General features: G+C 46.3%; 8 protein-coding genes across 16 annotated transcripts in view; 4 read left to right on the forward strand and 4 right to left on the reverse strand.

Moving 5' to 3' along the window:
- Positions 1-4,734: 4,734 nt before the first annotated feature.
- Positions 4,735-5,104, forward strand: pde6hb (phosphodiesterase 6H, cGMP-specific, cone, gamma, paralog b; the record flags this gene model as incomplete). Its single annotated transcript, XM_079281508.1, is given in 3 exon segments — positions 4,735-4,746; positions 4,748-4,878; positions 4,987-5,104. Coding segments are annotated over 3 exon segments (261 nt in total).
- Positions 5,105-7,300: 2,196 nt separating this feature from the next.
- Positions 7,301-11,236, forward strand: LOC306786577 (G-protein coupled receptor family C group 5 member D). Of its 2 annotated transcripts, XR_013772494.1 has the most exons (5): positions 7,301-7,600; positions 8,423-9,577; positions 9,995-10,146; positions 10,760-10,815; positions 10,971-11,052. XR_013772494.1 is itself a non-coding variant. In XM_079281391.1 (4 exons), the coding sequence occupies exons 2-4, from the start codon at positions 8,479-8,481 to the stop codon at positions 11,046-11,048; spliced, it is 1,233 nt and encodes a 410-aa protein (XP_079137517.1). In that variant the 5' UTR covers positions 7,301-7,600; positions 8,423-8,478; the 3' UTR covers positions 11,049-11,236. The 2 variants fall into 2 exon arrangements, 1 of the variants encoding a protein (XP_079137517.1); XM_079281391.1 differs by lacking the exon at positions 9,995-10,146 and having other exon boundaries at positions 10,971-11,236.
- A 1,544-nt stretch (positions 11,237-12,780) lies between these two features.
- Positions 12,781-57,031, reverse strand: LOC306786827 (RNA binding protein fox-1 homolog 2-like). Of its 5 annotated transcripts, none has more exons than XM_079281711.1 (13): positions 56,057-57,031; positions 47,857-47,907; positions 36,936-37,118; positions 36,147-36,308; positions 35,639-35,692; positions 35,262-35,354; positions 20,914-21,001; positions 20,222-20,281; positions 19,771-19,924; positions 18,760-18,802; positions 16,699-16,796; positions 16,275-16,350; positions 12,781-16,046 (listed from the first exon to the last, which is right to left on the reverse strand). In XM_079281711.1, exons 1-13 carry the CDS (start codon positions 56,303-56,305, stop codon positions 16,002-16,004), a joined length of 1,356 nt encoding a protein of 451 aa, XP_079137837.1. In that variant the 5' UTR covers positions 56,306-57,031; the 3' UTR covers positions 12,781-16,001. The 5 variants fall into 5 exon arrangements, 4 of the variants coding, with proteins under 4 accessions (XP_079137837.1, XP_079137836.1, XP_079137838.1 ...); XM_079281710.1 differs by having other exon boundaries at positions 19,771-19,957; XM_079281712.1 differs by lacking the exon at positions 47,857-47,907 and having other exon boundaries at positions 19,771-19,957.
- Positions 57,032-60,123: 3,092 nt separating this feature from the next.
- Positions 60,124-67,303, forward strand: cd9r (CD9 molecule related). 3 transcript variants are annotated; one of them, XR_013772512.1, is made up of 10 exons: positions 60,124-60,235; positions 60,490-60,598; positions 61,198-61,303; positions 61,428-61,525; positions 62,660-62,734; positions 62,846-62,950; positions 63,820-63,915; positions 64,118-64,201; positions 64,931-66,902; positions 66,935-67,303. XR_013772512.1 is itself a non-coding variant. In XM_079281827.1 (9 exons), the coding sequence occupies exons 2-9, from the start codon at positions 60,533-60,535 to the stop codon at positions 65,183-65,185; spliced, it is 885 nt and encodes a 294-aa protein (XP_079137953.1). In that variant the 5' UTR covers positions 60,124-60,235; positions 60,490-60,532; the 3' UTR covers positions 65,186-67,303. The 3 variants fall into 3 exon arrangements, 2 of the variants coding, with proteins under 2 accessions (XP_079137953.1, XP_079137954.1); XM_079281827.1 differs by having other exon boundaries at positions 64,931-67,303; XM_079281828.1 differs by having other exon boundaries at positions 65,765-67,303.
- A 15,403-nt stretch (positions 67,304-82,706) lies between these two features.
- Positions 82,707-87,411, forward strand: LOC306787542 (epithelial membrane protein 1). The gene is made up of 5 exons (XM_079282711.1): positions 82,707-82,838; positions 84,438-84,525; positions 85,142-85,247; positions 85,872-86,012; positions 86,143-87,411. The coding sequence occupies exons 2-5, from the start codon at positions 84,448-84,450 to the stop codon at positions 86,304-86,306; spliced, it is 489 nt and encodes a 162-aa protein (XP_079138837.1). The 5' UTR covers positions 82,707-82,838; positions 84,438-84,447; the 3' UTR covers positions 86,307-87,411.
- Positions 87,412-87,533: 122 nt separating this feature from the next.
- Positions 87,534-92,283, reverse strand: gsg1 (germ cell associated 1; the record flags this gene model as incomplete). The annotated part of the gene is made up of 6 exons (XM_079282478.1): positions 92,169-92,283; positions 91,361-91,676; positions 89,229-89,276; positions 88,935-89,099; positions 88,725-88,836; positions 87,534-87,897 (listed from the first exon to the last, which is right to left on the reverse strand). Exons 2-6 carry the CDS (start codon positions 91,653-91,655, stop codon positions 87,534-87,536), a joined length of 984 nt encoding a protein of 327 aa, XP_079138604.1. The 5' UTR covers positions 91,656-91,676; positions 92,169-92,283.
- Positions 92,284-94,376: 2,093 nt separating this feature from the next.
- tcf20 (transcription factor 20) lies at positions 94,377-105,477 on the reverse strand. 2 transcript variants are annotated; one of them, XM_079281779.1, is made up of 5 exons: positions 98,153-105,477; positions 97,962-98,055; positions 97,749-97,798; positions 97,488-97,588; positions 94,377-95,464 (listed from the first exon to the last, which is right to left on the reverse strand). In XM_079281779.1, the coding sequence occupies exons 1-4, from the start codon at positions 105,296-105,298 to the stop codon at positions 97,529-97,531; spliced, it is 7,350 nt and encodes a 2,449-aa protein (XP_079137905.1). In that variant the 5' UTR covers positions 105,299-105,477; the 3' UTR covers positions 94,377-95,464; positions 97,488-97,528. The 2 variants fall into 2 exon arrangements, with proteins under 2 accessions (XP_079137905.1, XP_079137904.1); XM_079281778.1 differs by having other exon boundaries at positions 97,735-97,798.
- An 18,868-nt stretch (positions 105,478-124,345) lies between these two features.
- Positions 124,346-142,379, reverse strand: part of grin2ba (glutamate receptor, ionotropic, N-methyl D-aspartate 2B-a) — a gene marked incomplete at both ends in the record, with an annotated part of 104,490 nt that continues 86,456 nt past the window's right edge. Inside the window, 7 exons of the mRNA XM_079281909.1 lie at positions 124,346-126,646; positions 132,077-132,315; positions 135,719-135,906; positions 136,170-136,330; positions 136,738-136,967; positions 138,938-139,063; positions 139,837-139,990. Coding sequence (XP_079138035.1) covers positions 124,346-126,646; positions 132,077-132,315; positions 135,719-135,906; positions 136,170-136,330; positions 136,738-136,967; positions 138,938-139,063; positions 139,837-139,990 — 3,399 coding nt within the window. The remainder of the gene's footprint in view (positions 126,647-132,076; positions 132,316-135,718; positions 135,907-136,169; positions 136,331-136,737; positions 136,968-138,937; positions 139,064-139,836; positions 139,991-142,379) is intronic.

Genomic DNA, 142,379 nt, shown 5'->3' on the forward strand with positions numbered 1-142,379 from the left:
AAACAGCAGTGATTTCTTCATGAATAATGTATGCAGCTCCATCTGAAAGCAGTTACAAAGTAGCATCATCAAGAGGTGTATCAGATGTGGCAGATGACATTGATCAGGAAAACGACTCGGGACACAACACCGAAATATAAAATGGAAGAAATAGAAGATTGTTCCATCAAGGCCGTAAGAAATGAAAATGAACTTCACTGATGTGGCGGATCAAACAGAGTGAGGAACCTTTCAAGAGTAGGTTTTAAGAAGAGATTGCAAACAGGATGACACTACGGACTCGTTGAGGCTAATCAAGCTGTTTTTTGGTCGGAGTTCTGCAACTCTGACACAGTGTTGGTCCAGTCTGGAGGATCAGGAGGTCCTGAGTCAAACCATCACACAGTTAACAGGAGCCGGCCAGCCAGAGGAGATAGACTCTCGTCTCCTGTGGATGAAAGTCTTGCCGCAGTATTTTGAACTGACTGGAGTCACAGCGGTGTCTCGTGTGAAAACAGGTGCTGGATCAGAACTACACTGAATCACATACACATGTGTTTACGTGGGTGAAAATGGAAAAATAACTCTGTTACAGACAGACACGCAGGAGCAAAGAGTAGCCCACCAATCTGTGATGCATGTAACTTCAGGTAAATGTGTGTGTGTCACTTACACAATAACTCCCAACCAGCTGGTAGCCTGCTCATGCTGTTGCTAGGGGATAGGCCTACATGGAAAAACAATAATGTATGTAATTATGTATATATACACAGAGCGAGAGAGAGAGCGAGAGCGAGAGCGAGAGCGAGAGCGAGAGCGAGAGAGAGAGAGAGAGAGTAAGCTAGCTAAGAAATTGAAACAGTTGGCAAAGGTAACGGATAAATGGTTGAAATATGAGCGAAAAGTAAAACAAACAGTTGACATCGTTAGCTGAAACGCTGATGAATGAACAGTTGCAGTATAAGCTAAAGGAAACAGTTGAAACAGTTCAACGTTTTAAACAGGTTAACGGTTGAAACCTAACGGGGCTGTGAGCACATGTTAAAAAAAACCGGAAGCACTGACTTAGTGTCCGTGTTGAGGTCAGAGGTCAATATCCCATAAATGCCCCGTCAGCAAGTGCTGGGATGAGGAAGTGTCCCATGTTTAAGCTGTACATCTGCTGCATACATCGCTCTCTGAACGAGCCGTACGACTGTCAACACCAACACTGGTGACCTCATATTCACCCAGACAGTCTGAGACATGTGAGGATACGTGTGGTTCACGCACGAGACTATTATTAAAGGTGCGTCATCAAACATACATTTAAAATGATATTTTAACACTCACCCCATGAAGGCTTGAAGCGTGGCTGTAGTTTCAGGAAACCTTCTTGAATCCCCCTTACAGCATAAATCCACTTCTCTGCTGTATTTTCTCCAATAGATGTTATTATTATGTAGCCATACAGCGGATATATTTCACCCATTAGCGGGTGCAGAGCGGATCAAAGCACAATGAAGGGTTGACTGGAAGCTGAGTGAATGTCAATGTGTCTGGTGTGTCTTTCCCTGACACCCTAAATTCTATCTTTAAAAAAAGGGACGATTTTAAAACGGTTTGCGTTAATGGTCACGTTTTCCTATTTTTGAGAAGATGGCTTTGAATTTACACACATAAATGTGTCTCGGACACAAAGCACGAGTTCAGCATTTGAGTCCAAAGCGACACTCGAGACTGTGGTTCGGTCCTGTCTCGACACTTTTTGGTAAAAAAAAACCCAAAATAAAATGTAAATAAAACGTGCATTCATGAGCTGAGAATACTCGTGGTCTCTTTGAGCTTTTTGCGGAGTGGCAAGCAAACCTCCATACATCCAACACATGTAGGTTACTGTATGCCTGCACTGTATACGGTGGTACTCAGGCCAAAAGGGCTCGGACGTAAGGAGAGTATGGCTTCCTCTGAGTATGGCTTCCTCTGCCTGCACATGAGCTTCATGAAAGAACAGATTTCTTTGTTGAAGTCGTACTTAGCTGACGTTTGACATGCTGTAAAATGCCGCCCGTGAAGCTGAACACGCCAGCACAGGACTCCCTGCGTCACATTGCTGCCCCAGTGGTACTTTTCAATACTAAGTCCCTTCGTTCATCTAATTAGTGGCCTGTCAGCCTGATCCAGCAGACAGAAGATGAGTTTTGAGATGAGATTACTGTGTAAAGATGTTAACATCTCACCGCGTAGCTTTAGTTCGGTCCAGTTCATTGTTTTTACTGAGGAGCCTCGCTAACAATCTGCCGGCATACAGCCATTAAAGATGGAGGCACAATTATGAGCATTGTGCTCATACATTCATGAATTCAACATTCATGTTCCCCAGAGGAAGAATCCTCATGACTCTGGTGATCCTCCAGCTAAATGTTAGCCAACATGCTAAAGAAACATGGTCAACGTGGTTAGCATCATACCTGCTAAACATCAGCATATTAGCATTGCCATTGTGAGCATGTTAGCGTGCTGACTTTAGCATCTAGTTTAAAGCACCGCTGTGACTACAACAGCCTCATCTAGTCCCAATTTATTCATCTTTTAGCAAAATATACATCAAGATAGAGCATGAAGAACAAAAGAATGGCACAAGGAACAGAGGCGACCGAGGCCTTCTTCTTTCCCCGGGTCTGTGTGAGTTGGTGGTAAAGTCTGTCAGTCTGTAAACGTCTCTTTGGTTTTAAAGACTTCCTGGTTGGATAATTTGAAGAACAACAACGTCTGCTTACGTACCTTCCCGTCAGCGCTGTGTGGTTGTGTCATGGCTTTTCTTTCTCAGGAGCCTTCTTGTCCCGCTTCCAAACAAGCTAATCCGGGTATCCTCCCTGTAAATCAACACTTTCCACACGCAGAGGCCAAATCATGAGGATCATTATATCACACCAGTTTAGATGTACTGTACTCATCAGCCATGGTATCTTCTAATGTAGTCCTAAATATTTTACCTTTCCTAAAATACTGTAGTTAAATGAAGTTAAAAATACTGGTCTGTGAGGATTTTCTGCCTTCTCGTGTGGAGGCATGAAGTCGAAGGCAACTGGACCAGCTGTTCGTTCAGTTTGATGACGATTCTTCCGGACCAAACAGCTGCGTTTGATTTAGCACAAATGTGATGTTTGACATCATGATGGGGGAGAGAGGGAGGTCACCGACACTTGTTGCTGATTAACAACACTTTAACATGAAGAGAGGTCAGGCAGCATGGCTGTTCAGCTCACAGCTAAAACCTGATTATTGCAGTGATTCATCAAAACACTTTTTAAGTACCGTCAGTGCTCAAAATGCATTACAGAAAGAACAGAACTGCTGGTTTTAAGATTCCCTTTTCAATCAAATTCAAAGTGTCAAGAGACCATATTTGAGACTGTAGTTTGACGTCTGTTTACGTGAAAGCAGCATCTCACATTGACCTCACAACAAAGCTCATCGCATGCGTGCTGGGGTTTAGAGGGATGAGCCCGATCGGATCCTTCCAGATAGACCTTTGATGCCGTCCCCACATTAGGTTGCGCCGCCTCCCAGGTAGGGAGGGCAGCGGAGGGTGGCATGATGGGAACAAGGACAATCAGAGTCAGGGAGGGGAGGTGAGGGGGGTCCCATGTGACTGGAAAGAGGAGGATGTGGGGATTAGAGATGGATATATAAAAGCACAACACGGAAAACTATCTCTCTGATCAGAGATCGGCGGTGGCCTCTCGGGATATCTGTGACAACAGGTGAGAACAACCGTATCGACTTATGAAGGACTTTCTTTTCTTTTACTTCAATCATAACTTTGATAATGTTTTCATGGTAATAGAAACTACTTGTGCACTGCTTCAAGGCACTGAGCTCATCGACAATGGAAGATTTCAGATGAGGACCACTTAAGAGTTTGACGATAGGGATTTAATGCCGATATGACTGAAAACTCTGACGTGTTTGTACGTGATGTGTGTAAAAGAAGGACTCTTGATAGGCAGTCAGCAGAATCTTAAAAGGAGAGGACAGGTGTGTGTGTTTTCTGATGCCCGGTGTAAAGAGGATTGGCTTCAGCGGCACAGCAGCAGATGACTGATAACATGTTGGGCAGCGGCCCAACAGACTTTGTGACCCTCGCTTACGGGGCCCCTAGATCTGCCGCGGCAGGGGGCACATGTAGTCGAAGTTACATAACGTGCCGCGGCAGGGTGCTTTCCGCCTCTGTCAAATTGCCCGACCAGGATTACCAGAGTCAGATGTCACAGGAGGAACAAGAGCTCAGACAGGATACCGCTTGAGATCGGGATGCAGATGAGGACGGGACAGGACAGACGGGGGACGTACGCAGGTCCAGTCGCGGACAACAACACCGTGACATGTGTCGTGATGCAGCCTCACTAGGTCAGCAAGAGAAAACAATTCACAGATGATGTCGCTGGAATAGTTTGTAATTCAGTAATCAGTCTCCTGATATATCTTAAGTATCAAACATCAGCGGTTGAATTCGAGCTGAAGAGCTCATGGAAGAGTCAGAGGTCCCACTGATGACGTCCCTGTTGCTCAAGAAGGCAAGTGGACCGCTGCGGAGCGGAGTGGGATTAGAGCTAATCTGCATGATCTCTTCTGATTGGCATTGAGGGCTGGAAGGAAACGGGATTAACAGAGGGCAGAGAGAGAGAGCGAGAGAGAGAGAGAGAGAGAGCCACAGGAGTCAACTGTGATCTCCGTCTGATGTCACCTTTCTTTTGGAGACCCTCAGCAGACATGAACACCGCCCCCCCCTGCAGGAAGCGCCCTGGCCCCCGGCGTAACGGCCGGCCCCACCACACCCAAGAAGGGACCACCCAAGTTCAAGCAGAGGCAGACCCGTACATTCAAGAGCAAAGCCCCGAAGCCAGGCCAGAAGGGGTAAACGAAAAAAAACCATGAATCATATTTATACATCGATTTATTTGTAGTCAATGCAAAACAATCACATTCAGGCAGCTCACCTCTTTTTGCTTTCTCTCCTTGCAGCTTTGGCGACGATATCCCCGGCATGGAGGGCCTCGGCACAGACATCACAGTGGTGTGCCCGTGGGAAGCCTTCGGCGACATGGAGCTCAGCGACTTGGCCAAATACGGCATCATCTAAACCGGCTGCCTCCCGCCTTCCTCGCCTGCGTGCACCTCTCCTCCGTCCGGCCCTCGGTTTTTATGGAACACCTACATGAAAGATGAAATATCATGGAATTCATCTCAAGCAATAAATATGTCAAACAAAGGGAAACAAAGAAGAATCATGATTTACTGTCACTAATGAGGATCTAGGATGCGATGCAAAATGAAGGTATACTCTCCAAACGTTTCCCAGCAGTCCTCTCATTCAAATTGATGACATTTCCTTCTGCCTCTTAAGTCCAATGCTGTCCGAGCACATCTAATAATAATTACCGCTCATTTTAAGGCTTCCTGACATCGACACACTCCCACGTGGCTCTTTGTAGGACAAGCAAAACAAATCATGGCATTAACAAGATACAGTGTTCTCTCTCATCTGACAGGGAAGATAAATCATCTGGTGTCGTAAGTATAAGACCCAGCTCGCACATCACACCCCTAACAATATTCAAACAGTAAATCCTTACGATGTTATGTCTCTCTGTTAAAAATACATGCTATAGAATAATATAATTATTGCCTACTTTTGAATACTGTATATTAGGAGTCTACAGCCATGCTAGCTGATCTGTGAGGCTGTAGCAGAGCTTTGAGCTAAATGCTAACATGAGGACGTTTCAGTCAGCATGTTCACCATCTTGATTTAGCGTGTTAGCATGCTAACATGTGCTGACTAGCATTAAAAACAGCACACAGCTGAGGCTGATGGGAATGTCGTTTAGTTTTGCAAATATCGAGTGCTGCAGGAATGATTTCTAAAACCCTGAAATGAGTCACTCGGCTCGAAGTCAGTGAGTGATTTGAATGGGTTCTTTGGTTTGACAGCTGAAATAAGCTCTGAGGTTTTAATGTGAAACACGTCAGTCATCACCCCTCAAGAGAATTCACTTTAAAAAGGCGGTTGCTAACAAGTGGCTGAATGAGACTACAAAACGTCATCCCGCCTGTAGTCCACCTTCACGGCCTTGTTGTGTCGACTCGCACTCATGTGACCGTGGTGTTTGTTTGTTTATAGCCTAACTTTAGCTTTCTTACTTCTGCTGAACGCAATCACGCTTCATCTCATTAGTGTTTTTCATTTGTGAAGATGATCTTGCGGAACAAGACGTGCGATAATCCAGAATCCAATGAAAAACTCCCAGTGGCTTCTTGCCGAGGGAACCGGTGCGATGATGACTTCCTGGTTGGCCGTCATGAACCAAAGGAATCGGGCCAATTGAAATTTTGACCTGTTTGTGCGAGATGAAAAAGTTAAAAGGGTCACCCAAGTTATCCCAGTTCATCCTGAGGTGGAAATGATTGTCACGGCAATCCATCCCACTGTTGAGAGAATGACACGAGGCTGGACAAAACAACAAACACCCCTCAGGGAAAGTCGGTCAGATTCATTGAACGTTTGTACAAAATCCGTCAGCAACTCATACAATAGTTGTTAAGAGGGTTTGTCTTTCAAAACAGCGACCTGCTGTCAGCGCTGAGTGACAGATGATCCCTACGCAAACACTCCACTTGTGTGAATTGTGTGGGACACTTCAAACACATGACGTCATGTTTGAATTCCCCGGGTGTTAGGTGACACATCGGGGGAGACTTTGGGGGTTTGAAGCATTCTGTATCGATAGACTTTAATTAATCGTGTCCCCCGTGCGACACACACACTTTTACAGATATACTGTGTGTGCACACACACTCTGCTCCTGCAGCAAACAGGCTTGCAGATTAGAAAGACACGCATGTGTTTTGCAGAGCGACTATACAGTTGAAGAAGGACCACACCCTGTAAACTCTTTACTTGTACGGGCACGAGTTGAGGCGTTACGTATGGACTTGTAAAAGACAACAGTTGAAAGCACTCTTCCCCCCCGAGGGTAACTCGCCACTTCCAAATGTTGTTGCCTGTGATTTGCCAGTAACTAAGGTGACGGTCCGGTTCTGCTCTGTATCCCGATGAGTCAGGTGGACTCCCTCAGACGAGACTCTCACCCCATTTTCGTTTCACATGAATAAAAACACGTTACCGAGATCCGGGATGCAAATTCTTATGGATTCACAACGTAGGGAGGAGTGAACTCTCTCCCTCCCTGTGTGTGTGGGTGTGTGTGTGTGTCATCCCCCTCCAGGTGTGTGAGCCCCACCTATAGTGTGAGGGAGGGACACAGGGACACAGGGCTCTGATAGGAAGGTAAGAGTATCGGGGTGCAGGTTTCTCTGCTCTTACCCAACCTGTTGATGCAAGGAGAGAAGCAACCTTCTCTCCCCGGGTGGCTCCAGCGACCTCAGCGACTCCATCGCGCCCCACTCGTCCTCTCTTGCTGTTTCCTGGGGGCTGGCAGAGACAGAGACATGGCATCAGCAGAGGAGGCGCATTGAAGCCGCCCCGTTTGGCACAACGCTTCCAACCAAACTCACAAATCGAGGCTTTCACGGTGCGATTTGGAAGCATTTACTCTCACGTCCCAAAGCGTAAAGGGTAAGTTCACCCTCTTCTTTTCTTTATAAAGATGGCCTCTTTGTGGTTTGCTTTTTTAATAGTTTAAGTCATAGTCACCAAACATGTATTCTATTAAACATCTATTTGTCCTTAAATAAAATACAAATTTCTGGAATTCTTGTGCACTCCGTGTTATCAGTTGTGTTTAATAACAGCTGTTATCTTTGACTAAAGAATTATCATGAAAATGGCATTAATAAGCCGAGCCTTTATATTTAGATGGGAGTAATCTCCTTCCAGCCATTGTTTTACAAATCTTGACCTGCAAAGATGAAGGCCAGTGTGGGGGCAAAGTTGAGGTCCGGGGTCATAGTCACGGAGTGATAGTCCTGCTAAAGGTCGTCTTTGATTCTCAAACAAAGGCTCAGTCACAGGCTGGAGGAAGCAGCAATCATCTATCAGGAGCGAAGATCTCTCACCTCCAATCTGAACTGCATGTAAACTGTCTGTGTGTGTGTGTGTCCATGTCTGTCTGTGGCAGTTTTATGAGCTGATGCAGCGGAATAGTTACCTTTCATGTCTCGCCTCCATGTTGCAGTCGTTTCCCCCTCCCCCTCCTCTCTCAGCGTTGAACACTCCTCTGCCTTGTTCTGGCATGTTTATGCGCTGCCTCCTCCTGCGCTCATGCTGTCAAACCGCTTTCCCCCTTTTCCTGTTTTCCACGCTGTGACCTCTTGTGTTATCCTGTCATCCATTTCACCCATGCTTGCTTTCAGAGCCCTCAGTCAATGTCAACGTGCTTAAAGGAAAACGTGTACTTCAGTTTGGTGTTGTTGAAATTCTTTGTGCTTCTTGTCTCAGGACAAAAGATCTTCTTTATCGAAGGACTGGATCCCCAAGTGGATTACTAACTAAACATGAAAATGGCCTTTTTATCCGAGATGCACAAACCCCTGTTCCCCCTGGTTCTCCTCTTCTACGTCCCTCTCACTTGTCTATGCCAGACAACCAACGACAATTCAACCAACACCACAAGCACCTCGCCCCAGAAGGGCGTGCCAGGCTGCGGCAGAGAACTGAACCACATCTACAGGTACCTGTGTGACCGCCGGGCAGCGTGGGGTATCGTGCTGGAGACCCTGGCCTCTTCAGGCTTCCTGTTCAGCATGTTCCTCCTCTTTGGCCTGCTGCTCTGGTCCCTGTGGATCTGCGTTTCATCAAAGAACCAGCGCAGCAGCATCGGCGGCACGGTGGCCTGCATGTCCATGTACTTGTTGGCCACAGCGGGGATCTTTGCCATCACCTTCTCCTTCATCATCCGCCTCACCCCTCAGACCTGCCCCACCAGGCTCTTCCTCTTCAGCGTGCTCTTCGCCCTGGCCTTCTCCTGCCTGCTGGCTCGCTGCCTTTCTCTGCTGGGCTTCGCGGCGGCCCGCGGCTGGGGGGAGCCCGCCCTGGCCCTGGGGCTCTTCACCGTGCAGGTCATCATCTCTACCCAGTGGATGATCGTAGTGCTGGTCCGGGACAAGAAGCCCTGCGAGTACAGCCACGAGGAATTCGTCATGCTGCAGATCTACGTGCTGTGCCTGCTGGCGATCGGCCTGATCCTCTCCCTGCACTACCTGTACCGCTCCTGCTTCACGTACAGCTACACGGGGACCGCCCCCCAGCAGGGCCGAGCACGGGCCGCGCTGCTCTTCCTCACGCTGCTGGTCTCCGCCTGCATCTGGGTGGTGTGGATCACGATGCTCGTCAGGGGAAACCCTGAGGTGGACCGCCGGCCGCGGTGGGATGACCCGGTGCTCTCCATCGCCCTGGTGACGAACGGCTGGGTGTTACTGATGGGCCACGGGCTGTCCCAGATCGCCATCTTCTGCAGGGGGGAGGCCAAGTCCAAGGATATCCCGCTGAGCTTTGCAGGCTGGACCAGCCCCAGTGCCGACATCACGGGACGGGGCAGCCCGAAGGAAGGGCAAGAAAACGGAAGCTTTGACAGTGAAAGTGAGAAGAGTAGAGGTGAGAAGCTTTCCTCATTGGCCTAACTGAGCGGCGCTCAACTGAAAGGTTGCGAATCGTGCAAAGGGGCGAAGCTAGACGAGGGGTGTAAAAATTATTAATGCTGCAACTGTCAATTATATTCTCAATCGATTCAGCAATTAATTTCGATTCGGTTCATAAAATGTCATAAAATAGTATAAAATCCCCATCACAAGGGGACATCTTCACATTGCCTGTTGGGTCCGAACCAACAGTAAAAAACTAAAGATATTTAAAGGTGCAATAAACAGGATTAAGAGCATTAATGTAGCAGCTAACAATTATTATCTATGTACAGATATAGTGGAGCAATGTCTACCTGAGCAGAGAATAAAGTCGCCCTCCTTCTGTGTGTGTGTGTTGTAATCTGAGCTTCTCCTTGCTTTGTTGACATAGCCGGGACAACCGCGAGTGCTTTTAGTGCATGTGAGCGTGCATGTGAGCGTGCCCCGCTGGTTAGCTCAATGCCACCGCTCTGCACGGCTCTCGTATGATGGTTACAGCCGATAACGCCGTCATGGCACCCCACGCTCCGGTTCCCCCCTCAGGTAAACACTGTTAGCTCTGTCAGCGCTGCTAGCTGCTAGCCGCCGGCTCAGGTGTCTCCATGTTGGGAGACGTTTGAGAGGCAATTGAAATGCTCCCAATCCCGTATTTAGCACCTTTTAATTTCATAACAAATGATAAAACGACTGCACTACAAGAGAAGAGTTATGAAGTTGGAAAACTGACTTTAACATCAGTTGCACAACAATAACCATCTGAAGTTTGCTAACGTTAGCAAACATTAGCCGCTATAAACTAGTGGTCATACCAGTCCAAGTAAGGCTGTAGCAGCAAAAAAAACCTGAGATTGTTAAATTAAGCATTGGTTTGTTTTTCTGCTTATGAATTCAACTTTTTTTGTAAAGGAAAAAAATTATTTTACTTCAGTCTTGTTTTTAAGGCCTTTTTTGTCCACTTCCTGTACAAATAACACAGCTAAATTGTAAAAATAAGACTCTACAAGCGAACAAAAGAGAAAAAAACACTAACATGGAGCCGATGTCCAACATTACAAAGTGATTCCCACTATCGACTGTGGGAAGTGTGTCTTCCGTTGTGACGAAGAGCGCGTAATGGACCGATAATGAGCTAACTGGATGGCGTGTCTCCCTTCAGGCAGGAGGACTGAGCAATCTCTGCGATCGCCCTACGAGTCTGAATTCTCCGTGACAGTGAGTATTAAAGCATTAGGATCAACAATCTGACTTTGCAGACGCCTACAATTAAGAGCTGTGACCTTCTCCCCTGCTGGGGGCAATTCTAGCCGAGTCACATTGTAATGTTAATGAACGTTCATCACGGCTTTCTATGTTTCTGTGTGTTTCAGGAAATCGACCCCGACAGAGATTACACCATTCCTCGCCCGCAGACCACCAACTACCTGGAACCTTATGATGAATATTGAATAAAATCATTTTTTCTGCTTCTTCCACCACACTGATAGATAACACTAAACTGTAGGTAACTCATGCACTGATCTGTACTTGTTTTTTCTACCTTTTTTATGTGCAAATGTAAATACTTTGTTTGGTGTCATAAGAGTTATTTCAAATGTGCCAGGATGTAAAATATTGTGTCCCAAATAAAAAAAATAAAAAAAATAAAAAAAAGAGACTCAGCAGAATGACTCATCTGCTTGATTTTCCCCGTGGAGGCTGGATGGGTGCAGATAGTCCAGCTTTATTATGGTGGGAAATCCACATAAAATGCTTCGTAGAAGGGAGTCATCATGACTGTGTGTGTGTGTGTGCAGCTCTGAGATGGTATATAACAGCCCCAAGGTGATAGAGGAAGTGTGAAACTGTCACTCTGAAGGTGCCAAACTGCTGAGAGGGGCAGAGGCCTCTGTGAACAGCAGAAAGGAGGGATGAGAGAGGAAGGGAGACAACCCAGGAGACCCGTCAGCAGCGTGGTAGACGCGTGCCATCACTGATTAACGGCTTCATATTCAGAGTTAAATCACAGTCGCTGGGTTTTGTCAAGTGAAAGCAATGGATGTGTTCCGCCTGCATAAAAAGATGGCAGGCGTACAAGGTGTGGCTCTCTACTCTGACACATGCAGGTGGTCTGAATAAAAGATGAATCTATAAATGATGTGCTTGCTATGAAGCTTCGTGTCTCCCCACTCACAGACTGCACAGATGGCGCACCAAAAGCTCTAAATGAGAGTCAGTGCCATGGCAGCAGGACCGGAGGCTCCACCAACACTCAGGGAGCAGGGATGCAGTACCACACTTCAACCACCAGGGGGCAGTGTTTAGACGCACCGAGACAAAACCTGCCTGAACTGACTGCTAGACTTTCACTGTCTGAAAGAACAGGCCTGGCAATAGAACACCGTATAATAACGCATGCCTGTGAAATGATTGAAGTAGTAGAGTATACAGCACGATTTAAATCCAACGACAGGAATAGCTTCGACTAGATTCAGCCTGTTATGTGGCCTGTAGTGAGTCCGACACCCACAAAAAAGGTCAAATCCTCACTTCAATAGATCCAATCTTCAAACACGACCCCCCTCCCCCTCTCTTATCAGACGGCCTTCAATCTATTCTTCCAATGAGCCCAACTCCAAATACTCAGAGTGCATGCCATCAAACTGCCAATTGGCCTCTTGTGCATGAGAGCAATTAGCAGGGAGATGAGGTTTCCCGCCACATCCAGCCCATTAACGGCCATCTACTCCAGATGCAATTAAAGATTGTTCCAGATCCTCCATCCCGACCTCTCCCGTGGCAGCGATGAAAAAGTTGGGAGGTGGAGCTTATCTCGCAGTAGTTTTTTTTTGGTTAGTGCAACCCAGCCGAGCGGGCGTCAATGGCCGTTACCTCCATCCATCACCGGACTCGCGCTGGTTTGTGCCCAGTGTGAGAAGTGAATCTTGGTTTGGCCTCTAATCAAAAGGTTGCAACATGCCGCTCAGCTCCTCCGCCTTTGGAGAAGTCTCTCTCCTGATTGGGTAGACTCATTCCAGACGAACACTGGAGAGAAAACGATGATCGTTACGCATGCGCGGGAAGGAAATGTCAGGATGGTTAGAACCAAACCGCGTGTACCTGGGAGCATCACCTCCTTCATATATAAACCAATGATATAAGAGCTATGGTGCTGAGGTAATAAGCAGTCACAGACCAGTATAAAAACCAAACAGTTTATTTATTATATACATTCAATAATAATGGAGAATAAACACAAGGATGGCAAAAAATAAAACATTATGTGAAAATACATGTCACTTATTGGAAAAAACAGAATCACTTGGATAAATGAGCTTTTAAGAGCATGTGACTAACAAAACAAAAAAACACATGCAATTCAAACTCATTCATGAGATCCCTGTACACAAACTCCCACTGGGTTGACTCGAGCACAGTGCGGGGGAGGGGGGGGGGGGGGGTCAGCGGCTGAGGAGAACCTCTGCTCTCATAGTGTGTGTGCGCGTGTAGGTATATGTGTGTGTGTGTGTGCGCTCCAGCAGCCCTAGATTCGCTCCAATTAGACCCAGCACACAGTCACCGCGGCCTGCTGCTCGATAACGATTACGCCGCCTCGACCGGGCAGCGCGAGGTGGAGACTCCGCTAAACGAGCATCTGCACGTGGCCGGTTCACCGTCCTGCTCTGGAGCAGCTGCTGGCCGTTCACCAGCCTCACGCAGCGCTGCGCGCGTGACTTGTTTCTCTCTCTCCCTATTTTACAGCAGAATAATCATTAGGCGGGGTGGGGCCGTGTCGTTAAGGTGAATGTTCTTGAGTTGTATTGTCATTATAAAAGTAAACCACGGGGGGGGGGGGCCTAGACGTGCCAAATTAAACGCCACACATCCCCGACACGGCTGGTGATCACAGCAGCGGTTACAGAGGCGCAGAGCGGCGATAACCCGGATTATTGAAGCGGCTCCCGCAAAGCGACTTGGCCGCTTGCCTCAACAGACTCTCTACCTCTCTCTTCACCTCGCATCACATCAGAGTCCTTTCCACCTCCTGCTATGTAAACACCCTCCTTTCCTCCCCCTCCTCCTCATCTTCCTCATCCAGCACGATGATTTGAAATTCATGCACTACGATGAAAAAGGGTTCTCTGGCTGACGGCCTTCCTCTCTCACAAAAGCATGCATAGCAACTCTTCTGATAATACTTGTAAGGAATAATAAGACGAAAAAAAAGAAGAGGTACTGCGCGTCAGAAATACTCATTGGACCTACTGCACAGTTTTCACAATCATACAAAAACATTACCCCCCCGCACTGTCCGTGCCCCCTGAAAAGAGAAAAGACAGCAGGGGACGTTGTTATCCTGTCAGCTAATGATCAATGGCTCAGCTTCTCACCTTCACCGGCACAATGTCCCTCCACTAACCTCCCAAGCATTGTTTCATTGTTCCAAAAGGTGGCCGCCGTTGGGCCACAGGGCGCGCTCCACATTGTTGTGGCCGTCTCCCCTCCGTGTACTTTGCCAGTTATTCGGCCCTAATGGAAAACGTAACACAAAATATCCGCTCCAGACCCTTTCTGCTTATCCCTCATGACTCAATCTGCTCTGATTTCCCTTGTCTGCAGCAAAACACCTCCGCACTCCACAGCATGTGTCGTGCGTTCTCTAAAAAGGGAAAAAAGGCCAATAAATGAGTGTGAACTGAACTCAATTTAACCGGGTTGTTGTTTCTCCGTTTGTGGGTCAGAATTCCCCAAATTGCTGCTCTGTCTCTTGTTTTTATTGTAGACGCTGCTTCAATGGCATTTCCCGGGGTGCTGTTTCAACACTGTGCTGAAAGATGCAGCTTCAACCCACAGATTAAAAATATATATATAAAAAATAAAAAGGCACAGAAAGAAATGTATCAACCACAAAACTAAGAAATACATCAGGACCCCAAAAGAAAATGTGCTTTCTTCAGAAAATCTTTGGAACCAAAAAAGGCAAATAATATCAATAACATGGTGAGAGTATACGGAGATGTGATAAATACAGGACAGAGACGTTAAAACCATAAGGCCCGAACAATCCCAGAGAGCATCACGACGGCTTTAAAAATCCAAAAACCATGTGGACATGTGGCGTTAAAAAAACAACAACGAGGAATATAAATAGTAAAATGATAAATTCTCATTACTCCATCACAGGACTGCAACCTCTTTGTTTCCAATGTGTTCTAATCTGGGCCGTTCTGTTGGGATCTGCTTGTTCTGCCGAGTTTCAAACACACGGAGCAGCTCTGCCTCACAGCAGAAATATCTCAATTGGCCAGGAGGGATTCCCATTTGGCTGACTGGCACATGATTCGTTTCCCAGCGTGGGTGTTCCTGCTTCACATCTGCTAAATCTAGTTTTTCCGATTGGGTTCTTCGTCCGTCTGACCCGCTCCGTTTCGCCGTCACGGCCGGAATGTCTGACGGTTTAGGAGACACCAGAGAAAATGGGGCCGGGTGAAAGAAGCAGTGTGAGGGGGGGGGGGGGGGGGGTTCTCATAATGGACAAACGTAGCGTAGATGACTGCGCGTCCCGTCTTAGTGTTGCAGCTACAGTAATAGATGTGAAGACAGTGGACAGTTCGTCCACGTTACATGACATTTCTATGCAAATTCTTATCGGTGGCGGCAAAACTAAACAGACGAAAGACAAGCTGAGGTAATGCAGAAAAAAAAGTCACTCCATTTTTTCCCCTTGTCATTTCCCCCGTTTTTTAGATTTTTTTTTTTTTTTCAACATTAGCTGTTTTTCTTGTGTTTCCTTTTAAATTCGGCAAAAGTGAAATGTTGGAAAAATGACACAAAAGAGGCGTGTCTTTTTCTCCCATGCAGTGTTCGTCGTCGCGGTGGTTTTTCTGTAGACCAGATGTCTCCCGGTTCCCTCAGGCTGAACGTTGTGTATCTTCTGAATCGAACCGCCCGGAGCTTCATTATTGTGTAGTGTTTAAAAAGATCAGTTCGGGTTCAAAGACTTGTCGGAAAAAGGTGTGCAGGACCACACAGGATGAGCAGTCTCTCTCCTTCCAGGTCCCGTAGTGTTTTAAAAAGCATCCTAAATTGTGCCCCCGTAGTTCAAAGGGCTGCAGCTCTCTGATGTGGGACTCGCTCCCTGGCAGGTTTGTCGTTGATTTCCGCGTCAGCGACGCACAGAAGAGTACAGAAACAGAGTTTGAGTTGTAGGATGTGGCGAATGACCTCCATCGCCACGAAGAGAAAGACAAAAAAAAAAAAAACACACACGAGTCGTCACTATAGTCCGCCTGCAGAGACATGATGGAGGGAGGGGGGGGGGGGGGGGGGGGGGGATGCTGCCGAACAAAGAGCTTGAAAAAAAAAAAAAAAATAGGGTTTTTGGAGCGATGTGTGAAATTCCCCGGTGGTGATTTTCAGTTTTAGTAAGGAGCAAACCTACTGTATCCTGCCCGGTATAAACTGGCCTGAAAGACACAGAAGGGGACAACAGTTACAACTATGTGTGATCGTTGGGAAGAGAATCTAGTTCATCTAGAAAACGTAGTCCACACTTGAACTACAAATCCACATCCATTGAGACCACAAAAAGTCCAATAGTGGATCCAAAGAACAGCCAGAAGTGGACAGAGCCTCTCAATAACAGAAAGTGCTGAGTGTCTTAAAAACACAAGTCATGCGTGTGGTTCACTCACCATGGCTCCCACTCCGTAGGCAGCAGCGGCCGGAGTTAAACCGTGGTAGGGATCTGTAGTGTACACCCGGCCGTAACTAGCAACACACAAGAAATTACACTTTTATTTAATTATTTAAAAAAAAACCAAAAAGGTTCCCTGTAGTGCACGTGATGATACTGATGTAGCCACTCAGCGTTGTTCTCCCCCAAAAGGTGGATTTATATCTGTTGATTCGTGCGGCGTCACTGAGCATGAATGTTCTTACACATCCGGTACGTCTATAACCGGTATCGTCTCTCTGCTATCAAAGAGCCGAGGCATCACGTATTAATCCGGAGGCCTTGGATTCTCTCTTTAGATCGTCCTTCAGCTCTGCTGGTTTCAGACCGTTCTTGTGTTGTACAGTCTGGCGTGTTTGTGTGTCCGGGGGGTTCGACCTCACCTGTCGCTGTAGGTTGCAGCACCGGCGGCCGCTCCGGTTACGGCCGTCGGCTGGGCGTAGCGATACGCGGCGGCGGCTGCGGCAGCAGCATAGCCTCCCTAAATACACACACACACACACACACACACACACATGGCTGAGAGGAGGAAGACACCTGGGCTAATGAGTGTCTTTTGGGTTGGGGGGGGGGGCATATAGAGATAGAATATGCTGATATTTAATTATTTTATGAAGAAATGTTATGAATGTGCAAATTCTACCTCTTTTTTAAAAATGTATTTCATAGATTTTACACCATGATTACTGTATGTTGTTACAGTTTGTAATATTTTTATGCACAATTCAAAGATAAAATTAGAAAAACATTTAAAATAATACTTTCTTTTTTTAAACTTTTTATTTCCTTGTATTCAGTAAACAAAAAACTAATAACCCAAAACGTTTCATCATTTATATATATATATATATATATATATAAAAATAAATAAATATATATACACACACACATTCAGAACTGAATTACAGTGTGTGTCAGTATATTGTATTTCTGTACGGGGAGAGGCGGGGGTGGTGTTGGATGTGGGACAGCAGAGCTTTATCAGTGAGAGGAAATTGGACTGTCGAGGTTGAGTTAGATTGTATTATTACCACTGAGGGACACGGGGTGGGGGGGGGGGGGGTAAGACAAACTGTTCACAGCTGAGGCCGTATAGAGAAAAGCTCATCGTCTCACACTAAAGGAGTCACGACTTCTAGTGGATACATTTATGACAAAAACAACTGCATTTGTTAATATTTGTGTGTTTTTTCACGAGGATTCTGGAGACAGAAAAAAAAGAGAGAAGAAGATGGGAAAAGAAAAAGAGTCACACACACAAACACACCCGCACAAGCCTATGCTGACTAGAAACATCATCCCGCACTGAGACGACATGCATGAGCCAAATTAAACCTAACAAACAAAAACACAACACCACTGCATTTGGACCTGTTTAGAACAGAGCACAACAGAAACGCCCCGGCATTCTGAGAGACACCGGCGGAGGGGGGGGGGGATAAAGCAACCGGGGGTTATTAGGGAGAGATGGAACGAGGCTTGCTGGGTGAGTGGAGGGAAAGGGGGACAGCAGTAGTACTGTACAGTATGTCTGCATGCAGCAGCTGATCACATGCTTCAGTAATCATCGGAGTGGTTAATTCAGGAAGAGGCCGTGTTCTCCTCTTCAACTTGAAAGACATCTCACATCCCAACATTGAATGGACCCGTTCTGTGATATGGTGGCCTCCAATTTATAAGGATATGAAAACCTTTAGTTTAGTATGAACAGTCATGGGTTGCATCCAATTTCTATTTTCCTTTTATGTTAGAGTTTCTCCAAAACTAGGCGACCAGACAAAAGAGACCAGGTTCTCAAAACTACACACTCTATACAATTTAGTAGTTTAGTAAACAAACAAACAAACAAAGCCCTTCCCCACAGTCAAAAAGAGAGCACATTTCAGTGAGTTAGTAGAGAAGTAAAGAAAAAAAGAAAAAAATTCAAAGCAGTGGTCTTTTTGTTTTTAAACTAAAAGACAACATGTTCCAGATCAGATCGGAAGATGATTCATAAGATCAGAGGAGTAAAACAATGCAAACTGTGGGTTTGGTGCTGAGTTGAGCCTACCTGAGGCAATCTGGGACTAAGGACTGAGTCCTGAAACACTAGTCTACAGAGAGAACAGAAACAACCGTTGTCAACCTGGATACACACACTGTTTCATCCGCCCACAGAGCAGCCTCCATAGTGGCGTTTGACAGCCTCCATCCTGTCATTACGATTTCACGGCTATTTTAATGCAAACCCACTTCGACCCCAAGCTGCGTTTGTGTCACAACAACAAAAACAAAAAACAAACAGCTTCCATCATTCACCTTTATGCAGGCAGCTCTGTGCAGTGCATGACTGGGCGCTCATGCAGAATCAGCCCGGACGGGAAAAAAAGAGAGAGAGCGCAGGAGAAACTCCTTTGAGGGGGGGGGAGGTAGAGGGTGTGTTGGTGGGAGGCGAGTTTACTTACATATAAGTCTGCAGCTCCGTAAAACCCATCCTGATACACCACACTGAGAGAAGGAGGAAATGGGAGAGGTGGTGGAGGAGGAGGGGGTGCAAACGGAGCGGTGCACAGTCCCAAAAACCAGAGTGGATGGAGGTCGAAAACAAAAGATGGCACAGGGAGAGAGAGAGGGAGAGAAAAGGAGTTATTTCACACCCATGCAGCATGCAGAGGAAATACAACTTCCATTTGAGCTCCATCACTGAAACCAGAAGCATGAGACGACGGGCTCGTGGGGCTCATACGCTGAGCTCATTGGACTGAAATGAGACCATTATGCGCTGTTGTTCCCCGGCTACCAGAAAACCAAGGCAGTAAAGGGGCCGATGGATCGTTTTATGGCGGTTTTCAGTGGAGCAGATATGGAGAGGGTATTTCCTGCAGCACCGCCCCCCCCCTCCTCCCAATTTTATGTTGTTTAGCTTCATTTGATTATCATCACAGTGAGCAGCCACGAGGCCATCAACCAATCAACTCCGCTTTGATCTGAATATCGTAGCAGTCGCAACCCCATTAGCCAATCATCACAGCACAGCATCAACATGCACAGTGTGCACACTGAGGGGACCAAAAAAAAAAAAGTAGCAAATCTGACTGCGTCTGTGTAATGACTGAGCGTGGTTTGGTGCCTATGCTAATCTGCTGATGGGAGTTTATTCAAATGAACCTTCAACGGTGCAATCCCATCGCTGCTGAATGGCCTGAGAAGTGACTGACAATGTGCCAGTTGGACCGCTGAAGAGAGTGAAGAGTGAATAATGTGCGAGCACGAGAAGCGTGTCAAGCTGCTCAAATAGGATCCGGAAAAAATGATTCGGAAAATTGGTATTCATGAGGTGCTTCCTGAACAAAACACTCGATCCCGACTCGTTTTTCTAAAATTGCGTCGCGTAAAATGCACACCGCAGATCTGGGACGGCTTCGAAGCGCGCGAAGCCAGCGGCTGCGGCTCATAAGCGGCGCCTCTGCTCTTACCCAGGGTAGGTGGTGATGGCGGGCTGAGGCACGGCAGCGCGCACCGCGCTGTAGACGGGCCGGCCGCGGCCCCGGAGGTGGGCGCCGCGGAACGCCGCCGCTGTGGTGGCTGCCGCCGCCGCTGCTGCTGCTGAGGGGTATGGGAACCCTGGGACTGAAGGACGAGAAAGGAGAGTCAGCAGGCGATCTAGGGAGGAAAGGTAACGACGCAGGGCGGGAAAAAAAAAAAAGGACAATGTGAATGGAGGAAATCAGGATGAATTAAGGAGGAAAGAAGGAGTTGAAGGGGAACAGTCCCACTGCAGCCTTGAGGGCTTGCTATCGATTAAAGTGAGGAGAAAAGCTAGGTGGTGCGTTAATATAAATGAAAGGTTGGAGAGTGATTAAAGTGCAAAGTAGGCCGTGGAGAGGATATAACATGTGGGTGAGGGAGACAGTAGAGTGGCCTTACCTGCGTAGATCTCAGGTCCGTACATGGCCCCCATCATGGGACTCAATTTCCACCCCGCTCCTGGTCACACAACAGAGGAAGGGGCACTTGATTAATATGGGGCAGATCACGAAGCGCATTCAATCCTACAGTGTAAGCCCGCTGCACTTACATGGTGAGTGTATATACAAATAAGAAACGATAAAAGAAAGGCACATGGCTTCATGCTGCCTGGCAAACAGAGGGTGCTAAAGAGAGGGGCCACGGCGGGCTGATGGACGACCTGGGCAGAGAGAGCGGGTCGCCGATGGCAAGACTTTATTTTAACCCCGCCCACTTTTATTTTGCATCTATAACACACTATGATGTAGCATTATGGTAACATTATACACATGTCTTCATAGGAGACGTTATTATTGCAACAAATACTACATGTGCTTATAGCTGCATGCAACTACATCTGTAGTGTGTTATAAAACACCTCTTTCTCTCAGCTCACATCACGGCTGGTGGGTGGCGACTAAAACACACGGCATGGTTGTTGGTTGCAGCCGGCCTTACATAACGAGGTCTGACTCTGCTAGTGGAGCCTGTGGGGAGGGAACGCTGCATTTTACATCTGCCCCCCCTCCCCCGCGAGTACATACGCTGTCTCGGATGATGAGGCGGTGTGTGTGTGTGTGTGGGTGTGTGTGTGTGTGTGCAGTCGTTACCGTAAGGCAGCGTGCTGAGAGCCTCTCCGTTAGGGTAGGGGCTGACCATTTTCTTGTTGGTCATCACCCTGGCGGTGGCGTTATTCACCTGGAGGGGGGGACGGGGGGGCAGGCGGTCAGAGACACGGACACTCAGGACACAAGTCAACACAGGACAGCAAAGAAGTGCAACACAGACTCAAACGCAGTGAACGCCATCACAGGGCTGATGTGTGTGTGTGTGTGTTGTTCAACGTGTCGGCCTGCCTTTCTGTGTACTTCTTGGTGCATCTCTCAGAGTGACAGCGCTATCATCCGTGTACAGTTACTGGGTCATTAAACATTAATACTTTTAAATGTCGGCGTCACGTGTAAAATACCGCGCACGCAAACACGTGACTGAATAAACGTCTAAAACGTCGAAGTCACTGGTGTTATACTTTACCGGTGTGATCGAAGAGAACAAACTGAACTCCTGACATGGCTGCTAACTCTTCCAGTGCTCATTACGTGTGTGTAAAAGATGGAGATGGGGGGGCTGTTAGGGGTATTTTTAGTCATCATGCAATTAAAAAAGCCAGTCTATGGGCCAGCTACCCAGTAGAGATGTGGTGGCTCATTGTAAAGGGGGACGAGGGCACAGCAGAGGAAAACTGAGCTGTACTTGTTCATGTTCTTTGGCACGCACGGGTGAAAATATTGTCTATGTATTTTTATTTTTTCCCGGTGTGCGCGCATGTTCCGCGCACGCCGGCTGACATTTCCGTCTAATGCGTCGGCTTTCAATCCAAGATGGCTGATAATCTCCTCTCTGAGCTTCAAAAGGCTCTCACACACTCCGGTCCCTTGATCTATCCCCATCTTCCTTTGATGCGTCTTAAGAGAAGGAGACTGTAGCTCTCCGTAATAACCTGCTCTACGTCCGGCTGCGTGGCGAGCCTGAAGATTAATGACCTTCTGGCTAAATGAGGGGAGAGTGTGCGAGAGAGACAAAGAAGAGGGGGGGGGGGGGGGAGAGAGCGGCCGAGGAATGGAGAGCGCTACACGCCCCACTCTCCATTTAGGAGACCATTAAGGCCTCGACAGCGTCTCTCTCCCTCTCTGAGTCACGCTCTGGATCTGCCAAGCTTTACCTCATTTTTCCCCTCATCGCAAATGGCGAGGTTGCCGGCAAACTATTCAATTAGCCGAAGCTGCAGGACGCGACTGTCCACGTTAATGAACAACTATTCACGGTGACCTTTTCACGAGAAGTTTTATGTTGACTAGCTCATGCTCATGAAGAGTTCGGCCTATGTTAATGGTGTGTGTGTGTGTACAGCGTGTGTGTCATCTGCAATCATCGGAACTGGGTGACAGGAACACATGCAAATCAACAGAATATGGAGGCAAATCTCAAAGTGTTAATCAACATTCAGTCTTTCTCGTCCCACGTTTGCCCTCCCAGTCCGGCCTGAACGACAACACCAGGACAAAATGAAGTCACATTTCCATATGAAACCAAACTTGTGGGGTTTACATACCTAAAAAGAAATATAAATAAAGAAATAAATACAAGGGAGAGAAAGAGGGGGGTGCAAAATACATTTGTTTGACAAAATTAATGAGTCATATAACACAGAGATTACACGCAGCCAAATATGGGCGCAACACATGACCAAGAGTGAGTTACAAACCAAAGTAAAAAAATAAATAAAAGAATTCAGCCAATCAGCAAGCATCGGATGCAGCATAGAGACCAATCAAAACAATCGCAGCACTCCCACATCGAACACGTACGAGACAAAGATGGGACAGATACGTTAAAGAGGAAGGGATGCAGGTGAGAAGGAAAGAGGCGGAGCCAGTCCATGTACACACAAAAATAAATAAACAGGAGAACATAACGATGGAGTGAAGAGAAAGAGGAGGAAAAAAAAAAAACACGTTTACATGAGCAACACAAAAAGATAACCAATAACAATTATCCGTTTAAAAACAAAACATAAATCCCAAGGTGCATCATTCAAATAAAGCAATTAGATTTGGTGACCATTCTCCTGAAAATCTCATTATATGTGGTGGGGTTGAGAAACAGAGCACCAAAGGATGGAGGGAACACACACAGAGAGAGAGAGAGACAGACAGAGAGAGAGAGAGAGACAGAGAGAGAGAGAGAGGTCCTCATTCCCAAAAAAAGGAGAGAAAATCAAATAAACATGAGACACCAGGCATTAGAACTGTGTGTCACAAACTAGGACCAGTACACTACGACGACTAGTACACAGACAATCCACTACGAGAAAACCAAACCAAAGAGAAAAACAACATGGCAGCATAAGAGACCCAAACACAGTACGGTAAACCCCATATCGGTTTTCAAATGCATATGGTCGACACAACACGGATTTGATAAGGGACCACATCGGACTTTTTACATGCATTTTTTTTAAAGAAAAATAAATAACAGTTCCAGTTAAATTTTTTATGGCACCGCAAAAGACTTTTTAAAGTCTAGGTTGTACATTTGGAAAGTTGTGTCGGCGGTCAGGACGAGAGCGCCGCTCTCTCAAAGTCTCTAACGTGTGGTATCATCTCCAACGAGACGTTAAATGTCTGTCGTCGCTCTCTAAGCAGCGTTTTTGGATTATTACAGATACCCCTCAGCACCTTACCTTTTAAATCATTGATGTGAATGAAAGTGTAACTAGATAATGCGACTGGATGGAAGACGTCTCACTCTGTTGGAGTTCTTGGGAGGACAAAGACGCTCCGTCCACTCGTTGTACAGTGGTGTTACAGAGTGAAGCTCCTCTCGCCTCCAGGAATAATGATTTGGCCGAGTGCAAACCGGCCGTCACGTTTAAAAAAAAAAGGAATTTACATGCAGGAGTGACAGCTGATGTTTGTCATCAGTGTTATTATTATGAATTAGTAGTTGACTTCTTTAAGCTAATATCGTCCTCTGGGGAATATTCCGGTGTTTTATCCTTTGAGCTCTCTCCAAACTCGTACTGCGGCTGCAGAAGAAGCAGCTTTGGTCGCTCGTTTGGGAGAGAGTTATTTGCTAATATTTTTGGACTTTCTTAAGACAGGACTAACGTATGAATATTGCAAATGGACGTAAATTCCCTCTAACTGCAATACGGCGCGGCAGATGCTGGCTAGCCACACGCTCAACGTTAACATTGACTCAAAGCCCGGATAAACTCCAAATGCACATTTAAACCAATTGGCTGATATTTGACAAACGCACACTAAGCTAAAAGCAGGCAGGTCAATAAAATAAATAAAACTTTATTACAGCGTTATTTGCTCCGTGTCCAGTCAGAGCAACTGAAGGCAGCAAACGAGGAGCAAAGCTTCGTATCATTTCTGTTGATTTTGGTCTTTTTAAATCGTTGATCAAGAAGATGAATTGTACATACATCGAGTCCAAATGGGGAATTAATCAGATGGATGGCAGATAGCCGTGTCATTGCATGGAGGAGGGTGATTACATTCGGTCATTCCCGGTGAGGTGTTAATGACATGGTGGGGACGGGTATGTGGAGGAAACATTACTGCTAGAATACCCACTCTGGTGAAGGATGCTGTGTCTGTCTGTCTGTGTGTCTGTCTCTGTATGTGTCTGTGATACAGTGTTGTGCGCTGGAATGTTACATAACAGCAGTAGCTTTGTAGGGCGGGGCCTGTCACATTAACATCAGCTGATAGACTAACATTGTACTGTACATACGACTGTATCGAATGCCCATATCAGGGGAGGTGGGGGGGGGGGATCAGTTCAGTGATAGATGTTTGAACACAACTTACCGTTGCCGTAGAAACAGCGAGTGGTTACCGTGGAGACTGACAACAACACACAGAAGTCATCAGGGAAACAGAAAAAATATAATAAATAAAGGAACAAATAATCCCAGGAACAAAAGAAACCTAAATGCCCCCCCCCTCCTCATCCTCCTTGACCCATGTGAAATAAAAAGCTGACAGCAGCAGTGTGACAGCTCAGAACAGAGGATGAGAGGAAGAAGAGAGAGGAAGAAAAAGGGAGAGAGGACGCTCGCTCAGAGCATCATCACAGCGATCAAACATTGCCTTACCCACTAAGAACTAGCCTTGTGCAGCGAGGGGCTGAGATGCAGCGAATTGGAACACTTCCCGAGATACAAATGAGCAGGAACAGTTAAAAAAGGCTCTGTCGCAGTCAAAAGGACAAGTGGACAAGTATTCTAGGCGTGACTCATTCCTGTGTGGGACGGTTAGGCCACAAGAGAAGAGCGCACGCCTTTGGAAAGTTGGCCGTGGGTAAAGCGGCTGTAATTTCTAGTTGTCACCACAAAAAACAACACACTGAGGGTTGTTTGATAGTCAAACAATATAAAAATTCAAAATAAAAACGGAGAAAATTGGAAAACAAAACGGATGAAGGCAGACGGAAACAAAGAAGGTTAAAAGTGAGGGAAAACGGCTACAGATTGCTTTCAAATTAAACACAAAGGGGGACAGAAAGACAAACTTGACTGGCAACAAGAGAATGAAGTGATCACAGAGAGAGAGCAAGACAGAGACAGAGACAGAGACAGAGAGAGAGAGAGAGAGAAAACTCTCTTTCCCCTTTTCTTTCAACCTTTGTTTTTCTTCCACAATTTCACTCACGTACAAAGCAAACACACATGGATACTCACACATTTCATTCGTTACATCGTTTCAAACCATGCAGCAACAGAAAGCTCCGATAACAAAACGGCACCGGTCACATCCAAAGCCGGGGGGGGTTAAAAACTGGGACACAAGGAGCTGGTAAGCTCTCACCTCGGCCCATCCAACGACTCACAATCTCACCAATTCAAAACTATGGAAATAACGCGACTGAATATAATCATCCGACAGGTTCAGACTGTTTATGGTTTATGTGAGCTGAAGGCCAGCTGTGTCTAGTTGAGGAGTGTGTGTGTGGTGAGATTGTGTCAGGCATGCAAAACCACAGGCACATCTTCTTCTCATCCTTTTCATGGCACTCATCCATGCACTGGTGATTACACTCTTTACTCAGTAGCAGCCCCCCCCCCCCTCCGCTTGCATGCAGAGCTGCGGCACGTGTGACACACACCTCAGCTTTTCTGCTCTGTTGTGTTCAAATGTCTGACTAAAACTCTGCGCTGCGGAGGAGCAGTCACTTCCTGTAACACTCAAGCCACACAGATCAACCACAGACACGCAACCTCACAGCAGGAGTTAGTGAACGGGAGTCTGTCGGATTCATTCCCAGATAAAACGAAACTATTCTGGTTGGAATCAGCCAGTAGGGATGTCACGACTTTCTCATACGATTCTCAAAATCTTACCGGACTATTTTGTACCGGTACCGTAGATACCGGGGATCAGGGCTCAAGATTAACCGCGTCCCAGTGTCCCGGGGAAAATAGAAAATGTCCCTTTTAATGCAACATCGTGAACCTGGCATGTATATATACATATATACACACATATATATATACACACACATATATATATATATATATACACACACATATATATATATACACACACACACATATATATATACACACACACATATATATATACACACACACATATATATATATATATACACACACATATATATATATATATACACACACATATATATATATATATATACACACACATATATATATATATATATATACACACACATATATATATATATATATATATACACACACATATATATATATATATATATATACACACACATATATATATATATATATATATATATACACACACATATATATATATACACACACATATATATATATATATACACACACACATATATATATATACATATATAGACACATATATATATATATATATACACACACATATATATATAGACACATATATATATAGACACATATATATATATATACACACACATATATATATATATATACACACACACATATATATATACACACACACATATATATATACACACACACATATATATATACACACACACATATATATATACACACACATATATATATATATACACACACATATATATATATATATATATATATATATACACACACACATATATATATATATATATACACACACATATATATATACACACACATATATATATATATATACACACTGTTGGAGCTATTTATTTGATATTGTATTTTGTTATTTCATTTATAAGTAGTATTGTTTAATTATTGTAGATGTTTCATATGTTAAGATTATTTTTCTCTTTAATAGTAATTTGTTTGTTTCTATTATTTTTTGGGTAATTACTGTGGGCACCTGTTGCTATTTAAACAAGTAGAAAGGTAGGACCAGCATGCACCGGGGTGGGCGTATAGTTTTTACCAGCTACACAGGACAGGAGAGACAGCACGACAGGAGTTTGTTAATTAGTTTGTTTGCTTGTTTTATTTGATTTATTTAATAAACACACTAAAATTGAATCCTGCTTGGACATTTGACTCTCTTCTGGCTGCGTAAAGATACCGACCACGGTGCATCAGTGGCGTTTGATTATTATTTGTTTAAGTTTGATTTAGCCGACAAATGGCCACTACATAAAGTAAAAACTACGCCCTTGGACTAAAGTAAAAGCTTAGCTCTTGGACTCAAAGGACCGATCCCACCACAGCCACAACGGGTTGGATCGTTTTTGGATTTCGTATGGATGATCAAAGAGGATTGTTTCATTCATCACTCTTGGATTCAATATCAGCGGGACAACTGCTTTGGACCGGATCAACACAGCGCTGAAACATCTCAGAAGAAACGGGTACGTGATAAGACTGCCGTATAGGAAGACGGTGAAACGAGTGGAGTTTAAAAGTCTGTATTCACAGTGATGTACGTGCTTCTGGATGTTTAAGCCTGACTGCGTTGAATCGCTACAAATGGACATTGCGCAACACCCGCGCACCACTATCGGCGGCTTTCATTCATTAAAAAGCCCGACTTCAGTGTGTGTGTGTGGTGAATTGGAGGAGCGGCCTGTAAGCGCCTTTACTGTTTGTTGCTGCACTTTACCTGCATTCACGTCCGACGGATTTGATTGATGTGTGACAAGCAGTTTGGAAGAAGTGTTCAAAATGTCTGACGTTCAGGCGACGGATGTTGAAAGGCCGTCAGCAAGAAGAGACATTAAAATGACTTCTAAAGGCTTGGAGTTCTACACGGAAATGTACCAGCAAAAGAGGACCGCACAATGCAAACAAGCCAAAAAGTGTTTGAGAAACATAAGTGATTTAATGACTTGCAATAAAAATGTAAATTCAGTGAATGCTGAGCTTTTTACATTCATCAAGTGTTACCAAGATGCAAATGACATGCATACATCTTTTGTGAGCTTACCTTTACCTCAAGATGAAGTTACAAGGCAAAATCTGTACTTCAAAGAAAAAATGACAATGTTCTATGACTTCACTGAAAGGGTAAAAGGCTGGCTGTCTGAAATGGGTTACCCATATGTGCAGCCATGTAAAGATTCTCTCGACCACCAAGGTGTTGCAGATGAAATAAACCCTGAAGATAGTGCTTCTAATGTGTTAAGTGTAAAGATGAACTCTGTAAAGACACATTCCCAGCTATCACGGATTTCATCAACATCATCTGCACGCATTAGAGCTGAGGCTGACAAGGCAGCTCTGATGGAGCGCGTTGCTGCTCTAAAAAGGAAACATCTAATCGAAGCTCAGGAGGAAAAGTTGGAAAGGGGCTGGAATGTTGGAGCTATTTATTTGATATTGTATTTTGTTATTTCATTTATAAGTAGTATTGTTTAATTATTGTAGATGTTTCATATGTTAAGATTATTTTTCTCTTTAATAGTAATTTGTTTGTTTCTATTATTTTTTGGGTAATTACTGTGGGCACCTGTTGCTATTTAAACAAGTAGAAAGGTAGGACCAGCATGCACCGGGGTGGGCGTATAGTTTTTACCAGCTACACAGGAAAAGAAAATTTGTCAAGAATGTTCCATTTAAGGAGGAATATACCGCATTCCTAAACAACATGATAACTCAAGGATATGCTGAGATGGTACCTGCTGATCAACTCGAACAAAGTGATGGAAAGGTGTGGTATATCCCTCATCATGGAGTCTATCATCCCAGAAAAGGCAAACTAAGAGTTGTTTTTGATTGTGGAGCAACTTTTAAAGGGACATCACTGAACTGCCAGCTCTTGCAGGGACCTGATCTCACTAACACTCTTATTGGAGTCCTCGTCCGATTTAGGCAAGAGCCCGTTGCAGTAATGGCCGACATCCAAGCCATGTTTCATCAAGTTCGTGTCTCAGAAAAGCACATCAACTTTCTCCGCTTCCTCTGGTGGTCTGATGGTGACACTGCGCAGTCTCCACTGGAGTATCGGATGAAAGTACATCTGTTTGGAGCTGTATCCTCACCAAGTTGTGCAAATTATGCTTTGAGGAGAACTGCAGATGATAATGTCCAACATTTCCCTCCAGAAGTGACAAATACAGTCAAACATAATTTTTATGTGGATGACTGCCTGAAATCCATGGCGTCAGAGGAGGAGGCACTGCAAATAATCAAAGATTTGAATGCGCTCTGTCATAAAGGAGGATTCAATCTTTCAAGATGGATCAGCAACAGCCGCACAGTGCTGCTGTCAATCGCTGAGGACAAAAGACCAAAAGAAATGGTGGAACTGGATTTGGATACAGACCAACTTCCAATGGAGCGAGCACTAGGACTAGAGTGGTGCATTGAAACTGACAAGTTCAAGTTCAGGACATCACTACAACAACAGCCAAACACCAGAAGAGGCATTTTGTCAGTGGTCAGCTCACTTTATGACCCTTTGGGATTTCTAGCCCCATTCAGCATGCCAGCCAAGCTGTTACTGCAGGAGCTTTGTAGGAGAAACTTGGGTTGGGATGACACTATTTCCCACTCTTTCGCTGAACAATGGTCTAATTGGCTTGAGGACCTGCAAAGGATGTCTGAGTTCAAAGTGGACCGCTGTATTAAGCCCAGAGACTTTGGAGAACCTGCTACAGCACAACTTCACCACTTTTCTGATGCCAGTCAAGTTGGCTATGGAACTGTGTCTTACGTGAGATTGGAAACTGATGATAAAGTACATGTTGCATTTCTCTTGGGAAAGGCCAGAGTTGCCCCACTAAAGCAGACCACAATTCCTCGACTGGAACTCACAGCCGCAGTTCTTGCAGTTCGTGTGGATAAAATGCTTCGGAAGGAGTTGCAACTCAAGCTGGAGAAGTCAGTCTTCTGGACGGACAGCACAACAGTCCTTAAGTATATCTCTAGTGAAACCAGACGATTCCACACTTTTGTGGCAAACAGAACCTCTTTCATCAGAGAAGCAGCAGATGTAGATCAGTGGAGATATGTGGGTTCCAAGGATAATCCAGCAGATGAAGCATCAAGAGGAATGAGAGCTGAGGATTTCCTGAAAGGCAGGAGATGGATAAGTGGACCTGAGTTTCTCTATCAGTCAAAGAAGGAGTGGCCTAAACTTGATGGGAATCTTGATGTGATTTCTGCAGATGACCCAGAGGTCAAAAGGGACTTAATGGTAAATGCTATCATCAAGGATTTGGAAAATGCCACCAACCACCTGATCTACTATTTTTCATCTTGGACTAGACTAAAAACATCTGTGGCTTGGTTTCTGAAGGTCAAGGAACGTCTCTTGTTATTGGGACAGAAGAGAAAGGAGTTTTGTGCTTCTGCAGGCCTCAGAAAGGACGATCTGAAGAATCGGGAGCATGAAGTGGAAAGAAAAGTTCAAAGCTTTAAAGCCACACTCAAAGGACAAAGAATAACACCTGAAGATCTTGCTAAGGCAGAGCAGTCAATCATTCAATATGTACAACGACACAAGTTCAAAGCTGAAATTGCCTCACTGAAAGGATGCTTTAAAAACATCCACAAAGAAAGTCCGCTGTACAAACTAGACCCAGTAATGGATGATGAAATTCTCAGAGTTGGTGGTCGGCTGAGTAAAGCAGCACTGCCAGCAGAATCCAAACATCCAGTTATTTTGTCCAAAGACCTGCATGTATCCACGCTGATTTTGCGCCATATCCATCATCAGCTGGGACATGCTGGAAGAAATCACATGCTGTCAAGGTCACGGCAAAAGTACTGGATCATCAATGCAAATTCCGCTGCCAGGAAAGTCATATCTGACTGTGTTGTTTGTAGACGCAACAGAGGAAAGCTTGGTGAACAGAAGATGGCAGACTTGCCGGAGGAGAGAGTGTTGCCTGATAAAGCTCCTTTTACAAATGTTGGAGTTGACTATTTTGGGCCCATCAATGTTAAAAGAGGAAGAAGTCTTCTGAAGAGATATGGAGTGCTTTTCACCTGTCTAACCAGTCGTGCTGTGCATTTGGAAGTGGCATATACACTAGACACAGACTCCTGTATAAATGCAGTACGAAGGTTCATCTGTAGACGAGGTGCAGTCTCCACTATCAGGTCGGATAATGGCACAAACTTTGTTGGAGCCAACCGGGAGCTGAAGGAAAGTCTGGCTGTTCTGAATCATGACAAAATTCAAAGGGCTTTGGTCCAGGATGGCATAAAATGGAACTTTAACACCCCAGCAGCTTCCCATCAAGGCGGCATCTGGGAGCGCCTGATTCGTTCAGTGAAAGGTGTTCTCACCTCAGTTCTGCAACAGCAAATTCTGGACGATGAAGGGCTCCAGACTATTTTCTGTGAGGTTGAAGCAATTCTAAATGACAGACCTATCACAAAAGTCTCAGATGACCCAGATGACCTTGAAGCTCTCACACCAAACCACATTCTAATGTTAAAGGGCAAACCAATCATGCCACCAGGACTATTCATTCAAAGTGATCTATACATCAAGAAAAGGTGGAAGCAAGTACAGTACATGGCTGAACTCTTCTGGAAGAGATGGATCTCTGAGTACCTGCCTATAATGCAAGAGAGACAAAAGTGGACAAGGCCAAGAAGAAGCCTCACTGCTGGAGACATTGTCCTTGTTGCGGACTCCACAGCTCCAAGAGGATCTTGGATGATGGGAAAAGTTTTGGAGGCAAGAACAGATACAAAGGGGCTGGTGCGGTCTGTGCGACTTCAAACCAGGACCAGCATTCTGGAGAGGCCGGTGACGAAGCTCTGTCTGCTTTTGGAAGCAGCAGACTAAACATCATGGACTGATGTTTTCTCGACCTCTATTTTCTCTCTCTCTAATCTTTCTTTTTGTTGTAGGAGTCAAGAAGAAGATTAACTTTAGGTCATGTTTATTATAGGAATAGCTCGTTTGAGAATAATAATTGTGATATTATGCACAATTAGGGGCCGGAATGTTGGAGCTATTTATTTGATATTGTATTTTGTTATTTCATTTATAAGTAGTATTGTTTAATTATTGTAGATGTTTCATATGTTAAGATTATTTTTCTCTTTAATAGTAATTTGTTTGTTTCTATTATTTTTTGGGTAATTACTGTGGGCACCTGTTGCTATTTAAACAAGTAGAAAGGTAGGACCAGCATGCACCGGGGTGGGCGTATAGTTTTTACCAGCTACACAGGACAGGAGAGACAGCACGACAGGAGTTTGTTAATTAGTTTGTTTGCTTGTTTTATTTGATTTATTTAATAAACACACTAAAATTGAATCCTGCTTGGACATTTGACTCTCTTCTGGCTGCGTAAAGATACCGACCACGGTGCATCAGTGGCGTTTGATTATTATTTGTTTAAGTTTGATTTAGCCGACAAATGGCCACTACACACACACACACATATATATATATATATATATACACACACACATATATATATATATATATACACACACATATATATATACACACACATATATATATACACACACATATATATATATATATATACACACACACACACACATATATACACACACATATATATATATATACACACACACACACATATATATATATATATATACACACACACACACACATATATACGCACACACACACACACACACACACACAGAGAACGAATGGTGATGAGATGGGATCACAGAGAAGCAGGAAGAGACAAAGTGAATCGTAGTTGGGCCACTTACATGGATACAGTGGAAGCACACAGGGAACTGACTTCTTCAAAGCGCAGAGTTTTATTCCAGACGAAGAGAAGTACAGTACAACTTTAAGCACAACAATTCTCTTTCTGGTTCCTACAGGCTGCAACACATGCATGCTAACGGGGCCGCTAAGCTATGAGAAGAGCTACTAACCGACTCCCATTGGCATGCACAAAGAATACCAAACGCCAGCACTCCAGTTAAGTACAGCAAACCTTTTTTTTTTTTTCTTTTTTAAATCATTCAATCAAAACGTACGTAAAATTAAGAACTCCAATAATCAGCCTTTTTTTAGTTTTTCCCCCCTCAGTGAGTGGAGCAAGACTAGGAGGCACCCAGGTGCAACGGATTTCATGCCAACCGAACAAGTGAACAGTCCCCTTCACCAAAACTAGTTCAACGAACGGCCGCAGAGCATAAACATGCGAGAAAAGAACAAACACACATCCAGCTGTCTGCGGTTCTGCCTCAGCTCCACATCGCCACATTAAAATACCAACCATGCAGCCTACGTCAACCCAACTCATGCCGGTGGATAGCAGTGAACCGCACAGTCACACACAGTAATAGTGAAGTATTCATGTGTAACCGCTGTATACAGTAGGCCGATACTTCAGAGTTCATGAATTATTGTGCAGATTACAGTCGTTATTTTTCTGCCATATTCATCTCGAAAAAAACAACAACTAATAATTCAACAAACTCTGAAATGATACGACCAGTCGAAGCCAGAGTAACATCTGCAGGAGAGGAGAGCTGCCAGATGGCGTTGCCTCTGAAAAGAAAAAGTCTGGCGCTCTCTCCTCAGGTTGAAAATAATGTGCAAACACGTATCCACGACTCGTCCTGCGCCAGCCTTTTGCCTCCTCGAGCCCATGCACCACAGACAGACACACAGAGAGAGAGACTCTACGGACTCCTGTAGCCGGCCCGCCATGCAGCCTGATGCACGACTCGCTACAGCCCGACACCACTACCGGAGCACGACAGAGTACATGCAGAGTGACGACCCAAAACAGAGACCGACTGCTCGCTGATTAATACGGCTGACTGGCATCATGCAAAACGTGTGTGTGGGGGTGGGGGGGAGGAGGGAGGAGGGAGAGAGAAACAGAGAATCAGGTTACGGCGATGCCAGTGACAACACAGGCTGTTGATTGAACACAAGGGGAGACTGATGCAGGGCTCCATCAGTATCCGCTCAGCTTGCTGATTGGCTGAAGGTGGCGGAGGGAGTGTGTCGTACCGGTGGGTGCAGGTGGCGGTCTGTCATTCTCCACCACACTGCGGCAGAACTGAGAGTACAGAACTATAAAGGGGGTCCCAGCCAGCCTCATCCATCATGCAGGAACTGACACGCGCGCACACACACACACACACACACACACACCACAGGAAGTCACCACAGTAAGCCCATGCAGAAATCCCGGCTTACAGCGACGTGGGTCAAAGATCCAATATGGACGACTGGCTGATTGACGCCCCAAATTTAAAAGAAAAACTGCTTCCAAAAACTCACATGCTTCAGTAAAAAAAAAAAACCCAAAACATGTATAATTAAATCAACATAAATAACCTGAAAAGAAATAAACTTAACATACATCAGAACTCAAGTGCACAGATCTTTGTAAGAACCCCAGAGAGTGAACATGCATCAGTGTGGCTGTGATTTGTTTTCCCAGCATGCCTCTGTTGTACCAGGAGGCCAGACGCTTGTCACAACCACTTAGCCACAGCACCGGCAGACGGGAACACAGAAGGATTTCTACACTAGGGAAGAAAATAAGAGCATCTGACAACAATCTGCCATGCATCATCCTTTTCACTGCGTTCCTCTCGTGCCCTCCGGTGCCAAGTACACAAACATCATTCCAATGTTGCGGAAAACGTTGTAACATCCGCGTGGCTACGAGTTGCGAATCAGTCGAGGGAGAAAAAAAAAGGTGCAACAGCTTACTGTGAAAAAATGAGAATATGCTGCAGAGGAAAAGTACCCAGCATGCCGTATGTAGTGTTCTTGCACCCCCCCCCCCCCCCCACCCCCACCATACAAACAAGTTTTTGGAAATTTCAAAATGAACATATTGCAGAGAGGACCAGGGAGTGGGATACCAGTGGGCTGCATCAGAGCATATCACTACAGGGAGGATGGGAGCTAGCAGTCAGTGATCAAGCAGAATTATGAGTACGGAGAGAAGACAGAAGAGAAGACGGGGGAAGAGAGCGAGAGAGAGAGAGGAAAATTACCTCAATCTTACGACCTTCCACCAATGTGCCGTGGAGCTTTTCCCGGGCTTTCTCTGCGTCTGCGCTGGTCTCGAATGTCACAAAGCCGAAACCCTGTGGGACACGGCAGAGGTTAAAGAGGTTGGCGGTGAGTGAGTGAGTAAAGGGCACATCATCAGGGATCGTGGAGCATCTGTGCATCCTTACACCTCGGGGTGCACCCTGACATTGTTTAAGAGATAATTGGAGTTTCGTAACAAAGATCCCCCACGTGGCGCACTGATACAATGTCAAAGTGTCGCATTCGCAGAGAGAAAAAAAAAAAAAAGCATGCAATGTGGGAATTACTGTCAGTAAAGGAAGAATTGCGGCGAATCAGGCATCGTCTGTGCACTTACCTTAGAGCCCCTCTCGTTGAAAATGATCTCTACATCCAGAATCTTCCCATATTGCTGCAAAGAGATTTGAGGGAAGAAATTGGCAAACATATAAAAGCAGAGAAAGCAGTCACTGGATCCTTACATATCAGTCTTTGAGGATACTGCTAAATCAGAAGCTTCTCACATGGTGTTACAACAGCCTAGCACTAGGTGTCGCTATTACACAAAAGACGACTTCCCATTCGCTTTCAATGAGTTTCCTTCTATCCTCTTGCCTTGAACTCTGCTCTGCTCTTATTCCTCTCACTTCGTCCCACATTTTAAACACACATGGCAGCTAATTGCCCCTTCAAGCACACCCATGAGTTTATTTCCTTTCTGATAGTTTTGACTATTTTGTCCCCTCGTGGGCTGGCCCTGCCGTGGTGGACCCGCCGTGGTGGACCCGGGGTGTCTAGACTGATTTATTGAACACCGTTAAAAAATAAAAATAAAAACGAGGCCCATGACATTCCCAGCTTCTTACCCCAAACATCTGCCTGAGGTCAGGGTCCCGGAAGCGGAAGGGGATGTTTGAGACGTGGAGGCGTTTGGGGGTCCCTTTGTCATCCAAATCTTCCACAGAGCCTCCGCCTCCAGTGCCGCATTGTACACCCGCCTCACCCTGGGGCACCTCGTCAGTCTTTCCCTGAGGGGGGGGGGGGGGGGGGGGGGGGAGCGATGGGTGGAGTTAAAGGGGATAAAATGGCTTCTGATAAACATTATGATCTCAACTGCATCTTAAAGGATACATGGTTACTGGCCAGCAATGTATTGCTTTCAGCTAAATGCTAATGTCAAACTTGCTAATATGCTCACAATGACAATGCTAACATGCTTATGTTTAGCAGGTATAATTTTATACCATGTTCTCCATCTTTGTTTAGCTCGTTAACATGCTAACAATGACTAATTAGCCCTCCACACAAAGTCCAGCTGGGGCTGATGGGAAGGTTTTTATAGGTTGGGTCATGAACAGTTTGACAACATTTTGTCTTTACATTGAAAAAAAAAAAAAAAAAAAATTTAAAAAATGGTAATCCAGTCGGGATGGTAGTGGTAGAGCTACATGTTCGTCCTTGGAGCTAAAGGCAGAAACCAGGGTTAATGTCTGAAATTGTATTTAGTAAAAGTGTATAAAAATGAATATCATAAATCGTGCAGTTACTTTTCATATTCAAGACGGTATGAGGAACAACAAACTAAAATGCAAAACGCCTCAACATCCCACACGTGTGACAGATAACGATACAAACTTGTAAAAGGCTGTGCTTACGATGGTGGTGGAGGTGGCTCCGTTCGCACCGGCCCCCACGTCTGCCGCGCCCCCAGCACCAAACATGGCCCCGGGGCCAAACTCTGTCCCTGGCAGCCCGTTTTGAGGAGGGGGTGGAGGGGGGAACGCTGAAAAGGGTGGGGCCACCAACCCCTCCTGTCCTCCTGTCGAATCCTGAGAGCCCTGGGGGGAGGAGAGAAGAGGAGACAAGTTAACATATGTACACTGTAAGCACTGCTTTGTCGCATCCTGATGAAGGCAGAATGAGGGGGTTAAAATCCTGCCTATTAATAGTCACACTCTCTCTCCCTCCCTCACCACTCAGCCCCTCCCCCAACTCCCTCCCTCCCTGCTACCCTCTCCCTCCATATCTCTGACAGGCATGAGTTTTCAGTCAGCCGACCATGAAATATTTACAGCAAACACATCTATTATTAAGAGAGAGAAAACTGGATACACAGGGTGAGATACAGAGATGCTTATGGGATGGATGGACACGCGGGGAGATAAGCAACTACAGCGCCACGCTAACCGTGACGTGTTTACAGCCACTGCTGCATTGTGCGAACACTTGCTCATGGATTTTTTTTTTTGGGGGGGGGGGGGATTTATTTTAGAGGCCATCTATAATTCAGATGAACTGTGTATCAGCGGGGACTTCAGCCTCTCTGCACCGTTACAACTCTATCAGCAGCAGGATCATCCACAGATTCTTTATGGCTGCTGCTGCTCAACACACACACCTTTACCTTGTATGTGTGCATGTGTGTGTGCGTGTGCGTTGACTCCGCAATGCTGCTTTGCTTCAATCGTTTCACACACTCAAGTGCATCTTGGAGTCAGTTCCACAAAACACAGTGGACAGACAGCGAGTTACACAATGAGCTGTAAAATAAATAAAGCTTGAAATAAAGCGAGCGTGTTTGGCGTGAAGGCTGCACCAGGCCAGGCAGCATAACACTCGGCATTCAAACACCATTAACCGCTGGTCCGGTCCCTGCCGTGGGCTGGATCGGGGCCGGGCGACGCCTCAAGACGCTCGGTCTCCAGACAGCCTTTTTAATTCGACGGAGTAGCCGTAAGGTGCCGCAAAGCCAACGAGCTCCCTCCCCGCGCTCTCGTCCTATAGCCTGACTGCTCACTGTTCTTCTGCAGTGTGTCTACCGCATTATTGCCCCCCCCCCCCCCACACACAAAAAAGGACGGAAAAAATGTGGGAAAGTGAGGCTGAATGCGTGTTTAGGGGAGGAGCGCACGAAAGCCGATTGTGTTCCCCATCTGCTACGGTATCAAGTGATAAAATAAGGAACATTTATTTGGTTAGGCCTCGGCCTAGGAATGATCAACGCCTCAAGTGCACTTGTTCGGGCATGTGAGCTCATAAGCATGCAGTAGCCTGTGCTCAGCCACTAAAGGGTGTGTCCTATGGGCATATCCAGGCCCCGGGCTGAGTCACACACTGAAAATGCTCGGCAGTGGGAAAGAAGAGGGAGCACAAGAATTAGAAAGAAATAGGGTGACAACAGAACAAGAAGGTTAAAGCTTATGACTTGATGATCGTGTATTAACAGGAGTGCTCGTCAATGCGTTCAGCCGCACAGCATGAGAGAGAGAGTCAAGGAGAGACGGTCCCCTTGGGGTCAATCTGTGATTTCGCGGCGTGTAAATATAATTGACTTGACTCGTCAGTGACCGGGTCTCCCTGAAATGACATATTTCATTAACGGAGATGTCAGATCTTAACACACGGTTCATCATTTCTTTATTCTATCTCAATGGTTCCCTGAAACAACTGGACCAGACGTCACAACACGATGCTCCCACTAGAGATGCACCGATCGATCCAAACCGGCAGTCAGTCTCGTATTTCAGATCTGTTTGCCGGTCACATTTACACACACGTGTTCCACCGCATGTTTAAAACTTGATCGGTCATGTGAAGAAGAATTTTAAGTGGTTATCATTTTGAGGCTCCTGCTGCGAAAGGTTTACAGAACACCGGCACTGTGCTCGTGAGATCTTTTCATCAGCAGGTTAGTTCGAGCTAACGAAGCAGAAACAATCACGAACTGGATTAATGGATGAACTCATAAACAGGCAGACGAATGGAAGCGGTCAGTGGATTAAGAGCTGAGAACAGCACCTCCTTAAAGTCCACACAGGCATTCCTGACCCGCTGACTGAGGAGCAGCACTGCCCTAAAATGGCAGCATCATATAGTCAAAAAGGAGAGGGGGGGGGGTAATGGAAACAGGGGCTGGGGCTTAACGGGGAAGGGGATTATGGGAAATAATGACGCGCTCTATTAAGAGTTATATCTGGTCCGAAACTTTCCAGAGAGAATTCTTTGACATAATGAGATAAGATACAGAATTGGGCGACTCTGCGATACGTTCAAACAGGCCAGGCTCCGTATGGAGACGACAAGAGATGCGATCGGTAAACAGAGGAGGTCGAGTATCGACTGAAACGTGTCCGATATTGCTAAATAACGAGGACCATCTGAAGCAGGAGCTACCCATCCAATATGGTGCACACACACACACACCAGTTGTGTTACCTGAGACACAATGTTTTTCCATGCACGAAGAGGAGGAGTTGGGGGGGGGGGGGGGGGGGGGTTCGCTGCAAACCTTTTCAAGCTTGCGCAGAGACGCTGGATGAGCGGCCGAGTGGCGATGCTACTGAAACTCAATCATGCAAACAGTCTGTGTGTTGGAGCTCTGTAGCGCCTGTAAAGACGCGGCGCTGGAGACAGAAATACTCTTTTTACGGCTTCGTCTCCCTCTGCAACCCGTCTCTTTTCTTCTGCTGTGGTCGGAGAACTAAGTATGCCTGCGTCTCTCTCCCCCTCCCCCTCCTCCTCCTCCTCCTCCTCCCCCTTCATGCTCGCCTGCCACGCTTGATGAAAGCCAGAGGGAGAATTCATTTTTTTCCCTTTTAAACCCATCGATACCCGCCCCTGAAGTCACTTAAAGCTTCTACTGCACCGGAGGCGTCGGTCAAAGCGTAAGCCGCAGCCCATCTCCTTATACGGTGGCCTCTGTTGCAGAAGCTCCCGTCCCTCCTTCCTGACTGTGGGCCAATCGGATTACAGAAAAGCTGTTCCTGGGAAACACACCAATACTCCAGAAGGCTCAGCACCAGAGGACACACTGGTGGTTATTTGGCATGACGGAAAACTTTATGTTTAATGTAACAACGGGAATGTTAAACGACAGGCAAACGCGACGCTGTCTGTCAGTGTCAGCAGCTCTGTGGCTGCGCTGGGATCTGTGACAAACAGCTCGCTTGTTTTTGACAGTTGAGTTCATCATCATCAGCGTCATTATCATAATCACACTGACGGCCCTTTCTCTCACACTCTGACTCACCTCGGGCAAAGCAAGAGGATCTAAAAATAAAGAAGTTCCTAAGCACAACTCTGGCACACCACTACAGACCAAAACATATGCAGAGATCGAATCATTGGAAATGAACAGATAACAGGTTGTGCTTTCAGTGGCAGCAGGACCGCTCGAGAGGCGGTCGTCATTTTCTGCCTTTACCAGACGGCTGCTTTTGTGTCCCAGGACTGCATCATTGTGCAAAAAGATTATTAAAGCTTTGTTAAGATTATTAAAGCTTTGTTGAAGGTTATTGAAGCTGCAATGATCGATGAAACGACTGAGATAAAACCTGCCTGCAACTATTTTCAAACCAAAAATAATCCAGTTTTTCTTTGCCATGAATGATAGTAAAGTGAATATCGTTGTTTGTGTGACAGAACAAGATATTTGAAGACGTTGACTCGGGCTGTTAGAAATTATAACCGGCGTTTATATATTACTATTATATTACAGGGGGCAAAACCAGTCATTGATTGAAAAACACAATCAGCAGATTAATCAATGAAAATAATTATAAGTATTGTATTGTATTATTGTTATAGATGACGACAACCGAAGCAGACTGAATGAATAAATAATAAAAAAGGTTAATTTCAATAAAAACCAAAGCAAGCTTAAAAGTGCATCCAAGTACATAAAATGTACAAAATAAACAGCAATAACCAACCGAAATATAATTATAATGGACTAAAAACAGAATACGGCTGAACTCGTACTGCAGTTAAATAATGCTGAGTGGACGCAGACGACCCTCAGCTAAAACAAGCGTCTACAATGTTTCCACTAAATGATGAAAGAAGACCTCAGCGGACGCTGCAAGGCGGGGGAAACGTGTACACCGCCGGCACCACTTCTGCATAAGAAGTTCAAATTTTAAAAAAACAACACAACGGCGCTGACTTGAGGTGCTGCAGTGCGAGACAGGCTGCAGCGTGTGCAGAGGTACTGCATACATCGAGGGCTCCGCTGCACCGCTCGCAATGTGCCCGACCGAGTGTGTGTGTGTGTGTGTGTGTGTGTGAGAGAGGTAACATGCGGAGCGTTTTCACACCTCGGCCCCGCTGCTCCCAGCCTTGGGCAGTGTGCAGTTAGAGCGGCATTAGCGTTGGACAATACCATCATGGCTGAATGGGGCTGGCGGACAGTTAACCCCGAGGTGGAGTCGTGTCACACAGTGCATTAAGCCACCAATACTGAGGACTCTTCATCTGTAACAGGGCAACTGTGTTCCTGTGAGACGTGGAAGTCAGTATTATCTGTCACTTTCTAATGGGACAGCTGCCACACACACACACCAATACCATAATCCCACAGGGTAATTATCACGAATAAAGTAGCTGGGGGCTGACTTGCAGCAAAACACACAGGTAGCCGTCAGTTTGTTATGAGAGCAGCCGTGACACACACACACACACACATGTGGGGGGGGGGGAGTTAAGCAGCCTAAACGCTCAAGATGCCACTCGCTGCCTCGAGAAGCACGCGATGGCTTGACACCCTCTCCTCATGGGCTCAGCGCTAAAACAGGTGGGATTTTTTGTGGATGATGCAACATATTTGGTAAAAGGCCAGTGCACGGAATACGCACACGTTTTCCAACATCCAGTAAAGATGACGTGTTTTTGATGAACTGTAGGGCTGTGTCGAATGGTTATATTTTTCTGCATGTCTATTCATTGTGTTTAAAGCCGGTGTTATTCTATCTGTAGGAATAGTGCCGGCTGCGTAAGGATTGTTTCTGAATTACGCGATGCAAACATTTCCAAGAACTTTAGAAAGTCCAAAAGTCTAAATGTATCGAAAAGAAATCTCTAAACTTCATAACACGTTTTCAATCTCACGAAATGTTTTGCTGCAATCCATATTCGCTGACGTTTAGCTTTTCATTTACACTGCAGTCATCAAAAGCTCTCCTGCTTGCGCGCTCACAAACTGTATTCACTCGACAATCTACCAGCCCCATAAATCACATTTATACAAACACAATAACACAAAATGTACTTCTTCAGGGCGAGGACGTCATCAAATATGACGACAGACTGTCGGAAGCTTCATTCAAAAACCTCAACAGGAGCTTCAACTGAAAACAGGCCGACTTGATGCTCGTGTGTCATTCCTGCTGCAGTGATGACGCCGACTAGCCAACTGAACAGATGAGTTCTGAGAATCGGCGAGTCAGCAGGCTCGTTATGGAGCCGGGCCCACCGCTGACCCAGTGAGAGGGGGCGGGGGGGGTGTTCCACACAGGGCTGTGCAGAACACCTCAACCGTTATCAAGCACATTTGAACCATCAGCTATGTTACTCCGAAATAAACGCTGTGCACTTCTTGTAACAACCAAAATTTTTATTTATCAAATGAATTGAATATATCAACCAGCCCAGGCTAAGGTGAGCCGTCCTGGACACGAGTCACACTGAGGATCTACCCGTCCCTCTTATGCACACAGTAACCTACAGAACAGAGATGCGTCACCCAAAATAGAACCATGAAGAGTGTGACTGGCCGTGTGTCACCTTTAAAGAGCATTCCCACATGGAACGAACGCACTCGCCCTCCTTACAGTTACTACCGCCATCCTCCATTTGCCGTCATGCCCTTTGAAGAGGAATAATGTGTTCAGAGTACAGCAGCTCTAGCCTGCAAAGGGGGGGGGGGACCTACAATCTCTACTTCACCATGATGAACAAATGGAGAAAACTACTCGACAAAGTTACACCACTGTCCATCTTTTGAATCTGAACTGGAAACACGAGAGCGGCTGCGATTATTGAGTGTCAACATGTAAGACAGGGATGCTGCTGTGTGCATTCAGTTAAAGGAACTGTGTGCGTGTCTGTTGTGCCATAAGAGAGAGGGGGGGAAGTGAAGTACTCCCAGCAACAACTGGTATGTGCGTGTGTGTGTTTGCGCAGAAACAACTGTGCCTTGACACCCGTCTCCCTCAATCCAGAGGCAGATGAAGTTTAAACCGCATGGACAGCTTGGATGACACCGTTGAACCGCTCGACAAAGCCTCGGCCTCCACACGCAGCAGCGCACATGAGCGATACGACATGACACTGCGTGCGGTGCAGCGTAGCGGGAGCATGCAACGCACCAACTTGCACATGCATGTCAACGCGGCTGCTACCTCGCCCCCCCCCCCCACACACACACACACACACACACTTAAGGGCCCCAAAGGAACCCAAGACCGGAGAGCAGGACATGCTAGAACAGAGCCAGAGAACAGCTCTCTTCCTCGGGCTGTCTCTCGGCTAAAGTAGCACAGACACGCCCACCGTATGCTAAGAGCAGCAGAGCGCACGTCGACTGTAAACATTATACGCGGCAGTGTCGAGGAACTATTTTTAAATATGGTCAAATGTTGTCGCTCAGCAGCATGCGACTCTCTGTGTGTTGTGTCCACTCCGGTGACGCATTGTCAAAATGTTGCTACAGAGTGGTAACGAGCCCGTTAGCATGTTATCTTTCAAAAATAATGAGAAATACTTGAGCACAAAGAGTTAAAAAAAGAAAGGCGCTGCAGGGCCAAGCCCTCCTGTTACTCTGATGTCCTGCCAACTGTATGTCAAAAGGCCTCACCTGGGCCAAGAGATCGCAAACCAAATACAGACCACATCAGAACCAGCACCGATTAAGGCTCTGATCTTGCCGTTCTCAACGTGTGCACAAAGTTGCTGAAAGAAAGGAGCTCTGCTTCAGAAGCCAACTTACCGGCAGCATTGCTTGGTAGTACAGCCCCATCATCGTCTGCTCTCGAGGAACAACTGCTGACCAGCTCTCGCTCCTTCTCCTCTCCCCTTCCCCGAGTGTCTGTACGTCTCCTCCTGTGCCTCCTCTCCCCTCACTGTGCTCTAAGACCATGAGCCGACGGTGGCTTCAGTCCACGTCTGTCTCGCACATTCAAATTCTCCCTCGTTCACTCCCTCTTTCCTCCTCTCTTCCACGTCTCCGGCACGCGAGCCTCGCTCTGCCTCTCTTTCCTGCGTCTCTTCCCCCCCTCGGCCCTGCTGCTTTGATCCCCCTCGGGCCTTTCTCTCTCTCTCTCTCTCCTCCTGACAGCCTCTTCTCTCCCGTCTCTCTCTCTATTCTCTTAGCTCTGCGTCTGTCATTCACACGCTCCCGTTACACGTCCCGATGCTGCTCCCCTCCTTCGCTCCCTCTTGTTCCCGCCCTCTCTTTGAGAACTTCCCCTCCTTCCCGGCCCTTCAGTCCCTCCTATCCATCAAAGCATCCATCCTTTCCATGCAGCCACGGTGAGCCACCTAACCCTTGCTTCTGGATGGAGTCAGAAAGCTGCTGTTGCTGTTCTCCTAGAGCCCCCGGAGAGAGAACAGGAACAGGAAGGAAGGAGATGCTGTCTTCTATCCACGCACTGGCTGCCTGAGAGTACAGAACACGAATGCGACCCCCACTGCATTGCAGCTCCTTTTTTTTTTTTTTTGGATGATTTATTTATTGCGTGGCAGCCTGTCAGCTCCAAAAAAAGCAGCGGTGGGAAGGCCGGTCGGTAGACAGCTAGGTAGCTAGCTGCGTGGGATGGCTCCTAGTTCTGCTGCAGCTGCCTTCGCCACACAGATGGAAGTCTCACAGAACTGTGGCAGCGCCAGACTCTAGTATCTAAACCTCAACCTGCACAGGAATCTGGATTTCACTGCATTGCGCCTTTTTTTTCTTCTTCTGGCTCGGGCTCAGTTTCCCCCACTTCCCATCACTGTACTGTTAGGAGGCGCTTAATTTTTTGCAGAGATGAGAGTGCAGTTCCTTGCACTGCATTTTCATATGGGAATATGCCAAGCTTTCAGACATCTGCTGAGGCTGGCTAGAACTGGGTCCAGAGGGATGGAGGGATGCAGGGAGGGCAAGATAAGTGATTGGTGGAGGGAAAACATGGGGCAAAAAAAGAAGGGAGCTGGGCTGGAGTGGGAGGCGAGGGGACGGAGGGGCGGTGGATGCGAGCGAGAGATAACGGGATAAATGGATAAAGGGCTGAGTGAAGAAAAAAAAAAAAAAGAGCGCCAGGGATGACGGGATTAGGGTTGTAAGTGAGGAGGATGAGAGGATGAATAGGGGATGATCTGAGGATTAAGCACGCAGAGATAAACACACGGTCGCACACACACACAAACACATGCACATTGTGTACACAAAGATGTGCTGTGATCATATTCATGCTGCTGCACTTTGGCTGGCACTCTCTCTCACACACACACACACACACACACACACACACACACACACACACACACACACACACACACACACACACACACACACACACACACACACACACACACACACACACACACACACACACACACACACACGAGGGGCTAAATCTAACACACACACACTCATCAGCTAATTCAAACAAAGGCCTGCTCTTTGAAACACAGCATCTACAGATAATCAATAGCTGAGCCTTAACTTTTCGAGAGGAATAATCCAGAACAATTTCAGGAGCCATGTGAAGTTTATGAGGTAATTACATTTAAATACAGTTTTGCTGTTTCTAAAAATAACAATGCTCAGGTGTGAAGCCTCTATGACCTGTTTTTATGTGCGTTTACGTGCGTTTATGTGCGTACACACACACGCACACAGGTCAGTGTGCAGCAGCAGGGACCCACAGGAGCCTGTCACCACTTAACACACTCATATTGACACAGGCAGACCGACAGGCAGTTCAAACATGCATACACAACACTAGACGGGAGCACTACCGAGACAAATGTACTGCAGCAACGAACAGGCCAATCCGGCGGCTAGGCTAGGCCGGGCTAGCCCCCAATTTGCATGATAACCGGCAGCCGGTGTGCAGGAGTCTCCTAATGCGCTGAAGGGCAGCATACATTAGCGGGGACAACTCTTAAATCATTTATTCAACAAATGCAGCGGCTTTTGAATTTAACAGAGGATCTAACAAGTGGAGTTAAGGATCACAAGTGTTCTCTGGCCAGGTGATGGTCGTACAAGCAGGCAGGGCCAAGACCGGCTCCAACTGTGCTCCTGGACTACTGTAGTGTTGTTCTGTGTCAAGCAGTGTTAAATAACTCCCTTCCAGTTCTGTTTCTCCTCTGCTCTGCCTCCTCCGCTCATCTGTTTTATATTTTTACGTCCGTCATGTCTCTCACAATCCTTATTTTTGTTGTTGTAAGATCAACACCCAAAGAAACAGGAAAAGGGGGACGTTTAAATCTGCATAGATTCAACTTTAAGCCAAATTCTTACAGTGTCGTCTCATCCTCTTCGAGTTCACCCTCTCGCACATTCAGAGAGCTGTATTCCCAAGAAAGGAGATACCGAGGTTTGGAGAGCCGAGAGAGAGAGACAGGAGGGGGGGGACACCTGTGAAAATCTCCCATGTTGTGATTTTGTTTTTGGGGGGGGGGGGGGAGGCCCGCAGACCAACACTCCCCTCCTGTGGCACTGCCAGAGAGCTGCACATCCCGAACGCCAACTAGACACGCACGAACACAAACACGCACACACTCTCACAAACACACACACACACACACACACACACACACACACAAAGGAGCACGCACGCTCTCAGATACGGAGGCCTTTTCCTCGCAAACCCGCTCAGATGGGCTCCGACGCACGCGAGCACCGAGCTGGTTTGAGCCGCTCAGCGCGCTCTGCTGCGTGGAGGTAGATAAGACAAAATAGACAGCCACCCTGCCGCTACGCTGCACACTCATTACCGAGAGCAATATGCACGGAGAGATACTCAGGATGAGAGAGAGAGAGACAGTGAAAGAGAGGACGTGCAGCAAACACAGTGTGCAGAGCTTAGTTCTTAAAGAAGGCGATAGCCTAATTTCTCTTTCTGAGGGTCAAGCCTTTGATAAGAGGAGCTGAATTGCTACCAGAGTTTCCTTTCATCAATTCTTCTAACAGGCATCGTTTATACGCTACCATCGGCTGAAAAAGAATCCCCCGGTTAGGAAGAATGAAGAGTTGGTTCTCTAAAAGAGTTTACTGTGTCAAATGTCATTTGTGTTTTCATATTCAGAGCATCTATTGAGATATTCAAATGAAGATGCAAATGTCTGTTGGCAAATGCCGTCGGCAACGTTAAAAACAAATATTAACAAAATACATTTGGACTTTACAACGCGTGTAATCGGAAGTGTTTGGCTCCCACAAGTCAGAAACAATCCTACGCAGCCACTGCTGGACACTAATCCTTCAAATAGTGCAATACTAATAAAAGCGTTGCCTGGTCTTTGTCTGCAACTGTGCAGAAAAACACTGGCATTGAACACATCGACTACACGTGTGAATGTTGGTTTAGAACAGTGCAACTGACCTTTAACTGTCTCATTTTTGTCCCAATTTTCTGACACAACTCTGGATATCTTCTCTTACATCCGTTGATAAAAAAACAAAAAAACAATTGTTGGTAGTTCAAAGGGGGGGGGGGGCTGGCTGAAACTATCTCAAGTGAATGCAGGCTTCTGTATTGCATTATGTATGTTTTAATTCACTGTCGGTTTTGCGAGCCGTCACTAATCGCTTACCTGACTGTGAGGTGCGTATCCATGGAAACCGGGGTTTAAAGGCTCATTGTTCTGCAAGAAACAACAGGAGGAAAGAGAGCGGTGTGAGTGGATGCAGTGCACGTCCAAAAACCAGTGACATGTACTCTGAGTCACAACATCAGTAAGTGGAGGACGAATGAAGAGGTATAATTGTCACAACTTGTCTCTGCAATCTAAACGCCCGACTGACCGCCAGGGTTGGAGAGAAGCACCGGACAGACGCTGATAGAATATTCTAGTGACAGTGAGCCAAACAACACGCCAACGTGGATACGGGGTCTTTGTTTTTCCAGTGCCCACGATTGAGACAAACTAAACTGCTCAGTCAGCAGTAAGATGACACTTCCCTGAAGGAAAGACGGAAGAGTGAACCAAGTTACATCAGCGGCATGACTGGTGAACCGCTATGGCACAGCGTTCACAGCCAGCCATACTAACCAATCGAAATCCACTATCGTGCCCCCCCCCCACACGCATCCCTCTTCGACCCTGCCCCAGAAACCAGTGTTGTGGTTAATTGCTCTGTAATTACTTTTAATTAGATTATTTCTGTCTCTCTCCATCTCTTTTTCTCTCTCAACTATTATTTTCCCCCTCCGTGTCATTTTTTTTGCCCCAGCGAGATCAGCCATTGTTTGCGGCAGAATTAGTTGAGGAGGAGGAGAAGGAGGAGGCAGAAGAAAAGACAAAGAGGGGGAGCAGGAGGAGGACTGGAACAATGGGGTAAAGTTAACCAAACGATGATATTTTGACAGCAGAGAGAGAGCGAGCGAGAGATAGATGACACCGGCACATACAGCCTGCTGGAAGGCCTCGCAGAGAAAACATGACCGCCGAGCGAGACTCATGCCTCTGCTCTCCTCGAGGGATGAGTCTCACGAGGCGAGAAGGGGGGAGGAGTACGAGAGAAGGTCTGAGGGGGGTGAAAGACATGTGTATGTGGTGGGGGATGGGGTGGCAGTCCCGTAGAAGCGGCTGATGTTTTCATTACATTTAATCTGCAGCACCGAGGAGCAGGCAAAGAGTTTCAAACCCACGTGCCCCCCCCCCACCACCCACCCACCTCGGCCTGCATGCACTCGAGTGTGGGGCCGCGTAACGGCGCGGCAATCAGGGCAGATTTGGCTCTTTGAGTGTCGGGTTAACCTCCTGGCCCCGACCTCGAGCAGCCTCCTGAAGGAAATCACTTCCAGATAGCATTCATCCAGCCAAGAGTCTGAGAAGGAGGGCAGCGCTCGTCCAAACACACGGCTGTCGAGGCCGATCCCGAAGAGCTGGCTCACGCAGTAGAACTCTTTCAGAGACTAGGACTTGTAATTCTGTTGTGCAAGTCCAAAAACAGATGTGGTCGATGGTGCATGGATGAATGAGGGAGTGTCTAGACGGAGCGGGGTGGAGGGAGGCCCGGGGGGAATGAGAGCGTGAGGTTAGATAAATGGTCTCGATGTAAACAATAGGTAAGAATGAGAAAGAAATCGGTAAACTCTTATGTGTGTTTGCGTCCAGACTCGAGGTCCGTCCACCTTCTTCTCCCCCCCCCACCGTCTGAAACAGCCCTTTCTTTGTCTCCACTCTCACTCTCCGCTTCCCATTTCATCTGGAACCAATTTCCCCCTCGTGCCTCCTCAACAGGGGGGGGGGGGGGGGGGGGGGACACACACACTCCTTGGTGGGCCGCAATTACAGGGGAATGGACGGGCTTACACTCAGCAATATACCGTCTGTGTGCATGAAGCTGCCGGTGCTCCACTACGGCACAGTTGGAAAGGCGGGTAGAGGCAAGCTGTTCGGGGCAGCGTTGCTCAAGTCCACAAAGCCTTGGGCAATGTCAACAGGAACGGGAAAACTCTTCCTATTCTAAATTATTTTAAAAAAAAAAGATGCATGTTGGGAGTTACCAACACTGCCTTTCAAATAGGACTGAACGGACATGCTGGTTTCGGTGCACCAAAGAGTGGCGCTCAACGGTGTACTGAAGGGCCACCGAAGCAGCTGAAAACAATGTGATATTTCAGCTCTATTGCTGCAAAATACTACAATTGTAGAGCGGGATTAAAACGTTGAGACTCAGTAGTTTTATGGCATTTTGCAGTCAAAGCGAGGGTGAAGGGCCACGAGCTACGTAAACCGGGAGGAACAGAAAAAAAAACAAAATGAAACCCAACCATCAAATTATAGAGTTGGTTCTGCAGTGGACAGGCTGGAGAGAAGAAAGAGGAGGAGGAGGAGGAGGAGGAGGAGTTTAGGTAGAAGAGCAGGAGGAGGGAGAGGAGTGTAGACTTTAGCAACATCTGGAATCAATCTGTCTGCAAGAGAAGGGGGGGGATATAGGAGAGAGGAGCAAAGAGAGAACAGAACAAAAATAAGGGCAGAGACAGCCGCACACAGGAGGTGGAGGAATGTGGGGAATAAGACAGCCAAAGCCAAGAACAGGGGAGAGAAATATAAAGCAGTCAAACATTGGTGAAATGGAGACAATGAGTCATAAGTGAGGAATGCCATGTGATTTATATTTTTTTAGGGGGGGGGGGGGGATCTGAACGTGATACCTAGTTTTTTTTCCAGAGACTCTTGTTTGCTCGCGGTGACACACACACACACAGCTCTGCTTTGTAAGTATATTACATGCCTGCCGCGTGTGCTGAAAAGCATACAAAAGAGGCCCTCGTTTATGCCTGCCATACATTTTATTTTTTTAAATGAAAAATGATTACTGCATGCTGCACTAAAGCCTGTCCGGGCTGAAAGCGGGGCTTTCCGGCTGCACTTCTGCAAGTTTCCATTAAGTCAATTCCGTATAGTTTGCGAGCGAGGAGGAGCCTTTGAAGGCGCCGGCTGGCTGACTGCGATGGCTTCAGACGGGACTGGCAGGGTTCAGCAAAAAGCACAGAAACCAGTCACACACACATAAACATACACTCTCGCCACCCCACCCCCCCCTCTCTCTCTTGACTCCGCGGAGGGCAAAACTAAAGGGCGTCTCTTGTTTATTTTCACTCTCTCCCAACATGCTATTTTAGGAGAAGGAACGAAGTTGGGGAGTTGCTGTAGCAAGCGGGCAGGAGCAGGGGAAGAAAAAAAAGGAGCAGTGGTGGTGAAGGAAGGCAAAAACGACATGAGGTCAACAGATGGAGAGGGAGAGAGGGGAGGGAGGACGGGAGAGGGGTCATTAAAGGGGGGCTTCTGCAGGCGTCCAGTGGAGGCAGACTGTGCCGAGGTTTGGCTTTTAGTACGGCCTCAATCATACCACCAGATGTACGGAAAAAATCCCACCTGCCGCCACCAACAAATCATAACCCAAAAGACCAAAATCATAAAACTACGACACACGTTACTGCAGAGCACTGTGGAAACACACGGTGTGATGGAGATCTCAGCGCCAGAATCGCCTCAAATTACATTTAACCGCGGATCTGAGAGAAGGAAAGCCAATCATTCATTAAGTGTAACGGGAGATTCTTTGCATGTTTGGTCAACAAATCACAACCGAGGTAGATGAACACTGTTCGAGAGGACCGAACGGAGCCACCAATAGAAGGCAGAAAGTGAAGTAGCAGGGAATGAAGAGAACAGGCCAAAGGGTGCAGGACGGGCAAGAGAGTCATTTGTCAATGTGATACGCTCCGAAAAGCTATCGAAGCCAAACGATGAGGTGGGGAAGTGAAGAATTCGATGGAGATTGGCGAGACGTGGGGACATAAAGACAAAGACGACCGAGGGGGAAGGGAAGGAGGCCAAGACGAATTGCAGTGTTTCCACTCAGACTGAAGGCTTCTCTCTTAAGACAGAAACTTATTTTCCCCAAATTGGAAAAGCTTCAGCTCCACATTTTCCCTTTAAAGTTACAGTTGATGTTCTTTCTAAAAGAAGACACCTCTGATACGGTCGGACACTAACGCAGCATGTGGCTGTAGGGCATCGGCTGGCTGCAGACAGTGTTGCTAGTTTTTCCACAATCGAATGTTTCATCTTTATATAAAGACATTTTCACTACAACAACATAACGACAGACAAAAACAACAGCAACATTGCAATTGTGAATTGCAGACTTCACTTCGCTTGTTGGCACTTTTAATCACACATCCTTTGTGATTAAAACATCTTTTACCGTGAGTCAGAATATCCGAGTGATGTCAATGCCAGTTATTAATCATCAGCTAAAAACCTGGAAGTGTGTTTTTACTCGTTTCACTTCATCATTGAGTTTTTTAACGTCTTCTAAAGAGGTGAGACGTTTGGCAACTTGCACCACTATGCGGCGCAGGCTGCTTCATTGTTGTCAGATCTAATTATTTCGGTTAGTCTTGGAAAAAGCCCGTCTGTGCACGACGGGGCGTGCGTTATGTTACAGTGAAACTAGGGTTTTCATTTCACGCTCCAACAAATCGCCGGCAGTACGCTTATTTGGTAAAGACGCGTCGCAGCATCCAGCGATCCTCTTAATGAAGTACTCGGTACACAGATTTGGAGTTGGTATTAGACATGGCTGACGGATTGGCTGACCTTATTAAAAATGGGGACAAATCCTCACAAACAACCTCAATGGATCCAGGTAGGGCTCACAACTCAATTGTCATCATCCGTGACCCGGTGGCAGCCACCCCCCCCCCGCCCCCATGTAAAGGGAAACACTAAATTGACATTTCAATACGCGTGTGGGTGGAGATGGAAGCACATGTGACAGTTTGGGGCCAGCCGTGGGGAGGAGGGGGGAGTGGCGACATGATGACCATAAAGGGAGAGTTCACATGCGAGTGTCATGTTAAGGAGCTGAAAGCAGTGTGCTTTACAAGAGGGGGGGGGGAGACACACACACAGAGATAGAGAGACAGAGAGAGAGAGACTCTATTTTCTCCTTTTTTGTTTATGAACGGTGACTTTTCCTCCTTTGTCTTCAGTCTGATTATTCCTGTGTGCTTTGGCAACGCGGCGTGTTGCACAATAACGCACCGTGAAAGCAACTGAACACACGCGTACACAGGAAGAGAGGGAGTGAAAATAGGAGTCGAGCGACTTTACGTGGAGAATTTCTAGCTTATCGTTAACGGTTCAAAAGTCAAGGGTGACTCCGGCGCTGTGCCGCGGCTCAAAGTTCAACATCACTCATTAAACAGCAGCGCAGAGCTTAACATGAGGACCCCCCCCCCCCGTAACAAATATTAACCCACATCAGCGCGGCCTCCGCTTCTGTAATACCGTCCGCGCATGCTTCTTCTTCTCTGTGATTTCTTCAGGCGGCTGACTTCTGAAGGGCCTCTTGGACTTGTAGGCAACAGTTACACAGAGGCTCTCTGGGTACACGCAGGTTACTGTTGTTGGAGAGTATTTGGACGCAACCGCCGGGCTTATCTGGAATTAGGAGTGAACGCAGCAACGACATTTTATCTTGCCGTTTTACAGTGGCTGATTAGGGAGAACCCAGCGATGATTGTTTTCACTGTTTTGCAAAGTCTGTAACATGTCAGAAATAATGACAAATTCCCACCAAGAAGACCAAACTGATGTCTGATGTCGTACAGTTTGCCCCTCTAGTGAAATCAAAGAGATTTACAATATACTATTTCTTTACTGTTATTTATAATTTTTCACATGTATAAAGATGTACCCTGCCACGGTTTGAAATGTTTATCAAATGCAGGATTTTAGAAACCAATCAAATGTATAAAAAAAAGAGAAAAAGAAAAGAAAAACAGAAATATCACCGACTTATTTCTATTCAATTCATTGTAAAAAACATTTCCCAGAGAATGAGATTTTGTACACTCTTGTAAATTTATGGTGCAATTTACTTCCAGCACCACAGACAAAAGTAAACACACATCTCAGCCTCTTTTCGAGAGCAGACCAATACGACAGACTAACTTCGTCATCGGGCTCCTGGGCCGACAGGACGACGCACGCCTTCTACAGAAAACAAGCAGCTCGCAATGTGATGAAATCGGCTTGTGGTGAGCGTCCTGAAACCAAAACTCACTGCCGGTCTGGTAATAACCTATCTCAGTGATCTGGCCGTGCTTATCAACCCCTCCCCCTTGCCTGCCCCCCCCTTCTGCTCTGGGCTGTTAAAGCGATCGGTCTGGTTAATGCCCTCTCCTAAATGAGCTTTGATCTCGTTAGCGCGACACAAAGCCTCTTTACTGCCAACGATAGGACAAATCGGCTCTCCGAAACAGAGAGAGAGAGAGAGAGAGGGGGAGAGACGGGCCGAGAGAGTTATGAACTGTACTCGCACTGTATCAGAGTGGTGCGCAGCACTGCCTCAAGGGGAAGCATCAGACTACGTTAAGAGGGACAAAAATAAAAACAGACGAGGAGGGACGAGACAAGGCGTATACGAGGAGGAAGACAAGAGGTGGAGCTGGGGAATAGAAGGGATGGATAGATTTGAGTGATGGGAGCTGGATGGAGAAAGGGAAAGATGGGGGAGAAATCAGAGAGGATCAGAGACCCGGAGACGGCCGCGCCACGACCGTGACTGCATTAGCCCTCAATGTCATTTACCCTATCTTTTTCATTTACCCTTTGCATTAAGTGTTTTTAAAAACAATTCATCACTCAGGGCCTATCCACCTGCTTCTCTCCCCCCCACCCAAAGTGACGGTGTCATTCCTACCATCCATCACTTTCCTCTCACCCTTTATCACGAGACCCTTCCTTTCTGTCCGCTCTCTCCTGGCTTCCATCCTTTCTTACTCCCATACAGCTACCCGTCTAGGACACATCTGTCAGAGGGAAATTTCTCTCCTGTAATACACCCAAATATTGTCAAAACCCCACTCTTTATCCTCCACCGCCTTTCTCTCATCCTATGTGCATCCAGCGATCACTTCCCCCCCCCCCTTCACATCTCTGCTCCTCTACTCCGTCCTCTTTCCATCCTGACTCCCGGCTGCCCGGCGATCAATACAACCGATGGGCAGAGAGAATCCTCCCCAATGCCACGCTGCTCATTGTCACATCATCTTCACCGGCGGGCTGTAACCTCCAACCCCTCCCCTCCCCTCCCCTCCCATCATCAGCATCCATCCTCTTGTGAAGCTCGCCACGCATCGCGGCGGACCTTTTTGTCACTGCAGCAGGTCAGCCGCTCAGTTGAAGTATTTTTCCAGCTCCTCTGGATTGAATTACCTGCATCCGCGTGCCCTTCAACTACTGTTAGTGCCGTTTCCCTGGACCAAAACGCCAGATACATAAAAAAAAAACATCCTGTATGCTGATGGATAATAGACACTTCAACGCATGTGTGCGTAGGTGTAAGAATGACAGTGCAGTGCATGCATTTATGAGAGGGAGACGGATAAATAGTAATAGATCCAGGGAGAGCAAGCGAGAGAGAGGTGCCCCCCACCCCCAGTGCCTCGGCAGTTCCCTGGTTTACTGTAATATGCACAGATCGGTCCGGCAGAGGCAGGAATGGCTGCTGATGGCAGCCGAGTCATGAAAGCAGGGGAGACCCGGGTTAAGGAGGGCCCCCCTCGAGCCCCCTTGCTCCTTCAGCCACCCACCAAAAGGCTGTTCTTTGTCTTTCACTGTGGTGACCCCTCCCCCAATCCCTGTCTGCCTCTCTCTCTTAACACCTAGCGACAATCAGGGGGGGGGGGGGGGGGGGGGGCACGGAGCCATAAATGGCACATACGGTGTGTATCAGGATTTGATGCCATGACTCACTGTAAATCATCATCATAAGTCTGAGTGATTTCATCCACGTGAATAAAAAGAAAAGGGAATAGTGTGAGGAAGCACTGGTTTACTTTGCGTACACCATGCAGGCATGATGAATGGCTCTCATCTGTGTGCTGCTGCCTGTCACAGCAATGGAGCCTGTATCATATTACCTTTGTCTGGCTTGGTCATGCTCCCTCACCGAGCAGCTCCAGGAGCACAGCTACAGTATTTCAGCAAGCCACCTTTTAGTAGGTTTTTATTTTTATTTTTAAATGTAATTCATAAATCACTCATTTGGTGTCAGGAAAATGATTTTCTATTTGCTGCAATGATACATGATTACGCTGTAGATGAGGGGAAAAAGGGGGCCTGTCAAAACATACTCATCATTCCCTGCTGGTGCTTGAGAACAAAAGCTTTTACTGAAGAAGACGAAGAAGAAGATGATACTTTGCTACACTCACACGAAGCAGTGATGTAAACTTAACGCTACAGATGTACTGTACATTCTTACCTGTCCAATGTCACCAACAACAGCCCCGGTCCCGTCTATCCTCGGTCTTTTGCACTCCGCCTCGGCTAAGTCGACGAGCACAGCGGCTGTCTGAGCGTCGGGCTCCGGGTCTCCTCGCTTCATCCCGCGGACAGCTGCTGGACCCCCGGCCGCGTTGGCGAGGGGTCCGGCTGCCGTATCAATGTCTCTTTCCATTATTCCCCGAGTAACGGGCAGCATTATGGAGGCGACGTCGGTCGACATTAACATCGGACGGCAGACAGTCACCAGTCAAAAAGTCTTGTTTGTAGCTTTGCCTTCTTCGTGTGACTCGTCCACAGCTCGATATTTCACAATGGATTCGTCTTTTTCCCCAGAAAGCGTAGACGGACAGTACAGAACTGGTTCACGTCAATAACGGCAGCTGGTACTGTTTATTGCCTAACTTGGCGTTGGCTATTCCAGGCAGAACATTATTCCAGGGTTCTGGACAAAGCCCGTTAAGTTGCAGCGCTTTTCCCCTTTCCCCCAAAGAAAGTAAAAAAACGAGGCCGAGCGGTTGACCCGTTTCACTAAAGATCAAACGTCCGTCTCTTGGATGCCTGGCGAGCTAATTAGCTCGCTAACATCGGCTAGCGTGCTAGCATTACATTCCGCTAGCTCTCCTTATAAATGTGGCTCACTCTCGCTGCCAGTAATAGGAAACGTTGGAAATGAGCTTGGCGGAATACTTCTCCGTCGGACAGGCTGTCCTCTCTACTCTCTCTCTAGAATGTGCGTTTGCCTTAAAGCCCGCTCTGTCGTTCCTACCAGCCTCCCCCTTGATTCCGGTCCCGTCTTATCACACCGTCCGTACCCTCGCCGTGGTCTGCTATGGATGCGTCTTGGCGTGCGGACTTGGCTGCCGACGAACACGATTTCCTCTGGTGTGAGTCCCGGTTGGTGTGACTCGCAGCGTGGAGGGAGCGCTGATCCGCGGTCAGATTTGTCTACGGACACCGGGATCGGAGGGAGGGGAGGGTGAGGTGGGCTGGTCTGAGGTCTGCCTTTCCGCCGTCTCCTTCTCCTTCTTCTTCTCCTTCTTTTTTTTGTTTTCCCTTAATTCCCACCGCCACCACCAGAGCTCCCCCTCCTCCTTCATCCTCACGTACTTCAATATGTAACCGAATTAGAATGAAAATCTTACTATTTTGCTGCTCACAGTAATGCCAAAACAATTTCTACAATTTTTTTTCAAAACAATAAATGAATGAAATACATGGGAAAAAAATGCAAGATGGAAAAACGTCTTCTATGAAGTAGGTTATATTAAATAAGGCTACATTTTACCACAGTACTCATAAATAATGTAGGTTGTACAAATAAGCAGATGAGTTATACATGCAGACTCATAACACTGTATTCATCTCCGGTGTGGCTTGTCAGATATGTAAATGATATAATGTATTTGCATGAGAGTGTAAATGATTACATTCTTCAGACATCTCTAAACCTATTCAGTTTATAAATTCAATCAAATTTGTAGTTTGTATGTGTGTTTTTGGAGCATGGGCAAGTCAACTTTTGGTTATTTATTTTTATATGAATAAATAACCAAAAGTTTTCAAGACTGAAATGAAATACAATGTAATAAATGAATAAAAAAAGCAAAAAGCCGCATCCTGCAGTCTCTGGTTTGATTATTTTGAGGGACTGAAATACAGTACAGTCATGTTTTTTAATGTTTTTGCGCCCCCTGGTGGGTCTTATATGACACAGCGTCTGAAAGGAAGGGGGGAGGCACTAGTCTCTAGTGAAATTGTTGTCATATAATTCATACAGAAGCAACACTAATCAAATACATCTGCTGTTGTGTAGAAAGGTTGATAGTGGAAAAATGCAATAACAGAGAGGGGGGGGATACATCATGAAGAGAAATGCTGTGTCGTTGCTGTCACACACAGACACACACACACACACACACACACACACACACACACACACACACACACACACACACACTTATGTGATAAAACCTGCACTGAATCCTCACTTCACCTGCCTGCCTCCGAAAAGATGATTGCTGTCACTTTAGGCCGGCCTCCTGTGTGAAAATGTGTGTGTTTGTGTGTGCGTATGAGCAGCTGAGTGTATTGAATGTGTGTGTGTGTGTGTGTGTGTGTGTGCTTCTTCCTCTCCCTCTGAATCACTCACTCTATCAACCTCTGTCTCTCTCCCGCTACCTGTCCCTCTGCCACCCACTGAACCCGCAATGATGGACGGCAGTGGGGTCACGTCACTCCACACGGCCGCCTGTTTCACTGATGGAGGCAGAAGCCATTACTCTCTTTTACACAGCCACACACCTCACGGGTCATGAAAAAAGATTTCGGTGGTGAGAAATACACCTCTGTGTCTACAGGAACACCTGTGTCTTGGTGCATCTCTTTCTACAATTCCTATAGTCTTCACAATGCACACTTTAACAGTGTGCATGGTAGCATAGTATGTCCTTTCGGTCTCGTTTTGCACAATTAATCAGTGTTTCTTTGTTCAGACTGTGCAGCAGGGAAGAACATGTTTCTTTCTTTTATTTCATAAATGTTAAGGTAAGAGCATGCTAAGCCACACATCTGATTGTGAACTTGTGATTTTGGGGTTTAGATGGTTAAAAGAAGGAACTTAAAGATGCTACCTTGGGCTCTGGGAGATTGTGTTCAGCATATTGTAATATAATGCGACACGTTTATTTGAGGGAATAATCAGCAGATTCATCTAAAGAGTTGCAGCACTGTTTTGCTGATTTCAGATTTAGAGTGTTTTCGAGGTTTGTCATTTCACTTCCCATACGTCTTGATTACACATTCGAGCAGATCACTGTTTGTGGTTGAACAAACCTGTTTATGTGTGAACAAGTCTTCTAGGAACCACCAACACATTCACACCACATTATTGAGGTGTGAATGTAACAGAGTTAATGATTCCACTTGCCATCACTGGCCATTGGTTGCTAGTATTACTATATTATTTAAGTTATTGCTAATCCTTATAATTTTCATGTTATTTCCTTGTTTAAATATCATTTACAACGTATCATTAGTTCCCCATGGAGACAAGTGGGTTGTGTGTAACAGCGCCCTCTGCTGGCTGCTTGCAGACTCTAGTGGTGCGCCCAGCTTTCATGAACGAGTCTGAAGCAAGCTGTTTTCATGGTAGGTTGACCTGTGAAAAAAAGTATAAAGTAAGTTGCATTTCTTTGTTCTGTCCAGTTTAGTCCGGACAACTCGATTTGCTTGTATTCTGTGTAGTACAAATAAATCAGCGTGAACTGAAGAAACTTCAATCTCTCTTGTGTTCTGTGGGTGTTCGTCACTGAGTTCCTGTAGTGAGAATCCTGTGGTATCTCACCACGAGTCAGACAGCAAATAAGTGTTCAGCCAGCTTTTAGATTGAGGTTAAATCAAAGTCCAAGCCACCGATCATCGACAAAGGAAAAACCACAACATGGGCTCGAAAAAAATGAATTGAATTGACAAGGAGAAAATGTGAACCAACAAAGCCAGGAGGAGAGAATTTGCATGAAGGTAGCCTACTTGTCCCTGAGATACAACTTTTTTATACATCCGGTTGAATAGTGTACCTACATTATAATGTGTGTGTGTCTATGTGTGTGTGTACGTGTGTGTGTGAGGTAAAGAGAGGGGGAGGGAGAGATGACGCAGAGCATTTCTTGTTAAGTTTCACATTTACAAGAGTCCAAAAACGTCCACTAGTCTTTCCAAATATATTTCATTTCTGTGTGATAAACAATTGCAATGGCCTGTTCAGTTTGACTGAACGTTTGTCCAAGAATTCTTTCGTTGTATCATCAAATCAGTTTGAAAATCAAACATGGACCGACATTCACATAGTCGGTCCGTTAACTGACATTTATTTTTCTCACAAAATGAACTGCCTTTAACATCCCGTAGCTTTCGTTTTCCTGAAGTTTCATTCTACTCTCATGTTCACCTGGGCCCGCCTCCTCTGGACGCCACCGCCTGCTGATTCGGTGTCACCCGGCGTCAGTCACGCCTCGCAGCCAATGAATTGATCGAGCCGAGCCAAAGGGGCGGGGCGTGACTGTACATGACTCTCGCAGCAGTGAGAAACGTGTGGCTGTTTTTTCTTCACACTGGCTGCTGGAGGAGCGGAACCGCAAACACCCTGCAACACATCAAGGTATTTATTTAATTTAGCTGTTAACGTCATGTGCATTGTGGCTTCCATTTAAGTTGAACACACATTTAGAGAGAAAGAGCGCCTTTACCACGTTTACACGTGTTAACAGTTGCTTAATACGACGTCTGCATGGCAAATGTAACCCTAAAGAGGTTGTGCCATGTGCGTACACGCGTGTATATTTAACATACGTATAGCGGACTCAGGGATATGAAGTGATGAGGCCGCCTAATCCGTTTACTACGCCTTTACAGACGACACAAGTACACGCAGCAAAACAACCCGCTGCTCCTCATCATGGCACTGGATGGATGTGGCCTCGTCTGCAAATATATCCTCTTCATATTCAACCTCATCTTTGCGGTAAGTCTGTCAAATCATAAGACTGCGCTTTGAAGGAAAACAAAAAATATGTATTGGCTTGGCCTCTGTATTTTATTGATTTGTTGTAATATCTCATGGGATGGAAAGCCGAATAGTTTGCAGGTGTTTTTGTTTTGTTGGCAAAATGAAAAGTTGTTTGTCTCGTTCAGCAGGCTGCTGCTTGGCTCCCATTAAGTTTTGTTTCTGTTGAACACCAGCTCAGGTTCCCAGCTACTTTCATTTACACCTGTCTATGCTTAATGATATAACCCCCCCCCCCCCCACACACACACACACACACACACACACACTTTCATGCTTTTATGTACTTTTTTTTTGTAAAACTGTGGCGTTGCGTTCCAGTGTATTATTGTCGTTTGACTGTCCCACAGTTCTGCACTCAGTCGTTTCAAAGCCTTTTGTTTGTCTGTTTACCTTCGTGCCACCTGTTATTCAACATGATGTGACTAAACACCACGTCTGACTCAACCATGTACCGAACATTACAGGTTTAAAGATGTGAAAAAAAACTCGTAACCAGTATATTTTACTGCACGTTGAGACTGGGGTTTTAATTGGTTATTTCTGTGTTTCGGCAGTTGGTGGGGTTTGCCTTTTTGGGTATCGGCCTGTGGCTGAGGTTCAGCAATGGCACCAGAGGCATCTTTGAAATAGAGGCCCTCAACTCGAGCGTATTTGTGACGGGTCAGTACTTTTTTTTTTGTGACGCAAATTTGTATAATTTCTCCAAAATAACCGCACGAGGATATTTTGCCTCTGACACGCATTCGATCACATGTCTGTGTTCCTCTCTTTGTGTTTTCATCAGCTGTGACTGTCCTGATAGCTCTCGGCTCAGTGATGCTGATCGTGGTGGTGTTCGGAGACTACGGCGCCTGCAATGAGAAAAGATGTGCTCTGCAAGTGGTGAGACGTCTTCGCACGCTAACTTCCTTGTAATGTGGGGCAACGGCCAAGTTTGTTTTTTTCTCCTGTTGTGTGATCACAACATCCTGCCGAACACAATGTGCACACTGTTACTAGTGCGGAACGCCTTCAAAAATGAAGGACAAAATAAGACAACTTGAAACACACTCGTCATCTTTAGACAGAAGAACGATATATATGTCCAGTAATTAACTATACTATTGATATGTTTTAATGAATGAGGACAAGACTATAATATTAGATGAATTCATCTGAAGTGCAATTCATGTAATTGTGGTAACAGTGGTTGGGGGCAATTGTAACATGGATATAGCAGCCATGATAGAATCTCGTATGCTTTCTAACAACAACTGTATTACCAGAGGTTGTTCATGTTTTCTATTTCTGCCTAAAATGACCTCATTCTCGTACTTCAGTATCAGTAAAACTTCACTTCCTGAAAACGGCAGACACACATTTTCTTGAGAAACCCCCACAGCACAGCGGCGGCAAACTAAATCGACGCGAGGGAGGACCGGGGAATGTAAACAGAAGATCCTTTTGTTACTCATATATCTGTTTCGGCACTTTTGACCTTGGTCTTGATTCGGCACTCCTCAATCCTCCTTTCTGGAACCGACACATTTCATGCACAAAGACCGAGTCTGGTGTGCAACACGACATAAAATAGAATAATAATGAAACGGTAAACAGTCGGGTTAAAGTGCGTTGCAATGTACACAGATATGTTCCAATATCTTTGATTACTGCCGTCGTGTTTTCTCTCTCATTTCCGGTTTTATCTCATAGTCCCGTCTCAGCGGTTCATTCGGGAAACTCAAAAGGCATTGCTGAAGCGTGACACAGCGCTAAGGCGGGAGGCGGAGAGGGTTTTATGTGCTGTGGGAGGAAACAGGCTGACACGGTTGAAAACTCTGATTTGCAACATGGAACTGTAATCCAGCAAAGACATTTGCACAAAAAACATGCATACAGTTGCATACCCTTGTCGTGATGCACATGCATAATAGTGGGAGAAAACGATGTGTTATGTTGTTTGGTTATTTGTTTCTTATCACTTTATGAACATGAGATTTTCGAATCCGGTTTCTTTACCTCCCCTCCTCCTTTCAGTTCTCCGTCCTTCTGACCATCCTAACGGTGGCTGAGGTTGCTGTCGGGGTGATTGGTTATTCCAATAAAGATGCGGTAAGAATGAAATGGAAAATAAGGGGAGGAGCACAAAGAATAGTCAAAGATGTAATCATAAATACTCCATATTTACTGTCATGATAATATGTTTTCATTTATATTATTAAGGTTGGACTGAACATTGTGGAGTTTTACACTAGCATGTATACTCTGTATGTGACTAGCGGAGGAGACCCGGTCATTGGTGCCACTCTCACATTCGTCCAGAGTATGGTAAGCACAAAACACGGTTTAACTCCAAACTGTTTTGCCTTAATGCGTTTTGAACTTGATGCTTTTGCAACTTGTGTACTGAACTCTTCTTTTACACCTTTTATTGACGTGGCACCCGAGGGTGTTTAGTTATCAAACAACTAAAAGTGACATTAGGAAATTGATCATTTGAATAAATTGTGTCAAATATATAAATTAACCAACAATGTCTGACATAATTAAGGAAACTTTTCAAATTCAGCTCATTATTATGAAATACTATTTTGTTGTTCATTATCATAGCCAAACAACCACATTTATTGGTTACATTTTTATTACAAAATGCTCTTTTTTTAAAAGTCAGTCTCCCCAAAACTTATTTCATGTCAAGTTTTATTTCACTCAGCTGGTTTATTATCTAGACTGGGTTGAGAGCTTCGATTATTACTTAGCATCGAGTCGAAGAGTTAGCCGTGTTAGCCGTGTTAGCTAGCTCCTGTTGGCTTGAGCGACCACAGAGAAAGACTCGGCGTCTCTCTCTCTGTCTCTCTCTGTCTCTCATCTTCACAAATAAAACGAATTAACCAGCTAACGTGGCACAGCAGCGGCTAGATAACTTGTAGAGTAACTTTGACATTGTTGTTGTTTTAGCTAACAGGCGCTAACTGGCTAAATCTGGTGGCGGTCGTTTATCACGCTAGTTAGAGGCTGGGGGCCGTGTGACTAGTGACACGAACACCGAAGGGAAAAGTTTATCATAAAAGAAAAAATGACCTGCTAAAAATATAATAAGAGATTAAAAAAAACATTTTTATAATGTGAAGTGAGACATCAAAAATGATTGTTAATTTTGAGTGTTCTTAACCTGCTTTCATCTCCCTCCTGTGTAGCTTCACTGCTGTGGAGTGACCGGGATACCGCTGGTAGAGTTGGCTAAACACACCTGCCCCAAACCGGACGGTATCTGGGAGCAAATCAAGATGGATGTAAGTTGGTGCCAAGAAAGCTGATCTGATTAACACGATGGATGTGTTAAGATGTGTATGGTTTTGAGTTCACCTTTGCATTATCTGTGTAGGATGGCTGAGGATAAATAAACCCCCTTTCTTGTTGCCACCACTGGAAACTGAGCGGCTGTATTCTGTCGACTCCGGGACGCTAACAGTTTCTCCTGTCTGGTTGATACAGAGTTGTCCTGGCGTCATCATAAGTGTCTTTGACAGTAAAGCTGAACTGGTGATGGGCATCTTCGTTGGAACTGGAGTTCTTTTGGTGAGCAAATGTGTTGCGTGCTGCACATTTACACATTTAGACGCAGTAGATGAACTCAACGGTTTGGCTGAAATAGGCTGGTGAATGAAACCTTTAAAAAAACATTTTAGCAGAGTTGTACTGTAGGTGCTACTGAATGTGTTTTGCTTCGATTGGCTCATAGATAAAGCAGGTATGGCGGCCTACAGGTACAAAAGCTGAGTGTTATCCTCCAAAAACATTACCTGGAGATGATATCAGATTGGCTTCACTTCACAGAACCGGCGGTGGCCGCCTGCTACAGTCTCACATAGCTTGTTAGCGCGGCTTTAGACTCGTAGTGTTATAATTGAAACCATATTCTGAGCCGCCTCACCACAACTTCCTGTTCACTGTAAAGTGCTTTGAATATTGTCATGCCTGAAAACCACTAACAATGAGCCTTATTTATACTGTATTGAAGACAACACAGTCCATAATATAAAAACCATCCAGTGTTTAATTAGCATCAAATTACAGTCAAAACCTGACTGCTGTGGGGGATAAGGAGGAAAAGTGAGACCGATATATTTTATCTTTTCCATTTAGTGTCTTGCCTTTACACAAGCTTCATTTTGTCTTCTGCTCTTGTTGTTCATAAAGTACATGACGTGTTTCTAATCGCTCTAAATCCCCCTCGTCTCTCTTAACCAATCGTCCTCCCCGTCTTGCTTTCACTCTTTTCATTCTCCCCATCCTTGATGCCCAAAGTTCATAGCTCTGATTTGCAGCATAATCCTCAATAGAACGCTACGTCTGTCCAACTCACCTGCTCAGTACATCATCCTGACTCAGTCCACCTCTGTCCTGGCTAACCCTATCCCTCAGCACGGACTCGTCTCCACCTCTTACCCCGTCGTATCCACCTCCTACGCTAACCCTGACCTCGTCGTCTCCACCTCCTACCCCTACCAGGACCCAGTCGTCTTCACCCCTCTCTCTGCGGCTAACATCCCTATGGCTTAGTCCTAGTGTGCGCTTCTTGGTTTTTACTCCCACTGTCGCCCATGTTTTTATCCATTCTCTTCACTGCTGAACATGTTCAGCTCCTCTCTGCATGGTCTCTGCAGGGAGTCTCCAGCTCGCTTTAAAAGGAAAACTCCACCCTTTTAAAAGGACCTAAGGCACAATTATGACAACACTCCATCTTTTGGAACTGTTGAATTTGCATCACGGCATAAAAAAGCTGTATTAAAAAAAAATAGTTTCTGTTGTCCCATCAGTGAAGGTTTTTTATTATTATATTGTTTAATCTGTATATATACACAGTTAAAGAATACATATCCAGGGTTGGATTCTTCCTTTAAGCCTCTGCTGCTTCATCATTGGACATTTTGCCTTTTTTAAATTCCTCACACAAGTAGCTGCATGCAAATTGCAAGCATGGGCTGGTGCCGCTCTCACGCTCACGCATTCGGTGGCTGGTTTAATCCGGGAGGTGATAACTAGCGGGAAGCAGGTTGGTCACCGCACAGCTCTTTCCCCCCCCCCCCCCCCCCATCACTGCTCTTTACTTCCCCTCCTCCTTCTGTGTCTGCATCACAGGTTATCGCCCTGGTCTGCAGCATTATCCTCCTGAAACAGACCAAGAGAGAAGAGCAGGAGATCACCGCGTACTATTCGACTGTGTACTAACAAGAGGATTGGGTTTTTGCCCCTCCTCTGCCTCACCGACGACGGCCAACGCTGGAATTCAGGCTCAACCAGCAAATGCGTTTTCAGATTTGTCTCTGTATGTGAACTACTGATCATACTAGTTTTAAAACTGAATTCAGTCACACTGTGCTTATGTGACCCGTTGTAAGCGGAACCCCCTGCTTTCTACAGAGCTGTTGCCAATTCATTAATAATCATGCAGTAACTCTTGGTGAAATGGATGTTGCGTAGAATGAGCCATTATTCATCCAGCTAGAAACTGTCACAGCTTGACAGCAAGTACGCTCTAGCCTGACAGGCCTCTCCATCACTGTGAGCGTACGATAAGTAATCAGACACGTCCCTTTGATAATAAAAAGAACAGGACACTTCCACGTCTGTTACACATTTTATTTCAATTCAATTTATTTTTGTATTGCCCAAAATCACAAATTACAAATTAGCCTCAGAGGGCTTTAAAATCTGTACACATACGACATCCTCTGTCCCGGAACCCTCACATTGGAACAGGAAAAACTCCAAAAAAAACCCCAAAAAAAAACCTCTTTAGCGGGGAGAAAAGAGGGAGACCTGTGGGAGAGCAACAGAGGAGGAATCCCTCTCCCAGGATGGACAGAAGTGCAACAGATGTGTGTACAGAATGATCATCATAACAGAGTTACAACACATTCAGTGCAACTGGCATTATGTTAATGAGCAGCGTTAACAACGCTGCTGCTGAGGTTTTTGTGCTTTTGTCTGTTGCCAAATATGAAATAGTTAAACACTGACTGAGCCACTGGCAAATATCACTGTTTGATTTCATATTGTGTGTTTAAAATGCAAAAAGGGAACATTATCTTTAAAATCCATAAAAAAAAAATATATAAGTGTTGAAATGGAAGTTTCACTTTATCCTAACTTTCTTGTAACTGTTAATTCATTTTCATGCTGTAGAGGTGTGATGTCACACGAGTCATTTATACATTGCTTTAGTTTTGCATTCATTTTTTTTGCATTTGTTTTGCATTTTGCATAATTTCTTCCAGTTGTTGTTGCACCCAGAGGGCCACAGGTCAGAAAACAAAGTCTTCTTGTGTGTGACAATATTCTGCAGGCTTCCCTCAGTCATCAGGTACTGTTGGAGGCTGTTAAACTGACTGTATAAACATGCAGAGTGCTTTAAATCTGTGCTGCCTTCCTGTAAACGCTGGGACACGTCTTACTGTTCAGAGACATTAGTTCAACTTTTCATTCCTGCCAAAAGCCTTTCGGACCAAATGGAAGTACATGAAGGGTCCTGTTTAGACAGAAGACCGCTGAATTGTTTGTGTATCGCTCGTTTTCTTTCCCGTACCACTGTAGTACTATTTGCATTGCACTGTATCGTTTTTACATTCACACGTTTCTGAATAAATATTCTATCGAGGGCTTTTCCTCTCTTCTTCAGTAAGACTTATGTTTCTGTTATTCCCATGAAACAAAACAAGAGTGCAGCTGTGCAAGAGTGTTTATTTCATTGCTCACGCGTCACTGTTGGGACCTGAGAGGAAAAAAAGAAGTCCATGTTAAAGTTCTCGAGAATGACTGGGCCTGATGCTTATGAAGCTCTTTGGTGAAATATGACGACTACATTGGGTAATGTAAACTATGTAGCCACAATACAGCTCCTACATTCAACAGGAATCCATCTGCAGCTTTAGTGTAGAAGATTCTCAGTGGATCAGACTCATTGTTGTAGTTTTTTGTTGAGTTAGACTTTTCAAGTCTGGAACCCACAAGTCCTCAAATTATAAAAATATATATATAATCAATGTATAAGAACCTTGTTGGACTACTGGACCAACTAGTTCCTCCCTTATGTTTCCACTGTGTTAAGCTTACTGTTGATGCAGCGTACAGTGCAGTCACCATCTGCAGCAGAGCACACTTCTGTCGAGCACAAGAAGTAGATCTGAGGAGGAGAAAAAAAGAATGCAATAAATGGTTTTATGGCACAATTACACGAATCCTAGTCTACATGTAGCCACCATTGTGGACCGCCACATTAACAGTCCCAATTAACGACAACAAGAGATGTTTACTTGTACGAGCACGTTAAGTGGGAGGTACCTCTGGGTCCTCCAGGTGAGAGTATCCTCCTTCAGCCATGTATGGGGGGCTTTCTGAGTGCAGCGACAGGAAGCCAGAGATGGTGAACCTCCAGATGTGGTGGGGGTCAGAGCGTGGGGAAGGAAGCGACTCTGAATCACCTCGGCTGGGACAGCTGAACACACAGCGGTGAGAGCACAGCTACAACTGAAAATCTCTACAGGAGAACTTTGTAAATGGCTCCTCAGACTTCATTATAATTCAATGAAAATGATATTGTATCTAATACAAGCAATTCATTTCTGTACAACATACCCATCATAGACCAGCATCCAGCTGGCGTAGGGAGCTTGAGTGTAAGCCAGGCAGGAGTGGACCAGCAGCACCAGGCTGGGCTCGGGCGGGTCCAGCAGGCTCACCTCCACATAGACTGGTCTGCCTCGCAGGAGGCTGAGAGGCAGGTGAGCCTCGGGGTGGAAGCTGCTGAAGGACTCGTCTACGAGGAAGAGAACATTGGAACAGTATTACGGTGCCGTGAGGCATGATGGGCCATTTCAAAGAGAATACAGAGCAGACAATCACCTGTGGCAATTCTCAGTAGCACAGCGACAGTGGCTGGTGCAGAGTGAACGGGAGGTGGAGGAGGCTGACCCATCACATGGAGCTTCACTTCACCTGGAGAACCCGGGGAGGAGCTACATTCCACCATCAGCCTGTGGATCAACAGAGAGGCTGCAGCGTGTCTCAACATCCAACACTAAGCTGAGCATCTTTGACAGACAGCAATTATTTCACGACGTGTGCGTCGCGGCTCGTTTATTTTGGGACAATGTTTGTGATTTATCCTCTGATGTTGCATCTTTTGGAGGCGGAGACGCGTCTGTATGCGTCTGATGGTGTTCTGTGAGCTGCTGCTTTTTGAGAATTGGATTCTAGTCTGAATACAGAAGCAATAATTTGCAACACAAAGCCAACAGCAGAAAAGAAAATGTCCGCCTGTAAAGATTAAAGACGAAAAAACAGCCCAAACGATACATGGTGGTAAAGGATTCCCTCTTAAAATGAAGTTAATATCCGACTCTAAAGCTTCCCTTCAACAGTCATGGCATACCTGACAGGAGAGTTCTCGAGCTCAGAGCTGTGCTCTCGTTGAAGCGAGTGGATACCATGGACTTGCAACAGATGAACCACCGTCTGACCAAACACCTGACAAGGATATGAAGTTCGAAAAAATGATTTCCATCATGACACAAAGTGATCAGATGGTGGTCAGTCAAAGCATCACTATTCCGCCACATTAAAGTTTCACGGTCAGCCTGCCTTTTTTGGGGGCGCTGCCTTTATGAGTTATCCATTGGAGAGTTCCTTACGTGTTTGCTTACTCCACAGCCGTCCAGGGGGACGGCGTAGATGTCCCGGTCAGAGGTCAGCTTCTGCAGTGTGCAGGACACATGGCTGAGCTCAGAGGGATGAGCAGGGGGGGCCACTGTGGGATCCACCACAGAGTCCGGCAGCGCAAAGATGAAATGCTGTCCCATTGTACAGTCTGTTGGCACACACACACAATCATTCCTGAGCTGTGCCGGTTTGCTTTGACCAGTTTTTAAAAAACCCTCCGATTGAAATCAAGTACAAATATTTAAGTGTTGGCAAAAATCACAAACGTAATGCTTTTAATTGGGTGGTTGGGGCGTCGGCTTCTAGCCTCAAAGCCCCACACGATCATCCAATTCTCAGATTTTCTTCATTGTCAGTTAATTTTTTTTCCAGACGTGTGTTTACAGGATCTGCTGCGGGAAGGACTCACTCTTCACAGGGTACGAGCAGCAGCCCAGAGAGACTCTGCAGTCGAAATCTGACGCCGGTCCAAGGCCCGGGGGCGAGGCAGAGAGCGGCTCGGCCTTGAGTTGATCTGAGCGCAGAGAGCAAACAAAGAGAGGAGAGCCAGTTATACTGCAATGGCTCTATTCAGCAGCAGGAGCGATGACTGATTCATAAATTCAGAATTGGTTTTCCATTCAGGTGTCTCGTTACAGCCAGAATAGATGCCAGACCTTTAGCCTGGCACGGCTGAACAATAATGTTCTGCCGCCTTGTGGCGATCTGAAGTCAGGACACTGACACCAAAAGCTACGTCTCAAAAATAATAGCTGCTGGTTTTTCACCTTTCATTTCATTATCCAGCATCTCGTCTGCTTTTTCACCACCAGGACGTCCAACAGCATCATATGGATGTTCCCGGGTGTTATGATGGGAATAATAATAGTAGTAAGGATGTAGGGGGTCATTGTGAGCATCATACGCTGATTCTGTCGGTGGAGTAGAGGCTTGAGGATTGGGAGAGGAGGGATGCTGAGGCGGGGAGGAAGACGATGGAGGCAGATGCTCTAAAGCTTCTTTGGAGGAAGTCTGAGACCCGCGATGGTCAGCGCCGAGTAAACTCTCAGGTCCATAATACATCTGATAGTAGCGATAATAAGGGTGGTAGTAGAATGGGTAAGGAGGAAGATTATGGTAGGGTGATGGAGTGGGGAAGGAGGGTTGTTCAGGACGAGGAGCTGCAGCGGCGTCGGGTACAGGAGGGGGAGTGGAGGGGGGTGGGGAGGCTTGGACTGCTGGGGTCACGGGGGCAGAGGGTCTCTTTCTGTCATCCAGCTCTGCTTTTACATAGTCATCATTCCGTTTGATCCCTTCTGGCCTGCTTTTTTGAAGGTTTTGAGAATCAACATCAGTATTTAAGTTGTATCCGTCATGAACGACGGTGCTGGATTTTGAATTATCAGACAAATTGGTTTCTGCAGCCGTGTCGGGATTGAGAGGAGTCAGTCTTCCGGCCTCGCCCCATGCAATATGTGGAAAGTAATAGGAGTAGTGGTACGGATAGGGCTGTGGCGGGTGAGGTGGATACAGTGCAGAGGCTTTGGGAGGACTAGTTGGAAGGGTGTAAGGAGGAGAGGCAGCCTTAGGCTCGGGCTGAAGGAACTGGTGCGAGTTAATTCTGCGGAGCGCCTCGGACTGCTGCAGGTTGGGGGGCAACACCGGATTGTCAGGGTTATTAGGATTAGTTAAAGACAGTTCTCTGGGAACCTCAGGACCTGGATCAGGGTATTGAGGTGGGCCAGGAAGAGGGATTTTAGGGTGATGGTAGTAGTGATAGTATGGATTGAAGGCATGGCTGGAGGGCTGGAGAGGCAGTTCTGGATACGCCCGACCTGAATCCTCCGTATCAGATGACAGAGAACGGTGGACACCAAAATGTTTATAAGACTCCCCGACAGGAATCAGGTGAGAGTAGTGAGGACCGACTGTAGGGTCGGGAGTCGGAGATGAGGGAGAAGGAGGGTTATCTGCAGTGCGTCTCTCAGGACTAGGATACTTGTGGCGATACGTAGGGTGGGGATAGTAAGGTGGGGCCAGATAGAACGGTGGCGCCCATGGAAGTGGCTCCAGGGATTCTGGCATGTGCTCTGCTGGCCCTCTAGTTAGATGATGAGGGCTGTTGACCACAGGCTGATGGGTCAGGGAGAGTTCTTCAGGGGGAGCGACAGGACAGGTCAGCGTGAATGTCTTCTCCCCTATCTGAAGAGAAAGTGTGTGGTTTCCATCCTGAGGGAAAAGATGAGATTTTCTGTGTGAGACTGTAGAACATAACCACGTTCAGGACTCGATTATTAATGTCTTAACTCATAAGGAAGTAAACGACATCTATATTTAGCAGTTGATGGTATGGCGGTCCGACTTCTGACGAGGGCACCTTTGTACACTAAAGCTGGTCTGAGACAGTGTCTTTCTATTCTTTGAATCTTAGTCCTTTACCCCTGAAGTTAAACTTCCGTTATAAGCAGGTATAATTAAGTTATGACTCAAGTGTGAATTTAGTGGAAACAAAAGTAACATCTATATGCATTTTGTAATGAATACACACATATACACATACATACATATATAAATAAGAATTCTCAATTGTTTTCATCACTGACTGATGGATTTATTACATTTATGAGATTCAATTAGTTTCTTTCAGATGATCATTTTGATTCTTAAAGATATTTTGATTTCCTCAGATGTACTGCGTTCATTCCTCCATCAACACGTTTCTAAAGTTCACATTAATACAAACGAGACTTTAAGATATCGTGTGACACCAGTCACATCGTTTCGGCATCATCCTTCCCTGAGAAGTTATTAATAACCGAGTCATTATTATTGATGATCAAACAAAGAATGAAAGTGCTATGGAGACAATAAAACATCAAATAAAAAACACTGAAAATGTAATTTCGATGTCTCATAAATTGTTCCTTTTCTGAAATTCACCTTTACTGCGACGCCGCAGGTAATGAACGGAGCAGCGATTGTAATCTCTGCATCTCGTCTGTCCAGCGTGTAGCCACACAGCTCAGCTAACTCCACCAGACGGGTCCATTTCCCTCGGACTGTAGAGAAAAGGAAAAAAAAAAAACTACCGTCATATTTATTGTAAAAGTCTGGAAAACAAAAGAGAAGAAGAATATCCAAGTGAACTAATGGAAATGAAAGGGAAACTTCGTTTTACCATTTACCCTCAGCCCCTCTGTAGCATGGAGTCCCTGCACTTTGACGGTCATACCGAGCGGGGAGCAGCAGAGGGAGGAAGGGCCCCCGGCCTGAGGCTGGAGCCGAGCGGCCGGGCAGGACATCTTGACTGGCGTCCCCCTCCACAGCAGAGGCAACGCATAGCCGTCAACCTAAACACATGTTTTAAAACAGCAACCTTTTATAACTTTTACTGCTGCTGGCTAAACAATTTCACATCCATTAGACAAGCTCTTCTCATTAAATATGCATTAAAAACACGAGTCATCGCTCCATGAAAGTCCATAACTATCTTGTTAAGATGCCATTACGGCACAGTGAGTCACTTCAGTTGTAATGTATGATTCATCCTAACCCTGTTACTAAAAAAGGGTGTGTTCAGTGCAAGACAAAGACACCGTCACTGTAAGAAACGATCAACAGAGAGGCTTCAGTGGGCCGAGAAACCCTCCTTTTGAACATCAGAAACAAAAAAGGTAAATTAACTTGTCAATTTGATCCCATTGCCCACAACTTTGACCATCACAATGTAGAGATCAAAAACAGCTAGTTGGTTGAAGTGTCCTGTGAAAAACTAATCTGTGCATTGTTATCAGACATGAAACATATTACATGGATACCGTACCTCCCGTGTGACATGACAGGCATCATACTGAGCCATCAGACTGAGGTCTCTCAATGTGGTCTGAACAGAGAAGCCACACTGAGGTGGCAGCTGGGACAGCGGCACGGAGGACTCGTTCACTGAGACACAAAGAGACAACAAAACCTTAAGTTGACCCGTATGGTAAAAATAAATAAATCTGGTTAAACTTGAGTCCACACCAAGCTGCTACTATTTTGTGTGTGTGTGTGTGTGTGTGTGTGTGTGTGTGTGTGTGTGTGCAGCTCCAAATTCAAGCTTTGTATAACAATGTCACCATCCCAGACACGACCCATGGGGGGGGGGGGCTGCAGCCTCACCTCGGTCCAGCTGTAGCTGGACAGCTCGTCTCCTCCTGACAGTGAGGGTCATGGCGTCGTCTCCGCACTGCACCACGGGGTGCAGCCTCTGCCAGCTCTCCTCTGAGCCGTTGAGCCGCTGACCTCTGACCCTCTCCCGGCCTCCCTGAGCTTGGACTGGTGAACAAAAACTAACCATAACCAATAATGCTTTGAATGAAGTTTCTACTATCCTGCTGTTAAGGAGGTTTGACATTAAAAAAAAAAATTTTTTTAAAAGGCACAGCTTTATGAGCCATTATCGCTGAAGATAACCATCTCTGTACACATTGCATATTATTTTTATTCTTTATACTGTAGACCTTTGCACAGCCACAAAAATAATATATTTTTGCAGTTACATGTACATATTTTCTGTGTGATTTTTTCATTATTATTATATATTTATGCACTAATACACCAACGCAAATACATTTCATATGAAAACGTGATATTACTTCAATGGGAATAAACTACCAGCTCACCTGAAGCAGCAGAGTCTGCCTGGTCGCCCCCGTTAAGGCTCGTTTCCAGTTGACCAGTAATATAAAACGCGCCGGGAACAACATGCTCAATTTTCCCTTTGCCACAATATTCATTTGCAGCGTCGCTTCGCTTCGGTTTGTTACGGTTTTTGAAGCTGTCGTCTCCGGAACTTGACGCTATTGTGAGTTTGGGCGTCAGTCCGGAGGTGTCGGACCGTGTCCGGTCCCCGTGTTCCAAGTTGCGAAAGTACGGGAGACGTCTCGACTCTTCTCCCCGCCTCGAGTCGAGCTGTAGCCGCTCTCTGCCCTCTCGCGCAGAGGGGTGAGCGAGGCCTTCTGTCGTCAAAACGCTGCTGCCGTCATTGTGCAGAGACAGGTGCGCGTTCGGTTGGGAGGAGTAAACGGAGGGCTCACACCGGCCCACTGAGGGGAAAGTTATGGTCGTGATGGTGTAAATGAGAAGGACACCGAAGCAGTAGCCTGTTCGTTTCAAATGCATGTCAGACAAGAGTTTCTCTCTGCGCACCAACACACTGGGACAGAGGGACCAGCAGCGGTGTCTTTGTAGGCTTCCTGCCGACACACCTGTGCGCTAATTGACACTAATTAGTAAATGGCGGATTATTAGTGTACCGGTGGCAGATTTCACACGTTCAAGTGTGTTTAATGAACATTGAAGGATTCAAGTCACCACTTAACTAGATTTAAGTGCATTGACTAATGTAGGCTACTTAACGTTTGAATACTATCATTAGCTGCTGTACTTTATGCTTATATTCCACTACGGAGGGAAATGTTAACACTTTGTAACCACACAACATTTATATTTTCCTAAAAAAAAATGTAATAAAAAATAAACAGTTCATTGTTAAAGATTAAATGGGTGGTTCAAAACATTTTCGGCTTGTGACTTCTCACAAAAAAAAAGCAGATCCTCTAAAGAGAGTTCCCCTCTAGAATTTAGAGGGATTTATTTATAGCTGCTAGAATCATACAAAGTTCCACAAAAAAAGGAAAGATTACATAAAAGTAAAAAAAAATGAATATTAATTTGTCGACCCCTTCGATTCATTTCGTGATATTTTGAAAGGGAACAAGCTCCACCTGGACCAGCTACAACATATACGCTCTGATACATCATTATCAATCTAACATACAATAAATGATCAGTCAGCACGTTTTCTGCACAATAAGTACATTTACTCAAGTAGGATCAGGATTTTGAAACGTGTACTTTGAGTATGGACTATTAAAAACTTTGATCACAATCTACTTCTCTGTCCACTAGAGGGCGGTACTACATTGCACTAATCATTTCCACTGGAGACCTATCCACACACACACACACACACACACATTATTCATACATTTGTACCCTCAGAAATTGCTTTTTTAAAATCTCTTTAATACAATTGACAATTACGCACAGTTGAATTCTTCATTAAAAAATACATTTTAACTTAAAAACATGTCTGCACTTCAGACAGATCTCACTCCACCCTGACATACAGCCCCGTTGACCTTTGCCCTCTTTTTAAATAATCTCTCTCTTTTTTGTCAAACTGCACACATCATCTGATTGACAGAAACAAGTCATATACTAAGTCACATCAGAGATTAATCTACCACCTAACTCCTGTATGTCATTTACACTCATTTGCATTTCATAGTTTGGTTTTATATACTTAACTGAAGTAAAATCCTTTGCTGCCAGTGTTCTTCCCAACTGCCGTCTGGCCTGGAAATAAATGCCTCTAATAAAAGTTGAATAGACTCTAGAATCTAGATGCTCCGCCTATTCATGAGAAGAAAAAAAAACACAGATATTTTCTGTGTGCTACTGTGCGCGAGCAAACCGTCAGGAAACACGAGGACTGTTGGTTTAACTGCCAACTCCGCCATCTGATAATTAGTGACTCTGCCAAGCTGTGGCCAGTCATCACATTGAGGTCGTGATGTTATCAACTGAGGGCAGACTGGTAATGTTCTCACATTTTGCCCTCCCTCGCCTCAAGAATCACAGTTTGAAACAAAATACACTTCATAAAGAGGCTGTGTGTGTGCGCGTGTGTGTGTGTGTGTGTGTGTGTGTGTGTGTGTGTGTGTGTGTGTGTGTGTGTGTGTGTGTGTGTGTGTGTGTGTGTCAATGGGGTGGGTATGGGGAGGGGGGGGATGATCAGTTGATGATGGGCGCGGCAGTGAGATGACTCATATTTGGAGTTGCCTAGCTACAGCCAGGAGTTGTTTTCTTGAGAGTCGGAGCGAGAGTACAGTGTGTGTATGTCTGGATTTCATTGAGAGAGCGAGGCTTTGTGGGGGCGACATAAACACAGGGGTGGCACCGAGCAGGAAACAGGAGAAGAATAGTTTCCCAAAAAGAGGAGACGAAATCACGTGAGGACAAACTGGAGTTAAATGTAGTAACGTCCACGAGGGAGGGGAAAGAAACAGAGCGAGGTCTACAAAAGAAGAAAAGAGGGCTGAGGGTGAGGAAGTGAACCAAGTATGAAAACCCTTGGCCAGTAACCATGGAAACATGCCGGCTCGACTAAATATGAGGAATTCTTCTTTTTTTTGTTGAATGTAAACGGCGGCTGAGGCACCACAGCTGACACACACACACACACACACACACACACACACACACACACACATGTTCGCCCCACTGGAAGCTGTACTCCGTGTCCCCTTCATGACAGACTCCTCCTGAAGCCGCTCCTGGCTGATTTCTATTCAACCCACAGGCAGGCAGCCAACTGCTTTGAGAGACATTCTCTCAGCTACAGGTTTAGCATATTCTTTGAGGTGTTAATTTGATTTTGATTGCCCCTTCGCTCAAAGTTACCCCCGGCCCGTCCACCTCCTACGTGGGTCTTTGCCCTGTGCCACATCATGTAGCCTCTCTTCTCTGATTCCAATATTTCACCCTCGGGACAAACACAAAGGTTGAGTTTTGTGCAACAATTCAAACACAATCTAACGGTATGAAAGACAAAAAATGAAAGCAAGTTATAATAATGATAATACACTTTTTTTGTATAGCCCCCTTTATACAAATACAGCTCCAAGTGTATGTATATATATACACATTTTAAAAATTTAAACAGTGTCATAAAAATAAATAAAAGATTCAATAAAAACAAGGATACAGACTAGATTAAACAAAACATATAGGTTAAACAATTTCAATTGTTTGGATCGTTAGAATCAGCTTTATTGGCCGACTATGTGTACAGATACAGGGAATTAGCTCACAGTGCAGTCACACACAGCATATAGAAATATACACAATAACAAGGACAACAAAGATGGGTAAAATAAACATTGAACGTATGTACATACATGTAGGTGAAAATAATAGGTGTGTACATAAACATGTACAGTATATACAAGCTGTACAGGTATAATGAAAAAAGGAGTGGACCAAGTATTGAACCCTGTGGAACACCATATAGAATGTATTGGGTATTTTAAACAACCAATACTCGTGATAAAACTGTAGGTCATAATTAACCTAAATTGCACCGGCACTTGTGGTTAACGTTGTCATCCTGCTTCTTTGTCCACAACTGAACACTTTAACTTTTTGGCCTTTATTTCCTTACGGAGAGAATGAGGCTGCCTTCAATTGATGAGTTATTGTCGGGCCGAAGGCCACGGCATGGACACACACTGGGGAGGTGACCATTCCTGGAAAATGAAACTGATGATCATCACACTCCTGAGAGAAGGACAGAAGGAAAGGAAACTGTGTGTGTGTGTGTGTGTGTGTGTGTGTGTGTGTGTGTGTGTGTGTGTGTGTGTGTCGTTTCTCCAGGTCAGCTGTCGCTCCCTTAATGATGAGTATGCAGTATGTTTATACAATATGGATGTGTTTACTTTTTTTTCCAGAAACAGGCCATGCATTCCTTGGCAGGTAGATGAGGATGTGTACATGTATACGAAGGTGTGTGTGTGTGTGTGAGAATGTGTGTAACTGACATGCCTGTACATAGCTTATCATAAAACCCCAGCCCGGTGACACTGGAAGCAGGGGCGGAGGGCGACGGTCGACTTTTCCAATTAGTCGACAGCCAGGGGGTGAGGTGAGAGTTACAACACACCAAGCTATAGTGACAAAGGCCCTTTGTGTTTGCTCTGTCGCGTTTTAACAGAACACTCGCATGAAAATGACCCCTGTAAATCCTGTGAATACACACTCTGGGCTGTGTTTTTAAAACAGGAGTTTAGAAATCTCAGGGCAGGGTGCGACATTGTGTAAGAGGAGAAGGAATGAGCACAGTGAGACAGTCAACCACAGACGCAGAGCTTCACTATTGTGTAAAGCAGCGACTTAGCAGTGACTTGGCTGTGGTTAGGCTCACTCCCCTTGGCATGGAGGCACCGCTCTGCTGTTTGTCTCACACAAACATGTTGAAATATCCCTCATTGAGCGCCCACACAAACACATCATCAAAGGATTTAGATATTACACAACTAAAAATAGCAACGTACCTTTACCTTGTTTGTCTATTTACAACAAATGTATATATTTTTTGGGAATATAGCCGGTGACAATTTAACGTGTGTGTATGTCTAACATTGCCAACTGAATCGGGGTGTAACGGTTCACAAAATTCACGGTTGGGTTCGGTACGATACAGTGGAGCCACGGTTCGGTACGTTTCGGTTCAGTAGAAAACTATAAATGCCAGAGAAATGTACTTGATTTTAAAATATATTTACTCATTAAAACTGCTACACTGTAGCGTCTCACAGCGCAGAAGGGCCCGACTGGAGTAGAACGTTTTTCTTTGGTGGTGTGCGTGTCAGAGAGCACGCTGTCCGTTACGTCATGTGGGTTGCCAGTTTGTGGCTCCACCGAAAACATAATATTTCCCGCAATTTAAGCTTCTGCATTTTCCAAATGCACTAGTATTATTATACTATTACTATTATTGTATTATACTAGTATTATAACTTTTAATTTCTTTTAAGTTGTCTTGTTCTGTGTTGTTCTGTCTAACTATGTGTTTCTTGTGTTGCTGCCTGTCTTGGCCAGGTCTCCTTTGCAAAAGAGATTTTTTATCTCAATGGGACTACCTGGTTAAATGAAGGTTTAAAAAACGTATTCAAACGTATTGTTCGGTTCGTCATGCGTACCGAACCGTGAGCCTCGTACCGAACGGTTCAATACGAATACGCGTATCGTTACACCCCTACAACTGAACAAACAAACTTGAAAAAGTAAATGCAAGAATGCCACAGGTTTGATACACAAGAGTGCTTGTTGAGGATGTTGGGTAAGTTAAAGTAATTGTTCTCCTGAGGCCACATGTTCCATTTTTTCCACAATGTAAAATGTCAAAGTGCATTTCAGTCAATTTTTGAACAGCAGCCCTGCATTCAGCTCTGTAATGAGGCCGCGGTGCATCGTAAACTGCACACTAAATAGAACCACCCTGAACCAGCAAACCCTGAGAAAGTATTTAAAGGCACCACCATTAATACTTGTGCACACAACAGTTAGCAGATCAGACAATATCACGACTGTTACAAGTGATCCTTTCGGACTCTCTGGTTCTTCCAGTGCTGATCAGCAATGTCAGCGCAACAAAGGGCTGCTTGTTTGGCAAGCCGCCCCATTGGTCTTCTGCAGTATTTACACAAGGCATGTGATTTGCCAACTTGTGTTTGGATCTTAAAATAAAACGTGTTGTGGTTAAGCTCCTGCAACGACCCCCTCCCTCCCCCTCTCCCTCCCCCCTCACCCGAGAGACATAGTAGACAGTGGCGTCAAACTCCCTCAAGTTTTCACTCTGAAAAAACAATAGCTGACCAATACATGACTCATGGCATTTCCTCTCCCCGAAAATACACCAAGATCTGAGTAAAAGGCCTGTTTTCTTGCATAACTCAAGTTTTTTTTTTTTTTTACTCCACATGTATATTGGTTTCACTCAGTAACTGTCAAAGTTCTGCTGCGTGGAACAGGCGGGAGGGAGTGCCGCATCACGCGGCAATACAAATCTTGCCTCACCTGCAAGGTGGGGTCGACCGGCTAACAGCAGAATCAGGTTCGACCACATTCTCACTTCTCCCTTTCTCTCAGCCAGTCGCTCTGGTCTGCGCTCTATATCAGCCTCCTGTAGTTTCACACAAGCACTTGTATTCCAAAGAGTCATTTACACAGTGAAGGTCCATCTCTGCATGCACGGAGGGAGTTGTCTGTCGACCCGGGTGAAGATGTTTGTCTGGTTTTTTTGGGGGGGGCTTCTCGTAGTAGACGTAGCGTAGATCTTGACAAGATTAGACAACTAGTGAATCCCAACCCTGAATTGCGAAATTTCAAAGGGCTGACATTTTTTCCCAGAGGCATCTGGGTGTGGCACGTTGAACGTTAAGCAGCGCGATCAAGGTGTGGTGTCTGAAAGACATGTTGAACATGAATGGATGGCTGCTATATTTACTGTGGTTCCCATGGCGCGTGATAGTGCATTAAGTGCCTATAGTTTTGGCAGATATCAGCCATACAGATGTCGGCTTGTGGTGCTCAAAGCGCCAAAAGAATCCATTTGAAAAACTCCAACAGCAATGTCTCTTTCCAGAAATCATGACCCGGTTACTCGAAATAATCCTCAGACCTGGTTGGGACCAGTTTCATAGTAGGAACTATTTTCTCTCGAGCCAACTACACCCGCCAACCGTGTCGCCGCGAAGAAGGAAGCGGGCATCTGCTCATGAACGCGAGGCTCTGTGCTAGGTGAGCTAGCAGCATTCGGTAGAGATGAACGCCTCCTGTGATGCGGTCGTCCGGTGTCATTCATAAGAAAGAAAATAGTTCCTACGACAAGGTCTGTGGATTGTCCTGAGTAACCGGGTCATGATTTCTGGATCGAGACATTGCTGTTGAGTTTTTAAAAATTTGAATTTTGAAATTTCGCAATTCAGGGTTGGGATTCACTAGTTGTCTAATCTTGTCAAGATCTACGCTACGTCTACTACGAGAAGCCCCCCCCAAAAAAACCAGACAAACATCTTCACCCGGGTCGACAGACAACTCCCTCCGTGCATGCAGAGATGGACCTTCACAACAAGCAGATATATAGTCCGTTAATATTGGAGACATCTCGACGGCAGATATCTCCAAAACTAGACAACTCACACCAAAACAATTTACACTGATAAAAAGCACCACAGGTAAGAGGGGAAAGATGTACTTTTGATTTTGGGGTCCCTTTAAGTATGGACACACCACACACACACACACACGTTTCACATGAAGGAAAGCAACTGCAAGTGCAATTACTCACACTTCATTCACACTTACATTGACATTCAAACTTCTTTCCACGCTTCCCTTTTAACTATCATCTTAGCAGCTGTGTTTACTGCCACTTTAACTTCACTTATTCCAGTATTTTGACATTTCCAATGTTTCAGCTGCACGCTTTCAGCAGTGAGCAACATCTGTGTAGCTTTCTTAGTTTATTCAAGTATAATTGCTGAATACTGAAGAGAAACAGTGAGTATTTGTAGCCTATCCGCCCAAAACCTTTACAACGGTTTTAAAAATCAAAGCACCTCGTAAAACTATAAAAACAAGAGAAAAAGGTCGAGTTCAACACTGCTTGGGAGTGCGTCTGCTGCTGTGTGAATAACACACAAAGATGTCTGTTATTTGAGGCTGATGACACTGTGGCCTGGTTCTCTGAGGAGACTTTACTCAGCGTGTCTGATACTTGAGGGGGAACTCATGAGATACGGTGATAGCGGCGATGGCTCCGGCATTTGCACTCGGTCCTATCGATGCCACTGATTTGCCAGAGGAACAGCAATTTGCAATCAGCGAGCTGTGTGTGACGAACAAGCAGATGTTATTATGCGTTATTATGTGGCGTGGTATGATTCGATTCAGTCTCAAGACAGAGCCGTTCGATGAAGATTGAGATTCAGCCTCAGACGAAACGTACCGCCTGTGATCGGCTGAAACAGCAGATGCCTTTGATTAGGATCATTAGGACCATATCAATCAACACCATGAGGAATACGTTCATGAACTTATAGCAGTGTGAAATGTCTCCAACCCATCCTCCCCTCTTTAAATTCCTCTCCCATTGCCTCCCTCCCTCTCTTCCCCTCCTTCTCACTCACTCAAGCTATGACTTGCACTCATTTGCCCCCACCTCTCTCTCTCTCTCTCTCTCTCTCTCTCTCTCTCTCTCTCTCTCTCTCTCTCCCTCTCTCTCCCTCGCAGCCAACAGCATGCCTTCACCCTGAAACTCCTTCCTCTGTAACAAAAGCGGGAAAAGAAGGAGGGCGGCGATCAGGAAGAAACACCGTTTGTTTACACATGCAACGGCAACGCAGTGACTGTGATCAGGCCTTGGGGCTGCAAGTCTGTCGCCATGGCAGCATGCACGGAGTCGTTGCCAACAATGTGAAATGTTATGGAAGTCCCCCCCCCCCCCTCCCCCTGAAACTTCAGTGAGTCATGAGCTGGAGAAAATCACCACCACCAAACTGAGTGACAGAGACATGAGTAACCAAACACAAAAGGAAAATGTATATATATTTATATATATACTGCCTGCCCACAAAAGTTGTGGAAATAGTGGCTGGCTTGAGACTTTGGATGTGTGGAGAGAGGGGGGGGGGGGGGGGGGGGGAGCGTAGAGTGGGAGGGAGGAAGAGAGGCAGAGATTATGTGATCCAGCCAGCCAGAGGCTTGTCTGGGGTGTGGACTTCAAGAAGAGGGCTGGGTAAAAGTGGGCGGACGGGGTAGCTCCTAGAGTTTGTGCATTTAGACTCTGAAATTATTGTCCTTGAGAACAGGAGGATTTAGACTTGAAGAGAGGCACAGCCGTCAAACAGTAAGTCAAAGACTCTCCTTGAATCCCTCTGTACGTCTTACTTCTCTATAGATGCGTCACGGTGATAAAACGGTGGTATTTTAACAAGAGTTCTGCAGGTTTGTTTCAGTATTTTCTGTTTTTATCGAAAGAAAACAGAAAAAATGCAGATGACTAAAAGCAGGTGTGTCTGTGTGTGAGTGTGTGTGTGTGAGAGTGTGTGTGACCTCCTCTGTTCACCTTCACAGGCAACTTTGCTCTTGAATTACGGCCCATCTTTGCGGGCCAGGTGTGGCTGCCTCCCAGATGTGTTTGGTTCCTGTAGCAGTGCTAAAGGGATTAGTTTGAATGTAAATAGTTACTTTTTAAAAGACATTTGCTTTGCTGCTTGCTTTTTTTTTGGGGGGGGGGGGATTTTTAGCATTCTCACACCTAGCCTCAGCCACACGTATTCCATTTGGCGTGATGGAAAATATGCCACAGCCAGGCCAGATGCAAGAATCCCAGCAGCAAACGCTGACACATCTTGTTTTTCGGGCGAAGAATCTGGAGGAAGTCAGATCAAAGTGGTCCACAAGTGTGTTTTGTATTAAAGTAACTGCCGAGCATTTAACTTTTTTGAAGGTGTGCTTCACATATTGTACTAGCGTGCCTGCATGCTCGTGTGCGGTTGCGTGTGAGTGAGCTGACGGGCATGCCAGTGTGTGTGTGTGTGTTTTTGGGACCCAGCCCTTGACCACTCCTTTTCCCGTGGAGGGAACCAGCACATTCCAGATGTTCCTCTTCCTCTGTTCACACCCAGTGTGGCCTCGGTGCTGGAAGCGGCCGCGGATAGTTCACGCACGAGTACCACTTGAAAACAACAAAGTGATCAGAAGTGTGAAATCACAGGGCAGAGCCCCCTGGAGAGTGATCAGTGGAGTATAACTAATACAGCTATACAGTAAAGAGGAGGGAAGTATTTAGAATGCTTTTTTTGCGGGTTATGGTGTGTTTGTAGCAGCGGGATTGGGCGTGGGCCAGCCAGGCTGCTGGGATCTCAGGTATTCTCTCGACAGTTATTTTAAGGAGTGCCGGGGGTTCTTGGCAGCACAAGACAAGCCCAAACTCATCTGCCCGCCACAAACTTCCCTCCTAAACACGCACCTTCTCACTCACTTTCTCTTGACCAACAGTATCTCTTTTGCTATGTTGCGTTTCTCAGCACCTCTGATTGTCGACAGGAACATCGACTCGCTGTCTATTTGCAGGCGTTTCACTGGGAGCGCGTCAACTCGAACTCAAAGTAATTAGAAGTTGGGAAGCCACACCCTGAGTGGGTGCCAGGTTTTTGGGCCTTGCGTTGCTGCTCACGAGTGTGCTCGTGAAGATGAGTGTGTGTGTGTGTGGAGCTGTCATTAACGGCTGTTTTAACCGGGCAGGAAGTGTGAAGCCTTTGTTATTGGCCACACTTGATTCTTTCTGCTCATAGGAGCTGCCAATCTGCTCTGTGTGTGTGTGTGTGTTTTTATTATGTTGAGTACAAAAGTTGCAGTCAGCCCTCCAGTTATATTCATCCTGCATAATAAAAAGGCTGAAAGTGGTGTAACAAGTTTCCCCTCTCCCTCTCTCTCTCTCCAGCGCCGTCAACATGCTGATTCTACTCGCTGCCATCTTCGTCCTTCACATCATCGGCATCATCCTCCTCCTGGTGGCCACCATTGACAATGTAAGTACACGTTTGTTCTGCCACACAGTGCGGCACTGCGTCGACTCCTCGCAGCCTCGAGGCGCGACTGTCCCTGCGTAATCCCTGACTTCCTTCAGAATGACGGGGCTGACGAGTTATATGCATCTCCCAGCATGCTGACAGGCAGCGAGAGAGTCGAGGCCTGTGAGTGATTGGCTGCTGGAGGCACTCGTTCCTCCCTTCTGCGTCACTGTTCTTCACAGGGCCACATATTTGACACAGGGTGCGGGTGTTGTCTGCATTTAAACTGCAGACAAAGCGTCAATCAGGCGGCGCACACACACACACACACACACACACACACGTAAACATGCTAGATTCTTGCCTGTGTTGTAGTTAGCGTTGCACATATCGGAGTGAGACCCGAGGAATGCCACAGTAACAGCCGGATGTGCATTCCATCCCTTTTTGCCTGCACCTGCCCCCCCTAAATACATGTCAAAACACAGGGTGAACACACACACTCCTGCTTTGACTTCTCCGCATTACTTCTCTGTCTCGCCTCGTATTGATTCATTCACTCCCCCTTAGCACGTGAGGAAGGTTGTCCGTATTTATGCCGGATTGTGAATGTAAAATGATCTCTTCCCCTCAGGCCTGGTGGATAACCGACCTCACGTCCACTGACGTGTGGTTCCGGTGGACGCTGCATCCAAACGGAGTGTGGAACACCACCGATCTGCCCTCACACTACCCAACGGGTAAGTCCGGCCCTGTGATGCAAAGAAGCGAAGTAAAGAGGGGACCTGTTTCCGTGGGCGCAACACTGACTCAGTCATGTGTTCTTCTCAGGAACAAAAAGGGTTTCAAATAAACAAGTCTTTCTCTCAATGTGAAATTGTCCCGCCCTTCATGGCCGAGATCAAAGCTAAGAAGGCAGCTGTGTGGGTGTGGTTTGGTTTGATTGACGGCTATTGACGGCTATCATCAGGTTTTGAGTCAGACGTTGCTCAACCCTGATTGGCCCGTGGAAGCACGTGACGTCACCTTTTGTTTCTCTACACATTAAATACAAACCTTATTAAAGTGAAACATAAGTGTACAAACCGATCTTGTAGGGAGTTATTTCTTCAACATATGTAGATGGACTGGGGACACACACAATGGCTTTTTGCAGTTATCCAAATACATTGTTTTTTGCCTTATTCCAACTGGGAACCTTCAAATCATACAGAGTTGTTTGTCACTGCAGCATTGATGTTTCCTGAGTGAGTCAGTATGATGTTTAGCACATATATAAGATAACCCCCCCCCCCCCCCTCATCACTCAAACACACACACAGCATCTTCACTGTGTCGCTCTCTCTCTCTGTCTCCCCCTGCAGAATACCTCCAGGCAGTGCAGGCCAGCTCAGTGCTAGCTTGTATATTCTCCATCCTGGGCATCTTCGTGTTTGTGGCTCAGCTCTTCACCCTCCCCAAAGGAGAGAGGTTCACCATCTCCGGCATCTTTCAGCTCCTTGCCTGTGAGTGTCTTTGCCCTGTTTGTTTTCCCTCCCTCTCTCTCTCTCTCTCTCTCTCTCTCTCTCTCTGCATCCTCACCCCTTCCCCATTCTCCGTGCCCTAACTGATGTGCCCTCGTCTCCTCCCCTCCAGGCCTGTGCATCATGATCGCAGCCTCCATCTACACAGACCGCTTCCACCTGGACGAGAAGTCCGGTTGGTACGGTCACTGCTTCATCCTGGCGTGGATCTCCTTCGCCCTCACGTTCGTCTCCTCCATCACTTACTTTGTGCTACGCAAGAAGACGGCAGCGTGAGACGGACACTAGAACACGCTCCGACCAGCCCAGAACCTCTGGCTGGATCTACTCTTCCAGCTGAAATCTGGTTTCTAGTCGCAGATGGTGTAAACAGAGTTTATATTTTCCCGTTGTGGACATCAGATTTGAGCTGCTAGTGTATATTCAGCGACAGATAAAAGCCGACCTATTGACCCTCTCAAATACATGCTGGTGTTTAATTGAGCCTGCTGTCAGATAGTCCGGGTTTCACACTTTGTGGGGTGTTTATTCTGCAGTAAAAGGCGAGTTAAATCAATCACGACGGGTATTTGAGTGCAGTTTCAACCCAGAGTTTGAGCTGGATTTCTAAGGCATCTACAGATTAATAATATTATTGTTGTTAACTGAACAAAGTTTGCCTTTCGATTTAAGATGCTCTGATGAATTAAGATCCATCAATATTTCTGGCTTTTAACAAAGGCAGGTTGAAGACTAAAATCTGCGGTCTCTGTTGTTGTTGTTGTTGTTGTTGTTGTTGTTGTTGTAATGTACATTTACGTATGGATATGAGTGTTGGATAAAAAGGGGCGAGTTTATGATTTTAGTTTATCAATTCTATTTCATTTATCTGCTTCCGTCTTATTTTAAACAGTTAAACAGAGTCACTACAACGTGACCGGCAAAGTCGTACAAGTCTTAAAAAAAAAAAGAGATTTTTGCAGATTTGTGTGGGAGACGATGTGATGACATAAAATGTAAAATCTGTATAAAAAAAATAACACAGAAGCTTTTCTTTTGTAATTATTTGTGGCGAAATCATTTTCTGTTCGGGCCATTCAAACAGTATTTGAGTGACTCTGAGTTCCACTAGCCTCGTATGTTTGAAATGTACCTAAATCCACTAATCTAGTATCTTTATGACAGTTAATCCACAGATATACTGGTGATATGTGCTCTGTTTCCACGCAGTGTGACAGAAAGGCAGACTGCCTCGTATCTTAACGCGTTAGATATCATTTGTAAATATGTCTTGTTTCCCAGAACGCTCTGCACGTGCTGTTGTATTTTTGCTGCTGCTATTGCTTATTATGGACGGCAATGACAACGATTTCTACGACATTAAAACTTGATTTTCAACCAATTATTGAGGTTGTTTACTTTGTTATTTGCTACTTTGTTGGAATGATTGTGTTTCATTTGAGTCTTGCAGACAAAGAGCAGTGAGATGTTTCAAACAGTCTGAAGATCTTTACTGTAATCAGTTCAGGGAGGGGAGAAGCGATGGAACGGGGATGCAGGCGCGGGGTGGGATGGGGGAGGAGGGAACGTATCGGAGCGAGGGAGAGGAAGCGAGTGGAAGTGCGCGAGCCTCGGCGAAGAGGCCGGCAAGGCTGCTGTAGGGGGCGCGTAGTAGGGAGACAAGTGGGAGATCCGGGGGGGAGACGGGGGACAGGCCAGGGCCATGGCTGGGTACGCAGAGGTGTAATAAGGTGGCAGGAGGCCCACGAAGTTAAAGCTGTAGGTGTTGAAGCTGTATCTGGGTCCCATCATCAGCACGTTCTCGGTGTAGTTGTTCAGAGTGGAGACGCCGGCTGACATGCAGACAGTGAAGGCAAACCAGGCCACACTGACGGAGACAGAGAGGAACAGGAAGCGCATCACAAGCGTGCCGTTTGCAATAACTTGGTAAATAACTGTCACGCCCTGTAATTACAGAGTTAAAACATGGAACTGGTCACACGCAACCTATGAAAGTAGTTCCCGTCTGCTGTTAATTCTGTGCAGCTATATCATATATGCTGTGTATAGTTTTAAGTTGTGAGAGTTTATGCCTTACATTATAAGAGCATTTATGAATTTCAAACAAAAAAAAGACTTATTTCTGTATAAGTACTATAAGTATCTACTGTAAAGTAGAGTTTTTGCAGAGAGCCTCTGTTTGCCTGAAACATGGGACGGACTTTTAAAAAATCTGAATAAATGTGTGGATGCTATGAGACATGGAAATAATAATTCCTTTGTCATACCAAGGTCTAAATGAATCCTCACTGAGGCAGAGAGGAAGACACGCTTAATGACTCTTCAAACATGTTCACACGCAAACGGTTTGTGCTGATAAGGCACCTCGGACCAGCTTGACCGTGAGCTTTTAATCACGCCTTCTGAGGCCATGTTCTTGTCACACCGAGTAGAGGGGAAAAGGCTGAGCTGTCGACTGTTAGAATGATGCCTTCAGGGCTGTTCGGCATGCGCGGTTTCACGAAATTTCACCAGAAGCCGCGGTTGTCAAATTGGTATTGGGACTGTGCGGCTACAAAGAATGGACAGGAGAACACCCTGATACAAAGCACGCTGTAAAGGACGACATCATACATGGTCCCACATGAAGAGCTGAATGCAGCAGTTTCAATCAGGCCTCATGTGATTTTCGTGCCTCGTGTTTTATGAACTCACTAGAACGCCCAGGAGTAGCCACAGCTGTGAGGCTTGAAGTCTTCTGGTCCCATTGAGGCCGTGGTCTGAAACACCTGCATGAACATCATGTGACTCACCATCCCAAGCAGACCTGCGAAGACAAGAGGGAGGAAACATACCAGATTGCTTCCGTAATTTAAAAAGGGAAACTAGTAATACTGGTGGTTCTGTGTTCAATCCACACAGTACCTCCCAGGACTGTGAAGATGGCAGCGAAAGCGTTGAGCAGCTGGCCCCAGCGGTGCGTGGAGGGGCACCAGGCCCGCATGCACAACTGCACAGACAGCAGTGTGCAGCTGATTACCAGCAGACGCACATACAGGATCTCCAACGACAGACACAGCCACATCATGGCTGCAGAGGGAGGAGGAGGAGAAGAGGCTGAGCACAAACACGGGGGAAGGTTTGGATCTCAAACATCCAGTCCACCGAGAGCGTAAGCGCCCCACGGAAAACGCAGGAGAATGTGAGGAATCCGTTTACCTTTTTCAGATCCTGGAGTCAACGTATGAAACCCTCGACACTTCTCGTCTGTGGGAATCAAAAGACAAAACGCAAATAAGCTCATACGTTTAACAATAAATGTGCTTTTATACCAACAGGAAAAGAGGATATTTGCACTGGAAGGTTTTGGAAAGGATGGGGCCCACGGGAAAAATCCTGCTAGCACCGCAAAATGAGACTTTGTCGTTGTGTCTCGTCTTTCATTTCACTTATTGACTTCAACATTTCACCCCCACTGAAATGGGTTCTTTCCACCACTGCAAAGCTACTAAAAGAGAAGGAAAGAGTAGAAGCAACCTTGTTCTGTAGTCGGTTAAGCTTCTTTGTGGCTTGAGTACCGTGTGTGGCTCTAAACTACGGTGGCCCTGAAAGTTAACCACACGAGAAAACAGATGCAAACGGACAAAGCACGAGGAAACTAAGCATTTATCGTAAAAAAACAACAACACTGCAAAGTGAGAAAACACGACAAACGTTTTTTTCATTTGCTTGCGTTTTGTCTAATTCCGATGTATTTTTTTTTTTCAAAGGCTGTGCATGTGTTGTCAAAGTGGCCAGATCGAGGTAACAGTTTGCATAATGTTTAAAAGCTTTGACGAAACGGATAAGAGATTATAGGATTTGTGTTGTATAACTCTGGAGGGGTGGGGCTTACAGGAAAACTCTCAGTAGCAGCACAAAATGACACTTGGTCAATGTGTCGACTGTAGTTTTTAATTTGAGTGATTTTTTAATTTTCAACATAAAAGCTTTTTTGTTTAAATCCCCAAAACGAGATTTGTTTTCCCTCCACTGTAATGACATAAATAGAAGCAACCTGTTTCTGCAGCCGGTTAAGCTTCTTTGTGGCTTATTTACAAATGTGTTTACATGCAACTGCAAGAAGGTATTTGGCCCTAAATGACAGTGGCCCATAAGATCAACAAACTGTGACTTAGAAAACAGATGCAAACAGACAAAGCACCAAGAAAACCACTTTCTTCACTTGCTTAGATTTGACCTATTTGCATTGTATCTGATGGTGTTTGAAGTCTTTGCAGCATGCTCATACATGTGTTGCATTGACAGCTCAGGGCCACCGTACTTGATAAATCATTAGCATTCATTCACATGTTTAGAGCTTGTGTGAAATATTTATTAGTCTGAAACAGGAGTGTCACTTAATATTAATATTAATATTAGGCTCCTTGGGGGCAACAGAATCACCTTTCACATTGACATAGCTGACATTAGCATACAGTTGGCTGCTATATTAGCATATCCAGCAGACATGTGGCAACATATCAATCATTTGCCATCATGTGTCTGTCCACCTGGTGCATGCAAGTCCAATATTGACACTCCTTTTAGCTCTGTTTTTGATCTCCGCCGGCTGACGGTTGGAGATATCTGGATCTTCAGCTGCTATGTTTATGTTAGGGAGTCACCAACTTTATCTGTCGGCACTTTGACCCTTTTTCACCAAAAATAGCTGGTGGTGAAAGTGAATCAGTAGAGTTGCACAAATTATATTTGTGACTTTCTCAGCTGATTTCATTTAAAAACAAAAGTCTTACAGGTTGCCAAAAGGCAGGCAGATACCGAGGCGTTGTAAATAGAGACGGACTAATTGGGGACGTGAGAACAGGTGAGTGCAGGACAAATGAGGGACAGGTGAAACTCATCAGGGCGGGGCACACAATCAAAAAGGTGGGAAAACACACAAAGACAGGAAGTAAAACCAAACACGAGGCGTGAACTTAGGAAATAAAACAGGGAACAGACGAAGCACAAACCCAGGAACATGACAGGAACTCGACATCAGTGATTCTAAAAGTGAGGTCTGTGGCACGCTATGAAATATACAGTTGGAGTTTAGATTGAGAACAGGAGACCAAAAGGTTTCATGTGTCTTCCGTGCTCGCAGACGTAGCCTATGAAGCCTGCTGACATAAAGCAACGTCTGACAACAAAGCACCCGGAATATCAGGGCAAAACAAAAAGTGGTGAAACATCATTTAAATATAAATGTGTTTCTGTTTATCACTTTAAAAAGCCATGACCTAACAGTCCTACACAAATCCACATGTTCCAAATCGGTATCATATTTTGTACCCATCTTCCTCTCTTACCCGCCGAGTCTGCGTAGATGTCCTCCTCGCAGACGAGGAACAGGCCCGTGTGAAAGACGGGGAAGACAAAGCGGTCGTCCCCGGTCTCCCAAGAGAACTGGATGTTGGTGGAGTTGGAGACGCCGGGAACGGGGATGCAGTTGCTGTGCTTGATGGGCGAACAGAGGGGCTTGGGCACCTTCTGTTGACCTGTGCACCAGTGGGAGGACATGAGGGCAATGCCACCAGTGAAGAGAGACACGACGGTCTGGATGAAGGAGAGGCGAGGGGAGCGCATCTGCTGCAGGAACTCCATGGTGCAGGGATTAAATGAGGGCTGGGGGGGGAGGAACAGTAGGGATGGAGACAGTTGAGAGATGGTCAAATATCCAAAAACACATTCAAAGCGTAGCCAGGGATAACAGAACAGAAGTTTTTCATTGTTAAATCAACTTGACTTTAGGTACAGCTCCACTCTTGCATGTCACTAAAAATGTCCCCAGCATGTTCCTCGTTTCCAAGAAGCAGCTCTGTGGCCGAAACCGCTTGGCGAGGTGTTTGAAAAGGGAAGGTGCGGGGGAGCCGGCGCTTTTACATGACTAATCACATTAAGAATAAAAAAAAAAGACTGTGACAGAAAATCAGCACACTTCCGGTAATTGGCGGGAAGACAGACGGCTGAATCAAGAGGAAAAATAGGTGAAAATTGCCGTCACCATGGAAGCCCTCCAGGAGACGGATGCTCAAACAGAATAGCTCTGTGCACTCGACGTCAAGCGGGGAATTAAATGTGAACGAAGGAGAGAAGAAAGAAAGAAAAAGCACTCACCTACTTCAGCCTCTCTTACTTCGTACTTTGTCCTCAGTTCCCTCATCGAGTTAAGTGTGGAAGGTGAAAGGAACATCCGGCCCCGGCTCTTCTACCCGCCTGCTCTCCCTTTCACTCTTCATCAGATAGTGAGAGGATTCACGCCGACAGAGGCACACACACACACACACACACACACACACACACACACACACACACACACACACACACACACACACACACACACACACACACACACACACACACACACACACACATCCTCCTCTTCTTTAATCCATCCTTATAAATCCAAACCAGACAACTCTGCGTCATCCGTTTTCATTATGATTGCTAGCCTAATTTTTGATCTACTTTTCATTCATTCTATCAAACGCTATCCGGTGAAAACATGCAGCACATTTTGTCATGTGAAAATCAACGTTTCTTTGAAATGAATAAATACGATGCACACGATGACAACTTGGATAATATCGCTTTGCGAGTACCGCACGTGGAGACCAATTTCCAGTGACAACTATTTGACTCTGAGAGGCGGTGACTCCACAAGAAGGGGCTCTAAGTTTGAGTAGTTCAATATCTGCAGTCAACCGCAATCACTTCACTGCAAGGCTTTTATGTTGCTGCCAGAGGATAAAAAAAGACCACACAATTCCATCTTCTTCCTTCCAGAGGTAGAGAGTCCCACGGTGTAGAACAGAGCGCTTTGTTCCAGCAGCCGTCACTCAGGTGAACACATTACAGCAACAGATGCCATAGAAGCAACGTCTGTGTACTTCTTTATTGTATTTAGTGATTGACTGATTTGTAGCCTTGTGTACTTTTATCATGTTTGTCTTGTCTGTGTTGATTGTAATGTGTGTGGAGAAACCAAGTCTATACGGGTACAAAGTAACCTGAACCTGAGCCACTAAACCGGTTGCTGTTTCACACGGTTAATTATATGAATTTGTATATTGTTACATACATTTGTTTCTATATTGAATTGTACATTTTTATTTCACTGGTTCCCCATTAGTTTGAGCTATTTATCCTGAACGTTTTATCCGTTACTGTTAACTAGTTTAATTGTTTATCCTTTACTGTTGGCAAACTATTTCAACCATATTATTCATTTTTGTGAATGAAATCGTCTTCTCTTGTATTAACCGATGCAACGCTCTACTGCTCCCTGTATCGTCTGCTGACGTGCCCTGGTTGGCAGTAACCCGTGTTCTGTAAGCCATTGCCGAAGAATATATTACATTTTGGTTCATTATAAGACGCTAATCATAGTTCCACTTATGAGAATGAAAACCTAAGCACAAATCAACAGCCGATCATACAAATGTTTCAAATGTCTGCGTTCACCTTTCATGGCTTTTTGCATTTTAACACCTATTTCAACTTTCACCAAAGCTAAATCAGACATTTTGTTTTTTTATCTTTACAGCAAAGCTGCTCTAGTTTCTTGAAGTCAAATTCTTCACCGTATGGCACTTTGTTTCAGAAACAGAACTGACCTGGTAGACCGGTTTCTAGACTGAAGAACACGCATTCATAACTCTTCTTCTAAAAACCGTCTGACAAGAGGCAGAGGGTTTATGCACCTCCCTCAAACTGAAACAAGGGAGAGGGACAGACACAGAGACGGAGATAGCTTACATACATATGAGCCACCGGGAGATGATTGAGAATACATGTGCAGGAGATGAAGAGAGAGGCAGAGAATTTAGAAAAGGTGGGAAAGAAATCGGGACAAAAATAAGTTTCAGAAACAGTTAGAGGAGCTTACTTGAAGCATTTTTTTAAGTGTATTCATAATTCATATACATATTGACAGGTCTCTAATACAGCATGATTTTGATCGTGTCACTGTCTTCTTCTCAGCTTGACTTTTTAAGCTTTTTTTTTTTTTACAAGAATAACAATAAAAAATGATAAAGACAACACCATGTACGACTCACTTTTAAATTGTATGGCAATGCTTCTTGTGAATGGATTTTGTCGCTCGAGAGTGAAAACCATTCTGAAGTACTCGGTAAGGCTTACTCCCCCATCGGCCAATCGCAGCCGTTCATATGACACCTTCTCCAAAGTTTCCAGTTCCCCCCCAAAAAAAAAGTTTTTCCATCAATGTACGGCGGCGTGCCAGTCCTGCGGAACGTCCCGTGAAGAACGAGCGCACGTGTGCACCCGGTACACAGCCCCCCCCCCCCCCCCACGGTGAAAACTGGTCAGTGTCCTGTTCATCTTTGTGCCGTCAGCACAGTCAAAGATGGCAGACACGCATTAGTCCATAGTGTTAGCCCCTCCTCTGTCCCTCTCTTTACACATAACGAACATTTTGTACTTGAAAAATAAGATTGTGTCCATCGGATTTTTTTCCGTGAATCTGTACCGTAAAAACCCCAGTGATGAAAAATAAGAACACTTTTCAAAAGGACCAAAAATGGAATCAAAGACCCAGATATCGGCATTTGTTTTCAGTTTCTCTCGCTCGCTCTCTCGCACACACACACACACACACACACACACATTTTCACACATGACTTTTGAAAGGCAACAGATGTCCGTTCTCCAAGGCAATAATGTCTTTGTGGCAAACTCGACCCTGACATTCCAGACATCACTCTGGCTCCTCCCTCTCCAGGAATGAAAAAATAAATCCAAATCATGTGTTGACCGAATATAAAGTGAGATACATCCATTTCATTTTCATGAGTAAATACTGACGAGGATACAAAATAATAATGAGGACTAAAAATAATAATTGTGGTCATCGTAATGTAAGATAGAATACTACTTGTGAGAGGGTGTAAAAGTCTCTCTTTGTTTCTTTTCTGGGTTTGACGCCCAACTTGCTCCCAAAACGCCTCTGCATAGCAACCAAAAGAACACTTAAAGAAAACGGATAATGATTATACAGATGATGATAAACACGAGTGTAACACTTTGAGGAAAATCAAAGTAAGCCGAGAGAGGAAGTTTGTTTCTTTTGTTCTCTACAAAAAAAGTTCCTTTCGTTCCACCATCCGTCTTTTACTTGTAGCTCCATTCCGCTCTGTTGCATGTTCATGTTTGTTTTTTCTTTTTCTGCTTTTAAGTCAAGAGCAACAATTCTCTTAGAAAAAAAAGGGAAAAAAAGAAGAAAGAAAAGGTTTCTTTTCTCCATTGTCTTACATGTAAAATAACGCCCGTTGAGAAATTGTACATCCCCTTTTGTTGTTCTCCGTCACGGATGCCAGTCCTGTCCTTTCACATTTCGGGCTGCTTCACAAACAAGTCCCACTCCTCTGGCTTCTATTGACCAAACGAACCTGGCAAAGGGAACACAAACAAACCGAGGTCAGTACGATCAACAAGGACCCGCGCATTCTGATACAGACGATGAACCGCTTTCACCAACAGCACCATTTCTTTAAATGGAGAGGACCTCTTTTAGAAGTCTCTTGAAGTGCACCGTTAGGCCGGTAATCACCGGTTGTGTTGTTATTACCACGCAGTCCTTTACTGATTATCTGAAGCACCATTATTTAAATGTGTAAGTTTAGTCCACTGATTTAAAAAAAAGAAACTAAGATATTTGCACAAAACGTGATGAAGTAAGGGGGGGAAGAGTCGCTCAATCCTGAGCATAACCGTTAGCAATTTACTGTAATCTTACAAGAAGAGAAAGAGAAGGGGAGATGTACGCGTCTTTAGTTTCCATGAGGCTGATTGGAAGTGAGGGGGAGGGAGTGACAGGCAGCAGTGCAGCCACTAAGGTGAGGTGAGGAGGAGTGGGAGAGCCAGCCAACAAAGAGTAGAGTAGGTATTGCATTGCTGTATGAAATTAAATTGTCTGAATAGAAAAGGTATAAACAGCCCTGAGGCAATAAACTGGAGCCCATTCACTGAAGGTCCATTAATGAGAAACCAGTCTCCAGACAAATGGTGTTTCTCGGGTGAAAATGTATTTGTGGTGATTGAACGCGCCGGGCGGTGATGTGGGGGTTTTATACCAGAGAGCTGGCTGCATTGCATTACATGTTAACACCCATTTAGGGAAGCTGCGTTTTCCAGGCTATACGACTCTGGATTAGGGTTGGGCAACGTAGAAATTCCTCTTCTGACGATATTGTTGTCGTCAGAAGAAAACACAACGATGTAGAAAATAAAAAAGCTGAAGAGAGAGAGGCGCACTTAGGCTGGATATAAATACACACAAAGTGGCCACAATGTATAGGAAGTAAGCGCTATTTTACACAAGGGCACGCTGAGATCAATCATCTAGTAGTAACTGCTCTTTATATTCTGTTGCCCCGATGATCGAGGGTGGATTGCTCACTGCGACGGTTCGGTGGCTATTTGTGGATGGAGTCACTGGCAGACCTGCGTATTCAGTTTGACACAAAGTGAGTGATGCGACACTGTGTTCTAGTCCCTGTAATCATCTTAGTCCAGAAGTCATAATATAATGGAAAAAAAAAAAAGATGTAATCTTTTCCAAATGTTCATCCAACAAAATATTCAGCTTCAATCCATATTTGTTGGCGTTTCGCTACATTTGCACTGCTGTCGACAACGGTTTAATCTCCTGCACGCACCATAATAACGGGGTGGTCAAGCAGCAATCTAACAGCGCCGTAAATTACATTCATAAAACCACAATGAAACTAAATCTGAAATATGCCAGCATGTTGTCAATGTATTTATTATTTCAGAGAAAAAGAGAGACTGAATATAGTGCAAAAGCAGGCGCTGCATAAGTGGTTATCGCTCCGTTATCGTGGACATGCGAGGACCATTATCGTGACCAACCAATATTGTGTTGAATGATGAGCTCGTCATATCGCCCAAGACTCGTATGGATGCACACGAGGTCACGCAAGCATTTCCATTCCATTTTATGAAAGCAAGAAATAATAACAATAAAGGCTCCAATGACTCGATGATCTTTGGCGCAGCATTGTCTTTAGAGGAGCTGACATTGTATTGTTTTGTGTTGTAAATGTCTTCCCTTTCACTTCATTTTCTGTTGGCTTTGATGAAGTTTATTGTCGCAGTTTGATCATTTTAATTTTGCTTGCTCTCTAATTCGCTCTGAGAGCGACACACACACCCTGGCCCGGATGTCCTGTCTGATCAGCCCCATTAGTCAATATTTGGCACCAGCGCTTCCTTTTGCCGCACCCCGTGTTAAATTAACATGTTAATTTAGACCTTAAATGAACATAGACCGACATAGGTAACCGGTCCAAATTATTCCGGGTGGTTAATCGTTTACATCCTGAATTCACACTATGACACATGCTGTAGACACATAGGTACACGAACACACAAAACCAAGTCTAAACTTACAGCTCCCAGACTCCGGTGTCTCTTCTTCTTCTGCGTTTCTCTCAGCCTCTCTCTGACTGCTCCACGCACACTGACTTGGCTGGCCGGATGCTCTGGGTGAACTGAGTGGAGGAGGGAGGAGGAGGGGAGAGAGCAAGACAGACAGAACGAAAACTGTCAGGGTTCGATGACGAGACGTGCGAGTGGGTGGTGAGGATCTAGAATGGCAAAGGAAAATGAGAGTGAATCACACAAAACGAAGACCAACCTCTCCTTCTTTACCTTGTGCTTCGGACACCGCACTGAGAAGTTATCTTCGTTCAGAGAGCAATCTGGAAGAGGGACAGGGAGTTTCAGTACAATACAGAAACCACCACACAAAGCTTACATGAAAGGACAATATGTGTTTCAAACAGGCACAAACCCTTATTAGGAAACTGTATTTAACATGAACTCACTTTCTAGAGCGTGTCTGTATTTATTGCATCCACTCACCTGCTTCGATAGCGCACATGTAGTGGTAGCGGAGTGTACAGCCTTTGCTGTAGCAGCCCAGGGTGGAGCCAACCATCTCACAGTATGAGCAGCACTGAGCAGAGACAGAAAGAAACGGTAACAATCAACATCAGAAATATGTTTCAAGGCTGTCAATTCCCAAAACAAACACAGATAAAGAAGACACTTACTGTTTCTCTGGCGCCATCTAGTGCCTCCTGCATGCCATACAGTCTCCCATTGACAAGATACACCCCACTGGTCCACACTATGCATCCTTCATGGACCCACAGCTCCTCCGGGTCCATGGGCATCTGAGGCAGCTGGGCGAGTTGGGCCAAGGGTCCCAGGGAGTCCAAGGCGGGCGGAGGGGGCTGGAAGGGCAGGGACGCCTTACTGTTGGAGGGCACCATTCTGGGGGAATCCTCACTGGATTTGTGCCTCCTCTTAAAGCGGGGGTGCGAGGTCAGCTTTCTGTGTTGAGGTCGTTGCTGAGCTTCGTCTGTCGGCTGCTGCTGCAGCTGCTGCTTGTCTGTATCAAGGTCTGGCTCTCTCTTAAGCTTCGGGATGGGCCGGATGTCTAGATTCATGTCCCAGGTCAGAGACGTTGTTTTACTGGTGTAGGAGGAGAAAGACGACGAGGAGGAGGACGAGGAAGAGGAGGAAGCGGTGTTACTGAACTTGCCAGTCATGTGCATCATCATTTCCTCTCCACCAGCTGTCGGGGCAGTTCTGACTCTAGCGGGGAGAGGCACAGCGTTTGAATCCAGGCTGGTGGCATAGTCCCTCTCAGTCGGGGGCTTGGTAAACTGAGCATCTTGTGTTTGCGCGTCATGGTTGGTGCTCAAAGCATTTGAGCTCACGTCAGAGTTTTGTCCTGTTTTGTTTGTGCCCGTGGCCGCTTGACATTGTCGAACCTGGGGCTGGTTCTTGGGGAGCTTTGCAGCATATTCAGCTGGATAGAAAGGGCCGTAGAGATCTCCAAGATGTTTGTAATTTGCCCATTTCTGACACAGGCAGCAGAGCAGGCGGCCGGAGTGATTGGTCTCTGTAATCACGGGGCCTGAAACAATATAGCCAGATGAAGGAAGTGCTTTTCCCGACTCAAGTGTCGTCTCCACCTCGTCTGTCTCCCTTTTCTCCGATTCTCTGTCTCTCCTAGATAACTGGGAGGAAGGAGCTGAGGTCAGGGGAGAATCAATCCCACTCACGCCCACTTTCCCTCCGACTGCACTACGATCTCCTTTCATCTTCTCCTCCTCAGCATTTACAATGGTGCACACTGCCCCAATCTCTGGTATTTTGTTCTCCACGTGTATGTGCGGAACAAACAGGCCCTTTATATTTGGGTCCGCGAACACTCTATTGGTGCCAGGGCTCCCTCCTCCCCCTAAAGGTGTATCTGGGTCAACTTTGGCCACCGATGGTGCCGTCGGCCCTGCTCCTCTCCTTCTCCTCCTCTGACGTCCTCTGGCCTCTAGTGACTCATCCACACCTTTTCCACCTCTGCGTCTCCTTCGCACTGGTTTGACCTCGATCTCTGGCTGCAGGTCCTCATTCTCAACATCCACTTTCACTATCTGGGTTAAAATGGGTGGGGTCAGTGGGGGAGTGTTTTCATCGTCGGTCAGCAGGGGTGCTTCAGGGGGTGGTGTGCTGCACGTAGTCTGGTCCAGCGGTGTGGATGACTCATCAGCTGAAGTTGGCTCGGGTGGGGCTGAGAGAGCACTCTCAGTTGTGCCCTGAGCCTGTTCTTGGGGCTGACCCGGCTCCTGTGTTTGGGCTTGGTTCTGGGCCCTTTTTTGTTTATTCACACTCCCTACGGGCCTCCCTTTCTTCTTGCCAGATGGGAAATAGCCTTTAGGCACAGAACTGTCTTGTAGCTTGGAATCTTGTGGCGACAGGCTGCCAGAGGACATCGGATGTTGCCTATTCAGCAGGTTTCCTTGAGAGTGGGGTGGGGTGGCTCCATAGTAGTCACTGCCCGGATAATCATCAAATCCCATGTCAGATTCTTGAAGTTTCTGTCGAAGGAGGTTAGCCGCAGAGTGCTCCCCTCTTCTCGTCTCAAGCTGCTGGTAAGTGTTGGTGAAATGCTGAATGTCTGACAGGGCAGATGAAGATGGAGGTGGGGAACCCTGGACTGGGCGAGGAAGAGGTGGAGGAGGGGGTAAAGGTCCGAGCAAAGCAAAATCCTCCTTGTCACCCGATGCCAATGAAACAGTGGATCCCAATCCAAAGTCAAAGTCTTGTTTTAGGGTTTGGGACGTCTGATGTGGATCACATGGGTAGGCAGACGGGGGTAAAGGCCCGGTCTCATCAACTCCTCTGAAGGAAATCATGTCGTTTAATGAATGACTGTCATCCATGTAGCTATCATCCCCTCCTGCAACCCTAGGGAAATGTGCCACGGCTTGGTCCTGTGAATCATTAAACGGTGTCATTTCTGAGTGAGAGAAGCCTGGATAATGATTCGACTCATCATCAACATGGCCTGCTGACTTTTTAATATTTGGTGTGATTTTCTGCACTATTGCCTCCAGTTTCAAACCTCTGCCTTTCCTGGGAGGCATAGCCCTGGCATTACCACTTGATGGAGATAGAGGTTGTGAATAGGTATTCTCTCCGGGCAGAGGGGAAGAGAGCCTGGGACATGGGATATCTGAACTGGATGAGTCATCTTCATTGTGATGACTCGACTCAGACTGAGCCCCGGGGGAGTGATGTGAATTTGTGGCAGCTCTCTGCTGAGACGCATCCTGGAGTTGCCTTTTGGCGGGAATAGGAGAGATAAAAGAACGAACTCTCCTTCGCAATATCAGCGGGTTTGTGTCTGCAGAACCCCCGGCTTTAGTATGACGCTGCACTTGTGGCTGTGTGGAGTTCATGTCAGCAGAAGGCTTGGGAGAGCCGGGTGGAGGAGGTGGGCAGGGATGTTTGGCTTCCTCTGCGGCTCCTCTGGGGACCTCAGGTTCGGCGGCATTTAGGCCGTGAGTCATTTGTGGTGGAATGGGGACGTGTGAATCTACAGGAGCAGGAAGAGGGGGAGGAGGAGGTTGTGTTCTGTAGAAGGAGTCTCCCTCCATCATTCTAGCGCCTTCTCTGCCAGAGTGTGTCGACTCCCACATTTTCAAATCGAAGAAAGCGTTTTGATGATGGAGGGACGTTTTGGCTGCGTGTAGCTCCCCGGGCATGTCAGTTTGTGAGACCATCCTCTGCCTCGGTTCTGTTTGGCTGACCTTATGTCTTCCCGGCGAAGAACCAGGGAGCATCATCATCTCCTTTGATGGCCTGTTCATTGCTTTTACCCAGTCATTCATGTCATGGGGGTGATGAGGGGGGCCACGAGGGTGAGGGTACATTTGAAGCTTATTTGTGGACTGCGCCTGGGGGGATAAATTGTGGTACGGATGGTGGGAGGGAAAATGTGGGTTACTGCGTGGCATCATATGCCCTTCTCTTGCATCTCCAAATCGATAACCAGGAAAACCGCTGCCACTGCCCGTTGATAAATCAACACCGTGAAGATAGGACTGATGCCTTGAAGGTGGCGATAAAGGGTTAGTGCTCAAAGAATGAGAAGCCAGGGGTGTAATATCAGCATTACCTCGCCGGTAGGGGTCCGTATTCATCACAACAGATGAATGAGCAGACTTGGAATGATACTCCATATCAGCATCGTTCATGCAACCACTGCCGAGATGATCAGTCTGCAACGTGTCTAAGACAGCCTCCTTTGATGCAGTTTCCATTTTCACCACTTGTTTCTCTCCGATATCCTTTTTACTCAGATCACTGGCTGCTGCTGGAGAGGAAAATGGCTGTTGAATCACAGAGGCTCCACTCAGACTTTTCTCCCGCTCTCTCTCTCTGTCACTTTCCCGGTCCCTCTCTGGTGTGCTGCGTCGGTTCGGCGACACATCACAGATGACAGAGCGCCGCCCTGATGGGGCTAATATGGAGCCTGATGATTTCTGAGACTCAGTTTGACCAATGCTGCCCGTTAGCGGCTCTGGCTCTTGCAAAAGGAGCTCCTGCACAGCGGAGGGTGGAGTGGACACATTTGATAAGGCTTTTCTCTGTGGTAGAGAATAGTCAGCTAAGTTTATATGTTTGGTTGGGGGTTGCTGGGACTCTGCCGCCTGTGTTGAATGGCTGTGGGACACGCCCATGTCATTTTTCTCAGCATTTTGCATTATCTTAGTGATAGACACTTCAGACTTCACTGAGGACTGAGCATCTGTGGTAAAACTAGGCTCACTTCCATACCTCTGGTTCGGATGTGGAGGCTTTCCAGTGCTAACCATTTGTCCAGAATGAGCAGACGCCTCAGTTATGCCGTACGGGTGTCTCGTTTGAAACGGTTGCTGAACTTGGAGATGGGCAGGATAGGCCTGCTCCGGTCTGCCATAACGTCTGTCTAAATTGTAACCTTGAAGAACCTCTTGTAAAAGGCTGGGAAATTGCTGCAAATTATCCTCATGACCTTTAGCGCCTGCTCCTTGCCCTCTCTTTACCAAAGCCTCTGCTACAGAACCAGCATCTTTTGGAAGCACAGGGCCATAACCAGCTGGTGATTGTTGATACCCCAAGTATCTGGAATTTGATTCCATCACACCCGCCGGGCCAGTCCTCCCTCTGCTTTTCATTGACAAATCTGAGCCATATGTTGATTCTGGGTAGCAATATTTATGCAGTCCAGACTGGGGAGGATTTTGAGGCCGTCCAAAATTGGCTTTTTGGTGAAGGGAGGAATATAAACTCAGATCTACACCTTCCTCCCCATTATGGCCGCTCGATTCTCTTAAGAAAGAGTGTTTCTCGTCTATGCAGTTGCCTTGGGGATGCTTGCTTTTTTCAGTGTGACTTCCCTCAGACCGAGCTGAAACAATCACACCGACACTACTGGCACTCTGGTGCTCCTCAGAAGTGTGCTTTTCTCCCCTCTCGTTGTGTAATCTGGATGCGGTGTGCAACCTGTTTTCTTTGTCCTGACAATTTTGTGAATTGACCTCTCCAACTCGCTGCATTTGGCTACGGCCTTTCTCCATTTTGTCAACCGGGCCTTCACTTTCATTTTTGATGACCTCCTTTTTTAATTCTGTTGTCCTCCTATGACCACCACCTCTGTGGTCACTGTATGTGAGACCAGGCTCTGAGACACAATTTGGCGGAGGAGGAATAGTAGAGGAGGTGGATGATGGGGAGGAGGAAACTGGAGGTGTTGAATGTGAAGTTGGGCCAGTCTCTGATGACTGACATCCAAAGGATGGAGATGACGACAAAGAGGGAACGCGTACTTTGTTTGCTTTAGTTTCGGAAACACTTGGTTCTTTTGACGGTAAATGGGAGGCAATTGTTTTAACAGCTGATGCTTGCCCAGTCTGTGTTTGACTCTGAGAGGGAGGGTGATAGCCGGTTGGTTCAGACCCACTGCTTGCACCACTCATCTGCCTCACTCTCCCATGTTCCCCTTCAGAAAACTGCTCCTCACGGTCCACCTTGGTCCTCGATGAGCCTCCAACTGACATTAGTGAGGAGTCTTCATCAGCACCAGTGTCTAAGATGGCGCCGTCACCAATCCCTGGCGCACTTCCATCTTTAACTGTGCTAGTGCTTGAGGCTGCACTTACATTTCGACTTCTTGGTTGTGATGGGGGCACGCCGTGCATTGCCTGTTGCATCTGCCCCACATCCTTCCCCTTCTTTTGTGAAAGCACTGAGTCGGTGAGGAGCATGTGCTGAACTGTGTTTGGTAAATTGGCTACTTGTGAGCTCAAGGCATTAAGACTATTCAGGCCAGCATCCTGCAGTTTGTCAAGTGGAGAGCATGAATAAATAGAGGGGCCTTCCTCTCGTGAGCCGACTCCTGTGCCTAAACCCAATTTGTTTCGGCCTGTTGGAGGAAGACTGCTCCCTCCAACTGCACTCATGCTGTGAGCTTTATGACTGCCACTGCTACCACAACTACTGATGCTGCTATTTGAGTTGGGTGTGGGACTTAATTGTGGCATGGTCTGCAGTAATCTACCTTGACCATGGCTGCTACGGGGGTTTGACGAAGGAGGATGCGAAGGACCATGACCTGAGGGGTTTGCATGTACCTCTGAGACGCCCATCAAAGGGGACGGAGAGGAGCTACAACTGGGGGAATGCACTGCAGAGGCAGCTGGTGAGGGGTTGGATATCGGGCTAAAGTTTTGGTTGATTTGGGTTTGTTGAGCATTGGGATGCATTGGTGATTTGGCTATTTCTTGAGATGCTGCTTGAGGTATACTGGGATTGGAGGCTTGATGATGTTTAGCATATACAGAGCCTGGAGACGGGCCCTGGTGCTGCATCTTGAGAGAGTTGTCGTAACCTAACCCTAAGTTGTGCTGCGAGTTGCGGTGCTGTAGTGTGGCTTGCTTGTGAAGCGAAAGTGTCTGCGGGGAATATCCAGGATAATTTGAAGCATGGCAACTCTGCTGAACATTCTCCATTGGCCCCACATTGTTAGCAGCAACTGAACTGGAGACTGAGTTTGAACTAGAGTTGACACTGGGAGAACTGTTGACTTTGGGATCGAACCCCGTGCTAGCAGCCCCTTCGAGATATCTCTGTGGAGGAGGGCTGTACACTGATGACCCTGTGGATGCTCCACCCTGTGGGGAGTAGTGTGGGTACTGAGGGGTCATCCTGTGCCCAGAGTGAGGATAGCTCCTATGCTGCTGTCCATGGTGGACGGCTGGGAAGTTTTGTCCAAGCTGGCGGTGCTGCATCTGAGAACCTGGCACTGACTGCATTGCAGCATTCTGACTCATATTGTACTGATGAGAAGGAGAGAACGCTCCAGCACCAGCAACTCCACCCGAACCAGCACTTGAGCCGTAGTCTACTGGATATGGTGGCATCAGGCCAGATGCTGGTGCAGTGCCAGATCCAGCATGCCGATACTGGTGAGGTATATGTCCATCAATATTAGGGTACCCAAACCCAGCCCCATAAGCCATGCCCCCCCTTCTGTGCCTGTCCTTTCCAGCCATCGAAAAATAATAATCCATGGCCTCCTTCCTGTAGGGGTTGTTAGTGTTGGCGCTGTGAATGTTACCCTGTGTTGGCGATGCCTCCACAGCACCTCTGTTTCTAGCACTGTAAGCAAGCATGTGGCTGGCTTGACTGGGGTGGTGATGGCCTCTGTGCAGGCTCTGCTGTTGCATCCCCGCGTAATCATCCGTCATCCTTGGGGAAATCTGGGGATCTGCTGGCTGAGGGGGATACGGAGTTCCCCCTCCACCCCTCCCACTGAACCCCGGGGGAAGCGAAGGGGGAACCGGACTGTTAGAAAAGTTCTGCATTGTTTTTCCACGTTTGGATTAAAATGGAAATAACCGTCAGTGTCTACACCAGGGAATGCTTCTGATCAGAAACTGGAAGGCTTACGGCAGTAACCATGAATGACAAAGAAAAGAGTCTATGGCCTGGCAGTAAAACAAGGAAATGCTTTGGAAAACCAAATAGTTCAAGCTGAGGAATATCTATCGCAGATGTTATAATCACTTTTTTTTGTAGCAGAAAGTGGGTAGTGAGGTTGAACAGACAATGGTTTTATCGATATATGAAAAGGCCAAATGGTAAAAGTCTTACTTCTTCAATGTGACGATGGTATATGGATATTTTCACTTTTTTTTTTTTGTTTAAAAAAAAGGTTCACTGTACAGCTGGGTTTAAAAAAAAAATTGAACTTTGAAAAGAATAAGAAATATCTCGTGAAGCAGGTTTCTACTGCAGAAAAATACAAGACTAAAACTGTGCAGTCATTCCAATGAAGCTGAAGCAGTTTGGCACCGAGCAGGCAACGATATCACGTCTGACACACCACCATGTGAGATGTTCAAATGTCTTTACATGTACACTTCTCTGCTTTAATAACAGCTCAAGCAAACAGAGCTATGTTGGAATTGAATTGTGGTCCAATGGCATCTTGTGCAAATAAACAAAAACAAAAATCTCTCAATAAAACCATCGAGAATGCGTTCCGTCGCGACAATCCTTCAGTCCGTCAATGCGTTTGCCAGGACCCGACTCACACCTGTGTGAGACCAAAACGGCAGTAACTTGAATCAAGAGGTCTGAATCCAGACCTTCACTGAACACTCCCAGAGGCAAACACTCCATTGATATTCTCATCAGCTCTTGGATGCAGAGTGTAATACTGTTTGAGATGTTCTTTTTCTTGGTCATTCCCTTTCAAATACTGTTGTTAGTTGTCTTTTGTTTTGCTACGGCATGCATTCATTCGGACTGTAGAATTCTTTGGTCCCTATTTAGTAATCGTTCTTCCCTCGTACCCCAAGATTGTTCTCGGTGCTCGCCTCTATCTTCAGCATGTGGCTGTCTTACCTTCGCTTCATTATGTTCACCACCATTTAACTCTACCTAGTTCCATGGCAACAATTTTCCAAAAGGAGGGTAATCCATTTATTCCACCTCAAGTTCAGTCAATTCAAGCACCTGCTTTCGGTTTTTCTCTCTTCAGTATTTCCATGCAGATACGTTCATTTTCCAGGAGCTGCTGACCAGAAGCCTTTGCAACTCTGCAAACACAAAAGATGAATCAAAATAGTTAGCACACAAAAAGGAAAAGGTATAATTTATTTAGTACACCTTGGTGCTACATGTCTGTAATAGATATAAAGAAGAATAAACTGTGGGCATTCAATAGCAATAAAAAGCCTCTTTGGGTTAGTTTAATATTCAGTTTGAGTATTCTATTCAATCTCATTTCAGTGGTAAATTAAGATGTATTTATCAATGCAACTACTACTAATTTAATTCAGTGTTGCACTAGGATCATATATTGCAGATTACATCGGCATTTCCCATAAATTGACTTATTTATTTAGCAGGAAAAACACCACGGTCCATCACAAATATATTCACCAAACCAACAACAATGTTATCATTGCTTCCTTGTTGCACACACTGCCCGCTAAACGTAAAAAGGCTTGCTTGGCCTCACATCAACACTGCTGTTTAAATATGCAGTGGGAGTACAGCCTTTAACAATACATGCCTAAGCTGTCTCTTCTGACTGATAACAAACAGGGCTGCTGGAGAGAAAAATGGGTTGGCGGCAGCACGCAATTAAGGCAACAGAGGAACATAGACAAGGTCACAAACACTACTTCACATGTAAACAAACAAGCCCCTGTAGCCAGGACAGAGGCAACCTCTCTAACATGAGACTAAAGGCCATAAACATTAGTGTATTTAACGTCTTTCAACAGGCCTTAATGGTTAAGGGGTGATAATTAAAAGGCATTACGACATCTTTATAGGTCAGCACCCATAATTGCAGCGTGTGACACAAGCCTCTATTGTACACTGTAAAACGGTTAATGGCCCCAACAACACAACTTTGGGCAACTTTTGTTAAGTGTCGACCTACACTGGGCCACACAATAACAAGCCCTTGCTGTTTATGATTGCCACTATTAGTCTGTGGGTAACTGGTGCTCCTTGTCGGTCGATCTCATCAGTAGTGTGAACCTATCTTCACCAATGTGATGCATCGCTTTCTGCACAGAGAAAGTGATGGACAGCTGGATGGGCATGGGGAAAACAACAGCATCAGGGCGGGCTTACACACAACAATCTAGTCATTGCTTGTAAATCTATTTGAGTCAGACATATTTGCACACAGGTCTCAGTCCAGGGTGTCACAACTGAGGGTCAGAGCTGGTGGGTCGATGCAGTGTAAAATTGGAAAAGTTAGGGAGGACACTACTGCTCTCCATCCGTCTATCAGCCCCTACCTTGATTACTAATTAATCACAGCAGCTCACTGGGCACAACCAGGCAGCAGCGATCACAATAGAACAGTGCAGCGTGAATAAAAACGGGCTCAATGCGGTCTGGCAGCGAGTCGATCAATTGCATAGCTGCCTAATTGTTGAGAGCAAACGCAATGTTATTTTTCAGACTGTGATCAAAACGCCAGCTCTGTTCTATTCCAATGGTTTTGTCGTCTTTGCTTGTAATCAAACACACAACACTAGCTTTTGTACGATTACCTCAGTGGCTACATTAGCCAGTAGCAATACGCATTACAATTAGCTGTGCAGTGCTGCCTGTTTTAGCTCTGAGAGGTTAGCGTTAGCTTAACAAAAAGAAAACCTTTCACATACTGCAAATTAAAGACGCGATGCAGCCGCATACGTCGGGTGCTAGCTAAGCTACAACCGTTAGCGTCCTAGCAAGCCGGCAAATTTGCGTTTATTACATTATCACGCGCATTCGAGAACGTGCACACAACGATAGTTGTAGCAGGCTACAAAAAAAAAAGACAAAAAAGGCACGGGGCAGCCAGCCAGCGTTTAGCTACGAAGGAGAGGTGATTAGGTGCAGATGTTTCCCCCCCTCAGAAACCCAGTGGGGCTGTGAGTAAACGCGTTAGCTAGCATACATAACGTCTACTGGCGAGAGACCCGGTGTGGGTACCGCATCAGACCATCACGCAGCCTGACATTTTCCTTCAACAAACTACAGCTAACGTTTGCCAGAGGGGGGAAAAGGCAAAGTCAGTCAGAGGCGGGCTAGCTAACGCACTCTGAATGCATACCTGAAAACGTAGCAATACAAGGCCCCTCGAAGAGTGAAAGGCTGTTTTGTGACAATCCCGCTGCTGTGGCAGGAAACCCCAGTCTCGAGTCGACTGCTCCGCCGCTTTTCCCCTCACCCTGTTTGAGTCCAGACAACCCCGACCAGCGGCGGCGAAGTCGGGGGAGGGAGGGAGGGGAGGGGGGCCCGTCACGACACTCGGATCCCGGGCCTTTCTTCCGATTTCCCCTTTTTCCTTTTGTCCTCACCTCCAAAAATGATGAGAGCGGATCACAATCGGGGTGCCTGTAGGTCCCGTATCCAGAGAGAGGTCCATACACCCCCGCCCCCTCCGCTCTTGTTCCCTCGCCTCGCTGTCTCTCTCTCTTTCTCTCTCTCCCTCTTTCACACACCGCTGAGGTGATTCCACCTATCTCGGGCTGAAATTAAACACGTTGCCATCTCACGAGCCTCCACTAACGCATGAAGATCTAAAACGTCAGTTTCCGCCACTGAATTGCATTTGCACGCCTTCATCGGGAGCTCGACCTATTCGTTTTCCTGTTAGACTACTGCTTTTTTCTTCTTCTTCTTCTTTGCAACAGAAAGACCGCCTTGAAAATGCATACACACTCATATTCCTGCACACCCCCCTCCCTCCCTCATCTCTCTCCATCACATCCCTCCACCTCCCCTCCCTCTCTGAAGCTTTTGCTTTCCCACTGCTTTTCTTTCACCTATTTCTACCACACAATCTAAGATTATAGTGATATTGCAAATGCAATTTTTTAGATTTTTTCTTTTGCATGTCAGGGCTCAGGGATTTAAGCACAGGTCCTTTGTTCTCGTTTCATCTGCAGTGAAAATGAATTAGGGTAGCCTAATGAAAGGCACCAGGGTACAAAGGCAATATGCAGCAGAGACAGGGCTGAATGGAACGGTGGGTTGTGTCTGAAATGAACAAGTCAATAACAGATAAAAAAGACAATTTGGCAGCAAATAGGTATGCCTGCTTTAGAGGGAGATTGCGGTGCAATGGTTGAAGCTTGATCAGCTCACTGTGGTCTCTCACTGCTGAAGCGCAGACCCCATTGTACACACAGTGCAGCTATATTGTTGTTTTTCCGCAAAGGAAGAGCCACTTAAATCATTATTATAACAACTAGCCATTGCTTAATGTTTGACACAACTAGCTCGGAAACATCATCATGACCAGAATGACAATGGAGGGGCAACAAATGTAACAAACGGAATCCCCCCCCCCCCCATTTAAATGTATTGTGTTGTTCTCTGCCTGAGCTCCTCTGCTCTCACACAGGGCCAGTGAGTGCAGTGCAGACCCGCTCACACTCTGCCCTATTGCCCCCCATCCATGGTGCTGCACTTTTAATGCACTGCAGTGTGTCACACACACACACACACACACACATACAATGAAACCACACAAGTACGTACAAAGACAACACACTGCACAATCACACACAAACAGTCAGCGTGCACATCGAGTCTCCCACTTCACCTGTCGATCACGAGAGTGAAATCCCAGTGTTCCAAACAACTGTTCAACACATCTCATTCCTCGCAGATACACGTCTATTTCTATCATGGTTGCCATAGCAACTGCATCACAGAGCCTTAACTGTGGATCATTTTTTTTAGGCTACGTAGCGACACTTGCTTTTCACCGTCAGCCGCTTGAATCGAGCCGTCGTGTGCTTGCGTTGCCACGAGGTCGAAGAGCCGAGAGAGCCGAGAGCCGAGATAAAGGGCACTGATACTCCGGGCCAGCCAGGCCTATCCAATCAACAGGACCGCCTGCTGGGATACACACACAGACTCTCTCCATCACGGATAAGGGCACAACATCTTCTGCAGAGGAGGCTCAAAGCATCACGGTTGGAGAGAAAGCGACCGGTTTTGAACACACTTGACGCCCTCCACATTTTTCTAACACACGCAATCATGCACACACAGTCCTGCAGAACCGGCCATCCCTCAATTTGTTGATATGTTTTGAAATTGAGAACTTTTTGACTTGATTTCATGTCACTGTATTTTCATTCCAGGGAACATCTCAAGGCTGCAATGCTAACGGTTGATGTTGTCACAACTTGTCCCCCAGCACTGTATCTGCACAAAGGAATGGCTGAATGGTTACAGGCCCTTGAATAAATACGAGCACTAAACAACATGCCCACTACATGATGTAAAAAACTTTCACGTTGACAAAGTCCAACACAACCCAGTTAGGTAAACCTGTGAATACACTCCACTGCATTTACATTTTTTTGACACCATCTACTTGCACAGAAATCTGAGCAAATCTGTGCGCTGAGTAGCTAAAGCCAACATGAAAGCCTTCAAGCACAAAACGGCATTGCCCGTGACACGTCGGACCGAAGTGAGGACATGTTGCGTCAGTGTGCAAACATTTGCATAGAATTCATTTCAAACGCGTTGAATGTGTCTGGTTCTCTGCAGAAGGCCCACGAGTTGGACAAGTTGAATGGGCCGTTTTTTAAACTCAGCTGGAGCATACTTCTGTAACCTGAGTGCATGGCGAGAGGAATGGCGGGTAAGTGGCTGCATTGCGTGATCCCCGCTTTCACCGTGAATGCAATCCACTCTCAGGTGTCATTTTGATTGACAAGGTGTGAGGCTATTAGGAGGCTCTTTTTTGCTACTGAATAACGCCTGCGGATATAATAACCAATAATGACTCCATCACAGCAGAACGGTCACTATGGGGGAGCAAATGGCCATTTAAAAAAGTACTTTACATTATGTTACGTCTTCAGGATTTGGATATGTTCACTATATATATATATATAGCCTGGACAACATTAGCATCCTGCTGCATCCAGTTCATACAACAGAACTCAAAGCAGCAGTGATTTGCAGTTTCCTTGATGACCACATGGAGTCAGAGTCATACAACAAACATGCAGCTATGCTCTGACGCTCTGGCGCTCAGAGGCTGGCCTTGCTTTACAGCAGCAGGCTGAATAAGATGGTAAAAACAGCCCTGGTGTTATTTTGTCTGAAATCCCAGTTCATCAATCCCTTTGAAGTGTGTGCTTCTAAAGTTATGCTTTGGTTCAATTTCACAGTCTTTGATCCTTTTTTTTCCAATCTGAAGTGTCCTACTATCACAATTAAGTGCCCCGCGGACACTTAGTATTATATCAGCAGAGAGGCACAGCTTTGACAATACGTGGTTGAAAACATAGTTCTGAGGACGCCGGACGGACGAGATGGTGAACTTTGATTGCTGCTCGGTGTGTGGTGCCCCTCTCACGATCTCAGTGAAACTCTCCGAGATCAAAGAGCGTGACGCAGCCCAGTTGAAACACACTTGCAACAGCTCCGACGCCAAATCTGTGACCTTAACAGAGGTCGATGATGCATAGATGGATTTTTCCCTCAGAGGGACACGAGTGGTACATAATCAGCCACCGCTCTTTAAATCAATAGCATACAAACAAAGTACACAGCAGGGGCTCCCACAAACACAAAGATACTCACTTCTGTGTGAGCCCTTTGCTTGTTCACCAAAACATTGAAGTCAGTGGCCGGCAGAAAACCAGCAGGGGGTGCTCTCTCCCCTAAAGTCTCTCGCCGCTCTCACATAACCCTCTCCCACACCGAGGCCGGCTGCCACACTCTCCTTGTCTCCTAGCAACCGCAGAACCCTGCCTCCAATCACTACGGATACCGGGAGGGATGGAGGGAGGAGGGTGGGAGAGGGTGGGAGAGTGTGAAAGAGGCGGAGGAGGAGGAGGAGGAGAGGCTGGCTGGGCTTCAGCATCCCGAGCAGGCAAAAACGTGTGGATGCAAGGGTTCCAGAGGTGGGTCGTGTTGGGTGGGTGGTTGTGAGGTCGTGTTGGGTGGGTGGTTGTGTGGTCGTGTTGGGAGGGTGGTTGTGTGGTCGTGTTGGGTGGGTGGTTGTGAGGTCGTGTTGGGTGGGTGGGTGGTTGTGTGGTCGTGTTGGGTGGGTGGGTGTGAGGTCGTGTTGGGTGGGTGGGAGACGTGAATTACAGAGCCAAGGTTCTCAGGGACATGTTGAGATCATAATTCAAATCAGGTGTAATACAGAACGTGAAGTGGAGGAGGGTGATTGCCCCAATTAAGCCTGCTGCTCTTCAGGGTCCCCTTTTCCGTAGCCTCCATGGTTCTTCCCCCCCCCCATCCTCTCACCACTATCAGCCACCTTCTCCCGTAGCCCCATTAAATTTGATGGTGCGATCATCATCATCAGCTCTGCTCCGTCCTTGTGACTCGTGGTGGGCCTCTTGTGCTTTATCACTCCACTCTTCCTCAGGGGTCCGTCCTCCTCTCCCCGGTGATCTATGTTGCTCTCTCTCACGCAGACACACATACGGAGAGTACAATGAGAAAACACACACACACACACACACACACACACACACACACACACACACAGCTCCAATCCTACATTGCATCATACAGTCAGTGATTGCATCACACACAAGTCACATCTATTTACAGCCAGAGATACCACATATAGTCGAATAACAAGCCCATGCGACTTTTTGTGTACACACACACACAGACATGCATACATCGTCACTCACAGTCACAACACACAAGCTTTCACACACTGTGTGATGCGACGGTGACCTTAGACACTGGATCTCCTCCCATCACCCCCCACCCCCCCGACCCCACCCCACACACACACACACACACACACACACACACACACACCCCCGTGGCGGCTGTCCAGTGACACAACAGGAGTCGCTGGAGAGAAAGCTGTAACAATTGATAGGTACTTAACGGCTTGTAATGCAATTGCACGTGCAAGTTATTTCTGAGGGCAAGCTTCTGTACGTGCGGTGCAGTGTGAGCTTGCAGACATTATAAATATTTAACGTGCCGGCCTGTTGCATCTTGTGATTCCTGTACATTTTATGTAGCATTTCATTTCACCTCAGCCGGAGAGACTCATGTGCAGCAATAACACACTTAAGCATATGTGACCTAAAGAGTACGTTTATCACATCTATAAATCTTTATAACAACAACATGAAGAAGTGACGGTGACACCGTGTGATGTTATTTCATACGATTACACTCATTGGTTGAACTCGCACTACACCACTCCTTTTAAAGCACACCCTGTGCCTCCACGGCATCAGACAAACACATCGTCCTTTTGAAGAAATCTGTTCCAAGACGAGCGGCGTGTTAATATAATACGGCTGCAAAAACTTTAACTCTGAAGAATTGAAGGAGGGGGAGGGAGGGAGGGAGGGAGAGAGGGAGGGAGAGAGGGCGGGAGAGAACATGTGTATGTATGCCTTTGTGTGTGTGTGTGTGTGTGTGTGTGTGTGTGTGTGTGTGTGCAGGGCGGATTGATAAAGAAAGAGAGAAAACGCTGGCTGCTGTTGCCGAGGCAACCATCTCTCTCCCCCCTCTCCTCTTTAACCCTTTCTCCTCAGCACTTCCTTTTCACCTTCTGTCTTTTACCATCGCAGAGATCTCTCACTTGTTGATGTCCTATCACTCCATCTGTCCCTCTCTTTATCTCCACGCAGCTATCTGCTCTCCATCTCTCTCTCTCTCCATCTCTCTCTCCACCCGTCTGCGTCTCTCTCTGCAACACGAAGTGACTGATTCGTGAGCTCTTTCGGTCACATCTCCATCCCGATTACTCATCCTCGTGTCGGCACACCTGCCGTTTTGTCTGCACACATGTGCTGTGTTAACACTGAATCATTCTGTGCTCGAGAACAGTAACAATTTGTGCTGAACCGTGTTAAGTACCAGGAAGTCATTGCTTCACCGCAGGTGTTATTGATGACAGGAAAACTTCAACACATGGGGGGGGGGACACAACATAACTGCTGTCGTGCAGTAAAGCGGTTCACTACCCTGAAGGAGTAGGTGCTTGTATATTCGAAAACATTGAGCAAATGTTTGGTTTAATTGCATCGTTTCCCTGTGTGGGACATAACCCTCTGGAGAGCTGTCATGTTTAAACTGGACTTTATTGAAAGGATTAAATAAATGCTGTGTCCAACTGTTTCCAGTCTTCTTGCTAAATTAAGCTAAGGTAAGCTAAGCTAAGCGGCTGCATCTTGATCGCCAATAGTATCCAAATACCTCAATGAGTGCATGGGCACGCTGGCCGAATGAAATGATTGGACGGGCTCATAACAGTCCTGTGACAGCCACAGATAACAGATTTTTTCTTATTTTTTTGTGAGAGCGTTTGATTTCTTGATCGTAGGGCCTGGCAATATATTCATTTGATGTCGATATCGTGACACCAGATTAGATTTTAGATGTTGTAATGTGGAATAAGTGTTGTCTTTTCCTGGCTTTAAAAGCTGCGTTACAGTATGGTGATGTAACTCTCTGAACTTACCAGACTGTTCAAGCTGTTCTATTACTTGCCTTTATAACAGTTTAGTGATTATATCCACATTACTTATGATTATTTCTCAAAAAGCTTTGCGCAAAGACTACAATGTCGTCGCAATATCGACATGCAGGTATTTGGTCAAAAATATCGTGATATTTGATTTTTTCCATATCGCCCACCTCTAATGGATTGCTGTCGAGATGTAAAGAGAATTTAAACGAATATAACCAAAAAAAATACGCTTCTAAAATAAATTGCCTACCCTAGCTTTAAAATTCACTCACGCGATATGACACAGTGCTTCAGCTCTTGTCGAATTCCACTATTTTGTATGCGTCGCTCTTCGAATGCTGCGTCGTGAAAAAAAAGAAGCTTCCGCCCACTTTCAGCCAAAAATTCTATCTGTGTTTAATCAGTGGCTCAATGCCCCCCCCCCACACACACACACACACACACACACACACACACACACACACACACACACACACACACACACACACACACACACACACACACACACACACATGAAGTGTCCAGCCAAATCAAATCTCAAGGAACAGTTTGTTCGCAGTGTGCGGAGGTGAGTGTGATCAGCAGGCCATTACACCAAATGTAGGGAATCAAGTCGAAATGCATGGAACGGAACAGTATTACTATAAATACCACACTTTATATTTCATCGCTGCCTCAGACGCTTCTCCTCTCTGCTTTTTGACATAATATATCCTGTTGCTAGGTAACTGTTAATTGTTACAAATGCAGGTACTTCGTAAAGAGCGGAAAGAGAAAGGACAGTGATGGAAGAAAAAGGCAGGAGAGAGTAGGCGAGTGACAGAGCTCTGTACTGGTGCGACACACACACACACACCACACACACACAAATAGCTGTGAAATATTCTGCAAACAAACAAGTCTTCTCAGGTCACAAGTTTCATGGATGAGGTGAGTTGAATCACTGAAGGTGACGCTTGCTTTATCGGACTTGTGGAAGAACTGCAGCCCCTCTGTCATCCGTCCTTCTTTACCCCTCTTCTTCTCCCTCCATCCTGCTCCCCCTCTCATTCTCCATAATCCAGTGAACTCTCATCCATAACTCACGGGCCCCTCTTTCTTTTATTACCGCGATGCCCCACCACCACCAGCTCTCCCTCCGTCCGAATAACTCAAGCTGACGCACAATATAAGGGGGCATTGGAGAAAGTAAGAGTGGGGGGGGGGGGGGGGGGGTGATGGGGACACAGTCAGAGTGTTAGAGAATATCAGGTGGGAGACAGGAGAATAGGGAGGAGTGATGGGGCAAAGCAATGGCGAGAGGCAGACAGAGAGCAAGGTTGAGCCTCTGACCGGCTGCTGAATTAGAGCCGTTGACGGCTTCGGCCTTCAGATACCGGCTTCTGTTCAGCCGGTCAGACGGTCCAGCTCTCCGAACCCGAAAAAAAACAACTGTATATCATTCAGCTAATCCGTGACAGCAGCAGAAACACCGTACACTGTAGCGCAGTTATTGATATTTCCCATTTAAGGCGGTGTTGCAAACTCACATGTGAATCTCTTACTAATATATCTTGTCTACCCCCCACACACACACACACCTCACTCCCCCCATCAATAATTGAATAAGTCTCGCTCGCTAGTGTGACTGAAAAATGAATGGGAGCGAGGAGTGAGGGGATGATGGATGAGGGGGTGGGTGTCACCACGGCTGGGTGGGGGACAGGCGGGCTGCTGAGTGCAGGTATAGAGGTGAGAGCAGGTCAGATATTTAGCATACAGAGTGGATGCTAAGCTAGTTAGTCGTAGTGTTGGCCCAGCAGGTAGCCTCGCTCCCAGCATGTATTGCATTGCTCAACACTGCAGAGCCCGACTGTGTTTGCCTGCTTTGCTCGTCAGCAAGTTTACCATCATGTCTCTGAACTTCCAGGTTCCCTGGCAGACGACTATCTCCGAACTATTTCACTATGGTCCTGTGGGGAGCCACTTCAACACATCTTCACTCTTTTGGGAGGTATAGCTTCAATAGGAGGTAGCAACCTCCTATCCTATTCCTCTATACCCCTCAGTCGGTCACAGTTTTTAAGAAGTGAAGATCTGTAATCTTTTACAGATCATGTTCCCCTGAGGATGACTTTGGTGATCACCTGACATTTCTTCTAGTGCCATCACCAGGTCGAAGTTTTCACACATCCTTTACGAAACGTCTCAACATATACTAGACGGTTTTGGTCAAAATGTTGGACAGACATTCACGGTTCCCAGAGGATGCACCCTAATTGCTTTGGATGATCCTCTGAGTTTTCCTCTCGTGCCAATACTAATGAATGACATGAAACACTGTGTGTGGTGCTTATAAATGTAACACACTAAACTAAGTCAGTGAACAAGGTACATGTTACCTTCTAAACATGAGTGCGGTGGCATTGTCATCATGAGCATGTTAGCATGCTGACATTAGCATTTAGCTCAACGCTGTGCCTCAGCCTCACAGAGCCGCTAGCATGGCTCGTTATACATTCGCACTCAGTCACGTCCCTCCAATTGGCCTCTAGGCAGCTGACTTTTCTTACAAGGCAACTTTGTAACTCTGGGGATCACATAAATGGCCAAACAAGACATATTTAAGCAACCTAAATGGTGCAGTTAGCTCCCATGAACTGACAACACACTGTTAAAGGGGTTATTAGAAAGAATGCAAGTTTGAGACACTTGGGCAGCGGCTTTTCTTTTTGGCCGTAAAGCAAAATTAACATCGCTCTGCTTTTTGGGCTCGAGCACAAAACGTGTTGGTGGTTGTTTAGTCACGTGTGAAGCTCTTCCGTCCTCCACCTTTGACCGGCTGAGAATGCGAGCGATAGGGAGTCTCTAAAAGTGCCTGGCAAATTAATCGTCGAGTCATATCAAATCATTTTGTACTAGTGGACAGTACAACCTCTTACTGCATCTGGAAAAGATCCGCTTGTTAAAATGTCAAAATGTTAAATTGACAGACTACAGACGCCCAGCTGTTCAACGGCGGAGCACAAACTAACTGTTGTTTTTGGATGCGAGGTGCTTTTGTGATGCGAGAGGTAATCACAGCTAATCACGCACACCTCCATATTGAATATGGCTTTCCATTTCAATGAAGCGTCATAATTCAAACTTGGCTATATAGCGTTAATGTGTGCACAGCGTAGTTATGAAATGCAATGTTTTGAACGCACACTGCTGAAAGAGAGCTAAGGACATTAGCAGCCGAGCTAAATGCACACACATTCAGCTTTGATTTTCTCTGGGATGTTTGGCCAGTATCCTCCTGCTTATTATTCACACATTTAAATACTTTTGCACAGGGGACCTGCTCGGTACAAGAACAATATTACACTATTGGCAACTGAACGAGACCGCTGCTGGAAGATAAATGCCCTTCTCAATGTCAGTTTGATGGCAATTGCCGAGACAGGGGGAGGCTTCTTCTTCATTTACTTCCATCAACCAGATTTTTCAATCTGTCGCGCTTCCCCAACCTCAGATAATTATTATGCATTGTGGAAGACTTCCTCGACCCCAGTGTTGATCTCTACGTGTACAATCATCACAGTGTGAACCCAAATGGGTGCCGGAATCGGTTTTGAAATGTAATCACACAACAGGTCTCAGGCAGGTACACGGGCTGCTGCAAAGTCCAGCAGGAGCAGCGATGGTGTGTGTGTGTGTGTGTGTGTGTGTGTGTGTGTGGAGGGAGAGGGAGCAGAGAGAGCAGCCTGAGAGAACCCTGAGGGGGCTGGACGGCATCAGACGAGGCAGTGTGGAGCGCCAGCAGCAGTGTGGGTTGTTGAGGGGGCAGACCCAGACCCAACCACTCCACCATACAGTCACCATATGGCCCAGGAATTCCTGCCTGAGAGGGGGAGAGGGAGGGAGAGAGAGAGAGGGAGAGACAGCTTGTGTGTGACAGAAAGATCATGCATTTGAGTCTGTGAAAGGAAGAGGTGAAGGACTCAACGAAGGGTTTCTGATTATGCGTGTGTGTGTGTGTCCACTACAGTGGGCAGGGGAATGTGAGAGCCATGCACAAGAAATGCAAGAGAGAGAGAGAGAGGGGGGGGGGGGGGGGGGGGGGGGGGACTTCTCTGACGCATAAACACACCGGCAAAGTGAAATGAAACAGTAAAGCGTCAAGGAGGTCAGAGGGAAACACAACAGGCTTAAAAAGACTCGGTGCCACATGCGTGAAACTTAGTTTTTTATTATTAATACTCAACACTTCATTTTGTTCATCATGTACAAAGAGAAAGGATCGTCTTATTTGAGCACTTATAACTGTAGATATCAGTATTATCCTTATTAGAGGTACCTTAATGTTTTTTTTTTGTTGCGACTTTGTCATGACGCAGTTGATTTTTGTGATTGAGATTACTTTGATCGTTTCCATACAAAAAAAACAACCCAAAACAAGGTAAATGTTTCCCCCGATATTCAGTATTTACACAACCTGTACAATTATCTGTTTTTATGTCGTTTTCTGTTCGTATGGCGTATAAATTGGGGGGATTATTTCAAAGAAAAGGGCCACAAAAAGAGAAAAGAATGGCCAAGAATAATATTATGTATATCATTATGTATACAATTGATATTATTCATATGTTACATCTTTGTTAGCCCACAGTAAATCTAATCGATGTGTGTTCACCTGGTGAAATACATTTAGTAGCAACCCCTGATGCCTTTTTCATTCTTGACCGTATCAACGATGACGATGGAAAATAGCAATATTAAACAAACAAAGCTGTACACAATTTAATAGAAAAGTTTTGTATGCATCAATATAAAGCAATATCAATACATATTAACACACACACACACACACAGATAGATTTTTTAAATATGAGTAAACGGCTTCTGCAAATGAATTAAGAGTGAACTGGAAAATTATAAGCAGCTAAATTACATGGAGCTTCACGACAAAATCAATCGCATAATATCACAGTATAATTCTTCCTATCTGCATGTGACTTGTTGAATAAATAAAAAAAAAAAAGACAACAAAAGAAACAACACACCATGATTGAAGTATTGACGTCAAATACATTTTCACGAGTCAGTTTAACCGGTACATCGATCCCTGTGGCTGACCACGTCATGCTCTCATTTGGTCCCGTGTGTCAGTATCCCTGACAGAAACCACCCCCCCCCCCCCCCCCACACACACACACAGCAGAGGGTGAGATTTACACCCTCCACCTCCAGGATGTCGCCGCCGACTTGCCACAGCCGTATGTTGTGTTGTAAAAATGTGACACAGTGGTTGTTGTTGTTGTTTTTTTGCTTTACCCATTTGAACAAATGTGTTGTGGCATGTGAGCCCGGGACCAACCGGGTCGTGAGGGAAATAAAAAAATGAAAAAGACTTCTGGCGAGCCATTCTTACTCTGCAGCAGAGCAGCTGGAGGTGGTAAAGGCCTGATGATAGCATGTTTTACCACAGTGTCAGGTGCACCTCGACTCCCCCAACCAGCAGCTGGACGCTGGTCCTATAGCTCGCCCTCCCAGTGCATGAAAAAAACAACAACACACAAGTGGAAGGTGATGAATTGGCACATATAGTGTGTAAGAGCTTCGCTTTCTGTTTCGTCACCCGGTTTATTGCAAATGAGGAGAAAGGATCGCGGTGGCTTGTGTGAAAAAAAAAGATGCAAAACCCAACAGAGTTTGTATACGTGCACGCGGACACATTCTTCACTTTTCAATCAACTCGCTAGACACGAAAGCAGTTGAGGAGAAAAGACAGAAGAGAGATGAATGTCTCTCACAGGGCCGGGGCGAGGACTATAGAGACTTATTGGAATCAGTGCCGTACAGAAGAAGACCGGGGGAAATAACTTCTGACTGCATGGGGGGGGGGGGGGGGGGGGTACTCGACATATGTACACAACTCAATTGCAAATCATAGATCTCCCGTCTCGCACTGACAAACGAGCGGGTGCACAAAAGTCGCACACATATAAATTAGAAAATCCAAAGCTTTTAAGTGTTTCCGTCTGTCACACAGCACAGTTCAGCAACAGCGGTTGATTCCCCCCTGAAACAAACCTCCGCAGAAAACGAGACGTGACAGAAGAAATGTTGCACCTTTTGATGAGGGGGTTGCACAAACGCGTCTCCGCTTGGAATGGATTCTCAATAGGATGAAACTACAGTCGCTGTTGCTTCAATATTGCGCTGAAATCCTCAGCAGTATTAACATCAACTCTGGGGAAATGTCCAGCGCGCATTTGTGTGTGTGTGTGTGTTTATATAAGTGTGTGTGTGTGTGTATCCTTTACCACAGTGATGCATATCCCAAACATAGAGAGGGAACAGGATAGGCCGGGCCCACGATGGCTCTTAAATTCTGTGTGCAATCACCGTTAAGAGCCCAGGTCCAAAAACCCAACACAAACATCCTGTAAGTTTCTGACAAGGATCGCAGCTTAAAAAAAAAATGAAGGATCACAATATACTGCCTCTATACGCAAATATCATCTATGTATACACTTAATATTGTATTCCATAAACGTGTAGATAATTGATTTGTCATCTAAAAAAGCATGAAGAGCTTACCTTAAAACGAGAGAATCTAACACAATTCGAGGGAAGCTTAGCAAGGACTCCTAAAACTAAACTTTCCCCTTTTAATCACCAAACGTCGACACCTACAGTAAATTATCCTCGAGTTCCAACACTTTAGTGAAAATATGAAAAAAAAGCATAATTCTTAACATAATCAGTATACTCATCGGTAAACTATCATAATCAAGTAAACATGAGAGTCAAAGAAAAAGAGGTTCAATCATATCACTTAAGATTCATAATATCTGTGTCTTAACTATATTTTGCATATTTTTGTTCATGAGTTTTTTTTAGTTTTTCCGAGTTTTTATCGTGGTTTTGTTTATTTCTTAAATTCGCTGTAAAACATATTGAAAGTTACATCCTGTCTGTCTGTTTACTGTACAAAGTGAAAAGAGTTTTAAATCGACTATTTACAGGGAAAAGACTGAACGTACAAATGCTGACGCTGATTGATGCCCAACACCTCCGGAGTCTCGTTGCTTATTTCCTCGTCAGTTCCTGGTCTCCTCCTTGTACCATCTCGCTGATAATGGTTGACCTGAACTTTCCAAAATGTGTGCGTATAAAAATTCCAGAGATCCCAATCTATTTATTAGGAGAGTCATCGGGGAGGGGGTGGGGGAGGGGTGGATGGATCTGTTTGATTTAAGGCTAACTCGATCAGTCTCACGTTGATGGTGTTGTCTGTGGAGCGAGGGAAAGAGGAAGAGGCGGCTGAGCTTATGAATAGTTATCAGCAGGTTAGTGAGGGGGAAAAGAAAAAAACAGCTGTAATCATTCAATTCTGATTTGCTTCCCTCCACACACACACGCACGCCAACCCATTTAGATTAGGGTATAAGATAGAAGTCCGCCATGACAAAGATCACACTCCAGCAGCTCCACCACCAGCCAGCACTCCTGCGCAGTCTCCCGCAGCCCTTGAACTTCTGACACCGCCAGCTAATCGAAGATCAACCCTTTAAAAGAGGCTTCTTTATTCTGTACAGTAATACGATGAGTCACCATCAGACAGCTCTGGGTGTTGGGGTGATGGGATGATAAGGCATGTCTACTGAGTGCCTGAACCTACACTGAGTAAAAGGTCCTGTGCAATAATAAATGAGGCCTCTCCAGCTCAGAAGCACTATATCTACATCGGTCGGAGTGAAAAGCCGGAAAGCGTTGGCAAGATGGCCGCCTTCCGGACGCCTCCGTCGGCGTTCAAGAGGCCTCTTTCAATTAGACATCCTCCTCAGCTCGAGCTTCAATCGGCATCATCGTCACGGGTGCGACAACACGTCTCCTACACGTTTTGTTGCATTTCGCCAACAAAGAAAAACCCAACAGTGCATATATTAATCATACACAATGTACAAACAAAGCTTTCTGTGTGCGCGGCTCTCAGACCGCTTACGTGAGTGAAAAGCAACGCCTACGTCGAGAAACTGGTGAGAGAGGCCCGGGGAAAAAAATAGCGAGCGCCTGGCGACTGCTATCGTGTAACCCCCCCCACCCGTCCCCCACCTGTCCCCCATCCGTCCCCCACCCGTCCCCCATCCGTCCCCCACCACCCGGTCCTGCCTGGCGCCGCGAGGGCCTCGTGTGAACCAGAAGGACACGTCCACTGGAGACCTTTAAGGCACGTCCTTCCTCTCAGTGTCTTCAGCTCCGGACGAAACGCGCCGTTCACAGTTACACAAGTTCAGACTGACAAAATCTGCATGTGTTTAAGTGTGTTTAAGTGTGTGTGTGTGTGTGTGTGTGTGTGTGTACTTGTAACGTCTTGAAAACATCAAATGAGGATCTGACGGCTCTAAACGTGTCTGCGCCAGATCCCGTTTTTGGAGCAAATAAATGTATGAGCATGGAGTAAAATATTCTACAGAACACAGAAAAAAAGGGAGTTCAGGACTTCAGTCTTTCTGGCTTGTTGGTTGAACTAAAAACAACCTCCCTGCTGCCACCCGGGGCAGACAGGATACAACTACAGATACTAAAACAGTCATGAAATATTCTACCAACAGAACATAAAACAAGAAAAACTTAGTGTTATCATAAGCAGTGTTATGATAATCAGCACGAACGTCTTTGTTATTCACAATGTTATCAATATTATTGTTGTTCTTATACCCTGTGTGTTTTTTTTTTCCATAAGAATATCTTATTGTCATTCATGATTGTATTTCTCATAGCAAACAAGATCAGCTCTTTTGGCGTCAGGGATGAGGAGGAGGAGGTGTGTGTGTGTGGGGGGGGGAGGAAGAGGAGAAGAGTGCAGGATGGACAGGGCCGGGCTGTCTCCTTCCAGAGAGAGAGGCACTAGTCATCTCCTCTGTGAAACGTGACAATGTCTCCTTTCCGCGGTGACACAGGGGCAGATGGGCAGCTCGCTCTCGCAGTCTCTCCTCAGCGGGAGCTCTCAGACATCGCACCAGGCTCACGCGTCCAATATCGAACGAAGACGAGGTGTCGCCTCTTTGCGATAACAACCAACTTCTGCCCCGCTGGTGGATGAAGCGATGGACTCGGAGCGGAGTGCATTTTGGTGACGGTGAGGGGAACGTTGATTGACTGTGTTTGAGTAGCTTTGGCCGTTTCTGAGGGAGGGTTAACATCCCACAGCTCCTCAGGGTCTCCTGGCTTTGATTTCTCCCTTTTCCTTCTTACTCTCATCTCACTTTTGACAGTCTCTCTCCTGTCTTACCTCATCGTTCTGTCCCAATATGGGCTAGGGTTGCAGTGTGTGGACAGTGTCATCCCTGATCTCCTAACACCACATGCCCCCCCCCCCCCACTCCTCCCTCGCCACCGTCCGCTCCTCCTCCTCCTCTTCTTGCTCTTACACGTCAGACTCAATGCTGGAGAGTTTCTCGTACACATGGCCATTGCTTCCGTTGAAGGGCCGCGGGGGGCCGACCCCCAGCATGGAGCCGTGGTGGTTCATTCCACCGAGGCTGAGCTCTTTCTGGAACCGGGGGGTCGCATTGGACATCACCCCGGCTGTGGCGGACGTCGGCAGGTACGACGTCGTGCTCATCTGGCTCCTGAAGTCACTTCGGCTGTTTTTGGCAACTTGTTGCTGCTGCTGTTGCTTTTTCATGTAATATTGTTTGGCTCCGTGCATCAGACACTGGTCGTCGCCAAAGGTGGGAATAAAGGGGTTTTGGTTTACCCTGTCGGGGTAAAGGGATTTGGATAAAGAGAAGCCTCCCCCGCCTCCTCCTTCCATCAAAGACCTATCCCTGTCTCGCATGTCTCTCTCTCCGACGGAGCGGCGGTGGAGGCCCTCGCCGCCTCTGAACAGGCCGAACGGCGAGCCGGCTCCTTTGCGGCCCTCACCCCCGTAAAACAGCGGGTCCCTGTCTCGCTCCCTTTCTCTCTCCGAGCCCCCGTGGCGCTCAAATATGTGCGCGAAAGGGCTGGTGCCCTCGATGTAGCGCTCTTTCTCCTTCAAGCTGACGCTCCTGGGTGGGGGCAGCATCCCTCCCATACCGAGACTGCTCATCCCTCCGCCGCCTCCCAGGCCCCCCATCAAACTTCCCATCCCGCCCGACTCCTCCTTCTGAAGGTCGACAAACGCGTCGTACGAGTGCTGCCGCCTCAGCGGTTTGCCGAAGCCTCCTCCCTTCCTCCTCTGCTGGCCCTGAGATTGAGACGGAGGGCCTGCGCCCATACCTCCTCCTCCCACACCTTTCCCTCCCCCCATCTGTTCCAAGAGGTGGTTGTTGTCCTCGCTGATATCGTAGAGGTTTCCTGTCTTTTTACAGCCCTCGCAGCGCATGCAGCTCGCAGAGCTGGGGCGGCTGTTTCCTCCGCCTCCCGAAGTCCCGCAGCTCATGCCGCCACCGTACCCTCCACCACCCCCGCCTCCATGCATGGACATCTGCTTGACCAGTCCTCCCCCGCTGGCCCGGCAGTTCCTGCACTCCCACTCTCCCCCTGCCAGCCCAGATCCTCCACCAGTCTTTGGATCCGTCTTTTTGGGTTTGCTCTTAAGAAAGTCATCCACTGGAACCAGGGTGGGGCAGGCCCCCACTCCTCCATCTCTGCCCCCAGGGCCCTCTGTCAGGTCCACGTGTTCCCACTGAGGGACGCCCTCTTTGGGACGAAACTGGTCCAAATAAAAATCCCTAACGCTCTCCTTTTCTCTGAAGAGATAGGAGTTCCCGTCGTTGTTTCCTCCTCCACCTCCTCCTCCTCTCTTCCGTTCGGAGGGCAAAAGCGGTGGCGAGGTCGAGCGGTGGCCGCGGTAGTGGTGGTGGCTGATGTGGTAGGGTTTCCTCCTGTAGCCCAGCTCGATCTCGTCCAGCTCCCGTCTGGACTTGGCAGAGGCCGGCCTCTTTTTCAGGCTGTCACGGTATTGTTTGCGCTTCTTGGCATTACCCTCCAGGTTTCCATAAGTCACTGTGTGCGTGGAAATGTCCGAGACATCGGACCGTATATTTCCTTCGTCGTCTCCCCTCCCGCCACAGTAGCCATGCCCCGGGACAAACGTGGAACTTGAGGCGCCTCCCTTGAAGGAGAACTTCCCGTACAGGTCCGGCAGCCCTCCCTTGAAGCCCTGGCCTGATTCTGGCCTGGTCTGTCCAGACAGCAGGTCAAACTTGCTCATGTTCCTGTGGGTCAGCGCTGAGCAGGGCTGGGTGCTGAAAATAGGGGCCACCCCTCCGCCCAGGCTGTCACAGTCGAACATGCCGCCCTCCAGAGAACTAGCACTGCCCAAACTGTGGGGCCGGTTGGCAGGCGGGCCGCTGAGCCCGAGCGTCGAGCCGTGGTGGTGCAGGTAGTGGTCCTGGTACAGGTTGCTGTCCTTCAGGTGGAGGTTGCCGAACGTCCTCTCCACCTCGCTGATGTAGTCGCTGAACATGTTGTCCTCCGGCAGGTAAGGGGGCTTGCAGTCCGAGTGGCCCGCCAGGCTGCGCCGGTGTTCAGAGATGTCGTAGACAGAGGACTCCCGGCGGATGAAGTCCAGAGCGCTGTGCGGCGAACCGTTCACCCCCGACAGGGAGGCCATGTTCTTGGCGGTGCGCAAGAGGCGCATAATGTTGGAATGGGTGTTGTTCATGGTGCCTGATGGGGAGTTCAACGCCGAGCTGCTCTTCTCCTCAATCTGCACCCCGTGGATGCAGCTGTAGATGCCCTGTGTGGGGAAACACAGGCAAGAGGCAGCATTAGATGGAACATTTGGCCAATTTGACCATTATTTGTCACTAATATTGTACTCTAAGTTGACAAAAACAAGAAACCGCAGCTGCATTGCATCCTGACCGCTCTCTTCTTAAAAGCCCAGATGCCGCAAAATGAGTACAGTTCCTGCTGATGAAGTGAGACGGTGCAAGTGAGCGTACAGTATGAAGATTCAGAAAGGGACAGTGTAGCTGCACGGTGGATGATTGATGAAGGCAAAGGGGCTGTAAAACCCCCCCCCCCCCCCCCCCCCGGGTCCCACTGGTCAGCACCTTTAATCAATGTGATTAGAATTCAGCTGAACAACATCCCCCGGCAGTTATTAAACACCTTAGTTCCCCCTACCGCTCAGCGCCGCGGCGGCACAATCTCCTCCGAAAGAGAAAAGGCCAAGGAGACGCCGGCTGAGCGCCGCGGTGACAGGAAGACAAACGGCACCATTTGCATTCAGTGATGTACGATACAATATTCAGATAATAATGGATGCGCGGAGGAGAGCAAACCAGGCATGACGGATGAGGACGGTAAGGGATCGGATCAATCCCAAACAACGATTTTGCTCAGTTTTTCCGGACGTCTGTGGAGGACTGTGGAAATAAAGGGAAGCTTCTGGCCACTGTCAAAGATCAGGGATCCGCTGACCTCCGTCCTGAGATGTTAGGGGGTCAGCTGGCTGTCAAATCCTCTCTGCTGTTCAGCTGCGACTCTTCCCAGCCTCCTCCTTTTGTCCACTACTACGAGTCGTTGACCCTCAGCTCTCCTCTCCCTGGCCGCTCGCTCCCGCTAGTCAGAGCTACATGGACAGAGCCTGCACTGCAGCAGAAAGGGCCTTCATCCCTCACTCTACTTGTATGGGTTGTTACTTCGTTCAATTTCACAGTTTGTTAACAGCCAAGTATGTAAAGCTTGACCATGGCTGAAAACCACGAACACAAAAGGACTCATACGTGCATTTGAGAAATACGGGCTTCGGATCTTGAAGCGGAGGACAAATGTGTCCGCCCACCTGCGTGATATTTCAGGGGTATAGAAGCATCTTTCAATGTTTATCTGCTCCTTCGCTGTCACGTCTGTGTTTCTTTTTTTCCATCTGCCTGTTTATACAATTTGTCATCACTTCATATCTCTTGTTTTTCTTCTTTCATTGTCTTGATTACACCCCACCTGCTGCCAAATCTGTCACGTCTTCCCTCCCATGACATTTGTGGGACAGCATCCCATTCTGGGCCTGATTATTCGGGCAGGATGTATGAAGAGCAATAACTGTGGCCTGAGGCTTGCAACGAATTTTCAATCCACCGGGGGAATCACAGCAAAATCTATAAGTGATTCGACTGGAACAGAGAGGCAGGAAATCAACAAATAACTATCTGACCCTATGTGCGCTTGCATACGCTGCTGAGTGCCTATTGTACAGCTGAGCTGCAGCTCACAATTTCATCGTGCCTGTGTGCGGCGTAAGGATATGGGGCTAAATGCAAAAAGAACCTCGCCATGATGTAATGCAAGGGCCGTGAGAAGTAGGAGTGATTAAACCCCGAATACATTTACTGTTCTAAAGCCATTAGAGGCTTTTTAAATCAATATAATTAATTAGTTTGAGCGTTTTGCAGGTGGGACCCGGAGGAGCCGCTGAGCCCCTCTCGCAGAGCGGGAGCGCTAACCGACCGCGAAGCCACGACCGAAGCCACGTGACCCGCGCCGACCGTGACAGATGTCTCGTTTTCTTACGCCGCCGAGCTTAAATGTTAATTGCAGCAATAACAATAAAGTTTATTGGATTATGCTGTGAAATTAAAAAAGCGGAATTAATCTGAGTCGCAGAGCAAAGGAGACACACACACACACACACACACACACACAGACAGGCAAACATACAGACACAATCACTTTATATCTGCTGAGAAAGTGACTGGATGAATATTTCCCCCTGAATATTTTAACATACTGATTCATCTGGCTGTATTCGTGGACACTCGGCGTTCATTTACGCTGTCACATTGTAGCAGAGACAAGAGGTAATTTCTGCAAATGAGAGCAATAACTGGATGTTACACCAAACATAATTGCTTTCAGATTCAGGCCCCGTACAAATTATAATGATGTCATAACAAAACAAAAAAAATTAAGAAAAAAAAAAAAACACAGAGCAGCTTGTCTTTGGAAATGAGAAGTCGACTGACATTTTAGCAACTGATATTTCATGCTCCATCGCAAACAGACGCGCACACGACCATAAACAAGGCGACAACGTCAAAATTAACACAAAATAATCAGAGTTGGGCACTGGAGCGTAATATTAGAGCAAAATGTGTTTGTTTTCTCCCCCCGGTAGCCTTGCTTTCTTGGCACAAGCAGCTCCGACACCACGGCAGCATATCAAATGTGAAGGGGGGGGGGGGGGGGGCAATAGTGTGTGGCTCTCTGCTGCAAATTAGCCACGTGGTTTAGCCTGCAGCGGTTCACCTTCAGAGGCACACAGTGAATTACACCGAAGCATGTCAAAACAATTGGAATGCAAATCAAATACCTCGGGGGTGACTTTGGTCCCCTGGGATCCAGTAATCTACCCTCCACGCTTCTGTGGCTGAGTTTTGTTTGGTGAAATATTGATTCTGGCTCAACGTTTTGTAAATATTTACCGCACGGACGTCAGACGGGCCTAACCGTCGAAGAAAACGAAAAGGAAAAAGCTCCAATATCAGTTTGGGAGTGAGAGTCTGGATTGGTCACATGGACGTTGACTCTAAAGCACATGTGTCAAACTCAAGGCCCGTGGGCCGAATACGGCCCGCCACGTCATTTTATGTGGCCCGCGAATCCGCCAGCAAAAAAAAAAACTAAAAAAAAAAAAATATTTTCTTCTTCTTTTTTTTGGAAAAATAATTTTAAGTTAGACTTGAAAATAAAATAAAAGTATCCCCATGGTCTAAATTATGAGATAAAAAGTTGAAAGTATGAGATAGCATGTTGTCTGTGTACCGACATTAAAACTATCGCCACAGGTGGACAAGAGAGGAAACAGCCCGAAAAGCTGTTTTCCAACAATTGAAAAAGATCGACAAATAATCCCAAAATGTCCACGAAGAGAAAAATTGATGCAGAGGGAAGAAAATGTCATGAAAGATGGGAAAGTGAATACATGTTTGTGCTTCAAGGAGAACAACGGGTCTGTCTTCTGTGTTATGAGGCGTGTCGGTGATGAAGGATACAATTCACGTCGGCATTTTGACACCAAACACGGAGCTAAATTTAGCCTCCAAGAAAAACATCAAATTGTCCAAGAATTAAAAGGCAGACTGCAATCACAGCAGAATATATTTACACAGCTACAGCCCAGTGCATGCTGAAGGTATGTGAGCAGTGCTCCGGCGAGATAGACTTTTACAAATGTCAGTTTGTGAAGAAACACCATCGCAGACCGAGTTCATGAACTAGCAGCAATCTAACAACACAGCGAGCCGAAGAGACGAGCAGGTACTTGTGTTTCTAATGAACTGTTGATGAAAGCACAGACAACACGGATACATCATCTATCCATGTTCATCAGACCTGACTCTCAGTGAGCAGCTCTTGGATGTAGCTGCCATGCAGGACGATGACAGGGAGGAACATTAGTGATGCAGAGAGGTGACATAAACAGCTTTGAACAAAGTTATTGTAATAACTTGTTTGATATTTGTCTTTGTTCTTTTCTTTAATAGTTTGATCTTTGATCGAGTCATGTGGGTTTCTTAACCCTCAATTAAAATGATTTATGTTATAATAACAGAAATGTGTTTAAATATCATTTTTCATTTATATAACTGCATGTACAATATATTTACACTTGAATAAACAAGAATCAAATGCAGAGAGAGTTATTTAACAATATGTTAGAAGTTAGTTCTACAGTCTTACAGTTACAACCGGCCCTTTGGGGGCGACCGTGATGCTGATGTGGCCCAGAGTGGAGATGAGTTTGACACCCCGGGTCTAAAGTCTCGGAGAGCAAAGCAGAGGCCTTCCAGATGGCAACGCTGCTGAAGCAGGGCTCAACCAAGTCATGGAGGTCACCTTACAGACAAGGAGTCCTCGGTGACGCAGTCGCAAAATGGAGAAACATAAACTGAATGAATGACAATTCTGGTGAGAAAGTGTAGTTGTTAGTTGCTGACATCGGCAACAATATATTTACTTTAACTCCTCAGGACTTTCTTTAAATCCTCACATTTTCTTTCCCATCTTTCATCCCAACGGAGAAAAGACGAAGCCAAACAACAAACAACGTACACTCAATGGAAGTTCATATTCTAAAGCCAGAATGCTGACAACATTTTCTCTTGCTATCAGATGTGTATGTTTTACCGCTATTACGAGACCACGTGAATGGTGAGAAGCAGTGAAAATTCCGCGTTGCGTTACTCGCTGCACCATTTATGGTTATTCGCTTCATTCGCGCCGGAGAGGAGGAGTGGCTTATCTCCATGGAAGCCATTATTAACGCAGCCATTTATTCCTGCCATCAACCATGGAAGAAATAAACAGTATTTCTACTGAGTACTTGTTGTGGAAGTTTCACTGTGTTTACTGCAGCTGTATGAACCCAAAATAAACAGTTTGCTGTGATTTAACGGCAATAAAATAAAAACTGTTGCCGAAATAACTATGTAATTATGCCGATTTGTAAAAAGTCTGAATTCATGTTTCTTTAGTTCTCTCTGCAAGACGACAAGCAAATAACTTTTAAAAGACTTGTTTTCTCAATGGAGTCTGGATCGATCGGTGCTATGCTAAGCTAACATTGTAGCAGCTCCATCAACACTCGACATAACGTCATATATGCGTAAACACGGCAGCGTCTGTTTATTGTTTCTACCGTGTGGTTCATATACATATCGTCCGGCCACCACTAATGTGAGGTGCCGTAGAGCTCTGGGTGAACACCTACAGCTACAATATTTGAACAACGTCAGTGATGACAGGAGGAGCTTCATAACGCTGACAGCCTCTCGCGACACAGCGTTTATTGCTCCTCAATGCAACCTTTCATCCATGGAGAAGAAGAATGTGACCTTTCTTATTTCAAACGTCACATTGTCTCATTTTAGACATCTAAAGGTTGGAAGTCACCATTTTCTTAGCAGTGGGTAGTCAAGTGTGATATTGCTGGGCTTGATGTGATGCTTGAAAACACACGCCTGATGTGAAATGCATCAGCTCCAGTGTCTTAAACAGACCTCACTGGCAATCAGGACATTTGTTGATAAAGTACGAGCCATGGAAAGCTGATGGTCACATTCATGATTCATTGATTCACTTTGACAACATTGTTGAGATCATCTTTAAAGTCTGAGGACATTTTCTCCTCACTCCCGTCCTCCCGTCCCCCACCCCGTCTCACCCTGCTGATGGAGAAGACGAAGCCGGGCTGGCCGGAGCAGACGCCCATGAAGCAGAAGCGCAGCTGCCAGTAGAACCAGTGCTCGCAGATGAAGGTGATGAGCGACAGCGCCATGGCGGCGCCGAGCATGTAGAAGACGCCGGCCATGTTGTCGATGTCCAGCTGGCTGGACATCACCTCGTTCTTCTCGTGGTGGCAGATCCCCGTCAGCCACAGGGACTCCAGCTCCTCCATCTCACCTGGATGGAGGAGGGAAGATGGGCAGAGGGGAGGGAGGGAGGGAGGGAGGGCAGGATGGTAAAGGAGAAAAGGAGACAAGACAGAGGGTATGGTGCACGATGACGGCATGTGGAGAAGTGTTTTATATGATTCGTACGGGAATCAGAGTAAAGTGGGAAGGAATGTAAAATAAGAAGGAGAGAGGAGGGATATGATGTAATAACAGGACGGGGTTTGGAGGACACAAGGGACGTTGAGGTGATGCAACAGAAGAAGAGAGGAGGGAAGATGGCGGGCAGACGGTGGGGAGAGGGGCAGGGGGGGGGGGGGGGCGGTCAGGGGAGTTAGAAACGAAATACAGCCTTGAATTGTGCAGTACGCCTCATTGCAGACTGGTAGACAGTAACACACACCATCGGTCACACGTGAATTACATCGATTGTTTTTTTTGCCCTCACTTCTGCAAATGATTGTGTTTCTACCACACAACATGCTCAAGCCTCAGGTTTAATGTGAGTGTGCATCTATGCAGAGTGTTAAAAAAAACCCAAAAGTGTTAGCGTTTGTATGCATGTGCACGTATGTATGTGTGTGTGTGTGTGTGTGTGTGTGTGTGTGTGTGTGATACCGGTCCCTGAGCTTCTGGTCTCTTTTGTGGGTCACCTTCTGTTTCACCACGAGCTGTTCCCTATCAAAGCGACTGTGGCAGGACAGGCCTCGCTTAATTAATCATACATTCGGCCGTTGTCGCTGCGCGGCCGCCGCGCGACTCTAGCGCCGGAGCACTGGCTAACCTCTGAGCATCAACGAGAAGCGCCACAGCATACAAACTCAGGAGGAGGAGGCGTCGCACACACACACACACACACACACACAAACATACAGACACAATCACTTTATATCTGCTGAGAAAGTGACTGAAATGCAACCATTTTACAGCCAATAAGATGCGACAGTGTATAACGCTGGTGTGCGATCTCTAGAAAGTGATCTCCATGACAAGTGAAGATTGTTAACATTGGGATGTTTAATGTCTGCGTTTAGTCTAAAACAGTTGGGTTGAGGAATTTCCTTTACTATTATACGATTACATTATTTACCATTATACTAGAGTTTGTAACCTCAAAAGTTCAACATTTTGGGGAATAAACTAGCACTAGGTGGATGAGAAGATCAATATCCATTTCAAGTCTGTATGCTTAATGTGAAGCCTGCAGCCCATTAGCTTAGCTTAGCAGACTGATAATGGGGGGCGAAACAGCTAGCATTGTTACTGTACCAGCACCTCTAAATTCACTAATTAGCAGAAGAATATTTCCCAAAATCTCTTTATGGTGCCTTACTCTGTAGACAATAATGCAAGCAAGGGTGTCAATATAGACTGCACTGGGAACTGTGGAGTGTGTGTGTGTGTGTGTTTCCGATACAATAGCCTTAGTAACTCATCAACAACACATTGTAGGTGACGTATAAACAGGCCCAGCGGTGTGTGATTCATAACTAGTAACTAGCATACACTAGGGCCTGTCATAATAGCGTCCACTCAGGCCCTTTATTACCACCTCACGCCACTGAGAGCAAGGGATATTAAATAAAGGACAAAGAGGATTCAACTGAAAAATGACAATTGTGCTGACATTTGACTTTGTCAACTCGAATAAAACCTTCATGCCCGCAAGTCAGTTGCCCACCAGCTCATAAACGTTATTGCAGGTCGTCGTCTTTCATGTTTCCAATGTTCGTATTTTTAGTCACTTTCCGTATTCTAATGACTAAAAAGTATGATACAAAATGTTACTTTAATCATTCACGTCTGGTGTTCCTGAATGATGCAACAGGTCTTCCATCGGCAGAGGGTCATGGAACTCAACATCTTCTGTAAATGAAAAACCTTCCATCCATATTTAGTTTGTTTTGCTCAGGCCTGCGTCAGACGAGCCAGACTCCCTCCCCGGCCCTCGGTACCAGGCCACTGGGCCCTCCACGTGAGTCTGATCACGCTTTTCTAGGCCACCAGGAGGGGAGTGCATGGCGAGGCGTGGCAAAGTGACATTGAAAGCCTGAGAGGGGCGAGACGGGGCCGCTCGGCTCCTGTGCCAAGGCTTTTTTCGCCGTGTGGCACGGGGTGACGTCACTGCGAGCCGACCCATATTCAAACACACACGTGTGCTCTTAGAGACACACAACACTCTCACTGAGCTCCATGTAGGTTGATAAAAATAAACCTGTGTCATAAATTGTCAGAATCTCTACAGCACTCTCTCTGTATCTCTCTAACACACAATCCTGCTTACACACAGAGAGGCCTGACCCATATTCACACACACACACACACACACACACACACACACACACACACACACACACACACACACACACACACACACACACACACACACACACAGTGTTGAAATACACCAGGAGCTATGCTGGCACCCCTAACTGGGACGCACTATAGTGGGCCCCCCGAGGGTCCTTGGTTCAGGATGCTCACAACATGCTGGACCGTGCCCAAACTAACTAGGAACAACACACACACACACACACTTCCATTCTGCATTGAGCTGTATATCAAAAGGGGACACTGTGAGAATTCTACGGCTGATGTCGATAAACAACAACGAGCAGCAGCTGTCTGAGACGTTGTGACTTGTTCCTGATGAAGAGCTTTCGCTCCAAAACCGCAAAAGCATGTGCCATGTGGGTCAGGAACGGACATTTTGAACATGTTCTGACTCATTAACGCTCCAGATCGAGCTGACAGGAATGAAAGCGTTTCAAAAGAACAAGCCCCGGAGAGCTTGGACAGTCTCCCATAAAAGGCAAGCGGGATCATAAAGCACCGGGCTCCCACGGTGGAGCGAAATCTCCAGTGATATTCATTCCTAGCAGCGCTGCCGTACCTTTTTCTGTCTGTTCTTGATATATACGAGAGCGGACTTACGTGTACTTTTGACTTGCAGAGCCAATTAATCATCGCGATTACGGTCGAAGAACTATGGTTAGAGGTGTGTTTCAAAGTAAGTGCATGAGAGGGCAAATTTGGGAACAGTAAATGTTTATTACAAGTACTTTTTCTTTAGGTTGAACTTGGATGTTAACTGTGATTCTTTGTTTCAGCAATGTTGCCATGTAAGTTGTCGAGTAAAACGTGATTATAATAGAAGAGAATAACAGTGGCCAAAGCCAACAAAATAAGAAGAGTCTCCTTTGATGTTCGCTTCAAGGCTTTTTAATTGAAGGAGTGATGTTCTGCTGCATTATCTCAGCGACTGACTGGTGCATCTTTGAGTTGGTATTTACTACTCGCCACATCAACACAGCTGCATGCGTGATAGACTCTCTGCCTGCCGAGAGCATTAAACCGTGCGCCATCTATGAATAAAACAGTGGAGGGAAAAGCAGGCGCGCTTGCTGTCTCACCGTCTCCGAAGAGCTGCAGGATGGCCAGGTCCACGTGCCTCTTCCAGATCGACTCCTTCTGGATGGCGATGCCGTACCCCGTGGTGGCGAAGATGTAGCCGCTGCCGATGGTCACCAGCTTGCAGCCCTCGTCCCTGCCGGCCATGTAGTTGAGTACGGCCGCGTCGTAAATGAAAGCGTCTAGTTTGCTAATGAAAAAGAGAGAGAGAAGGGAGAACGAGAGAGTGAGAGAGAGACAGGTTACAATTAATTAGCACTTAGGAGTCAGACATCACGGCTACAACATTCCAATTGACCTGCTCAATAACTCTAAGCTGCTGATAAGTGTCATAGACTTCCACTTGGTTTGCCAAAGGCTGGAGCTGGCACACGGGCCTCAAGTTTCAAACATAAACGTGATCCTTCAAACTCATTTTACAACGAAACGAAATGAGACACTTTCGTTTCTCACCCGGCCTTGAGACTCCCCAGAGCTTCGTTGACATTTTTCTGATGGAACTTTGTCATGTAGCCGTGCATCTCCGGGTAGTTGTTCCTGATGTTTCTCTCCGTACTCCCATTCGGGACGGTGCCGAACCGAAATGGAGGCGAGAAGTCGTTGGGACTCTGGAACTAAACACGGAGGGACGGAGCGTGGACAGAGAGAGAGAGAGAGCGAGAGAGAGCGAGAGAGAGAGAGAGAGAGAGAGAGTGAGCGCGAGAGCGAGAGAGAGCGAGAGAGAGAGAGAGTGAGCGCGAGAGAGAGAGAGAGAGAGAGAGTGAGCGCGAGAGCGAGAGAGAGAGTGAGCGCGAAAGCAAGAGAGAGAGAGAGAGAGTGAGCGCGAGAGCGAGAGAGCGAGAGAGCGAGAGAGAGAGAGAGAGAGAGCGAGAGAGAGTGAGCGCGAGAGCGAGAGAGAGAGAGAGAGAGAGAGAGAGAGAGAGAGGGGCATGTGAAGCGTGGACTTTATTACGTTAAAAGGTGCAGGTGAGAAAAAGACGACGGGCTGGCGCAGCATCAAACAGAAAACCTTCCATCTTACCTTTTTGTCCGAGAGACCAGTTACCTGGTCCACATATTCCTCCTGGATCATGAAAGCGGCCAGGTTGGCAGTGTAGGAGGCCAGGAAGATGACAGCGAAGAAGGCCCACACCGACACCATGATCTTACTGGTGGTGCCTTTGGGGTTCTGCACCGGCACGGAGTTGTTAAACACCAGACCCCACAGCAGCCAGATGGCCTTACCGATGGTGAAGGATGGACCGTGAGGCTCTGAAAGAAACAACGGACGGATCAGCTTTGGTTATGAAACCGGTGCGTGGGTCACACAGTTGGTCCGCTTTTACTGGTGGGTCTCCAGCCGAGCAGATGAGACACATGTGTCACACATTCATGTCTTTTTTTGTATCATTTAGGGAACTGTGCTGGTCCAATTCACCAGTGAGCTGGCAGCAGACGGGTTCATTCCAGCCATTGTGCTGCGATAAGCAGTTGGTTCATAATTTGTTGTGTGGGTGTGTATTGTTGTGTGGGGCTTTTGTTCACGGACGGACTGACTTCATGGTGCCAAACATCTCCTCCGTGAACTTTTGTGAAGAAAGTTGTTTAAATGAATCGGGCAGAGACTTCACAAATCTGCAGTCAGGCCATTGATACATCGTTACGTCGAATCCTTTTGAGTCCAAACTTCGATCTGCACTCTTCGTGATACTAAACTCCCACCGCGCAACAAGCAGATAAAAAAAACAAGGAAGAGAACAGCGCTTTAGGGAGGAGTACATCTTCTCCAGAACATGATGAAGGATGAGAAGAATGAAGGGAAAAGATAGCCATTGTCTATATATAGCCACATCAGAGAGCTGTGGGAAGACATTGATTTTTTATTTTTTTTTGTTTCTTATCTTTTTTGGCTGGGGGAGAGACAACACAAAACTAACCCCTAGCTGTCAGAGCTGACACGTGATTGTTTTTGGGAAATATGGAAATGAATGCAAAAGCCTCGTTCGGTGTGAAGGAAGCAGCACTTGAGGTGTGTTGGATCCCAGGCAGTGAGACACACATGCCAAGGATCAAAGGAGAGCAGCGTGGAGGAGGAAGAGGAGGAGGAGGAGGAGGAGAACGAAGTCACAGGGTCAGCGAGGAAGGCTGGTCTATATGTGGAGGCGGCACCGCGGTCTGTTTGTGCATGTCTGTGTCTCCGTCGGTCTTTGGGCACCGCGAGACAATTTGCACAACTGCAGAGCGAAAGCATGAGCCTGCAGAGCCGGACCCGTGCTCCCCCGTTTGGTAACGACTAGTTACGGCATTACTCATCGAACGCTCACTCTCTCTCTCTGCAGAGCCTCAAATCGCCCGCCGCCATGTTCTCCGCATACTTTGGATCCTCGATCGCTGGCTTCACCGGCAAAGATGAAAGCATTCCATGGTTTCACTCCCTCGTTGAATGTTGGAGTTTGGTGGACACTCGATTTGGATTCCAACATCAGACTGTTTCTATTGCCAGAAACAATTTCACTGCTTTCATGCGCTGGTGATAATCTCACATCCAGGACTTTTTATGTTGGCCGCCTAACATTCTGCTCGTCAGACGCTATTCAGAGAATCAGAAACCTGACAAAATGCCAGAAGCTTAAAGCCAACAGGAAACCGAACACTGGGGAGGGCTGGTACCAGTGGGGGTATGAGCCACCAATCTCCACTTCCATCATTTCATCTTTCAACTTATCAGTGCCAATGGTAGTTTGATGCCACAAGAAAGGGAGTAAATTAGAATATTAGAGGCATCTGACACAGCATGTGTGTTAGAAGTGAGATTTTCAGATTCACCAAACATCATCACTGTATATCAAACATTTTTAAATATTGAACCAGCACCTTGATCTGATGACCGTAAAGCTAGCGCCTTGAGTTGCTCATCTTCAGCATGAACGCTGTGTGTTGGCAGAGACACTCACTGTAAGACGCGTTGTTGTCTTGTCGAGAAACGCTATCTGGACAGCATTACTGTACATTTCCTACACGACAGATTTGCTGCGGAGTGCTGAAAACTCTCGCCTTCATTCCAAAGTGATACGTGACAAATTCAACCTGAGCGTGCCCTCCCATCTGGTGTGGTCTGAAAATATCTGCAGCCATTTACATCTATATCCTCAAACAAGTGCAGTCCTCCCCCAACAGGTACCATAGACCTGTGTGTGTGTGTGTGTGTGGGCGTGTGTGTGTGTGGAGCTGGAGCCTCTCACCTTTGCCGTCAGCCAGACAGCGGTTGTAGCCCACAGGGCTGAAGTACTCGAATATAAACACAGCCATTGCTGACACCAGCAACAGCATCACGAACATCATCACCCACACATCCGCGCTGAAGGGCTCTGGAGGGCAGGAGGGAGGGAAGAGAGGAGAGGGAGAGATGAAGGGAGACGAGGGAGGGAGGGAGGGTGGACGGACAGAGATTAGGACGAGAAGAGAAGAGAGAGAGAGGGGGGGGAGGTGTGTAGGAAGGCAGAAGACGGGGGAGACATCAGGAGAGGGAGGAAGAGGGAGAAAAGAGCGAGGGCGGCAGAGAGAGAGAGAGAGAGAGAGAGGAAGTGAAAAAAAGCGAGAGAGGGCAAGAGAGATATGCAAATGTGGAGCACCAGATTGAGAAGAGGAAGGAAGAGCAAGAGAAATGGAGTGGGAGTGGGAAATACAAGAGGGCAAAGAGACAGGGAGCGAAAGAGAGAACACATAAACAGTTAGCCATATTATCAAGCACTCCAGTGTGCCTCCTCATCAAACAAACACATTCAAACATGGCTCGAATCACACGTGTCCACCAAATCACTTCAAGTTCTGAAGGTGTACAAATGGATGTCAACCCGAAGGTGAACTGACAAAGATCCATACAGCGAAAATGTACATTTTACATTCAGCTCAAACTTTGTCGAAACTCATTCCAAAGAGTCAAATGCGTGAAATTGTCAAACATTTTCGCAAATTTGCAAAACTGGCGGAAATGGGCGTGGCCTACACAACACGATGCAGCTAAATGTACCGAACAAGTAGCTGTCGAGATTTAAAAAATGCTGATGTAGAGTTTGTGAGCGTAAACCTCCATCAGCAGCAGGAGGCTGTTCATGATGATGCTGGATGCTGCGCCGCTCACCTAAGAAGGCCGAGGGCGAAACTGTGCCATTGCTACGGGAGACCATGACGCTGATGCCCGTCTCGATGAAGGGGACGGAAAAGTCGATGACCTCTGACCTCTCCTCGTTGATGGTCAAGGAGCCGACGGCCATGTGGGCGTTTTTTAACACCACCTGGTAGAGATGGTGGACAAACAAAGAGACGAAGAGCGGCCATCATTCAAACGTCTGTCGGGAAACTTTTTCCCTGAGGAGAAACATTCAAAAAAACAAAATCAAGATAGTTAATAGTTTAAAGAGAAAAAAACCCAGCATTTAAACACAGTCTTAAAAATAGCTCATCGCAGCCATGAGTTCATTTGAGGGTGATTGTGCTGGGAGTCTGAAGGTGGACATTCTCCCATGTCCCGTGCATTTCTTTCTCCATTTTGTTGGTCCTGCTCTCCTTTCTTCTGGACCAATGAGTAAATGTGACTGAGCCTCTTCAGCAATCGAATACATCAGGAATAAATATTAGGTTTCAGTGTCAGCACCTATAATCCAAGAGCAATATCTTCTGTCTAGACCAGGGGTGCCCACACTTTTTCGGCTTGCGAGCTACTTTTAAAATGACCAAGTCAAAATGATCTACCTACATTAAAAATGCTGAATATCTATTTATATATATATACATATATTCTGTATATTTTTGGTCGTTCCCTTACTGTGATGACTTGCACTGAATGGGATTGGCCAGAGTTGCATAGTCCTGACAGTAGCTGCTGGTATCCGCCTCAAGCAGACTTCAAATGATCATCAGTCATGGTGGAACGGTGTATGGACTTAATGTTCTTCATGTGGGAAAAGGCTGACTCACATAAATAAGTAGAGCCGAATAATTCAGTCAAAAAGGGATCACATTTCCTCATGTTTGGGTACTTTTTCCTCTGTGAGAAAACTGTCCATGAGCCCTGGACTTCAGCTGCAGTGTCAAAATCTCATCCTCCACTCCAGACGAGTTCAGGTGAAACAATGTTGCAATTTTTGATGCGAGTGAATCAACCTCAATATCTTCCCGAAATGTGCAGCACATAAGTGTAGCAACTGGCTCGAGTAAAGCAAAGTCTGGAAAGCGTTTGTCAAACCCTGACAGACACTTGTCAATCTGCTCTGTGTAGCGCGCACTGTCAAGTTACGCACACGCCTTCCGTTGCGTCTCCAGTTCTGACGCAAGGTTTTGGACGTTTCCCAAATCATGGCGCTGCAGATTTAGCTTCTTTAGTGGAAATAAATTGGAAGGCTAACTAATTAGCTCGCCGGAGTTTTGCAGTAGCTCGCGCGGTTGACCGCGCATAGTGGTGACCCGTGTGTTAGAAAATCAAGTGGCAAATGCCATGAGGACATCTCTTTTTTTTTTTTAATGGTATGCGATCTACTCGCACTACCTCCGCGATCGACCGGTCGATCGCGATCGACGTATTGGGCACCCCTGGTCTAGACGCATCGCTTCACGGCGAAGTTTAGCAATCATGAAGACAGAATCCATTTCCCCAAAATAACCGCTTTGTCAACCGACCGCTTTGCGGTTCGGCAACAAGCTCATTCCGAGTAAAAGGGGAAAAGGGAAGAGTTATACGTGTATTAAAGCATGCGGCGGATTCAGGCACTCTCTCCGTTAGCTGTCGAAAAGTGTTTTTGGGGGAATGCAGGAAATCAAATGGGACATTAAAGCAGATCGGACAGGTTTGAGGGGGAAAGTACATCTTTTTTTTAAAAGCGGAGGAAGAATTACAATGAGCTAGGGGGAGGAAGGAAAAAGTGGGTTACCTCAGTGGGTCATGGCTGCTTGAAATAGCCGCCCCAATGCCTCTCTCCTTCCTCTACCTGCCTCGCTCCCGTCACTACACAATCTCTACAGCCCTGCAGCACAAAGGGGACTGTCTTACTGAGTTAATAAGGCGTTTGTATCTGTGTGAGTCCAAGCTCTAGTGTGTGTGTGTGTGTGTGCATATGAGTGAGTCATAAAAGGGGAAAAAGACAGAGCGACAGAGAAGCGAGTGAACCTTTGTTCCCCGCCTGTGAAGTGGACCTTTACAGGCGGCGAAGAATATCGCACATCTACTCCGCACATTATCTGCAGTTTTCAAAGTGTTTGTGTCTGCTAGCATGCGTGCATTTGTAACTTTTTCACTCTTGTTTGTTCTGTCAGCATGTAAGTACGGATGTGTGTGTGTGTGTGTGTGTTGGTGCCTGAATGTGCGAATGTCTTCCCGGGGAGGAGAGCGAGTCCATCCAGCAGTGTACTCACTTCCCCTCTCTCTCTCTCTCTCTCTCTCTCTCCACTCGCTCTCTCCATCTCCCTCCTACGACTTGTTCTCTCAGCGTTATGAAAGTGACCCGTGTGGGTGTTATTGAGAATGAGTGAGCGAGGATCTGCGTTTGGGTATGTGTCTCAGCTGGTGTGTGTGTGTGTCTTTATGTGACTGTTCTGGCGAGGCCAAACTCATGTAATCAAGTGTATTGCCTCTAATATTTGAGATTAGGAGTATTAGGGGCAGCACAAGTCAATGCAGCCCATGAAATC

The sequence above is a fragment of the Melanostigma gelatinosum genome, assembly GCF_949748355.1.
Source record: "Melanostigma gelatinosum genome assembly, chromosome: 13".
In the NCBI taxonomy this organism is placed as follows: Eukaryota; Metazoa; Chordata; class Actinopteri; order Perciformes; family Zoarcidae; genus Melanostigma; species Melanostigma gelatinosum.

What these genes read in the sequence shown, in the direction of transcription:
- LOC306787542 (XM_079282711.1), top strand. Translation starts at nt 84,448, where the DNA reads ATGCTGATTCTACTCGCTGCCATCTTCGTCCTTCACATCATCGGCATC. An exon ending in TGGTGGCCACCATTGACAAT is followed by an intron (nt 84,526 to 85,141) that starts GTAAGTACACGT and finishes TCTTCCCCTCAG; the next exon opens with GCCTGGTGGATAACCGACCT. An exon ending in CATCTTTCAGCTCCTTGCCT is followed by an intron (nt 86,013 to 86,142) that starts GTGAGTGTCTTT and finishes CCTCCCCTCCAG; the next exon opens with GCCTGTGCATCATGATCGCA.
- cd9r (XM_079281827.1), top strand. Translation starts at nt 60,533, where the DNA reads ATGGCACTGGATGGATGTGGCCTCGTCTGCAAATATATCCTCTTCATA. An exon ending in CTCGAGCGTATTTGTGACGG is followed by an intron (nt 61,304 to 61,427) that starts GTCAGTACTTTT and finishes TGTTTTCATCAG; the next exon opens with CTGTGACTGTCCTGATAGCT. An exon ending in TTGGAACTGGAGTTCTTTTG is followed by an intron (nt 64,202 to 64,930) that starts GTGAGCAAATGT and finishes TGATGCCCAAAG; the next exon opens with TTCATAGCTCTGATTTGCAG.
- LOC306786577 (XM_079281391.1), top strand. Translation starts at nt 8,479, where the DNA reads ATGAAAATGGCCTTTTTATCCGAGATGCACAAACCCCTGTTCCCCCTG. An exon ending in TGAAAGTGAGAAGAGTAGAG is followed by an intron (nt 9,578 to 10,759) that starts GTGAGAAGCTTT and finishes GTCTCCCTTCAG; the next exon opens with GCAGGAGGACTGAGCAATCT. An exon ending in AGTCTGAATTCTCCGTGACA is followed by an intron (nt 10,816 to 10,970) that starts GTGAGTATTAAA and finishes TGTGTGTTTCAG; the next exon opens with GAAATCGACCCCGACAGAGA.
- LOC306786827 (XM_079281710.1), bottom strand. Translation starts at nt 56,305, where the DNA reads ATGTTAATGTCGACCGACGTCGCCTCCATAATGCTGCCCGTTACTCGG. An exon ending in TCAACGAGAGGGGCTCTAAG is followed by an intron (nt 35,355 to 35,638) that starts GTAAGTGCACAG and finishes CGTGTCCCACAG; the next exon opens with GGTTTCGGCTTTGTGACATT. An exon ending in TGGAAGGTCGTAAGATTGAG is followed by an intron (nt 21,002 to 35,261) that starts GTAATTTTCCTC and finishes CCCCCCCTCCAG; the next exon opens with GTGAATAACGCCACCGCCAG.
- tcf20 (XM_079281778.1), bottom strand. Translation starts at nt 105,298, where the DNA reads ATGCAGAACTTTTCTAACAGTCCGGTTCCCCCTTCGCTTCCCCCGGGG. An exon ending in TAGATGGCGCCAGAGAAACA is followed by an intron (nt 98,056 to 98,152) that starts GTAAGTGTCTTC and finishes GTCTCTGCTCAG; the next exon opens with TGCTGCTCATACTGTGAGAT. An exon ending in CATGTGCGCTATCGAAGCAG is followed by an intron (nt 97,799 to 97,961) that starts GTGAGTGGATGC and finishes TCCCTCTTCCAG; the next exon opens with ATTGCTCTCTGAACGAAGAT.